The following is a 144,179-nucleotide window of genomic DNA, read 5'->3' as shown; positions in this document are numbered from 1 at the left end:
CCACTCAGGTAGTTAAATAACACCTCCAGTGCAGTAACACCTCCAGCATAGTAACTCCATATTAAATAATTCAACTTATTCCTATCTAATCATGGCTTGTGGCCAAACTTTCCAGATGACTTTTGACTTATTGACTTCAGACCAGGAGTTTATTAACTTGAAGCTGAAATAATTTCTAACGATAACATTCTTATAAATGAATTTGAGGGGAAAGTGATTTCTGGAAACTCACACATTTTACCAGCTAACCTTGTTGTTCACGAGTTATTATCGCAGCTGTCACATTCCTTTTTCAGACCTGCTATGATGGAGATCACATGTCTCTTTCAAATGTTATTGACTCAGTAAGTACTTACTAAGTGTCTACTATGTGCCAGGCTTAATGCTAGAGCAACAAGGAAGTAAAAATGAGAAAAGTGGAATGGATTCCTTCTCTCATAAAGGTTACAACCTAATAGGGGAAAGGAAGAACACAACAATTATATAAACATATGTAAAAGGACATGAGAGAATTGTGGAAAGCCTATTTTATACTGGGGGCTAAATCTTATAAAAACAAAGCAATAGCTTTGTGAGACGGTATTGTACATTTTTTTCTAATTTAGTAGTGAGGTTCTTTCATGAAGGTGGCTATGAACTCTAGCTCAGCTCTTATGGGGCTCCAGGGATTTGATTGTAGATTTTTACAATACGCTTTTCAGAAAATAGTTTTTTTATCCTAGTGGACAGCCTAATGCCTAAGCATTTGACCTGTGACCAAGTATCCCTCTCACAGGAATATCCTGCTAGACACCGTTGTGGCTCTTGTTTTACCTGTGTCCAATTTACTGTAAGCAAAATAGTCACCCTCTGGGAGAGCTCTGAAGAGCACAGAAGCTGTATTCAGGTATATCAGTCAGGTAAGACACAGAGAAAGCAAGTGAACAAAACACATAAAATAACAGAAGTGGTTTATTACCTACAGATATCAGAGGGAAGAGGACAGCCCACCTCACAGGGTTAATGGAAAGCGGGGAACCACTGGGGACAAGCACACTCAGCCAGTGCGTGGGGAGCAAGAGTAAAAGCAAGAGACCTGTGGGCTGAAGCTTTTACTGGCCTCCAGGGTGTTACCCAAACACGTTTCCCGTGAGTTCAGATTGGTGGAATGAGTCCGTAGAATCATGCTATGACTGACAAATGGCCACAGTGATGCATCTGCTCAGTCTATGCAAAGTGTGGAGGTCAATGGTGCAAGTCAAGTAGGTTGTGTCCTAGAGAAAAGTAGTTGCCAGGAGGTGGTTGTATAAGGCAGGTATCTGGATTGATCACAGTGAGGAACTGGAAGGAGGTCGAGAACTGGGCACTGTGTCAAGAGTGACAATTCTTGCTTTGGGGATGAGAAAATCAACATAGTTAACACTGATAGATCTTTCTTTCCAATGAAGACAGTGTAGATGTCTCAGGACATCTTAGGCAGAGCTAAATTATTATAATCCACAGTTTCCTCTTTTAAAGTATCAAGAGCTGTTGTGAAGCTAAACTCTTAAAAGAATCACATCGGTTCTCAAAATCATTTCATATTTCCCCACATCCAAATTCTGCAAAAGCAGCGAACTTGAACCTTGCAGAGAGCTTTTTGGAATTAATTTCATTCTGCAAATAGCATGCCATCAGAGGTCTGTCTCTCTCTTCCACTGTTAGGCCCTTTCCAAATGGCAACCCAAATAGTTCTTCACTAGAACACTGGGGGGACAATAACATTTAAGCATAAAAGAGTACCCATTCCTCAATAATCATAAATCTATTTATTCATTTTATTAGTGAAAATGTATTAAACATCTATTAATGTCAGGCTCCAGTCTCTGTCCTGTAAAAGGAAAATTAATTAACTTCCAGTAGTTTCATTTTTGTTAGCAAGCTTTTGATGGTATATCCTGAGCAGTTATTCTGCTAAGCAGTCATCCAATAAAAGTTTGTACCAAATGCCCTCCATCCCCCTTTGAGTGAAACAGTAAGCTAAATGGACACCAGCAAGCTAGAAGCCAAAGAGCTTTGAAGAGATGCCATACCAACTGCTGATTTTGCACTGGACCCTTCTGAGATCACCTGGTGACGTCTCAAACCAGCACAGAGGTAATCAGCTGCTGATCGAGAACACACAAATATTGTTTCAATCTGAGTTTTTTTTTCCCCCTTGTCTCCCTTTTGGAAATACCTCAGAAACAAACTGCATGACTCTCAAAAATCTGTGAACTAAATTTTGTAAAGAGGGTGGAGGTTGTGAAGCCATCTTTTATGACTAAAACAAATGGGCTCAAGTCCTAGTTCACAAATTTTTAATAACATTGTTTCAGATGGATCCTTGCTTCACCTCTTTTTTTTTTTTTACGATAAATAAGTTGAAATTAATATACAGGCTAACAGATCAGCCAGGCAGAAGAAATATCTCAGGGACATATGGTACTGTCTTTAAAACACCAGCAGGAAAGAGCCATATATATCTGCATTGACACTGTATTTTTCTATTTTCTATACCCAACTAAGCCAAATAAAGTTCATGCTATTGGAGAGATGGCTCTACTACAATGATACGTTTGGATTCACCTATTGGTAATTTTAGCTGTAAATGGTATAGATTTAATTAACATCTTTAATACTGGCTATTGAATGGGGACAGAGAAGACTTAGCTTTTATGGGATAAGTCATTTCTGTTCATGAAGATCTTATAGTATCTTATAGGTAAATCTATCTAGTTTTTTTTTTTTTTTGTCTCTCAGCAATAAAAAAAAATCATGAATGGACCCCTTCCAACAGTCCTGTGAAAATGTGAACCTGTTTGTTGTTTGGAAACATTTAAAATAGAGAGAATGTTCCCATCTGCAGGGGACAGTTTATGTGAAGTTATTCTTGAAGACAAGGAAAGGGCTTAGATGACCCCTGGGAAGCCCCCTGTCCAACCCTCCAGCAGTAACCTCCCCTGGTAAGCCTACTGGTATCTTCTTCCCTCTGTGCTGCTTTTGTGTGAAGGGTAATAGTTATGACACCTATGGAGATTCCAGATATGCATGTGTCCCACTGAGTGCCGCTTTTGTCTCTTTAGAAGAGTGAGACTCAGACTTTGTGGCACTTTGCAGTAATTTTGATAACTCAAAAGAGGCAAATGCTTACCAGAATTTTCCCCTATCACAGAGCCCTGGCAAGATTATTTTTCTCTTGCAGTGATGAAACAGAACATTAAATATTCTGTCTTCTCCAAATAAAAAACATGATACAATCCCTTTTTATCTGACGGTTTACTGAAACTTGTTTTTCTGGGTTCATCAGTTATCTTTTTTTAAATAGATGGCAGATAAAATTAGAGATGAGACAACACATGACAAAGAATGTCTCTTTTTGTGAAAAGTGGGAGACCTGAAACTAAACCCAGCCAGAAAACACTTTCCATGTCACAGATAGCATCACTTACCGACTTATATCTCAGTTAGGTAAAATAACTGCATATACAGTTGCTTATGGATGCTATAACCCAGTGGACAAAAATAATATCAAAGAGAGAGAGAAAGAAAAAATACTGGGAAATGTTTACATTCCAGGACTGGTGTCCACCTTGCACCCTGATCTGCTGGGACAGTTCACAGTCACCTGCAATTCTGAGTGGGAACAGGCAGATAAATTATCTTACTTGTGTTTATTCATCTTAAATGTATGTATAGCTTGCACTTATTTCAATGTTTAATATTAGAAAGGTTTTGATCTTTCTTTAGAAGTTTTGGTAATATTCTTGTGACCAGAGATAATTAGGAAACTAACTCTTGTTTATATCAGTTATTCTATAATAAATTGCTTTATTTATTTATTTATTATTTTTTTTAGACAGATTCTCACTCTGTTGCCCAGACTGGAGTGCAGTGGCGTAATGTCGACTCATTGCAAACGCCAACTCTCCTGCCTCAGCCTCCCAAGTAACTATGAACTATAGGTGTGCGCCACCATGCCTGGGTAATTTTTGTATTTTTAGTAGAGATAGGGTTTTGCCATGTTGGCCAGGCTGGTCTCAAACTCGTGACCTCAAGTGATCCATCCGCCTTGGCCTCCCTTGGGATTACAGGCATGAGCCACTGCACTCGGCCAAGTTGTTTTCATTAGATGTCACTTGGTGTAGTCTTAGTTTCCAAGAACTCATGCGTGACCTTAAGTGAAGCTTTACTGTACTTTTTAGGTTTGTTCCTATCTCAGTGGTAAAATAGAGCTCCCTTGGACATGATCTCTGTTAAGTTACGAAGAGCTTAAGAAAACAAAGCCTAGCACATATTTTTCAAGTTTTAGGGCTAATCTCAAATCATTTTTGTCACCTTTCTCACTCCTGTTTTAGGCCCCCTCACACACTCAATTGTGTACCCACAGTCAGGGCCATCTCGTCTTCAACCTCAGTGGTGCCCTACGTCAATGAGGGGACCCTGCACAACCCTATCCTTCTGCTGCCACAAATGTTATATTAGATGTTTATAGTCAAATACAGACTATAGACTAAAAAGTGTCCCAATTTTTTCTTTGTCTCTCTTTTTCATATCATTTCTGTCCATTGGCCTATGGTATCTGTAAGTGATTACAGCTGCAGTTCTTTTAGCTCAATTGATAAGTGATGTTACATGTGATTTGGAAAGTGTTTTTTTTCTGTTAGGTTTCAGTTTTAGGTCTCCCAACTTTCACAAAAAGAGACATTCTTTGCCTGGGGGTGACTCATCTCTTTATTTATCTGCCGTCTCTTATCTATGACACACACCCACACTCACTCAGGCAGGAACCATACAGACATGCCAGTTCACCTCACCTGCACAGCTTTGGGATGTGGGAAGGAAACTGGAAAACCCAGAGAAAACCCACAAAGACATGAAGAGAACATGCAAACGCCACTCAGACGGTGGCCAGGCCGAGACGATATGTATTTTTCTTATTCACACAACATTGCAGAAAATTACACTTTTGGGAGACTTGCTGTAGCTAAATGGGCTGGCGAAAAGCCAGAGCTGTCCTGAAGATACGGCAGACAGCCCAGCTCCTAAGGCACTAATTTAGAGTGACTTTGGAGTGTCCACTTACCGAAGTGTAAAATCGCTAAAGGAGATTTGGTGGGAGTCGTGGTAAGCTGCTCAATTCTGGACATGTTAATTTAGAGACAGCTATTCAGTACATATGCGGAGAGGGCACACGGGCAGTTGGTGACACGAGTTCAGGGAGAGTTCTAGGCTGTGGACGTAGATTTGGGATTGCTGGAATGTAAATGGAATTTATAGACGTGACACTGAGTGAAAGCATCAGAGCAGAGAGAATATTTAGAGAAGGGAGGAGGCCTGGGGACATTTAACACTTAGAGAGACAGGTATGAGGAAGAGCCTGTGAGGGAGAATGAGAAGCAGCACCAAGTAAGGCAGAAGGAGAAACGTGAGGACGTGGAAGCAAGAGAAGAAAGCGTTTCAAGAAGGAAGGAGTCACCAGCTGTGACACATGTGGCTTAGGACAAGTGAGATGAGCCCCGAAAATTGCCCATTGGCTTCAGAAAAGTGTAGGTGTTTGGTGAAGTTGAAAAGAGCTGCTGCTTTTAGTGTGGTGTTGGGAACAACACTTGGAAGAATTGGACTCAAGAAACAATAGAAGAAGGCAAGATGGAGACAGCAAATAAAGGCAATGTGTTGGGGAATGACGTAAGCAGACATCCAGGTAGTTACCAAGTAGGCAGGTAGAAAAACCATTCTGATAGCAAACTGAGCAATTGGAAATGTTGGTGTTTCAGGAGTTGCATGTGGTTTAAAGACATAAATATCATTCAGGCAGAGAAATCCTCCAAAGAGTTATCCAGTATTATTGCATCTGAGAACAAAAACTAGGGAAAATAAACCATAAACAATGAGCTAGAGTAGAGGGTCCCAGATATTAAGAATATAAAAGGTAATGGAAATCCAGCTGGATTGATAATGCATATGAGTAGAGAGAAGACAAATTCAGCAAGATGAGAGGAAGCAAGTCGAATTTTTCCTGGAAGGCATTTTAATGGGGCTGAGTGTTACATTTCAGGACCAAGTTTTTGGTTCTATTTTCTTTGGACGCAGGAAAACATGACCACTGCTCTCCACTAAAAAAAAAATCAAGGCTTTTGGTATTATGATGCCACTAAAAGGATGAGTGTTTTGCTTGGCTATAAATAGCCAGTATTATCATCTGAGTTAAAGGATCATAGGGCAAGTTCCCATAAATGTGAATTTCAACTTATTTATGTTTTCAGCCTTTGAAGCACCTCCTGGAAGAGTTAATACCTTAACCATTTACCAGGTAAAATCTTAGTGAGGATTAGTTTTGTTCTTGATGGGAATTCCTCTGTAGCTCATACTATAACCCTGGGAAGAGACTGATTTGGAAGGAGGAAAGAATGGGGCTCGAATTACCCAGTCTGTCTTGCTGATGGCCAGCCATGGGCTCGGATCTGGCTGTGTAAGGGGAGGCCCCCGCAAAACAGACTACCATCAAGGTGGCTAGGTCAAGCGCCATGATGTCAGTGAAAAAATGCAGGAGAAAGAAGCATTGCTGTCTGTATCACAAAAATGTCTGCCTTTCAGCTAGATTTTCCGATGCTCTGAAATTAATCTGCCAAGATAATAGTTCAGTTTCCACAATTGAATTACATGACTATGCAATCTTTATAAATAAGCAAAAGAAAAATAATATTGTTCAACATTTTTTGTTTTGCTTTTAAAATTGTGATGGAAATTTTTTGAGGTTCAGAAAGAAACTGAGCCAGAAAAATACACAGAGAGAGAAAGAGAGAGAGACAAAGAGAGAGAGAACATCTTTCACAGAAAATCAAATGTTTCATAACTCAGAATAAACTAATAGATCTAACTTTTAGGAAAAAATGTTAAATTGTTTATTTCATCTATGAGGCTTTTCAGCTCACAGATCAGGTTTTTCTATTTGTTTTGATCTTCCATATTTTTGTAATCTTCAATTACTCACCTTGATTTCAACTTCCTTATTCCCTCTGAATTTAATGTTTCTTGGCTTTTCATTACTATGTCTATCTTCTACTCATTTTTCTGCATTAGGTTTTTACTCCAAGTCTCTGATGCTTGTCAACTCATTGTATTAATAATTATAAGACATTCTTCCTGCTCACAACAGGAGCTTCGAGCAACATTTCTTATAATATTTGCACTTATTTTGATATTTGAGGCAGGCTGTTAGATTACCTTTATTTATGTGTATATAGTATCTACTAAACATTTACAGTATTTAGATTCTTCTACTCTACTGTGATGAAAGCACACTTTAGTGACAATTTTTATGCACAAGTTTCTATTTTCTGTGGGACCCCTTATTCAAATACAAAATATGAAATTTTTGTCAAAATGTAAGAGAAACAAATTTTCTAAGAACAGCAAAAACCAAAGGAAAGCCAGAATGAAGATTTTTGAAGAGAAAAGTTAAATATTACTACATTTTATATGTGTTATTTACTTAAAATTTAAAGGGTAAGATGTCATTTACATAGAGCTGTCACTATGAGCAACTTATATCTTCTCTAGCTGAAACTCTCCTAAATTTTATAATTCTTTCTCTAATTCCACACTGCTTACCACATTTTTCTAATTTCTTTATTTACCAAAAAGATGCGTTTATTCACTTTCTGTTCATTTTAATGTTTTCTTTTTCATTTGGAATTTTTTTCTCTAAGGAATATCATATATATCCTTTATGCTGACAACTTCCAGTCCATCTCTACACACATACACATTCTCTCTCTCTCTCTCCCTCTCTCCCTCCCTCTCTCTCTCTCTCTCTCTCTGTGTGTGTGTGTGTGTGTGTGTGTGTGTGTGTGTGTGTGTCTCATGCTAGAGCTATACATCTGTATTTATATATTCTTGGTGGGTTTGTCACCTGAATGCCCAACAGGCTCCATATAGCATGTCCATCATTGACTCCCCAGTCTAGTTACTTACACTGATTTCATTTCACCTGTCAGCAGCCACACAGAGAGAATGGCTGAGTTAGTTCTTATCATCACAACCACCACCAAGCTACACACACTAAGCAGTTCTTGCCTTAGGCTGAAGCAAAATGCCAGCCTTCTGAAGTGAACACATCAACACTGGAGACTCATGGTCTGGGGAAAAAATACCAAGTAACATAAAGCCACAGGAGGTATGCAGAGGCCCCAAGCCTGGAAAAGAAGCTATATATGAGTTCCAGCTTAATTCCTATTCTGCTAGTCTCCTGAAATCATTCAATGTGATATTCTTTTTTTTTTTTTTTTTTGAGACGGAGTTTCGCTCTTGTTAGCCAAGCTGGAGTGCAATGGCGCGATCTCGGCTCACTGCAACCTCCGCCTCCTGGGTTCAGGCAATTCTCCTGCCTCAGCCTCCTGAGTAGCTGGGATTACAGGCACACGCCACCATGCCCAGTTAATTTTTTGTATTTTAAGTAGAGACGGGGTTTCACCATGTTGACCAGGATGGTCTCGATCTCTTGACTTCGTGATCCACCCGCTTCGGCCTCCCAAAGTGCTGGGATTACAGGCTTGAGCCACTGCGCCCGGCCTCAATGTGATATTCTGAGTGTAAAGCTTCATTTCTTTCCATGGATTCCCTGAAAAATGAGAAAACAAACTTGAGCTAGTAACGTATTCTACTTGGACTATCTACAAATATTTACAGACAAACAAGATTCACAGCCTAAGAAGAGATATCACATGCAAACAACAACAGAACAAACTCTAAGAAAGAAAAATTAATAAAGTGGAAAAAGGGAAACCTTGACATAAAACAGTCCTCATTCCTCATCGACAATTGAAATGTAATTTGTTGAAAAAAAAAAAAAGTGGAGGAAGAGGACGATGAGGAAGAGCAGAAGCAAGAGGTAAAGAAGAGGAGGGAAAGAAAAGTAAATTGGAAAAAAAGTGGTTAATAGTAAAATAGAAACCTCTCAAGAGTTCTTGGAGTTCTGAATTATTGGTGTGAAAACAAATAATAAAGAGTAGGTGAGTGTTATAATTAAGATATTCGGTGAGAATGTGATTTGCAAGGTGGAAACTTATGTGAAGGAAACAAAAGATATTAGAAGAAAAATACTGAAACTTGGAAGATAAATCTAAAATTCCAATAGTCATCTAATAGTAGTTCTAGAAATACATGCAGCAATTTGCTAAAGATGAGATTATCAAAGACTTTTTTTTAAAAAAGAAAACTTCATGGTGCAAAGAATCATGAATTTAAAATCACCTTTAGAATAAAAGGACTGACAGAGTGCAGAGCTGGCTAATAAAATTCATATTACTTGTAGAATATAAACATATGTGGGATAATAGGATTATAAAACCTAAAATAGTTGCTAAGAAATTATTTCTAAGTGCTTAAAAACCTAATGTAAAAATAGTTATTATCTGTAACTAAAATTTCATTTTATTTTAAGAAAGCACAGGGGGTGGTGAGTCAGAAAAAAAGTAAAAGCATGCCAAGAATAGTGTCCTTTCGTGTGCGGTGTGAAGAAACACAGGCAGAGGAATATATAAACAAAATATTTTTAATAAAAAAAGCCTTCTGAAAATAATGAGCAAAATAAAACTCAGAAAAATAAAACAGGCAAATGAGATAGACTCTTAATTCACAGAAGAAATTCATGGGTCTGATAAACTAATAACAGTAATCAAAGAAACAAAATTTTTAAAAGTAGTGAAATAGTGCTTTTCATCCCAAAATGTCAAAAATTAAAAATAATAATACTTAACACTCATTAAATTTTTATTGTTATGTGATAAAATGGAATAAATAATTTAAAGAGATGATCTCACTCAGTGACTAGACTAAACCTATCGAGAATGTGTTTTTAATATTCTATCTGTATAGATGAGAACATCAAGATTTTGGGAGACTTCCAGAACTTTCTCTACTCTTCTAGATATCTTCTGTTACCTCCCCTTCACAGCTAAAATTTTGGGAGGTTAACTCTGTACATATTATATCCACTTTCTCACCTTCTCTTTACTCATCAAATTAGGGCAGTCATTTCTCTACTTCCGTCACTCCAGTGAAATATTTATTTCCAAACCAACCATTGTATCATTAACCCAATAGCTTCTATTCAGTTCTTATCTTCATTGACTTTAGGTGATTGACATTGCAAATCACTTGACTTCTTGATGTATCTTTCTTCCTTGAGTATAGCCCCAAGGCCTGCACGTTTCTTCTTGCTTTGTTGAAACCTGCACATACATCTCTATGCCTGACCTGCCACTTCCCCTAACTCCTTAGTGTTCCAGATGCATTCATTATGAGCCAGTGTGCTTAAAACATGTACATTCCCTTGCAGACAAACAAATTGTTACATCTACATGCAAAATGAAGTTGAACAGAGGACCAGTTCCTTAAGATAAAATAGTAAGTATGGCAACTATTCCCTTAACCCACAAACTCAGACTATCTCATATTGACACAGGAGTTAAGAAGAAATTACTCAGATAGTGAGGATGTAAAAGTCCTCACTAAGGTTTTCCTTTTAATGAAAAGTAGCCCCATATCATTGTCCTTTCTAACAAAGAGCAGCTTGTAAAATTGAGCTACTGACATAGATGCTGGCAGTTGTGCCAATCATGTTTAAAATGGCAGCTCCACCTTCCCTTCTCTGCCAACCAGTGTACAATAAGGAACAGACAAGATTGTCCTGGCCAAGGGGAAAGAGTTATTTGCATACTAAGATTAGGGTAGGGCGGCCAGCCTTTCCTGAGCTATATGTAAATGTCAAACCTGATGGAACCAACCTGTGAGCTCTACATAAATCAGACACCGCCTACTCGAGCCTTACTATAAAATTCAGTGCATCTGTTGCCAGCTGGCCTTTCCTCTCAGAAGTCTCATCTCTCTCTGCAGAGAGAGAGCTGTTTTCTTTTCTCTTTCTTGTGCTATTAAACCTCTGCTCTTAAACTCCTCGTGTGTGTCCGTGTCCTAAATTTTCTTGGTGCAAAAGGATGAACTCAGGTATTTACCCCAGACAACATAGCTGCTTCAATATCACTTTTGCTACTGTTCAAAAATTCTACTCCTAATTGTGATTATTTTTTGTGAACATGTGACTAAAAAAAAAGAGAGAGAACAGCACAATAGGTTCCTGTTCTGCATCAGGATAATAATCTAGTAAATGCCCCAATATAAAGAAACAAATCAACAGCACAACTATAGTTAAAATTATGAAACAATAAATTTAACTCCATTTTTTGAAGAACTGGTCGTGGAACACAAACATTGTCTTGTTAAATAGATGCCTCGTTTCTTATTTATATATATATTTTTCTACTTTTATTTTAGGTTCAGGGGATACATGCACAGGTTTCATACATGGAGATATTGCTTGTTGCTGAGATTCAGTGTAAGAGTGATTCTGTCACCCAGGTGGTAATGAGCACAGTACCCCATCAGTACCCTTCCATCCCATGTACCTCTCCCACCCTTCTCCCTTAAGCAGCCCCCAGTTTCTATTGTTCCCATCTTTGTATCCATATATATTCAATGTTTAGCTCCCACTTATATATGAAAACACTCAGTATTTGATTTTCTGTTCCTGCATTAGTTTGCTTAGGATAATGGCCTCCAACTGCATCCATGTCCCTGCAAAGGACATGATTGTGTTCTTTTTGATGGTTACATAGTATCCCATCATGTATATGTACCAGTTTCTTTATGCAGTCTACTGTTGATAGACATCTTAGTTTACTCTATGTCTTTGCTAAGGTGACTAGTTCTATAATGAACATATGAATTCATGTATCTTTTTGGTAGAATAATTTATATATACCCAGTAGTGGGATTTCTGGGTCAAATAGTAGTTCTGTTTTAAGTTTTTTGAAAAATTCCCACACTGCTTTGCACTGTGGTTGAAATAATTTATGTTTCTGCCAGCAATGTATAAGTGTTTTCTTTTCTCTGCAGACTTGGCAACATTTATTTATTTTTTTTTTTTTTTGCTTTTTATTAATAGCCATTCTGACTGGTATGAGCTGGTATTTCATTATGGTTTTGATTTTCATTACTCTAATGATCAATGATAATGAGCATTTTTATAATGTATTTGTTTATCACTTATAGGTCTCTTTTGAGAAGTGTCTGTTCATATCCTTTGCCCACTCTTTAATGGGGTTGTTTTTTGTTGGTTGAATTATTTAAATTACATATACATTCCGGATATTAGACCTTTGTCAGACACATAGTTTGTGAATATTTTCTCTCATTCTGTATGCTGTCTCTTTCTTCTGTTGATAGTTTATTTTGCTGTGTGGAATCTTTTCAATTTAATTAGGTCCTACTTGTCAATTTTTGTTTTTGATTTGTTTGCCAAGGCCAATGCTCAGAATAGTATTTCCTAGGTTTTCTTCTAGGGTTTTTATTGTTTTAGCCCTTATATTTAAGTGTTTAATCTATCTTTAGTTAGTTTTTGTATGTCATGAAAAGAAGTGGTCCAGGTTCAATATTATGCATATAGCCAGCCAGTTATTCCAGCACCATTTATTGAATTGGGAGTCACTTTCCCATTGTTTGTTATTGTCAACTTTGTCAAAGATTAGTTGGTTGTAGGTATGCTGCTTTGTGAGTTCTCTATCTTGTTCTATAGTTCTATGTGTTGTTTTTGTATTAGTACCATGCTGTTTTGTTTACTATAGCCTTGTAGTATAGTTTGAAGTTGGATAGTGTGATGCCTACTGGCTTTGTTCTTTTAGGTTAGCTTTGCAATTCAGGCTCTTTTTTGTTTCATATGAATTTTAGAATAGTTTTTTTTTCTAAATCTGTGAAAAATGACATTGATAATTTGATAAGAATAACACTGAATCTATACATTTCTTTGGGCAATTTGGCCATTTTGACATTATTGATTATTCTAATCCATGAGTAGGGAATGCATCTTCATTTGTTTGTGTCATTTTTTATTTCTTTCAGCAGTGTTTTGTAATTCACAGTATAGAGATTTTCACCTCTATGGTAAGCTGTATGCCTAGGTATTTTTTTTCTTTCTGTGGCTATTGTAAATGAGACTGCATTCTTTATTTAATTCTCAGTTTGGACATTACTGGTGAATAGAAATGCTACTGATTTTTATACACTGATATTGTACCCTGATTCTTTACTGAAGTCATTTATCAGTTCCAGGAGGCTTCTGGCAAAATCTGTGAGTTTTTCTAGGTATAGAATCACATCGTCTGCAAATAGAGATAGTTTAACTGCCTCTCTTTCTATTTAGATGTCTTTAATTTTTTTCTCTTGCCTGATTGCTCTGGCTAGGACTTTCAGTAGTATGCTGAAAAGGAGTGGTGAGAGTGGGCATCCTTGTCTTGTTCCAGTTCTCCAATGGAATGCTTCCAGCTTTTGCCTGTTCAGTACCTCATCCCTTATTGAATCATGTAATAATGTATAGTGCAGCTAAGCATTCTTGAATGATGTCTGTGTAAATATCAAGTGTCAGTGACTTATGGTTTATAAAAAAATACATTTTGTTACTTCAAAAACATAGAAAATGCTCTCTACCTGATAAAGGCATTTAAAATAAAAACATGAAAAAAGGAAACATTAATACCAGATAAAACTTTGTAAAAACCAAAAAAGATTATACTGCAAATGTTTAATATTAAAAGGTATCATTCTTAAGATAAAAAGTAAAAAAAAAAAAAAGAACCTCAAAGGATTATTTTCTCCCATAGTCTTGATCTTTGTTTCATGACAAATATTCCAGATGTAGAAGATGCCTTTGATTTTTTGTTAAAGTTGGTCACATGTTTAAGTGCATTTTAGAGCATCTTTATATTGGGTGTTAATACATATATTAGTTCATGCAAATATTTTGTTGGCTTACTCTAATACTGATTTTATTTCTGTGTGTTTGTGTGTGTTTGGTGAAAATCTTCATTGCTTTTCCAATTCAGATTTTCAGATCTGTTTGTAATTTCAAATTGCAATATTTCACAAAGAGTATTATGTTCCTTCTTTGCATATCTTCTGTTAAATTATTTACAAGGAGCTATAGTCTATAATTAACAAGGTTAATAGCACTCCACAGAATCTCTTTCAAAATTGTCAATCTAAGGACTTTTTTTGCACCAAAGCTTGCTATTTCTTGGGGAACTACATAACAGAGTATACTGTATATAAAGTATATTGTGCATACATATTTATTAATGTTTATTTCATTCTCAAGAATGACTCAGCGTTAGCAGCATACAGAGCCAGGAAAGCATACATAATATAGCAATGGCAACAAATAACACTGATTAGAAATTGGTGGCTTCTCTCCCACATGTTTTTGTGCTGGCTCGTAGAAATGCTGACCATAATCTTTGACTTCAGTCAGTTTTTTCCACTTTGGTTTTCAATTTGTTGTCAATAAATACTAGATTCCATTGAACCAGTAACATTCCTATGTTCCTTGATAAGCTTTAATTTTCATATGGGAATTACAAACTTTTTTCTGTTTTCATGATTTATTGAATGATTTTTCACAGGATTTGAAATTTGGAAAACCTTATAAAGTTTTCAGAAAATTCCAGAAAAAAATTTCTGCACAGAAGCACTTATATTTAAACATATGAGATACAGCTGATGGAAACATAATATTCAACTGGGAAACCATTATTGTAAAAAATAATACATCTTCTTTCTTCCTCGCTTCAAATATTCATCAAGTGCCTACAATGTGAAAGACATTATCTTAAGTACTTACATGAGAACAAAAACAAAATGGAGTTGTAGATGCTGGCAAGGCTGTGGAGAAGAAAGAATGCTTGCACACTGTTGGTGGAAATGTAAATTGGTTCAGCCCCTGTGGAAAGTAGTTTGGAGATTTCTGAAAGAACTTACAACTGTCATTCAACCCAGCAAGCCCATTAATGGGTATATATTGAAAAAAAATCATTCTACTAAAAAGACATATGCATTTCCATGTTAATCACAGCACTATTCATCATAGCAAAGACACAGACTCAACAATGTGCCCATCAACAGTGGACTGGGTAAAGAAATGGGTACATATACACCGAGGAATACTATGTAGACATAAAAAAGAATGAAATCACATCCTTTTCAGCAACATGGATGCAGCAAGGGACAATTATCCTAAGTGAATCAATGCAAGAACAGAAAACCCAATACTGCATGTTCTCACTTACAAGTGGGATGTTACAAGTGGCCACTCATGGCCATAAAGATAGGGACAATAGTTACTGTGAACTTCTAGAGGGAGAGGGAGGGATGGGGCCAAGTGTTGAAAAACTGTTAGGTACTATGCTCACTATCTGGGTGATGAGATCTTTTGTACCTCAAACCTCAGCATCACACAATATACCCATGTAGCAAACATGCACATTTACCCACTGAATCTAAAATAAAAGTATAGAAATTAGTTATAAAAAATGAGTTGTATGGAGTCTTGCCCTCAAATGGCCTCAGGGATAAAAGATGATTAGCTAGACTATGCACTAGAATATAAATTAGCATAAAGAGGGTCTAGGGCAAAGAAAGAGGTGGAGATAAAACATAATGGGATAACAATGGAAAGAGAGTTATTACAACTCTATCTGTTCCAAATAAATTCCAATAGTTTTACAAAATACACAGATTTTTAGATAACTGAGAGCAGTGGTGATGGGGAGGGGAGATTGTAACACAAATACCAGACAGTAAAACCGGATTACCTAGCATCTAATTTCAAATTTACCATAAATTTTGCAAATGCATGTAGTTTCTTAAATTCCCTATGCCTCAGTTTCCAACTCAGTTAAATGGAAATAATAATGTAATTACTTAAAATGGTTATTCTGATGATTAAATAAGTTAATACATGTAAATATCTTAAAAGGGTAAGTGGAGAGTAATAACCAATCATTAAACATTAGTTCTTATTTTTGTAGTAGTTGTTGTTAAATTTAAATATTTTCCTGGATAAATAATAACCAACATGGAAAAGGCACAAATGTGGGAAATGAGGCCTGGCTCAGTGGTTTACACCTGTAATCCCAGCACTTTGGGAAGCCAAGGCAGGTTCATCACCTGAGGTCAGGAGTTAGAGACTAGCCCGGCCAACATGGTGGAACCCTGGCTCTACAAAAAAACACAAAAATTAGCCAGACGTGGTGGCATGCACCTGTAGTCCCAACTACTTGGGAGGCCGAGGCAGGAGAATTGCTTGAATCAAGGAGGCAGAGGTTGCAGTGAGCTGAGATCACATCACTGAACTCCAACCTATGTGAGAGCAAGACTTTGACTCAAAAAAAAATAATAATAAATAAATAAAATACATAAACTTTTGAGAAGGAAAATTTTAAAAAGCAAGATGTATTACAATAAAAATGTGGGAAACAGAAGATTGATAGAGAAACAGTGGGTAATTTTGTTTAGAGCATGAATGTACAAAAATAAAATGAAGAGTAGAAAAGAAAATTTTAACTTTCTCTTTCCATTTCTAATCCATTAACATATTATTCAATATTAACCCTTAAATGTCATCTATGACTGCACTTTTGTTTCTACAATACTAGCTTTCAGCAGATAAACACTCCTACTGAACAAAAATAGAAAACTTATAAAATTATATCTATATATGTCCAGGAATAAATAGACCAAGATTGCTGAGAGGCAAGTCATGGACAGATGGGCTCATGTTTCAGTTACTTTTTCTAGTTATATTTCCTCATTGTGAGAATGCATTAAGATACTGACATCCTAGGCTTTTCCCAGGCAAAGGGGCACTACCTGGTGGTGGGGTGGGCATGGGGGGTAGACAAATAGGAAGAGTTTTGACAGTCATGGAGCTGAAAAAAATGACAAATTATCTGTCCAAGATCTTGCTGAGCAGAGACGGGTAGAGAACTAAGCCTGACACAATACATTTCTATACTCTAGCAGTGGATAATTAAAAATAAAAATTTTAAAACTTCAAGTACAATTATATGGAAATCATAATATGCTTAGGAATATGGTTTATAAGAGACATATAACAATTCTGTACTGGGAAATAAAAGGAAACATTGGTGAGAGAAATTAAAGAAGACCTAAATAAATGAAGAAATACCTTATGTTCATGACTTGAAAGAATCAATACAGTTAAATTCTCGACTCTGGCTATATTTACCTATTGAATTGATCCTATGCATTCAGTCACATGTTTATGGAAATTGACATGCTGCTGTTTGCAAGAAAATGCAAGTAAATTAGTATGGCTAATATATGTATTCTATATAAAACAGAACAAAGTTGGGGGTTCTTACACTAACTGACTTCAAAACTTAATATAAAGCTACATTAATCAAGGCAATGTGATTCAGGCATGAGACTAACAAATAAGTTAATAGCACATATATAAAGCCCCAAAATAGAAACACACTTATATGGTCATTTGATTTTCAACCAATGTTTTAAAGCAATCCAAGGAAGAGAGAAAACCTGTTTAAAAATAATGGTAGTTTGGATATCCATAAGAAAAAAGTAAAACAGTAAGTGTTTAAGCCGTGACCCACAGCTCATCGCTTACACAAACATTAATTTGAGGTTTATTATACAACCTAAAAATAAAAATTAACATTATGAAGTCTTTGTAAGGTAAGTTTCCTTTTGAGAGAAAACGTTGTTATTATATGAAGGAAAGAAACAGTTTCTCAGCTAGGACACAGGAAACAATCAACATTGAAGAAAAAATTTGAACTGTACATTACCTAAATGCTCATTAAGAAAATTGATTGGGGTGTCAAAGACTAAAGAAAAATTATTTTCAAAAAACATATATAGCTGAGAAGGACTGGTGCCTAAGATATAACTCAATAATAACCCATAACTCAATAATAAAAAAGACAAGCAAATATATTTTTTGAAATAATTTGTGCAGATACAAAAGAAGATATACAAATGTCCAACACATATATGAAACCCTAGGGAACACTAGTCATCACAGAAATAAAATTTAAAACCATAATGAGATAATACATACCCACTCAAATGGCTGAAAGTTATAAAAACTGGCAATATTAAATGTTGATGAGAATCATAAGCTTTCATGCATTTTTGTAGACAGTATACTATGATACTTCCATTTTGAAAAAGGGCTGAAAATTTCTTATAAAACTAAAGATAAATTTAGAATTAAAGAGTAGAAAATTTTCCATTATCAGCCATGGTAAAGTAAGAAGTGGTAAATTTATCCTTCCTTAACAAGTAAGAAACATAAAATATATGAAACAATGATTTATAGATCTTATAAAACAAGTAAATATAAGATAGTGATTCCTGAAGGACAAGATATAAGATTAAAACAGCTACTGCTTGAGTTTCCAGTCCAAGTTGCAGGAAAAGAGAGCTTAGAGGTTAGCAGTCTACCTGAGTTGAGGCCATGTTGAGAATTTGAAGAGGCCAAGGGAGCTAAAATTCACAGAGCTGAATAACAGAGAAGAGAGCTCCATGAAGAGGCGAGAACGACATAGACAGAGCCACAGAGGTCTGTAGACGGTTCCCTTCAAGTATTAAGGTGAGTCTTGATCAGTACTTGTAAGTGAGGAAACTGACAGACAATGGGATAGTAACAGGAATAATAATTTCTACAGACCACACACACACACAGTCAACAGATATAACAAGCCTTGTATTCCTTGGGGTTTTAGGTTGGATATTCAAAAGTGTATCATCCTAGTAGCAAGACCAAATTAACCCTGGAATAAAGACTACACTGGTCTTGACTCACAAGTTTTAAAAACAAGCCTCAAAAGAGATCAAACTATTTATAAATAATGTTATTGTATCTCACAATAAAACTGAAAAAAAAAATAGCTTAAGGAATCAGAAAAAAAAAGAAGAGAAAAGAAAAAACAACCTAACATTCAATACTGCAAAATTCATAATCTTTAGTATTCAATTCTAAAACTGACCAGGCAGGCAAAAAACAGGAAAAATATATTCATAATGAGGAAAAAAATAAAACATTAGAAATGTCTCTTGATAAAATTAGTAGAGAAAGACATTAACCAGCTATTATAAATACATTTTGGATGTCCAAGAACATAGAAGACATAAAGAGCATGTTAATAGGAGATATATTAGATATGATAAAGACTCAAATTGAATTTCTAGAGGTGGAAAAGATACTGGAACAGGACAATAGCAGATCGGACAGACACCACACAAGAAAACCTTAGTGAACTAAATCTGCATTGATACAAACTGTCCAAAATTAAACAGAGAAAAGAAAAAGACTGAGAAAGGAATGGGTGGAGACTTGGTGAGCTGTAGGACAACTTCAAGCAGGCTAATACATGTGTAACTTGTTCCACACAAGAAAGAGGTGGGGAGAAAGGAGAAACACGTGAAGAAAATATAGTCAACATTTTCCCAGATTTGATGAAAACCATGAGCCCAGTGCTATAGATTGAATGTGTTTCCCTCACCCCAAATTTATAACTTGAAACCTTAATACCCAATGATGGCAGATACTTCGGGAACAGAATTAGTGCCTTCATAAAAAAGACCCTAGAAATCTCCCTCACCCCATCTGCACGTAAAGACAAAGCAAGAAGATGGCTTTGAACCAAGAAATGGACCCTCACTACTAAATCTGTTAGCATCTTGACACTGGACTTCCCAGACTCCAGAACTGTGAAAAATAAATTTCCGTTGTTTATAAACCACCCAGTCACCCAGCCTGTGGCATTCTGTTGTAGCAACCAAAACAGACCAATACCCATTGACCAAAGAAGTTCAGTGAATTCCAAGTAAAAGGAACATGAAGAAAACTACCCCAAGTCACCTCAGAATCAAACTGCTTAAATGCAGTGATAAAGAGAAAATCTTGAAAGCACACCCCAAAAATACACAGAATATGCTGAGTAACATACATAAAAATCACAATCAACTTCTTATCAGAAAACAACAAAAGACAGTGAAGCAGTATCTTAAATGTTCTGAAAGAAAATCCAAAGAAACAACCTAGTGTTCTATATCTAACAAAGATATCTTTCAAAAATAAAGGTGGCCTAGACTTTCTCATAGAGAAGCTGAAAGAATTTTTTACCTGCATACTTCAGGAAATTTCAAATAAAGTCATTGAAATAGAAGAAAATGATACAGATGGAAATTTGGGTGTAGACACAAAAAAGAGCACTAGATATTGTGAATATGCACAAACTCAGTGAGAGATTTCAGTGCCTTTCTCTCAATAAGTAATAGAACATGTAGGCAAAAATTATGATTATAAAAAATACTGGGACTGGGCACAGTGGCTCACGCCTGTAATCTAAGCACTTTGTAAGGCTGCAGTGGGTGGATCATGAGGTCAGGAATTCAACACCAGCCTGGCCAAGATGATGAAACCCCATCTCTACTAAAAATACAAAAATTAGCTGGGCATGTTGGTGAGTGCCTGTGATCCTAGCTACATGGGAAGCTGAGGCAGAGAACTGCTTGAACACAGAAGGCAGAGGTTACAGTGATCCAAGATCGTGCCACTGCACTCCAGCCTGGGCAACAGAGCAAGACTCTGTCTCAAAAAAAAAAAAAAAAAAAATTGAACATGACTACAAACAGCTTGATTTCACTGGCATTTATAACCCACTCTATCTAAGAATAATAGAAAATACATTATTTCCAAGTGGACACTTGACCTATATTCTGGGTCATAAAACAAATCCTAATATGTTTAAATGTTTTTATGTCATACCACATATGTTCTATCATTTAAATAAAATTAAACTAGGAATCAAAAAGAGGAAAATCTGTGGAAAATCCCTAAATGTTTGGGTAGCAAAAAACATGTCTATATAACCTATGGAACAAAGAAGAGTTTTCAAAAAGTACTTTGAGCTGAATTAAAATGAAAACAAAATGGAAGAACATTTTTGGTGTCCATCTAAGGCAATGTTTAGAGGGAAGTTTTAAAAAATGCTTATGTAAAAGAGAAATAAAGGTCTCAAGTCATTGACTTAAGCCCCCAATTTGAGAATAGGTAAAGAAGAAAAAAGTAAACCCAATGCAGAAGGAAAATGACAATAAAAACAAAGGAAGAAGTAAGTGAAATACCAAACAGAAAAATACAGAAAATCAGTAAAATCCAAAGAGTTGATCAATAAAAATTTTAGATATGTAGCCGGAAAAATCAAGAAAAAAATTTAAAAATACCAGAAATGAGGGAGTAGGCATCACCAGGCATTCTATAGACATTAAAAGGATATAGATAAAAAGGACTTTAAGATTTATTTCAAAACTACAGTAATTAAGACAGTATGGTAATGGCATAAAGATGGAAATATAAGCCAAGTAAACAGGATAGTCAGTGCAGAAATAGACCTACAATGTGTGGTCACTTGACTTCTGGCCAAGAAACTGAGGAAACTAAATGGGAAAGAATAACATTTAAATAAACACATTTATGGAAATAAATTTCACAAGTTAGATGGAATGGACAAATATCTTAAAATATACATAATTCCAAAACTCACGAAGAAAAATAATCTGAAAAGCCCTTTATCTATTAAGAAATTGATTTTGTATTTAAAAGCATTCCTAGAAAGAATGGCTCAGATGGCTTTGTTGATAAATTCTACCATTTTTTTTTTTAATTTAAAGAGAGAGAGAAAAGGAGAAGGAGAGAGAAAGAAACAGCTAACTCTCACACTGAGTGAGAGAATTCAGAAAGATAGAATCCAGGAGAGGAAAGCAGCTTTCACACTGAGTGTAAGGGAATACAGAGAGAGATGGAGTGTAGGAGGGGAAGACAGGCTTCCATGAGAGAGTGTGGAAGGGGACTCCAGAGGGGAAATCCAGGATAGAGAAAGATGGCTTCCACAAAGGGAGTGTTTGTGGAAGGGGACCCAAACATGGAGTCCCCCACCAAACATTTAAGGAAAAAATACTATCAGTTTTGCACAATTAATATTAGAGAATATAGAAGAAGCAACATCCATTCCATTTTATGAATTTATCATTACCCAAACACCAAAACTAGACCAAAAGATTATAATAAAAGAAAACTAGAGAACAATATCTCTGCTAAATAATAGAGGCAACTATTCTCAAGAAAGATTTAGAAATTAAATCTAACAATACATTTATGTGGAAAGTAAGGTATTATAATCAAGTCGATGTTTGTTTAACATTGGAAAATCAATTAATGCAATTAATGACACAAACTGAAAAACTAAAACCATGTGATCTTAATTAATACAAGGTATTTGACAAAATCAACATGTATTCATGATTAAAGCTGTTAGTAGAGGAGTAATAAAATGGAACTTCCTGGATCTAATGGGAAGAATCTACTAAAAACGTACAGCATCATATTTAGTAATAAACTACTTCATAGTTTCTTCATAAGATTGGAAATGAGATCATAATTTCTACTCTTACCACTCCAGTTCAGCAGTCTCAGAAGTTCTAACCACGCAAATAAAAGGCATACAGATTAGAAAGCGAGAAGTAAAATGGTCTTTATTTGCAGATGAGATAATTTTCTATGTAGAAAATATTATGGATGTAGGGAAAAAGTATTAGAAATAATGAGTAACTTTAGGAATATTGCAGGATATGAAATCAGTGTACAAATATGAATTCTATTTTTATTTTCTAGAAATGAATAATCAGAAAGTAAAATTGAAAATAATGATTTTATTTGTAATATATTTAATGATTGTGAAATGCTTTTGGATAAATTTGAAAAATTTGGAAGATCTCTATGCTCAAATCTATAAAATATTTCTCAGAAAAATTTAAAATGACTTAGATATATTTAATGATCAAATAATTTATACTTTAATCACCTTATTTCTCCTCTAGTTTTATCTATAGATAGATGATAGATAGATAGATAGATAGACAGATAGGTTCAATATTATCTTCATCAAAATCCTGGAAGGCTTTTCCATAAAAAACAAGAGGATCTTAACATTTATTTAAGCAATTCAAATAATCTAGAATTACTAAACTATTTTTGACAAAGAATAACTAATACAGAGAACCTAGAGTATCTGACTTTAAGATTTATTTCAAAACGACAGTAATTAGGACAGTATGGTAATGGCATAAAGATGGAAATATAAGCCAAGTAAACAGGATAGACAGTGCAGAAATAGACCTACAATGTGTGGTCACTTGACTTCTGGCCAAGAAACTGAGGAAACTAAATGGGAAGAGGAAAACATTTATATCAAACTGTACTGGAACTATTGGATAGTCATATATAAAAGATCTTAGCCTTTATCTCACACAATATTAAAAAACTTAAAATGAGTCATAGAGCTATATGGGAAAGTTAAAACTATAAAAGTTCAAAAAGAAAACAAGAGGACATTCTAGTAATCTTGGCTCTGACAAAGATTTCTCAAATTAAGACCCAGAATGCTCAAAATATGTATAAAATAATTTGAACTTCATCAAATTTTAAACATTTGTCCTTTAAAATACATATATAAGAAAACCAAAAGGAAAACTATGAATCAGAAGGAAACATTTACAAAACACATATGTGAAAAGGCAAAGTGCTTATATCATATATATAGATAATACTTACAAAAATAAAAAAATATGTAAAAATGGAAAAATACTTAACAGACATATCACATGCGAAAAAGATATACAGATGGAAAGTAAGCACCTGAAAAGTTGCTTAATATCATTACTCATGAGGAAAATGCAAATTGAAACCAAAATAAAACACCACTATACATTTACTGAAACAGCTAAAGTTTAAAGACAGTCTATATCAGATATTGGCAAGCATATGTTACAACTGAAGCTCTCTTACATTGCTTTTGAAAATTGAAAATTGTACAACCATTTTGAAAACTATTTTTGCAGTTGCATGGCACACCAAACATGTACTTATCATGTGAATAGACATTTTATTTATAATGTCCTTTGCAGAGGCATAGATGAAGCTAGAAGCCATCATTCCAGCAAACTAATACAAGAACAGAAAACCAAATAAACACCGCGTGTTCTCACTCATAAGTGGGAGCTGAACAATGAGAACACATGGACAGAAGGAGGGGAACATCACACTTGGGGGCCTGTCAGGGGGTGAAGGATAGTGGAGGGATAGCATTAAGAGAAATACCTAATGTAGATGATGGGTTGATGGGTGCAGCAAATCACCACGGCATGTGTATACCTATGTAACAAACCTGCACATTCTGCACATATTTCCCAGAACTTAAAGTATAATAATAATAATAACAATAAATAAGACAGATAGATATGTGAGAAAGAAAATATAGTAAGATATTAATTGTAAAATCTAAGTATTGGGTATATGAGTATATCCCACTTTCTTAGGCTCTTTTTTTTTTGCTCAAAATAATCTTCTGTAAATTTGTGTGTGCTCCTATCAAAAGGTAAAGTCTATTTTCCACTCTCTGAATCTGTCCTGGGTTGTGACTTGCCTTGTTCAAAAAAATGTGACAGAATCATTTTCCAGCTCTAAGACTAAACCTCAAAAGGCAATTTGCCTTTTATCTGCCTCCTTCTCATGAACAGTGCCAGGCTAGCCAGCTTGAGAACATCCACATGGAGAGTTCACATGTTATCTCCAAGGCTACCTAGGAGCCCATCAACCCCAAACATATGAGAAAGCATGACCAGTTTCAGCGGAGATGCCCATTTGACCCTCAGCTGACCATAGATGCATGAGTGTGCCCAGCCAAGACTGGGAGAACAACCTAGCTGATAGTTTATGAGACAGCAATAGCTATCAAGCTTTTGTACAATACATAACCTCTCTCGACTTCAACTTTTCCATAGAATCTATATCATAGGGTCGTGATTAGATAACTCACCTAAACGGTTTAGAACAGTGAAAAATGCATAAATCCTTCAAATAATTTCCTAGTAATGCAATCCCTACTACCTCAGAGAGTTTCCTTGCAGAACAACTCAAAACTGATTGCTAAATTCTTCAGAAAGATCCATAGAAAATAGACATTATTTATTAATGTTTGCCAAGCCATTACGTTTTTGCCTTGATGCCAGTCCAAAATGAGGCTTGTCATGCATGGAAACTGAACCTGCAAAAGAGAAGAATAGTAGATCAAATTTGAGCTTGGCTCTTTGCCTCTATTTCAGAAAGCTAAGAGCTCTCTCAAAGGGCAGCACAGGGAAGCAGGTGACTTTCTGTTATTCCATATCATATTGCCTTGTATCACTTCTGACACTAAAGTCACATTTCATTTAAAAGGAAAGTGGCCTGAGCTGAAACCTTGCCCAACATTTTCCCCACCATATACAAACATCCATTATCAAAAAAGTGGTCCCTTAAGTCTTCTTTCCAAGAGAATTGATCAGGTGACTTGGCACAGGAGATGGAGCCCCTTAAAATTACCAAAGCTGTCTGTGCTTTACACAAAGGTGGCTGCCAAAAGTGCTGGAGCTTATGCAAAACCTTTGCCACTCAAGTGAACAGGACTTCTGAAACAGAAAACATTTAATAACCCAAAAATTGCCTAAAAATAAGTATCTATGTACCTGGCAATGAAGAATGAGTTACCACTCTGCTCCATAGGAGGCCAGTGGCAGCATTATATAGTGTCTGGGTCAAGACCCTCTTTAGGCAAGAAACCATGGCTGGGCTGACATTTCAATACTAATGAGGTGGGGCACTGTTCACAATTACCTCTTTTCTTTTACAAAGTGTCACTGAAACATACTTACTGAAAACATTGCTTTGAAAACACTTGACATTTTCCCCATATTTTCACCATGGAAGACTATAATAAAGCCCCCAAACTCATCTCTTTCTAGAGATAGCTATGATTCAGAAGAGGCAGCAGGAGTCGGTATTTAACCCTGTGTGGTATAAAAACACCAGCAGCCAGGCCTGTGTTCCTTAGGGTATCCCTGGTGTTAAGTCATCCATCCTTCCATGTAGGCCTCTTCTTGGGGTGAAGGAAGTGATGTTTATTAGGACCCCAGTCTCATGGAAGAGTGGCTGAGGGAGCTGCATACCCTGGATAGGACATTTCTGTCCCCAAAATTGATGTCTCATGCACTTCTAGCAAGCACACTTTAAAATAAAGGTAAAAACACAGCAAACTTTTCTATCTACTAGTTCAGGAAGGACAGGAAATCTCTCCTGTTCATGGCTTAGCAGAAAATTTATGAAATTAGGAGTTGAAGGTTTGGTAAGCAGAGGCTTCATAACATTTAGTACAAACCTTATAGCTATGGAAGACACTTTGCCCCAGAGTTCAGCAGTCCAGGGGATGTTGTTAGTGTCACATGAAGAAAGGTCTCACACCGTCATCTATATCTGGCAAATGTTGAGATAAACTAGGTTATTTCCTACAGGAGTTCTTAGTCCCAGGAAGGTACAGCTGAAAGCAGGAGGTGCAATATGCAGGCTGCCCAAACTCATTTAATAATAGCACACATTTTTTTTTTCTATTCCCACAGAGCAAGAAATAGTTGTCAGAAAATATTGTGGGAAATGTAGCCTTAAGGTAACCATGAGAAAATGTATGTGACATGGTTAATATAGCCCTAGAAATAGAAATAGGCTTTAGCCTACTGGGGCAATTGAAATCACAGGTTTTCTAGCATAGTCCTAATTCTCAAGTTGGAAGCTGCCATCTATATAATCACAGGAAATGGAGAAAAACAGTGTCAAGATGACTGTCCTTGAATGGGAATGAGGTCAAGCCTCACATGGATGTCCAGGAATACCATTAGGCGAATGGTTAGACTGAGCCTGCAGCAGCACTAATACACTTGAGAAAGAAGAAAGGAGGCCCAATTCTGGCTCAGTGCTCACGTCAGCCCGCCTTGCAGCTGCCCACAGGACCCCAGGCCCATGGGAACATTCTCTCTACCCATGGGCGGAATATGCAATACTCCTAACAATTGGATACAATGAAATACAGAGAATTGATTACTTACTAAAGTTATCAAGGAGCCCGAGAAAATTAAACCCTTTCCTAAGACATCTGGCTGTGTGGTGAGAACTCTGGACTTGGCCTTAGAAAACCAGTGACCCAGGCTCAATAAGCAACTAAGATCCTACATCTTTATTCCCTGATCATCAAGATGAGAAGGTCAATTAAGATACTATCTAAGGTACCTGTTAAGTGAAAAATCAAAAAGTCTGCATCTTTATCAGAGCCCTTTTGCTCACCTTCTCTAATTCAACACCCCAGTGACACCTGTTGACTGATAGTTATCACTTAGTCCCTTAGAAAGGGAGAAAAAGAAGAAGGAGGAATGAGCTCTTACAAGGTATTTCTAACCTTTATGCAGTTTACTCTTCAGGGAAAGAGCTATTCAGCAATGGTAATATATTCGTAGATATGGGCAAGATGGTTAGGTGTTGGGGCACTAACAGGGTTGCTATATCTGTCTGTAGCCATTGCCCTTTTGGGGTTCTTGAATAACGAATAGTAACTTCTTCCTTCCTTTACTAAATGGATAAGATGAATCTATAGGAAGCAATCCATTTCTCTGAGTGTTTCACTTTATTTAAATTTTGTATGTCCCTAATTTAGGCTTAAGTTTTGCACTTGATGTAGACTGAAGTAGACTGAAGTTTTGCACTTGATATAAGACTCCTGTTTCTTATCTCCATATACTGTAAGGAAATAGGTACCTTCTCGATATTACGAAAAGTAGTGGACTGGGCAGTCTAAAATTAGGTTTAAATATGTAGCCATACAGCTTCTTGTTAATCACTGCAGTGCACAATGACATTTACCCAGTGTACTGAATGATAATGAATGTTGGTAATAATACGAGTTGGTGTTTTAGGATTACCTTTTATCACGATACCAAACTTACTGTGAAATCTAAATAGCTATATATACTTCCGAAGGGTATTACTACAATAGTACTACATCAATTCATGCTGTTCTTTGGATTGTGTTGCTGTCAATGTTCTCATATTGTTGAATTATTTATTTTGTTAGTTAATCTGATCATGATACACTCCACAAATGGTGTGTCTTACGTGATGTTTGCACCACTTTCTATATTCAAGCTGGAAGATTCTGACATTCTGCTTCTTAAAGTGTTGTTTTCAATTATTGGCCAAAGGGGATTGTATTTAAGAACTAGAAGTAAATGTCTAGATGTGCTCTAAAAGGGGAATTATATTGCCACAGAAGTCTCTGCAAAGATGTTTTGTAATGATGCAGCCATTCTTGAATGGTGTGTGTTGTACCTCAGGATTACTTCATATACCCTCCTTACCTCAAAAAGCAAAACTGAATTTGGTTCATTCCTCAGAGAACACTATTCTGCAACTTGTTGTTGAATAAAATTCTCAAGTCATTTTATTCTGTTCCTAATGACTAAGTAGCAGGACTGGCTTTGCCATTGGGTGGACAAAGTAGGTGTTTACTTCTATGAGGGAACTGAGAAACTACAAGATTCTTGATAAACTTAAATAGCTACTAACTCTCAAATGGCATATGTTGTATGCCACAGGATATGATTTTACACTAAAGCTTCATTTTGTGGGATGGAACCACAATAACCCACTGAAAGGGATATATTTATATCAGATCAGCCTGACTTGTACTATCAGTGTCAGTCCCTGACACTGAATGAGGTTAACTTTTCTGACCCAAGAGAAGTTCATGCTGGAGAAAGGTCAGGAAAAGCATAATCTTATTGGTGGATATCTATTATACAAGATAAAGACTGAGAGTGCTCAAGGCCAAAGAGAAAGGGGGTCTTGGTGTGGCCCCACACACCTTCTGACCTTATTCCAGTCTTATTTAGTGCCATTTCTAGCCTAGGAACTGCTTTACTGTGGCTGGAAGAGATAACACAGTCAAGGGCTCTAGTGACCACCAGGAGCTGCAGTTTTTCATGCCTTGATACCTTAATCTTCTGCTTAAGCATGTGGGCACGCTTTTTTAATGTAAGATTCTCCAAAAACACCTTAAAAACTGCTTCAAAAGGCCAGGCAAGGTGGCTCACACTTGTAATCTCAGCACTTTGGGAAGCAGAGGCAGGTGAATCATGAGGTCAGGAGATCGAGAGTATCCTGCCTAACATGGTGAAATCCCATCTGTACTAAAAATACAAAACAAAAAAAATTAGCTGGGCATGGTGGCATGTGCCTGTATTCCCAGCTACTTTGGAGGCTGAGGCAGGAGAATCGCTTGAACCCGGGACATGGAGGTTGCAGTGAGCTGAGACTGCGCCACTGTACTCCAGCCTGGCAACAGAGCGAGACTCCGTCTCAAAAAAGCAAACAAACAAAACAAAACAAAACAAAAAATCTACTGCAAAGAGGTAATACAGAGCTGAAATGGAAAGTAATCCATCCACTCATAACTTACCTCTCCATATTCACACATACACACACTCACATATTTATTCACTGACACCACTATAATCAGCTTAGCAATTAGAAAACTTCCTGTAATAAATGCTGATATTCATCTATACTCACACAAATAGGCTCGTAAAACATAAGTTTCTGGCTCGCCACTGCAGTCTTGGGTCCAAAGTCCCTAAGTTAGCTTTATAACCTAGGTATTGAAATCTGTGGCAGGAAGGCAGCAAGACAGGCTAACAGAGCATATTTCAATATGATGCCAAGGGATGGGGCAGGGGAGATGTAAGAACAGCAAATAAATTGCCTAAAAGGTGCTAAATACAGCATAAAAAGTTTGTTTTTTGGTAAAAGGTTAATAGATAAAAGTAAATTGCTTTTTTATATATCAGCAATGAATATCTGGAATTTGAAATTAATACACAATATCATTTATATTAGTATCAAAAAATGAAATGCTTAGGTATATATCTAACAAAATATGTACAAAGTCAGTATGAGGAAAACTATAACATTCTGATTTAAAAAATCAAAGAAGATGTAAATAAATATAGAAATACTCTCTATATATGGAGCGAATAATTCAATATTGTTAAGATCTCAATTCTTCCCAACTTGCTCTATAGATTCAATGCAATCTCAATCAAAATCTCAGCAACTTACTTTGTGGGTATCAACAAACTGATTCTAAAGTGTATATGGAGAGGCAAAGGACCCAGAAAAGCCAAAACAAGATGGAAAAAAGACCAAAGTCAGAGTACCAAAACTCACCAAAATAAAGATTTCCTATAAAGCTACAGTAATCAAAACAATATGGTATTTGTGAAACAAGATCAATACAACAGAATAGACAGCCCACATAGAGCCCACCAAATATAACCAACTGATCTTGGATGAAGAAGCAAAGGCAATTCAATGTGTTTTTAACAAATGGTGCTGGAACAACTGGATATCCACAGACGAAAATATAAATGCAAACACAGATCTTTCACAAACATCAACTCAAAGTAGATAATAGACACCAATATAAAATATAAAAATATAAAACTCCTAGAAGATAATAGAAAATATAGTTACCTTGGGTTTGAAAATGACTTTTAAGAAACAACACTGAAAGCAGGATCCATGAAATAAAACATTGATAATTTGGACCTCATAAAATTTTTAAAAATCTCCTGCTCTGCAGAAGGCACTTAAGAGAATGAAAAGACAGTTCACAGACCAGGAGAAAATATTTGCAAAACACTTCTCTGATAAAAACAAACTCAGATTCAGAATATACAAAAAAGTCTTAAAGCTCAAGAGTACAAAAACAAACAACCCAATTAAAAAATGAGCAAAGCCGGGCACGGTGGCTCACGCCTGTAATCCCAGCACTTTGGGAGGCCGAGGCAGGTGGATCACGAGGTCAAGAGATCGAGACCATCCTGGTCAACATGGTGAAACCCCGTCTCTACTAAAAATACAAAAAATTAGCTGGGCGTGGTGGCGCGTGCCTGTAATCCCAGCTACTCAGGAGGCTGAGGCAGGAGAATTGCCTGAACCCAGGGGAGGCGGAGGTTGCGGCGAGCCGAGATCACGCCATTGCACTCCAGCCTGGGTAACAAGAGCGAAACTCCGTCTCAAAAAAAAAAAAATCTGAAAAGATACTTCACAAAGAAAGTATAGGGGTGGCAAAAAGCATATGAAAAGATGCTCAACAACATATATGCTATTAGAGAATTGCAAGTTAAAACAACAATGAGATACTACACTGTACCTATGGAAGTGGCTTGAACTCAAAACACTGACAATACCAGATGCTGGTGAGGATGTGGAATAACAGGAAATTTTCTTCATTGCTGGTGGGAATGCAAAATGGTTCAGTCACATTATGAGAGGCTTTCCAGTTTCTTACAAAACTAAACATACTCTTACCGTACAAGCCAGCAATCACACACTTTGGTATTTACCCAAATGAGCTGAAAACATATCCACACAAAACCTGTAAACGAATGTTTATAGCATCTTTAGTCACAATTGCCAAAACTTGGAAGTATCTAAGTTGTGCTTCAGTAGGAAAATAGATAAACTGTGTTACATCTATACAGTGGAATATTAAAAGAAATGAGCTATCAGGCTATGAAATAACATGGAGGAAACATAAAAGCATATTAATAAGTGAAATAAGCCAATCTGAAAAGGTTACATACTGTTTTATGCCAAATATGTGACATTCTGAAAAATGCAAAACTAGGGATATAGTAAAAATATCAGTGATTCTCAGGGATTAAAGGAGGGGGGGAATGAGTTGGCAGAGCAGAGAGAAATTTCTGGGCTATGAAACTACGCTGTATGAAATTGCAATGGTGAATACACAGCATTAAACTTTGTTAAAACCCCATAGAATGTACTTCATGAAGAGTGAAGCCCAATGTAAATTATGAACTTTTAGTAAATAATTATGAATAAATACTGGCTCAAAGATTGTAATAAATGCATGGCACTAATGCAATATGTTAATAATACAGGAAACTGAGGGTGGTGAGTTCCTACACACTTCACAATTTGTAAATAGCATTTAACTAGACCCTCATCACTCCCCCTCAGAGAGAGTGGAGGGAGTTATTTCTTGCCTGTGATTCCTGCCTCTGGCTCCCAGAGTTCTTAACTAAAATCTCCTAATCTCTAGATGTTAGGTAGGAAACATCAACACTTCTGCTAACTGAAATCTCTCTTTCTAGGTCTTTCATACAGCTCTGCTTGCAAGATAGTAAGAGGAGTTAAAATGCTGAAAGAATGGAAGATTCTGTTATGCCATGTTAGAAATTTATTTCATTAGTTTATTTTTGTTTTTAGAGAACCCTATTGAAACCCGGGATTAAGGGGGTTTTAATTTCTTTATACAAAACAACGTCTTGCCAAGGAAAGTGACAGAGTCTCTAAAAACCTCTGTCTTTTCTCTATAGAAAAGCCATTGTCACTGAGTCAATGACATCTCTGCAGAAGAAAAAGAAGTAAGAAATGCTTAGATTTTTCCTACCTTATTAAACCAGGTTTATCTTCCTCCCAGTTCCTAGAGGTTCCCAAAACCTTTGTTTATGTCAAAGTGCATGAGGACTACTGATAATCTCCAATTTTTGAGAGATGCTTAATGAAAAATTAAACTAGATATGGAAGAAGAGGAAGGAAAAGTATAGATGTTTTACTAAAAATGTCTCTTTGATATAGCAGGCATCCCCTGCCAGGCTCCCAGGCCAATGCCTGTTGCTCTTGCTCAGGATAGGAGAATGTGATCACAGAGCAGTAAATCCGAGACAGCCCCTGGTAATCTGCAGATTTGGCGGTTTTGTTTTTTCTTTTCATTTCATTTGTCTTCATTTTCATTTGATAACTGGCTGGGTTATGTATCAACAGGTCGATATGTTTAGATGTTTCTTTGAGAGTGCTTCATGGTAACAAGAACATGGTCTCCCTTCCCCATTCTTCATAGCCTTCTAGTTAAGGATGCCTCATCTAATCTGAAGGCATTTACTGTGCTCAGAATCCTATCACACTGCAGCAGGCCCTTAATCTCTCACTGATGCTGAATATTAATAATATTACAAATGCCTGTGATAAAGTCTATCTCTCATTCATTTTTTGTAAGTTTCCTTGTCATGCAAAGATCATGTGAAGAGCCCCCCCTTTTCCTGGACCAAACTGAGGGTCAAGCTGCTATTTCTTGTGGCCCAATAACGAGATACAGATGAACAGGGGAGGAAGAGAGTTTATTGCTGCAATCAGTTGCAGGGAGGAGGCCTGGAAATTATCACCAGACCAACTCAAAATTACAAATTTTTCCAGAGCATATATACCTTCTAAGCTATATGTCTACATGTAAATGTGCATTTATCTAAAGACATACATGATTAAAGTCTTTTAATCTATAACTAAGATCTGAATCCTGAAGACCTTCCTCTGGAGCCTTGGTAAATTTACTTAATCTAAATGGGTCCAGGTGCTGGGGTGATTACCCTTATCTTGTCTCCTGCTAAATCATGGAGGTTTAGGGAGTTCCTTTAAATCCCTAATAAACTTGTTTGTGGAGGCCTGGGGAGTTTCTTCAGATTCCCAATAAAACTTTTTTTTTGTTTTTAATTTTTTGAGATGGAGGCTCACTCTGTTGCCCAGGCTAGAGGGCAGTGGCATGATCTTGGCTCACTGCAACCTCCGCCTCCCAGGTTCAAGCGATTCTCCTGCCTCAGCCTCTGGAATAGCTGGAACTACAGGTGCATGCCATCATGCCTGGCTAATTTTTTGTATTTTTAGGAGCGATGGGGTTTCACTGTGTTAGCCAGGATGGTCTTGATCTCCTGATCTCGTGATCTACCCGCATTGGCCTCCCAAAGTGCTGGGATTACAGGCATGAGCACTGTGCCCAGTCAAAACTTGTTTAATCCGAAATGGGTCCTGTTAAGAATTCCTTCGTTATTTGTCATGCTTTAAGGGCCAGGATTACTGTGGCCTTGTAGTTTGAAGTCAGGCAGTGTGATGCCTCCAGCTTTGTTCTTTTTGCTTAGGATTGTATTGGCTATGTGGGCTGTCTTTTGGTTCCATATGAAGTTTGAAGTGATTTTTTCCACTTCTGTGAAGAAGGTCATCAGTAGCTTGACGGAGATAACATTGAACCTATAAATTACTTTGGGCAGTATGGCCATTTTCACAGTATTGATTCTTCCCGACAATGAGCATGGAATGTTTTCCATCTGTTTGTGTCAAAACAGCATGGTACTCATACCAAAACAGAGACATAGACCAATGACACAGAACAGAGGCCTTGGAAGCAACACCACACATCTATAATCATCTGAACTTTGACAAACCTGACAAAAACAAGCAACGGGGAAAGGATTCCCTGTTTAAAATAAATGGTGTTGGGAAAACTGGCTAGCCATGTGCAGAAGGCAGAAACTGGACCCCTTCCTGACACCTTACACTAAAATTAACTCCAGATGGATTAAAGATCTAAACATAAGACCTAACACCATAAAGACCCTAGAAGAAAACTTAGGCAAAACCATTCAGGACATAGGCACAGGCAAGGACTTCATGACTAAAACACCAAAAGCAATGGCAATAAAAGCCAAAATAGACAAATGGATCTAATTAAACTTCAGAGCTTCTGTACAGCAAAAGAAACCGTCATTAGAGTGAATCGGCAACCAACAGAATGGGAAATAATTTTTGCAATCTACCCATCTGACAAGGGCTAATATCCAGAATCTACAGAGAACCAAAACAGATTTACAAGGAAAAAAAGCAAACAAACCCATTCAAAAGTGGGTGAAGGATATGAACAGACACTTTTCCAAAGAAGACATATATGAGGCCAACAAACATATGAAAAAATGCTCATCATCACTGGCCATTAGAGAAATGTAAACCAAAACCACATTGAGATACCATCTCATGCCAGTTAGAATAGCGATCATTAAAAAATTAGGAGACAGCAGATGCTGGAGAGGATGTGGAGAAATATGAACACTTTTATGCTGTTGGTGGGAGTGTAAATTAGTTCAACCATTGTGGAATACAGTGTGGTGATTCCTCAAGGACCTAGAAATAGAAATTCCATTTGACCCAGCAATCCCATTACTGGGTACATATCCAAAGGATTATAAATTGTTCTATTATAAAGATACATGCACACATATGTTCATTGCAGCATTGTTCACAATAGCAACGACTTGGAACCAACTCACATGTCCATCAATGATAGACTGGATAAAGAAAATGTGGCACATATTCACCAAGGAATATTGTGCAGCCATAAATAACGATGAGTTCATGTCCTTTGTAGGGACATGGATAAATCTGGAAACCATCATTCTCAGCAAACTGACACAAGAACAGAAAACCAAACACTGCATGTTCTCACTCATAGGTGGATGTTGAACAATGAGAACATATGGACACAGGGAGGGGAGCATCACACACTGCAGTCAGTTGGAGGGGGCTAGGAGAGGGACAGCAGGGAGTGGGGAGGGTGGGGAGGGATAAAGTGGGGGGAAATACCAGATATAGGTGATGGGGGGATGAAGGCAGCAAACCACCTTGCTGTGTATGTACCTATGCAAAAATCCTGCATGATCTGTACATGTACCCCAGAACCTAAAATACAATTTAAAAAACAAAGGGCCAGGAAAGACCTAGGCAAAAATGTTGGTGGTCTTTTGTTACATTGTAGCCTTTGTATAAGGTCACTAGCGGTTTTTTAGCTTTTAACATTTAAATTAACCACTCAGTTAGTACTGAAACAGATCTTATGGAGGCCTGTGTTAGTGAGACCTGGTCTGCCACACCCCTACACAGGATCCTAAGAGAGATTGTTCAAGGAAGGTCCCCAGAGTGGCACTGTAGGTAAAAACAGAGGCAGCTGCAGCATAGAAACAACTGGGACCCCTCTGCAAACTCCACAGCACCTTTCTTATCTCTCTGTGAAATTCTTCTATTGCTTGAAATGCCATTCATAGACTTAGATGAATTCTATGTTTTATCACATACAAATTGCTGAAGATAGGAATCATCACTTTTGTCTTTTGCTACCCTGAAAGCAAATGTCTTGTTGTTAAGAGAATAATAATAACATTTTTTATTGTAATGACAGAAGGAAACAAGAATAAAGACCCTTATATATGGAATATAAAAGAAGAAATGAATAATGCTCCTGACTGAAAAGCGGGGGACTCAGTAACTGAAGAGCTAGGAAAGCAGATTAAAAGGATTGAAGACTTCGGTGTTTGCCTCGAGACCCTGAGGGTTCTTTATCCAATTCTCTTATTTTTCGTTTTGTTTTGTTTTCTCATTTGATGGGAGGAAAGGATTTGAGAGAAGGGTAACTCTAGGAAGCTGCTTTAACAACCTCAGAACTAGAATACTTTGCCAGGGAGTTATAAGATACTTCATTTTTGCTTTAACTTTTATTTTTGTTTTTTGACACTCGTTTCTGTTTCAAAAATGTTCAATTAAAATATATGGCAAAGAGATTCTGTTCACACACCCCATCCATTGTAATGACAGCTCCCAGCTTCATACCTGCAAACTGACTTTTTTTTGGAAACCAGTTTGTCTCCTATTAACATTTGGTTGCTTTTATCTCCTTACTTTTGATTTTAAAAAATGTTTCTCTCCTTCTATGTGAAATTTCATTTTACAAAGAAGACTGATGGCAGGCATTGAATCTGGAAGCTCTTCCTCCCAGAGTGACAAAAATAAAGAGTGATGCTGAAAGCTGCACCGCATGAAATCCTCTCTCTGCCCGTCCGTTCTCCAAATCCCTAACGGGCTCTAAAGAGATCTCCTGAGAACAGAAATTGTACATTGACACTGTCTAGTTTTTATACAATGATTAAGCCACACTTCATTTCCTGTATTTTCCAAATAGACAGCAAGGCTGTTTTCTTAAAATTGAAAGGAAGCATTGACAAGGATCTCACAATATCAGGTAATTTCCAAGGTCACTCATGACCCTATTATCTACTGCTCCCTAGTAGCCTAAACATGAGATCAGAGGATAGTACAATATCCTTAACATTGGCTTCTATAGGTGTGTTGGAGATGGCAGAGAAAGGCTATTACATACAGACTTCTTTCATGATGCAAATGTGGGAGCCAGTCCTTTGTTACCAGCTGGTAAAGAAAGTTGGCAGATACATGAAAATGGAAGGACTGGCACATAGAAATCAAATGGTCATTTAGAATGATGTTGTTCGTTTAGAAAGTCTACAAATCAGATTATTAATGCTAAATTGGAGTGAAATCAGACCTCATACATAGTAATGAGCGTTGAAGTTTAGCTTACTGTTAAGAGAGATCCATCATTTTATGTTAATGCAGGCAGACCAGACAAGGAGAATGACAATGGGAAGATATACAAACTAGGTAAGCACCAAGAAAAGCTTTTACAAGCCATTCACAAGGAGTGCAAACAATAGTAAATGCACCAATTTATTCTAAAATGCTTCCATTCAACGTATTTTAGTGTCTAAGACAGGAATGAAACGCAAGTTTGAACAATTGCCCACAGTTCTCTTTGTTCTAACCACTTCCACAGAGGTTGAAGATTTATTGGTTAATGGGGAACCAAGAGGGGCATAAAGGCTTTTCTTGATTAACATGGGTAATGATGTCACAAATAGAGAGCGTAAAATATTCCTTTATATTTGATAATTTTCTGAAAATATGTTGTCATAGGATCATGTAAACCAATCTGTGGAAACTTTAATCACATTTTAATGACATCACATGAGCTGTGTGTAATAGCACTTCATCCCACCTCAAGAATGCAGAATAACCTAGTTTTCCATAGTAATCAGGCATTATGCATGAAATTCTTAATTCAAAATAACAAAGGCTAACGTTTACTGAATCCTTACTAAGTGTCAAGCTACTAGACTAGATACCTTACATGTATATTTTAAAATTCACAACATTGTTATAAAAATATACTACCTCATTTTATAACATAGGAAACTGAGGCATGAGAGGATGAATAAATCACACAGCTAGAAAGTGGTAAAGCAGAATTTCAAACCCGAGCAATATGACTTCAGAACTCATGTTCTTAATTACTTCTTTAAATTCCTTGTCATTTATTATAACTTTATAAACTTCCACAAATAAATTTGAAATTTCAAAAATTTGAAATGCTTTGATATTAATTTTCCAATGTCATGTTATCATTTAATAGCTCTCCAAATTGTCCATGTTGCTTAATTTGCCTACATTGGGTCAGACATTTATGGAAATTGAACTGCCCTCAATCAGATTTATCTGTAGAATCTGGGCTTCTTGGAAGAAACCAATGAATGCCCGGATTGACATCATCATCCCCACTACTATTAATCAAGCTGAAAACTGTGCAAAGCACTGGATCTCATGGGGTCTCATGGACTGCTTTTTGGTGGAGTTTATTCACTTTTAATGCACGTCAGATTTGAAACATAAAAAGTATAGTATCATACAAACGAAAGAAAGTTGTTAGAGACCAGCCTAATTTTACCAGGTGCAATCATCTTAGTTGTTCAGCAGGAACTCCTTAGAAAATTAAGTACGTGGCCTGAGCCTTTTAAAGATGGTATGAACTATTCTTCTCTACCATTTCCCAGTCTTAATACCTGTAATGGGCTTTTCATAGGAACTGCATGCTTAATTGACTATTGGCAACATCGAACATTTGTCCTTTCTTAACAGAGGAATTTATGTTACTCTGGCTTGAATGGATAGCTTAATTCATCTTGACCTTGTTATTGCTATTGATGCAACAGAAATACTGAGCTAGGTGATTCTCTGCATAACTAAGCACAGATGAAGCACCTGAGTAGAGGTAGGAGGTTGTCACCAAGATTTAAAGTGACTTAAGCCTTGATGTGATTTGTATAGCTGCAAAGAAGCCAAGTAGAGACGTCGCTGTCAGAGAACAGTTATTTGGAAAGCCCTAGGGGAAAAGTGGATAGCAGTGACTTTAAGCAGCCATGGAAAATAGTTCATCTTTTCAGTGACTGTTGCTAGCAGTTCTGCTACTCTATTTGTCCATTCCATGTAAACCAAGCAAAATAGTTTTGGTATTAGAAGCAGTGATACTCATCGACACCATGTGTCATGTTCACTCATCGAGCTGAACTTGTTTTAGTGATTTCATTTTTGTCTTTTTCTTGCTATTTGTGGGCAAAAAAACCAGCAAAAAACAATTTTAAAAGAATTTAATACTACCTGTTTACCCAGTGATTACTATACCAAGCAGTGTGCTAGACAGCACACACTGAAGAGAGAGGAAGGGAGACGTTATTGTCACAAATAACTAACTAGTTAGATGGTCTTATTTAATCTTCTCAGAAACATTAAGAGTACTTATACTCATTATCCACAAGCATAGGTGAGGAAATTGGGGATCCTAGAGGGTAAGTTACTTGCCCAGCTCCCAGAGATAGAAAATGGCAGAGCCAGCCTTAAGATCTTTTCATCTGACTTCACAGTTCACTCAGTCTGAACCATTATTGTTATCTGTCTGTACAACAAGGAATTTCCCATGTAGTGGAGAAGACTATACATTGAAGAATTTTTCTAAGACTAAGGACATTTTTTATTAATTCAACAATTATTGATCCAGGTAGTATCACACGAAGGCTGCTTCATACTGAAGAGATACAGTCACAACTATGGCAGTAGCTAATGATCATTGAGAACTTACTATGGGCCAGAAATTTTAATTTATTATTTCATTTAAATCTTACAACAATATTCTCTGGTAGTTACTACTATTTTCCACATTATTTTATTAAAAAATTAAAGATTAGATAGTTTGGATCACTTGCTCTTTGGCAATGAACAGGTGAGTAGTAATATTGAGGCTCTGGGATGCCAGAACCCAAACTCTTAAATTTTAAATAAACAAAAATCAAGAAGTGACATTACAGACACATGGAACACCAGGAAGGTGGAACTGCATAAAACTAAGTGGACATTTGGGGAATAACTAATGTAGGAATTGAAGCCTTAGTCTGATTTACAGAGGGTTGTGGGCTTTTATAGGAAAGTAAATGGGACTATCAAAGGGTTTGTGCACAGTGGATATACATTATAAGGTCTATGTTTTACTTTCTTATGCTACTGACTTACTTATAACCAATATAGCTTACGTTGTGAGTTCTCTGTTCAACAGTGGTAATAGATTTTTATAACTCGTCACTCCTCTAATAGAGATCCACTTGTACGCATCTGTATTCATTAGAACACTTTTAGTTGCTTGTAATAGCAATCCCCACAAAACCAGTTAAAGGAAAAAAATAGACCAGGTGGGTGGGTGAGGCAAGATGTTACCAAGTTGGGCAACTGAATAGCCCATGACTCCCATCAGACATGGCTGTCTCTAGATTACTTAAAAGATGTCATCAAAAATGCATTTCTCATTCACCCCATCTCCCATTTCTGCTTTGTTCTACAGGTGATGGCAAAGATGATCCTCAGGCATATCTGATCCTTGGGTTCATGATCAGCATGAGACACCTTCCCCATTTCTGAGTTCATATGGATACACAAGGAAAGATTCTGCTTGGGGCCCGCACCTCCACTGGCCTGGTCCCCAGTCGAGGGAAATTCTGGTTGGCTAGGAGAGGAACCTGAGCTTCGTGGTCCCACCAGGGTACAAAGGAATTGTTCGTAAAAGGAAAAGATGAGTTCTTGTGGCTTAAAATTAAAATGGAAAGCCAGGTAGGCAAAAATAGCATATGTCCTCTAAACCAATGCAGATGCCTATGTGATGTGAGGGGATGGCAAGAAAAACCCCACAACTCACCCCTTCCTCCCATATGGCACTTCTTGGACAGGAATTCCCTTGTTAGTCACTCCTTTAGAAGAAGGAATTGAGAGCACATTGTAAAGCAGGAAGGCAGAAGCTTTAAGCCATTATCACCTGCTAATAGTTTACTAGGAAAAAGCTTTTCAGATTGCCCATTTTATCTCCTAGTTTTGCCTGGAAGAGGCTTTAGGTAATACATGTTTCTGAAACGGTGGGTTCAGTTCATACTGTAAAAAAAGAAACAAGGTAAAAGGACCCTTCGGGAGATAATTTCGGCACTATGGATGCAACAGCAGATGGTGGTGAATTCAGAAACCTGGACTGCAGTTTGCCTCTAAGTTATTGGGGTGCCTCAGGAGAAAAAAGTGTCCCACACTGGAGGTCATAGTGATGACAGGTGGCATTTAGTACTACGTGCCTGGCACTATGCTAAGCATACTTGCTAAGTTATCTAATCTAATCTGCTTAAGAAAATTTCTAGGCATATACTTTTATTCTCCCCAGTTTATGATAGAGAAAATTTAAATAATTGAGTCAAGGTCACGTAACTAGTGAATTGTGGAGCAGAGATTAACAGCCAGGACAACTTGACTTTAATGCCATGTTGATGCTGTCAGGCTACACTGATACAGATGCTATGGAGGAAATGCACATGTTGGGTCCAGAGGATTCACATAGATAAAATCTGGATGTCTTTCTAACTGTGAGTCTCCTGAGTGTTTCAGGGTCTTTAGCGATTATCTGTGGGGTGGGGAATCAGCCATTCTTTGTATGGTATGTGGCTTTTGCAACATTCCTTCCTGGTTCCTCTCCCAGTTGTTGGTGTTTATGTGTGCCGGCAACTTCTCTATAAGAATATATCCTAAGCATAAAAAGATGATCTAGCCAAGAGAAAAACAGGATAGAGGAAAACCACTTGCTATCAACGCCAAATGAGGATTGGAGCCTAACTTACTGGCTATTGCTGGGACACTTCTAGTGTTGAAGGTGCTTCAAGACAGGCCCTGCATAAATATTACAACGGAGCAGTCACTGTGTCTGCAGGTGGAAGTATATTCCTAATCCCCGGGAACCTGTCTACATACCACTGCGGAAGTTCCATTGAGCTCACACCCTGTACTTTACCCTACCCTCATCACTAGTAACGGGGTTAGAAATTTTTGCTAAAAAAAAAAATATATATATATATGTATATATCCTAGACTTAAGTGTATTGACCTTCGCAATCTAGCTAGAAACTCATACATTTGCATCATCTTGCAAACCTACACCTTGTTTTTTGCATGTTAACACTTTATATACTTTACCAAGGTCTAGCTACACCTGCTTTAGCTCCCATTTTTCACCTAGATCTGGAATCCTGGACAATTTTCCCAGAAACCAGCAGGTGATATTTAGCAGCTCAGTGAGTTTGATGTCATAATTAAGCAAAGCTCACAACTCACATTCCTGACAAGCAGGTGCACTGGCTGTGCAAGCATCCATGCATATATTCATGTTGGACCAAAAGTTTGCACAGCATATGCCCTAATAATCATGGTCATCTATGGAGGTCACTTATGGTCTGTGAAGACCCACAGAGTAGCTGATACCTACCTCACTCTTTAAACACACACAAAACAATTCTAGAGAGATTCAAACTTTAGAATTTAAAGTTTTGGATGAGAGTCCTTTCTGTATCAGAAAACCAAGAAACTAAAAAATTAATGATTGATAAATTTTATATGATAAAGTTCTAAATGAAAAGGATAAAGCAAGCCAAAAGCAGTAACAAAAAGAAAGATAATACCTGTTTTTAATCTGGCAAAGACATGGAGAAGCAATTTACAAATATATGTATATAAATATAAAGATAATGCTATCAAAAATAATTAAATGAAATATTTGTCAGCAACATAAAGAAATAAATGAATCATACATGCAACAACCATATAAGGGCATTCATTATGCAGAGTGAACAAAGCTGATTTCTGACCAGGTACAATGGCTCACACCTATAATCCCAGCACTTTGGGAGGTTGAGGGGTTTGGATCACCTGAGGTCAGGAGTTAGAGATCAGTTCTGGCCAACATGATGAAACCCTATTTTCACTAAAAATATAAAAGTTCACTGGGCATGGTGGGGCATACCTGTAATCCCAGCTACTTGGGAGGCTGAGGCAGGAGAATCATCGCTTGAACCTGGGAGGCAGAGGTTGCAGTGAGCTGAGATCGCATCATTGCACTCCAGCCTGTGTGGCAGCACATCATCTTAAAAAAAGAAAAAGAAAAAAAGTTGATTTCTAAAGGTTATGTACCATATGATACAATTATAGAATGTCTTTCAAATGCTGGAACTGGAGAGATTGATGCTTCGGGGAGGGATAGGGTGGGTGGTGAATGGCACTGTGAATGATGCTTTAAGAAAATTGCTTTGTGCTTCTCTGTACCTTGACTGTGGTGACTGTGGTGGTGATTGTACAAGCAACTGCATGGCAGGGAACATTGACCTGCCCCTATTACATGGGCAATGGAGTGCATGTAAAAATGGTAAAAACTAAATGGGATCTGTTGTCTAGTTAACAGCATTATAGCAATGTCAGGTTCCTGGTTTTGATACTATAGTGCAGACACATAAAATGTCATTTTTGGAGGATGCTGGCTGAAAGGTTTATGGGACTCAGTGTGTACATTTTCCAACTTCTAGTGAGTTTGTACCCATTTCAAAATAAAAAGTTAATAAAATGAAGACAGAATTCTCAAATCCAACTGAATTAAATAAATACAAATGGAAATCGAGAGGTACCATTTTCTACCTATCACACTGGAAAAGTTGAATAGCAGTCACTGTTGGGAGATGTTATGGGTTGAATTGAGTCCTCTCTCCCTTCAAGTACCTCTGACTATGACCATATTTGAAAATAGGAATTCCACAGATCAGCAAGTTAAGATGAGGTCAATAGAGTGGGCCCTAATATGACCACGTCCTTATAAAAAAAGGACATTTTGGCACAGAAACAGACACATAGAGAAGAAAGACAAGCGATGACGTGGAGAGGACAGGGCTCTACAAGCCAAGAAATGCCTGAAGCTGCTGAAGCGGGGAGACAGATCGGGAGCAGATTCCTTCCTCACAGCCTCAGAAGGAAGCAGCCTTGCTGATACCCTGACTTAGTACTTCTAGATTCTCAAGTTGTGAGAAAATAAATGTCAGTTTAACCACCCAGTCTGTGGCATTTTGTTATGGCAGCCATAGCAACGAACACAGGAGTAGGGGGAAAGACGCCCTTTGCCAGAATGCTTGTGAGAGGAAGAAGTCGGTGCAACTTCTTGGGAGGGAAATTTGGCAATATTTATTAAAATATAAATTCACCTGTCAATTGACCCAGTAATTCTGCTTCTGAGTAGTCACTCTAGGAATATAGGATGTTTTCCAAAGATTCATTTCCAATCATGTTCATTGCAGTGCTATGATTAGTAACAAAACCCTAAAACAACACATGTCCATCTATTGGGGAATAGATAATAAATCGTGTGATTCCATGTAATGTGATATAGATCTAAATGCCACGTAAGCACTTCACAGTTTCAAAAGCTCTGGAACACTGAAGTTTTAAAGTGGTTTGCAGCAGACTTATTTGATGCTGAAACCTGCTCTGAGTTGACATGAGGCCTTTTAAAGTCCCTGTTCATTCCAGTCAGTGTAAATATTCCTTTGTTACGTTGCAGAAATAGCAGTAGTGGTTAAATAAGAAGTGCATCCACATATCTTTCTAGGAATTTTATCATCATCTTTCTAAAATTTGGAAAATTGTGAATACTGAATTACGTCTAACCCCAAGGTTTTGAGACAATGGAACATGAGCTGATATTCACAACTATTGAAATGTATGTGATAAAAATGCAGCATACAGTGCAAATTGGAAATATCTATCACCAGTGATATTATTAAGTGAAATAATACCATCAGTGATAGTACTAGGTGAAAAAAAAAGCAAGGGCATAGAGTGGTATATGTAAAAAGTTATTTGGGTAAATGATCACAAGCACATAAACATAACTGAAAATAGATAAAAATCTAATTATGATGTTACACTCTAGAAACTCAGATCAGTTCCGCCCTCATCTCTGCCAAAGCTGTCCTAGTTAGCCACGTGTTTAGCAAGGCAGACAGCTTTTCGGGGTCTAGCTTTGTCAGGAAGCCCGTGAGGGGTTGAGAACCTTGCTTCACTCCCCCTTGACTCTGGTTAAGGTAACCTGATTTGTCTGGTAATACATAATTTCTAAATAAATGCCTCCCAGGTAGTAATGCATTGCATTTTGGGGGGATTAACAGAGATTAAACAAACATCTTTAAAGAAGTTGATAAAGGCATCCTTTCTCCCTCCTCCTTCTCCTTTTTCCTCCATTCCCTTCCTCTTGCCCTCCTTCCTCTCTCCCTCTTCTTTCTCTCTTCCCTCAACTTCCTCCATCGCCTGAACCTTCCTGCTCTCCCCCTTTCCCCTCCTTCATCCCTTCCTGTCTTTCTTCCCTCTCATATTCCTCCATACCATCTACCCACTCCTTGTCTTCTTCCCTCCCCCACTTCCTGTCCACTCTCCCTCCCTTTTGTCTTTTCCTTCCTCTCTCTGTCTCTTCCTTCCTCCCTTTGCCTCTTCTCCATCCCCTTTCCCTTATTTCTTCCTTTTCCCTCTCTCCCTCCCCCTGCCTCTGTTCCCCGGTCAACATCTGTGCCCTGAGTGCCCCCTTGAGAAACACTTAGCCCTGACCTTCACACCAGGAACTGAGAAAGGAATAAGACAGTCATTGTGGGAGGCACAGCTTATGCTTCTTTCTCTGTTCCTTCTTCTGGTTTCCAATTTAGTTCTTTTACAAACAGATTTCATAGAGCTAAAAGGTCACCTTTACTAAGACTAAAACAATCCTGTTTCTGTGTTTGTATTATTTGAATATTTATATTTTCCTAGAGCACAGGTAAGACTTCTGTAAGAATCAAAGTGGCCTGAAGCTTTTTGAGGACCATTGCTAATCAAACAACCAGTTCAATCCTGGAATCACTAGAGTTCAAACATGCCAACATTTCCTTCAAATAAATAGACTTTATAAAAATTGCACTTGAGAATCTGCACATCTCCCTGTGCTATAAATCTGTTACACCCTGAGCACGGTCTGAGACTTATTCTTCCCTTTTCCCACATCTGTGTGCACCAAGGTAGCTTAGGGCACTGCTCTGGCTCCAGCATTCTGTCAGAAACACCATGGTTCCAAGGCAAAATTGTCATGCTCAGTTCTTCTTTTTCTTTGCCCACTAGAATCCTATGATTCTCTGAGTGAAGCAAAGCCCTCAAGACATCTGATCAGCAGTCTGCCAAGCTCCTTCTTGCTTTCTTTTTTGTTTTGAAATGGAGTCTCACTCTGTTGCCAGGCCGAAGTGCAGTGGTGCAATCTTGGCTCACCGCAACCTCCAACTCCCTGGTTCAAGCAATTCTCCTGCCTAAACCTCCCGAGTAGCTGGGATTACAGGCACTCACTAACATGCCCAGCTAACTTTTATATTTTTAGTACAGAAGGGGTTTCACCATGTTGGCCAGGATGGTCTCAATCTCCTGACCTCATGATCCTCCCACCTCGGCCTCCCAAAGTGCTGGGATTACACAAACTCTTTCTTTAAATGGCTAAAAGGATCAGACTATGAGAGCCTGAAAGTCAAAAGACCTTCAGATTTCACATTCAGTGTAAACTAAAAATAAAATCCTAGCCTTCCCTCACCCCACCAACTAATGGACCTCTTTTTGGCCAAGTGAACACCAGGAAACCCTAAAAAACTGAATTCTTAGGCCTGCTGGTAAGGGAGGTCGAACATACCTCATTAAACCCCCACCCTTTTGGAGGTCAAGCACAACACTCAGCAGCATTCATGTTAAAATAGAAATTATGAGATGGATAAAATAGACTCTGTGGCAATAAAACACTGCATTATACACTGGACCTAAGGCCACTCCTGGCAAGGGTTAAGTCACACCTGCAGGTCATCAGTTTTGCCATACAGTATCCCTATCTCAAAGCATTCCTTTCTGCTGATTCCCAGGTTTTAGGCAGAACCTTACTCCTTGAACCAACTGCAAATTAAAGAATCTCTAAATCCACCTATAACCTGTAAGCCTGCTCATCAAGATATCCCACCTTTTCAAGCTAAACCGATGTATACCATCCACGTACTGATTTACGTATTTGTGTAGCTCCAGCTTCCCTAAAATGTATAAAACCAAAACTGTGATCGGACCACTTCAGTACCACTTACTCAAGGCTTCTTGGGTTTGTGTTTTTCTTGGGGTCACAGTTACTCATAGTGGCTCAGAGTAAGCCTCCATGATAGAGTTTGTTTTTTTCTGTTAGCACCAGCCTGCCCTTATTTCCTTCTTGGCTGCTAGACTCCAGTGATCTCTGGTTCCTGTAAATAGGCTTTTCTGGGCTAGAATGTGGGCTATAAACCCTATATAAAAAGGTTGCCTTAGCTGTTATGGATGAAAACTCACAAATTAAAATGCCTAATTCTTCTCCCCAGTTACCTCTTCATCTATTTACCTATCCCTTTAAAGCTCCTCAGTATTTAGGTGATAAAGAGAAACCTGGGGAGAAAGCAGACAAGAATGGTAGCTTAAAAGCTTAAAAACTTATGCTATTTGGAGAGTGGCCCAAACACAAAAGGAACTCAGGGTAAATTAGCAGCTCTACAAATTAACACCTACAATTATAAAGTCTTATTCTAAATAAAGCTTATTAACTTGAAGGTAGGTGAAATATGATTATAAAGATATTGATGATGTTGATAAGATTGAATGTTAATTACATGAAAAGAGGCATCAGCTTTCTCATACAGAGATTAACAGGGATTTGTCAACTCAAAGAAACCTGTGAAGTGCACTGATAGCCCTTCATTGTGAGGAGAGGACCCAGCTATCCAGAGAAAATGGAGACTTCAGTAAGGAAGTGTGTTCAAGGTCCCACCCTGCCTGCATTTGTTTGACCAGCTCTCCTCGAGCATGGTAATATAGTTGATTTCTTAATGACAAATTGTAAGTTGACACACTGCAACATAATCAATTTTACAGAGTATAAAATTTCAAACTTAGAGTAAACTTCAGAAAAATGCAAGCTGAAACCTCAAGGCACTTCTGCACAGCACTCCTGGACGATTCCCTCAGGCCTAGCAGAATTCTCTTTGCACACCTATGACTCTCATACATGCCTCTGTGCTGGGACTTACCATCACAGTCATGACTGGTTAGACTGCTATTGGTGGGATTATGCTATATTGCCAGTGTCTAATGCAGTACCTGACTTGTCATTCCTAAAAGAAACATATGATTGCTGAATAAATGAAGAAACTGCTTCCAGTCAGAGCTGCTGGGTGCCTTCCTCACAACAGAAAGTCTGCTGCGAGGTTGTTGTGAGGGTGCCTGTTCTCTTAATAAAAGTTTACTGCATAGAAAGTGTACAGAAATGAGCCCAATTTTAAATCTTGGCATAGCCCTTTCCATCTGTCACCTTGGCAAGTCACGTAACTACTCTGAGTCCAAACATCTTTATTTGTTAAAAAAAAAAAAAAAAGCAGTAACTACATTATTGTTGTTAAAAAAAAAGTTCCTGACTGATTGTTGTAAAGATTAATTTTCATGAAGTATGTAAAATTTTTAATAACTGCCAGGCATATTTTCAGTGCTTAACAAATAAATCTCAGTAGAATCTGAATCTGAATGCTGCCTCCTCTGGATAATTTCTTTTTTCCTTATAGGAATGCAACTTTGATTACCTCATGAAAATTAATAACACAATACTATTTTTTGAGGAAATATGCATTATAAATAACTTAATGGAATGCACTTCTTCAATAAAGCATATTAAGTGATTCCCCAGCTACATAAAAGGGATATTTGCTTCTAAAACCACCTACACCATGCTGAGGTCACACTATATTTTCCTAAAAGGCATGCACAATATAAAAATATCTCTATTTTGAAGATATAAAATAATACAAAGATAGAAAAGGGAAGTAATCTTTCTAGGGTCACATAGCAAACTGGTGACAAAAATCAGGAAGATAATTGCATTCCGAATTCATGCACCAATGGTCAGATCTTTTATTTATCTTGGAGGTTAAGTTGGAGTCCAGTCGTGATAAGATGATTGATTCTGTTTTTCTGAGCACTGGAAGTGAATGCCAGAGAGATGAGACATACCTGGGTTTGTGTTCTTGATTCATTTGCCTTTCCTTGTTTGTTCCTCTTGAAACAAATTAAATCTGTAATTTTTTAAAGTTGTCATTATAATATGAATAAAATTTATTTCCTTTCCTCTTCTTCTCTCTTTTGATTGCCCGAAACCACATAAAAACAAGAAAATGTCATGGCAACTAAGTCTTGGCAGAAGTTACTTAGTTGATGTATCGATTCCATGTTGCTATCAGGAAAATAACTAAACTAAGATTTTTTTGATTTTACTTGTCTGCTAGGTGTGAAGGACATTTATTTGCATTAGTAGAAAATAAAGTTCTATGGCATTACATAAAATTGAGTATACCTGGCCGGGCGCGGTGGCTCAAGCCTGTAATCCCAGCACTTTGGGAGGCCGAGGCAGGTGGATCACGAGGTCAAGAGATCGAGACCATCCTGGTCAACATGGTGAAACCCCGTCTCTACTAAAAAATACAAAAAATTAGCTGGGCATGGTGGCACGTGCCTGTAATCCCAGCTACTCAGGAGGCTGAGGCAGGAGAATTGCCTGAACCCAGGAGGTGGAGGTTGCGGTGAGCCGAGATCGTGCCATTGCACTGCAGCCTGGGTAACAAGAGCGAAACTCCGTCTCAAAAAAAAAAAAAAAAAAAAAAAAAAAAAAAATTGAGTATGCCTAATTTTTTTTAAAAAGATAGATTTACTTTTCATTTAAAACAATGAAAAAATTGCTACTCAGCAAACTATTTCAAGCCAGTGAGTTCTAAAACGTCAAGCAATTGTTTTTGTTTTTTGTTTTCTTTATAAGTTCAGCATTTAAATGTTTTCTCTTCTTTTGTCTTACATTTCGTTGGAGTTCATGTTGTTTCTTTTATTATCACGGGAGCTGCAAATATTTATTTTTAATATTCTAGTCTCAGAATAAGAAATGATATTCGGCACCGTGGCTAGCACACTTAGTTAGCATAAGAATGCATTCTATTTCAAAAGCAATTGCATAGGTAACAGCAGCACGGGAGCTAGAATAATTTATTTGGGGAAACATGGCTCTATGATAAAAAAAACATTGACTGCTGAATTATTGGTATAATCCTGAGATCAGGATGGTGGCTTCTTATGTTTGCCTTTCTATACTTTCCTCTGCCAAGGTCATATTGTGTCATAGTTTGAAACTTCAGCATCCTAATGCATTTGCATTTTACCTGTTTTCAGAAAAGAACTGATGTTATGCTATAAACATGTTATAATGCTAATGTCAGAGAAAAGACTCAGCTCCTTTTTTTCCTTGACAAGTTTTTGTTTCTTTGTTTCTTTCTCAATTAGGGAAGGGAACAGATAATAGAGATAATAATTTCCTTTTTTCTCTTTTTTAATGAAGAACATGATTGATAAAAGTCATTTAAAGTTGCAAATTAGTGTCAATGCCTACCATATTATTATTTTATTTTTTGCTTCCTCCCCTTCCCCACTCGCTACCACACAATTTTTAAAAGCTCATTTAAAATAGAATTTGGAAGAAGGAGTAAGGAAATCTAAAATGTGAATTAGTTAATTCTCTAAATACAGAGTTAAAAAGTTCAGTATAATTTCACACAGAAAAAATATATATTGCTGTTCCCAGAAAAGATGATGTTATTTTCTTAAGATTTCTTTTTTACAAATTTCCTATAGTAAACTATTCTTTAAACTTTCTTTTGGGGTATAAGATACATAAAATAAATGACCATATCTGGAGCTTTACCAGTCACTACACTTTCCAGGCCCCCATCCCCAGCTGTGGTCACCACTCTATGAGCATAGATTAGTCTACTTACCCCTCGCTTTTGGACTGTAGATTGGTCAAGCTTTTGTCCTCTTCTAGCCCCTTTGTGTCTGTGCACTTGACTGGGGTATCCTTTTGTTCACATTGAGATTATTAATAAACAGCTTATTATCCTGCTCACTTTAAGTCAGTAGAAGCAGAAACTTCTATTTGAATAAAACTTGTAACCTGATTCCTCCAAGTACTGGGTCTTACTATTCACAAAAGAGCTTCTTTGAAAGTAGTTATGTTGGGAACACTCCGAATCTCTTCTTCTAGCTATTTTGAAATATATCCTAAGTTATTGTTAACTATAGTCATCCTCTTGTGCTGTTGGACCATAAGACTTATTCCTTCACTCTAACTTTGGACTGTTCCTAACACAAATAAATGATAAATGTTTGCGATGATGGACATATTCATTACCTAGATTTGATCATTACACACTGCATGCTTTTATCAAAGTATCACATACACTTCATAAATATGTGCAAGGATGATGTATTCATAAACTATTTTTAGGTATATCTTGGTCTGTGGTTCTAGAAAAGATGGGATAGAAGATGGAGTAGCTCCTTCACTCACAGGTTCTCCCACTTATAGGTATAAAATGGGTTAAAGCCCAACGAGCAAGCACAGAAAGAGCCTGAATGGCGGAAAGAAGGTAGGCTGCCTGGTGAACTGAGGACTTGAGAAAAGACACCATGGCGAATTTCCTGGGTATTCCTTTTGCCACTCCTATATTCTGGACAAGGTACTGTATAATCTCCAGAACTACCGATAGACACACACCAAAAAAGCTCCAAGAAAAGCCTGTTACCTTAGCCAAAAATCTTGGAAAAGGGTGTCCTAATAGAATGGAAATGCTCATTGACAATATTTGCCATACTTCAGGCAAACATCAACAGAACCCTCCCAGACCCCAGACTTCAGCAGGGCTGAAGGGAGCTTATTTCCCATCCCACCTTCCACCCACCTGTGCAAGCAGCAGCCCTCCAACACCCCCTTCCTGCAGAGGCATGCAGTACTTTGATCTCCCATGGGGGTGGCATCAGTAGGATTCAGCAGTGAATAAAGGAGACTCCACCCTCCACAAACAGCAGGAAATTTAGCCTGGTGGAGGAAGGCCAGGCTGAACAGCACTCCACCCAACTCAGTGTCAGTAGGAACCAGGGCAAGCTGAACTTGCTCAATCACCTGGCACTAAAAAATGGAAGATGTGATGTGAGATGAAGCCGGTTGACTTCACTGCCCCATCTCCCTACCCCTGTTGTCAGTAGGCTCCATTGAGGAGCTGAGCTTCTTCCCCATACCTGTAGCAGAAAAAAAATGTGGTATTTGAGTCACTCCTTGGCTTCCTCCCTCCTTGGCAACAGTGAAACACAGCAGGAAGCAGAGGACACGCTCCCCCTGGGAGACAACAAGCAGTACCAACTGGTACTCATTTTTGCTGGAAAGAGGAAGTGTTAGTAAAGCCTAGGGAGAAGAACTTTCACTCCACGCATCTGCAATCAGGCAGTGAGTCAGTGCTTCGTGCTGGTATCGATGGAGCCCAGTGAAAAGCAGAGCATGCTCGCATACCAAGTTTTTTAACTACACTTCAACAAGGGGATTATTTGGTTGACCACTTAATTCATTAAATAGTATTCAGAGTCCGGCATACAATCTAAACTACTCATCAAGAACCAGCACAACTTGAATGAGAAAAGTCAATTAACAAGTGACAGCACTGAGAAAATTCAGAGGCAGTTCTCTCGCTATATCCATGAGACATGTTCCATGACTCCCAGCAGATGCCTGAAACCTCAAATAGTACCAAGACCTGTATATACTATGGATTTTCAATCTGATACCAAGATCTACAGACGGGTAGTGTATGCAGAACGGATAAACTAGGAAAAGGGATGATTCATGTCCAGGGCAGGGAGGAGCAATACAGTACATGATTTAATCACATTACTTAGAATGGTGTGCAATTTAAAACTTATAAATTGTTTATTGTTGGAATTTTCCATTTAATATTTTCAGACCATAGTTTGACCACAGGTAAGGGTAACTGAAACCATAGAAAACAGAACTGTGGATAAGAGACTACTATGTTGGAATTACCTAAAAAGTGTTTTAAAGCAAACACTGTAAAACTACTTTAACAAGCAACTTAAAATTATCTGGAAACAAATGGAAAAAAACAATTTCAACAAAGAAATAGGAACTACCAAAAATAACTAAATCAAAATTACAGGATGGAAAACTACAGTAAAATAAAACACTTGATAGATGAGCTCATTAGTAGAGTAGACATGGCAGGTGATAGAATCTGTGAATTTGAGAACAAATCAATTGAATTTCTCCAATTTGAACAACATAGAGAAAATAGACTGAAAAGCAAAATTATTAAACAGAGACATGGTGTATTAGTTCGTTTTCACATGGCTATAAAGAAATACCCGAGAGTGGGTAATTTATTTAAAAAAGAGGTTTAATTGACCCACAGTTCTGCATGGCTTGGGAGGCCTTAGGAAACTTACAATCATGGTGGAAGGGGAAGCAGGTATGTCTTACATGGCAGCAGGTGAGATGGGGCATGTGAAGGAGGAGCTGTCAAACACTTATAAAACCATCAGAGCACATGAGAACTCACTCAACTATCATAAAAACAGCATAGGGGAAACTGCTCCCATGATCCAATCACTTTCCTCCCCACACATGGGGATTATAGTTCCCCGCCTTGACATGTGGGAATTACAATTCGAGATGACATTTGGGTGGGCAAACAGAGCCAAACCGTATCACCTGGGCTCCTATGGAGCAGTCACAAGATAACTTAATATCATTCGAGTCCCAGAAAAAATGGTGATAATTAGTGGGTCTGAAAAAGCAATGAAATAATGGCCAAAAACTTCCCCAATTTTTTAAAAGACATAAGCCTACAGGTATAAGAAGCTGAGTGAAACCCAAATAGGATAATTTTTTTTAAAAAAGAAAAGTTTACTTTAAGACACACTGTAATTTCTGAAAACCAAAGGAAAACAAAAACTCTTGAAAACAAAGACATCCTACCTATATGGGAATAGCAGTATTTAGTAGTTAGAATGACATTGGATTTTTCACTTGAAACCATAAAGGTCAGAAGTAAGCTGCACAATACTTTTCAAGGGTTGAGAAAAAGAATTGTGAATCATAAATTCTATTATCTGAAAAAATTATATTTAATTAGTGGAAAAAAGATATTTTAAAATAGAGAAAAACAAAGACTATTTGTTAGTAACAAATCTTCCCTTAAAGAATGGCTAGGCCGGGCGCGGTGGCTCAAGCCTGTAATCCCAGCACTTTGGGAGGCCGAGGCGGGTGGATCACGAGGTCAAGAGATCGAGACCATCCTGGTCAACATGGTGAAACCCCGTCTCTACTAATACAAAAAATTAGCTGGGCACGGTGGCGCGTGCCTGTAATCCCAGCTACTCAGGAGGCTGAGGCAGGAGAATTGCCTGAATCCAGGAGGCGGAGATTGCGGTGAGCCGAGATCGCGCCATTGCGCTCCAGCCTGGGAAACAAGAGCGAAACTCCGTCTCAAAAAAAAAAAAAAAAAAAAAAAAAAAAAAAAAGAATGGCTAAAGAATATTCTCTAAAAAGAAAGTAAATGATACAATAATACAGCTTAGAATGTCAGAAACAAAAAGGAATGTTACAATGGGTAAAAATAGGAGTAAATATAATGCATTCATGGGTTTCTTAACCCTTTTCCTATTTTTTTCTACAGTACACCTCACTGCTAATGCTCATTTAATTTTACATAAACATGCTCTTTGAGACTGAAGCAAATCTGACTGATTTTCAATGTGAAAATAAAATGTAAAAACTGTTGTTGGAGTTGTTTCTAAACAGAACTAACTTCAGAATCATCTGAATAATCAGAATTGTCTATTTCAGAGCAATCAGATTTATTAATTGAATATTTGGCCAACAACTGTTTGATAACAATGTTAACATTATGAGTAGAAATGCCACATTTTCTATGATTTGACATTTTCAGCGATTGAGAATTACTATATTTTGTAAATGGAAATACCACTACCAAATACAGAATGCTATAAGTAGAACGATGTCTTTTTTTTCCAAAGTGGATGTACTAGAGCAATATGAAAATAATAGTGAAAGCCAGATATTTCATGGCAGAGTAATCTTGGGGTAAACCCTGTAGCTGCAAGTGCCACTGACATGTTTTGTCAGGGCAAACAAGAAAAGGGTTAAAGCATGTATAACAGCTGAGTAAAAAGTATAGAGCCATCTTGTGTAGTGCTCAATATATGTAGAGGAAATACTTAAGAAAAGTTAAATACTTAACATTAGTGAAAAAGTGAAGAGGGTAAAAAAGATCTAAAAAGCAAAATGAGGTTTCTATACTTTACTCAAAGTGTTTAAATACGGATATCAGTAGATTATAATAAGTTATATGTATTTTGTATTACCTAGCAGACCATTCAGAAAACTAAGCAAACAAATACATGCAAAAACACTACAAATAAGTCAAGATGGAATCCTAAAAAATGTGCAAAAACTCACCTATAAAAACAACTAGAGCATAGTACAGTGGCTCACGCCTGTAATTCCAGTACTTTGGGAGGCCAAGGCGGGTGGATCTCTTGAGGTCAGGAGTTCAAGACCAGCCTGATCAACATGGCAAAATGCCATCTCTATTAAAAATATAAAAATTAGCCAGGCCAAGATTGTGGCCACTGCACTCCAGTCAGGGTAACAGAGCAAGACTCTGTATCAAAGAAAAACGTAGATAAGTAAAATATACAGCTAACGTCAAATTTAATGGTGAAAGGCTGAATGTTTTCATCCTCAGATCAGGAACAAAACAAGGATGTCTGTCCTCACTACTCTTATTCAGAAGAGCACTGGATGTTCTACTAGAGTAATACACGGGGAAAAGTATAACAATTGGAAAAATAAGAAAACTGTCACTAATTGCTAATGACCCAAGGAAGAAAATGATAATCTACAAAAACATCTCTGAAATCAATATGTGAGTCCAACAAGTTCACAAGATACAGATCAACATACAAAACATTCACCTTTCAATACTCACAACAAATATGTAGAAATCAAAATTAAAAACACAATACCATTATCTTAGTCCATTTGTGTTGCTATAAAAAAAACATCTAGGCCGGGTGCGGTGGCTCACGCCTGTAATCTCAGCATTTTGGGAGGCCGAGGTGGGCGGATCATGAGGTCAAGAGATTGAGATCATCTTGGCCAACATGGTGAAACCCCGTCTCTACTGAAAATACACAAATTAGCTGAGCGTGGTGGCATACACCTGTGGTCCCAGCTACTCGGGAGGCTGAGGCGGAAGAATCGCTTGAACCCAGGAGGCGGAGGTTACAGTGAGCTGAGACTGCACCACTGCACTCCAGCCTGGTGACAGAGTAAGACTCTGTCTCAAAAAAAAAATAAATAAATAAATAAATAAAAAAAATCAAAGGCTAGATAATTTATAAAGAAAAAGGGCTTATTTGATTCTGCTGACTGGGAGATTGGGCACCTGGTGAAAGCTTCAGGCTGATTCCACTCATGGCAGAAGGCAAAGGGGAGCCAGAGCTCAGGATCACATAGCAAGAGAGGAAGAGTGGAGGAAGAGAGAGAGGGGAGGGCTAGGCTCTTTTTAGTGACCAGCTATCACAGGAACTAATAGAGTGAGAACTCAATACTATGAGGACAGCACCAAGCCATTCATGAGGGATTCACCCCATAACCCAAACACCTTCCATTAAGCTCCATCTCCAATACTGGGGGGTCAAATTTTACCATGAGGTTTGGAGTGCAGTGGCACAATCTCAGATCACTGCAACCTGGGTTCAAGTGATTCTCCAGCCTCAGCCTCACAAGTAAGATTACAGCCACCCACCACCATGCCTTGCAAATTTTTGTATTTTTAGTAGAGACGGGGTTTCACCATGTTGGCCAGGCTGTTCTTGAACTCCTGAGCTCAAGTGATCCACCAACTTTGGCCTCCTGAAGTGCTGTGATTAGAGGCATAAGCCACAGTGCCCAGTCTCTGTATTATTTGTTACAACTGAATATAAACATATAATTACATCAGAACAAAAGTTTAAAAATCCATATCTTTTTTTTTTTTGACACAGAGTCTCGCTCTGTAGCCCAGGCTAGATGGAGTATAGTGGCGCTATCTTGGCTCAAGGCAACCTCCGCCTACCGAGTTTAAGTGATTCTCCTGCCTCAGCCTCCTGAGTAACTGGGACTACAGGCGTGCATCAACGTGCCTGGCTACTTTTTGTATTTTTGGTAGAGATAGGGTTTCACCATGTTGGCAAGGATGGTCTTGATCTCCTGTCCTCGTGATCTGCTCACCTTGGCCTCCCAAAGTGCTGTGATTATAGGCATAAACCACCGCGCCCTGCCAAAATGCATATCTTGATTGAAGCATAATGTAATAATTTATACCTTTCTAAGTTTATAATATTAAATTCTTCTTGATCTCAGCATTCTCAAAACTGTTAATTCTTTAAATATATTAATAGGAGTGTGCTAAGAGCATATCGTTTTGGAGAACAATCAAAATCTGCAATTCACATAAGCATAAAAAGTATATTTAGTTTAGAAGTTCAACAATAAAAAAACGTGGTTTTAATTTAACTGAGGATTCCCAAACTCTTTCTACAAGACTGTTTTTTGTCTAACATTCCTTAAAACTAGTATTCAACAGAGAACATACTTAGAAATGCAGTTTCACCCTGTTTTTCTAAATGACATAACATGTACTTGAATTCCCACTAAACTGAAATAGTAATAATTGAGAATTCTGATTAGTTTGTTACAAATGTATAATCTTTTCAGTAAGGCAATTCCTTCAGGATGGGAAAGGCTGAGTGACATCATTGCAATGGCTTTTATATATCATAGCTTAGTGTTCCCACTTCAAGTCCCTACTATTATTTTTTTTTGTATTTTCTTTGAGTGACATATGGAGAAAGAGAAAATAAGTAAAGTTAAAAAGTAGATGAGAGAGAAAGAGAGAGAGAGAGAAAATATATACTTCTCTGGACCAATGTAGAATAAAGAAACTGGATTTACCATCCTGACTTAACTGTAAACATGGCCAAAACATATAAAACAACAGTTTGAAGATGTGGACTGCAGTCAGCACAGAGCTGTGATTCCTAAAGTTTTCAGGCTACATTCAGGGAGGGGGAATCCAAACAGAATCCAGCAGTTTTGTGGGGCTGAGATCAGTGATCTAGAAGAGTTGGCAATGATAAGTTGTGGGAAAAAATGGAAGAGAGAAGGTTGCTACACAAAGAGAAAGAATCAGAATGCCCTGTGACACTGAGTGCTGATATGCACTTGCATGGGAGGAAATACCTAAGACTAAAAAAAAAAAGAATAAAAAAGAAAATAACTGGACAGAAATTTTCTAGAGATCAGCCAGACTAGAAATATTTTACATTTCCACCTGTCAAAATGGAAACCCTTCATAATATATGGGGAATCAAGTAGAGTCCTCCAAAGTGCACCACCTAGGGAAAAATTCGTCCTAGGCTAAAGGTTGCCTCAGGCTCATTCTAACACTTAAAATCAAAACAAAAATCCAACATTATTTACAGGATTACAACAAAATCTAGGATGCAACAAAGTAAAGTTCAGCGTTTGGTATCCAGAAGAAGAAGAATAAAGAAGAAAAAGTTACCAGGCATGCAAAGAGCAGAAAAATAGAATTCATAATGAGGAGAAAAAAAATCAACCAATAGAACCATACTGAGAAATAGACATAATGAAATTACCAAACAAGGACACTAAAAAAAAATTATAAATATGGTATACATAGTCAAATAAGTAGCAGAAAGAGTGACCATAATGAGAAGAAAAATTAAGATATAAAAGCTATTTAAATAGAGATTCAAGAGATGACAAATATAATATCTGAAATGTGTGTATACATCTCTCTCATATATATACTATGTAAGCCTGCATATATATGAGATATATATCATATATATATACACATGTGTATACATAATACATACACATGGATATCTACTATATCGTACACGTGTATATATAGTATATATGATAGATCTCATAGTATATAATATGTATCATATGTAGATGTATCATCATATGTATATTATATATACACATATAAATACACATTTGTATAACATATATCATGTATACACATGTATAATATATAATATATAATTTGCACAATATATGATATATACACACATATTTATATGCAGTATATACATAATACTAACATATATTACATATTTTATATATGTATATATTTTCTACATATATACATATATATCTCCAACTTATATATGTGTATATATATTTTATATATACATATATATCACATATATATGTATATATAGGATGAGATTAAGAACAGATTTGATAGTAAAGAAGATAAGATCAGTGAACTTGAAGACATAAGAATAGAAATTGTCCATAATATTTCTTTTAGAAAGAATAGAAACTGACCAAAATTTCTTTTAGTGAGAAAAAAGACTAAAGAAAAAATAAACAGATCACGGGGGACTTGCAGAGAAGATTCATGTAGACTTAGATATGGATAACTGAAGCCTCCAAATGAGAAGAGAAAATGGGAGACAGAAAAGTTATTTGAAGTAATAATATTCAAAAGTTTACAAAATTTGATGAAAATTATAAACCTAAAAATCCTAGAAACTCAATGACCTCAACCAAAATAAATATAAGAAAAACCACCAAATCCACGTTAATCAAATAACTTGAGACAAAAGGAGAAAGAAAAGTAGCCAAAGAATAAAAACACACATTGATCTCCAAGCCATGTCATGAGCATATGGGCATGCTGCTTCCTCAGAGCTTTTGCAACAGAGAAGTCTTGCTCACTCCCACATTTCTTTTGGGTGCTTGCTGAGAGGTACATTGAGTGAGGCTTCTCTTGGTCACTGCAACCAAAATGCCAGTGCCCCACCAACCACCACAACACTTACCAACCTTCTTCCCTGTCTGATTTGTTTTCCTTAGCTGTGTCAAGTATGTTTCTCTCCCTCCCTCTCTCTCTCTCTCTCTGTCTCTCTCTCTCTCTGGGTGTGTGTGTGTGTGTGCATCTATCTCGTCTACTTTCTCACTTTTCCATTCTGGGTATTTGTGTTAGGGATGGATCTTTATGTGGACCTTCACTGCTGTTTCTATAGCCCATAATAGGGATTAAATATTAGGGACTAAATGAATGTGGAATATATCTTTACCTTTCAATATTATGAACCTTATAATATTATTTACCTTTTAATATCATGTAACAAATTGAACCTATACTTTCTCACCTCCTCCAATTATTTTGTTACCAGATGAATAAATAGATTAAGATCTATATCCTTAAACAAAGTCTTCACAGCCTGGAGTGCAGTGGCACAGTCATGGCTCACTGTAACCTCAAACTCCCAGGCTCCAGGGATCCTCCTGGCTTAGTCTTCTAAATAGCTGGGACTACAGGCACACACAATTAGGCCCTGCTAACTTTTTATTTTTAATAGAGACGAGGTCTCACTATGATGCCCAGGTTGGTCTAAAAAACCTGGGCTCAAGAGATCTCACCTCGGCCTCCCAAAGGGCCGGCTTTCCAAGTGTAAGCCACCTGGCCTGGCCATGAACTTTTCCAAATGACCTTTAAAAAAAGAATTCAACTATTCAATGTGAGCCAAGGATGTGCCAGACATTTGCTAGATGCTACAAATAAAATATGACCAAGATTCAGTCTTTGACCCCATGGACTTTACAGTCTAGTAGCAGATGTGACTCATAAGTAATATGTAGCCAGAAATAAAAATTACTATGTTATGGAAGAATAAAATGCTATATTCTTCAGTGCCAATGTATATCTTGTTCATGTTCTTATTATTTGGGTTTTCACAACAATTGATGATGAAAAATGTAACACTGGATTTCAGTTTGTGTTCTTATTTTCCGATCTGATGAAGGTGTTATCAAGTGTGAGATGATCAAGGGAGACTCAGGAAGCAGTGGGTCACCCCAGCTAAAACCAAGCAGACTGTATATTGGAAGATGAGGTAAACAAAGAGAGCAAAGCATTAATGAATCTGTGCTTAAGAGTCAGCTGGAAGTCTTTTGCATAATACAATGAGAACTACTGTAACAGTGTTACATATTTAAATCCTTTTCAGTCTTTCAAATAGCATCTATCTACAATAATTCTCAGAGACAAATGAGCAAACTTTCTTAATCCCTTATCTGCCTTTCATGGCTCTGTGTTGGCAGATATTCCCCGCTGAAGGTCAGAGGCCACTTGACTCGGTAGTGAAGCTCTTGGTAAATAAATTGTAATTCTGATTTCTTTTTTTGGGGATTTTGTTCTATTAGCTTTACAAGCCGAGCAAAGCTGAAATGATACATACATACAAATGATGTAGGTATCAGTAGAAATAAATACACGAATATATTTAAGCATACACCTATATTAAAAGACTCCCTACCGCCTGTGGGAATTGCTGGAGTAGCTGAAGCTGTCTATATGGAAATCCCCAAATAAGCCCAACATATCATACTACAGTCACAGCCATGTGTTGCACTCTCCCAGTTGACCTAATAAAGACTAAATGGAGAAAAAAGAAATACAGGAAAACCAAATATGCATAAAATGATGGAGAGGTAGAGAGACAGAATGAAAGAGGCTCACTGCAACCTCCGCCTCCTGCGTTCAAGTGATTCTTCTGACTCAGCCTCTCAAGTAGCTGGGATTACAGACATGTGACACCACACCCAACTAATTTTTGTATTTTTAGTAGAGACAGGGTTTTGCCATATTGGCTGTACTGGTCTCTAAATCCTGACCTCAGGTGATCTTGCCTGCCTTGACATCCCGAAATGCTGGGATTACAGGCTCATGCCAAATATAACAAACCAAATATGCATAAACAGAGAAGAATGTGAAAGAGAAGGTCAGGAAAACACAGTTTCTTTTTAGTAATTAGTGTTAAATTATCTGAGGCATATTTGCGTGCAGTATGCTCATGCTGATAGCCCAACACTTCACTAATTTAAAACTAGTTTATTGTCTGATCATGATTTTTCCTGTTCCTGAGGTTTTGAGGTTTTGCAGCTTCTGTGTGCTATTTTACCAATCTACATAAACATTCCTCATCTCCTGAGGAGCTGGTTTCTCAGGTTGTACAGATCAAATTGTTTTGGAGCCTAAAAGTGCATACATTTCTATTTCAGGCTATCAGTTGCTGACCAGCTCTTGCTGTTTCTGAATGGCCTTGATTTCAGATGTGCACAAATAAAGCAGTTTACTTGATATTGTTGAAATTGCAGTTGGCTCCCGGGCAAAAAAATGGAATGCAATCTCATCCTGTAATATGTCTACTGTCTTATTATTTATTGCTTTTTTTTGGCCCAACTTTATACTTCCTGACTTCTGGGGCACTCTGAGGGGCAGCTAAAGAGACAATTGGTGCATATCCATGAATTCCCAGTGCGTTGAACCAATGGGCCATCCTATGCTCATTGTCTTCTATCAACTTAATGTTTTGCTGTGCCAGGACTGCTGAAATAATCTCTTCTGCACACTCTGATAGGAAGAATGCACACTTCCAAAACACTAGCATTGCCCTTGGCAAGCCGCCTCTTGGAAGCCAACAAATGGTTCCTCTGTCTTCAGTTTGGGAATGCTCAATAAAGCAGAATTTATTGGTATTCAGCAATTAAAGGAAGTTTGAAAGCAGAGTCATGCTTGAAATGGCCTTATCCAAGAAAAATAGCCAATTATTTGCAAGAAAAATAGGACACCACTTGTGCACTGGTTTTTAGTCTAGTTTGGCAGAGACTTCAGCTCACCTTACATGTGTAATCAGAGCCCAGGGATCTGAGCAGTTTATGTACACATGTCCCACCCACTTTCAATTACAGTCAAGGGGAAATAGAAACAGAAATACAGCTAAATAAAAGGAGTTTCCCTCTGCAGGCATCTGTGATTCTGTGATGTATCCATTTTAATTGTCCAAGTTCTACTGAGATTATCCTACTTGGGTCTTTCTCTCTTTCTTTGTATTCTTTTTATTGAGACAGAGTCTTGCTCCATCGCACAGGCTGGAGTGCAGTGGCATGATCTCGGCTCACTGCAATCTCTGCCTCCCAGGTTTAAGTGATTCTTCTGACTCAGCCTCCCAAGTAGCTGGGATTACAAGTGTGTGCCACCGCATCCAGCTAATTTTTGTGTTTTAAGTAGAAATGGGGTATTGCCATGTTGGCCTGGCTGGTCTCAAACTCCTGACCTCAGGTGATCTGCCTGTCTTGGCCTCCCAAAGTGCTGGGATTACAGGTGTGAGCCACAGAGTCCAGCCTTTCTCTGCATTCTTTATGCTACTTCCTTTCTCCATCTGCTCAGGCTCTTAAAAGGTTTAATTGTTATTTTCTCTTGAAGTTATTGTCTTTTTCATCTTTCTCAGTCAATAATTTTTCTCAGAGCAGACAGCAAGTATCAAAGATGTCTGTGTGTCTTAAAAATTATATTTGCCTCTGGTATGAATGTTAAGTTATATCCATTATGTCATGTACCTGATTCAACTACTCCATAAAGAAGATGGAAATTTTCAATATTTGAGGTTAGAGGAAAAAAAGCACGAGATCTGGGTGTTTTCCAAGCAAGATTAAATTTTGTTTGGGGAGTGTGTATGGGTTACTTATCTATATTCATCACAAAGTTTCTGTTTATATTTATACCCATAAACCCATATGGACAATGGTGTGAAGAAAGTATGAAACCTGGTGATATATTAGGTGTTAGGTATAGATAGGTAAAGTGAGGAAGATTTTGATCAAATATTCAAGGAAGACTTCACCTTGAGGTGAGGAAGATGAGGAAGACCTCATCATAATACTAAACTTGATCTGAGACGTGAATGTTTTGAAGGAGGCAGCCATGTAAAGATCTAGTAGAAAAATACTCCACACAGAGGAAATCACTTGTGCCACAGTCTTAACGTGATAGCAAGTCTCATGTGTTCAATAAAAAACAATAAGAAGGCCTGCAAGGCTAAACTTGATTGTGACAGAGTCATTAGAGAGACAGTTGACAAAGCAGGCAGAAGCCAAGTCATGGAGGACTTTGGGACTATATTAAACATTTTGATTTTGACTTCAGTTGCAGAGACAACCACTGAAACAATTTAAACAGGTACGGACCATATTCTGATTTGCAATTGAAAATATCACTCCAGCAGTTGTATGGAGCCAAACAATAAACATAAGTTAGGAAGCTGCTAAAGAAAAAAAAAAAACAAAACCTTGAAATTGGCTTAAATTAGGGTGGTAGCCATGAAGATGGAGAGAAGCTGTCATGTATGATACATATTTTCTGGGTCAAGCTTTGTTGAAAGATTTGATGGAGAGGATAATGGAAAGAGAAAAAGCATGTTGACTTCTGAATTCCTCCACTGAGCCACTGGATAAATGGTACAGCCATTGACTGAAATAGATGAGACTGTGGGGGAGGTCATTTTAAGGTTTGAACTGTGAAATGAAGTGATTATTTGTGGCACAGTAAGCTACTTGTCTCTATGCAGAGGGAGAGTTCAAGCAGGCAAGTTGGGTATATGAGCCGGAGATTCCTGTTGAAAGTTGGAAATACAAGTCTGGGTGTCATCAACAAATGTGTAATATGTTTTTAAAAATGTTATGGTTAAAATTATGTAAAGAGAAATTGTGATTAGATAAGAGGAGGGGCTCAAGAGTAAGCCTGCTAGCCAATATTATTTGGAGACTGAACAGAGAAGAAAACGTCTCAAGAGACTAAGAAGGAAGTCTATCATGTTGATAGAAACCAGGATTATGGGCTCTCCCAGAATTCTAGGAAGAGTGGTCAGCTGTGCTGACAAATATGGCATAAAGGTTATTGACTGCTTTACCAAGCAAGACTTAGGGCAGTGAGATCAGGATCTTGGTTGTGTGTATTGGGGCAAAATTGAGATGTAATAGTGGAATCAGCAGTTGTCAATCATTCTTTCAAGAAGTTTGGCTGTAAAGTGCTGTTGAAAAATGAGTCAATGCCTGGAAAGAGTTGCAGGGTTTAGGATGGGCTTATGCATTTACTTAAATTTGGGAGACAGTGCACCACAATGGGAATAAACCAAAAGAGAACAATCGATTACGTAAGACATAATAATAAAAAGGCCTAACTAATGTAGAAGAAAAATTAATGAGAAGTTAAAAGAGGATGATTTCTACCATGTATAAAAAATAGGCATGTGGGTACTTTCTCCCTTTTTACAGGAGGGAAAGCAGATGCAGGAGGCTTGGTAGCTTTGTAGAAGGAAGACGAGGAAGTTCCCCTTGGGGTTGTTTCTGTTTTTTCTTTTTCTTTTTCTTTTTTTTGGAGACAGACCTTCACTCTTGTCACCCAGGCTGGAGTGTAATGTCATGATCTTGACTCACTGCAACCTCCACCTCCCGGGTTCAAGTGATTCTCCTGCTTTAGCGTCCTGGGTAGCTGGGATCACAGGCATGCACCACCATACCCAGCTAATTTTTGTATTATTAGTAGAGATGGGATTTCACCATGTTGGCCAGAGTGGTCTGAAACTGCTGACCTCAGGTGATCCACCACCTTGGTCTCCCAAAGTGCTGGGATTATAGGCATGAGCCACTACACTCGGCCTGTTTCTGTTTTTTTAGAAGGCAAGATTATTAATTGAAACAAGGACATATGGTATTTGTGGTAAGAGAAAAAGTCATACAATAGTTTGATTAGACAGTTGTTAAAACACTTATACTATAGAAGCGTGCTGCAAAGTTGTCAAATAATGATACGGTTCTGTAGGGATTGCTCCTTCCTTTAAAGACAGCCTTGACTATTTCAATCAACGCTTCAGCTCTTCTCCTAGCCCTTGCTGTGCTACCACTCCACACAATTGCTCCAACATAGAAGAAGCACAGAAATAGAAAAAGAGGAAGAAAGGTTAAATGAAAATATAATTTCAGGGTTCTTTGTGTTATCTGAAATGTGTGAATTAAATATTCTGAAAGCACCGGCAGAATAAAATAATAATTAATGTAACTCTCCATCAAACCATGCTTTGCCTTTAAATTCTGTTAAATTAGATGTGCCATACACAGTTGGCATTTGCCAAAGACATTTGTAAAATTTGCTTAGGTCATTTCCATCTTTGGTCAACACTGCTTTTAAATAACCTAAGACACCACCAGGGAGGCTGAGGCAGGAGGTTCACTTCAGCCTAGGAGTTTGAGGCTGCACTGAGGTATAATCTCACCATCATACTCCAATATTTGTGACAGAGTGAGACCCCACCTCTAAAAAAATTAAATAAATAAATAACCTAGGTCACCACATATCTAAAACACTTATCACTGATATATTTGTGTTAAGGAAGAAGGCTATACATTTTTTTCATATTGGCTTTATCCATTCACTCTACCATTCATTGACTGCTGTGTATCATGCTGCCAGGAACCAGGCTCATATGATTAAACACAGTGCCTGTTTTTCAGAGTCCCTAGTGGCAAGGATGCCATCAACTCCATGTAAGAATCATAACGGTAAGTAAGAACAGCTATGGAGACAGAGCAAGAGCAAAAAATCACAGCCTGGCAGAGAGAGTTGGCTTCTCAGAGAATGGGAGAACATGACACCTAACCTGCGTTTGAACGATGAGTGGGAATCAGCCAGGTAGAGAGGTGGGAGAAGCCTATTTATTTCAGGCACACAATCTAATGACTCCTGCACAACTTGAGAACATATGGGAGCATAGCAGGATGTGGGAATGCAATTAGCTCCATATGCTTCAATTGCACCATGATGGAGAGACAGCAATGAAGCTCAAGACTGGCATGGTGAAGAAAATGAAGGCCCTTCTGGAGCTGACCAGGGAAGTGTAGTTACCATTAAGAGTACTGGGAGTTGTTCAAGTGAGTTAAGGATTACATGTATTGAAAGCACTAAGGATATGAAGAGGAACAGTTGATCAGATTTGCACTTTGGGTGTGTTGTTACAGTAATCAAGGAGGGCCATCCACCAGGATTTACAGATTTTGAAAATGAATGCAGAATCTATCTATTCAACTTGTCATTAGAGTTGTGTTCCATTTGAAGCTCTCTGAGATCATTCCCGAAGAAAAGAAATGCACAAGGGGCCACCGTGTTGAAATCATAGCCTGGATTTATCAGTTTAAGATGACACTTAATGTGTCATACATGGATGAGCTAAGTAAGATGAAGCTAACATCATTAGAAAATATTTGCATATTTTAAAAAGCAGCTACAATAAAAAATGTCTGAGGAAAATCACTGGGATTTTCCATTTTAAGTTTTCTAACTGTGATCCAAAGCACCCCTCATAGCTTGGAGTTTCATTTTTAACTCAACCACTGCATTAAGATGACTCTGCCTCATGATGTAATTATCTAGTGATTCATGCATTTGACACATACAAGCCACTTGGTCCATAGTCTTTTTTGCTACCATTTAGTATAGCTGTTGATATTTAGCCTGACTCTGAATTGTTTCCCATCATTGCCCACATCCTTCTCCAAACACACACACATGCATACACACCTGCTACCTGCAACTTGAAAGAAGATAAGATGTCATTAACATCATCAGCAAGTTTGTCAAACCTGACTCCAAATTTGTGGGATTATTTTTTTCACACTAGTCAGTTTCCAACTGTCTAGACACTAACTGGTTGTCCTACCATTCAATTCGGTTTTGACACTAATTATCCTGCATCCATGCAGACCCCATATGCTAAGGGCTCAGTCCCACAGACTACCCCCACTTCAGATGCCACTCTCAAGTCCCATGTGGCCACCTGTATTTCTGGCCAACCAGTTGTAAATTGAGAGTTTTTATTACTCCTTCCTCATGTTTATTACTTTTCTAGAATAACTCATAGAAGAAAAAAAAAGGTACTTACTATTACCAGTTTATGATAAGGAATACAACTCAGGAACATCCAGATGGAAGAATTAACATCAGTAAAGGTATGGAGCTGTCAAGCCCTCTCCAGGTGTGCCACCCTTCCAGCACTTTAATGTCACCAACCTGGAAGCTTTCTGACTCTCATTGTTTGAAAGGTTTTATGGCACTCAAACTTCAGTCCCTGGACCCTCTCCTTAAGAGGTTGGGGATGGGCCTGAAAGCACCAGCTCTTTTAATCACTTGGTCTTTCTGGTAGCCAGCCTGGTCCTGAAAGTAATTGGGGATCCTATCCTAAGTCATCTTATCAGCATAAATTCAAGTGTGCTCAAAGGGGGCTCCTTATGAATAACAGAAGACATTTCTATTACCCAAAAAATCCTGAGAGTATTAGGAGCTCTGTACCAGGAATCAGGGACAAAAACCAAACACATTTTTATATTATACCACACTACTACACATGATAATAGAGAATGTGAAAAAGGTACCCTATTGGAGACTGTTTTGTAAATTCTAAAGTGAGAGATGATGCAAGTATTTTGGTTATTTTCAATAATATTCTGCATTAGAACAGCAGTCCTGTTCCATTATCAAGTACAATGGCCATAATAAGGTAAACGATTTGATTTTAATAGTTTTAATTTTTCTCGTCTGACATTTATTTCCCCTACTCTCCCATCATCATTTGGGAGAACAATCTCCCAAATATTACCCTTGAAATTTGAACATACTTATGTTTAAGGTGATTATAATAGCCAAATTATACCAGATAAAGAATTATCAGTGAGCTCTATCAATCAACAGCCTGCCAAGGACCAATCACCTTCATGACCTTGAGTCCAGAGATTGATGATGAACTCATGGCTAGTGATTAATACATTTAGTTATCAAGATATTTTTAAAATGTGAATAGCTTGCACCTGCATTATCATACCTCAAATTTCAGTGAAGAAAATATAGACAAACATCCAGACATTTGAGCAAACGTTCAGTTCTTTGGAAACATTTGGAGTGTTTTTGTTGATACGATTGTGTTTGTTTGTTACGCACAGTCACTTTTAGCTCCTACACAAGAGATACAACACTATAGAAACCCAGTGTGAGATTATTTTCTTTCTGCTTCATTACAAAGTTCTTAACATCTTTATCTGTTTTGTTTCTTTGTTTTGTTTTTTTGAAGAATCAACATTCTTGAATAGTTTTGTTTAAATCACAATCCTCCTCTAAGGATTATAACAGATTGGCAGTGTTTTCATATATTAGAGTTGTTCTGACTGAAAAATACATCCATTTTAACCATAGATTTAGAAGAATATTTTTTTCTTTTTGAATTACTTATTTCTCCATTTTGTATTAGACTGATAAAGACCTTAATATAAATGTCTTGAAACAGGCACAGTTTGTATTAATATTTGCCCACAATCCCCTACTGAATGGATTTCTGCATGAGCTTGTACATTTCTCTGTTACTTAAGGTTACTAAATGATAATCACAGTGGCCCAGATTTCACCTTCTCATCCTCTGACATTTCCATACACTCAGATATTAATTACTAACTCAATTTTCTCCCCATTAGCCATACCCATCTTCCTTCTCTCTTAGTCCCTTACCAGAAAAAGTTGCATTTTCTTGACAAAATTTTTTCCATTTTAACTTTCTAAGGAAATGTGATGTTATACCCTGGAAATCTCTGCTTGGCCTTTTCTGGCTTAGGACTTACAGCTTCAGGACATGCTTAATTCTAACTCCTCTGTCTGTGAGTGGCCCACCCACAAGATGACCTCTCATGCCCTGTTGTGGAGAGGTCTATTAGAAAGAGACATGGACTAGAAGTCAGAAAATATAAATTCTGACCCTATTTCTTCCACCAACCAGCTTTGGGACTAAGAATGTCATTTATCCAGCTTGAGCTTCAGCCACCATGAAAAGGGCATTCTAAAGACCCTTCAGACCCTTCCCTCCTAGGAGATAAATGCCTACAAATATTCTATTTTCCAGAAGAGTGTTCACTAAGGGCCCTGTTGAGATTACTGGCCTTTCCTTTACTTGTCACTTCAGAATTGTCTGAGTTATGAAGTCCACAAAGTTAAGGGTTTGAGCATTAAATTTCTGATCTAACTTAGCCTCGAGCTCCACTGATTTTCATAGTGTGACAACTGTTTAGATCAAGAGAAACTGTTCTGTAACTCACTGCATTGCCAAACTTAGCCTGGATCAGATTCTGTAAAAAATATTTCGGTCAATTATATATTTTGGTCACTGAGGGGACTCCTAGATATACGTAGCACAGCACATTTGGTTTAAATGTAAAATAAACTAAAATCCATCCTTCAATGAAGAACTGAATTCTTATTTTAAAGTAGAAAAAGGTAGTATTTAAAAATAATAGAATTTTAGATAAAGAGAAAATATTGAATAGTAAAAGTAAAAATACCCCGTCTATTAACGGTAAAAACAAATTGTGAATGTGGGAAATTTATTTATTCAAGACATTTTTGGTTACTCACAAATGTGAGATGTATTACTGAAGGTTCAATTTTTTCAAATCTTTTTAAAATTTAGGCTTTAAAATATTTACTTGAATTTGTCACCCCTCATCTTCATTTTTCATCTTTAAATAAGTATAGATTAAATCTAGGTTCTCTAGCTATAGAGTATTTAAAAACTACAAACCTACTGAGTCCCCATTGTTAAATGTTATTTAAAAGTTATTAATGCAAGGCTAAGTAGCAGGAAGCTTAAGTGCCCTTATATGTTACATGTTGATATATCTGGTAAGGAAGTGGAGTTACCACAGGGCCCAAATAGAAATATGAATCTGAGGATGTATGTTCAAATCTCTTCCTCATCAATGGTAGAGGAATTTTTCACTTAAAACAAACAAAATTTTGAATAGACAGACTCAATCAAGCTTCAATCTACATCACTAGTTTTCAAGCATGCTCCTACCTTCAAAGCTTCAAAGGATAGGCTGACTCTCTTGTTATGGGCTAATGCACTGGTGATGTTAGGTTGAAGGCATTACTTACTTACCATTCCAAAAATCCAAGAGCCCTTAAAATTATGCGGAATCTACTCTGCCTTTTCTCTACCCATTTAACAACAAAGCCTGGATGACAGCACATTTGTTTACCACATGATTTACTGAATTATTAAAGCCCTGTTGAGATCTACTACTGAGAAAAATAGATTTCTTTCAAAATATTACTGCTCATTCAAAATGCCCCGGTCACCAAAAATGCTGGTGGAATCTTGTATTCATGCCTGCTAACACAACATCCACTCTGCAGCCCATATGTCAAAGCGTATTTTCAACTTTCAAGTCTTATTATTTCAGAAAAATCATTTTGTGGCTGGGAGTGGTGGCTCATGCCTGTAAGCTCAGCATTTTGAGAGACTGGTGAGTGCCTGTAGTCCCAGCTACTCGGGAGATCATGAGGTCAAGAGATTGAGACCATCTGGCCAACATGGTGAAACCTCATCTCTACTAAAAATACAAAAATTAGCCAGGCATGGTGGTGAGTACCTGTAGTCCCAGCTACTCAGGAGATTGAGGCAGAAGAATCGCTTGAACCAGGGAGGCAGAGGTTGCAGTGAGCCAAGATTGCACCACTCCACTCCAACCTGGCAACAGAGAGAGACTCCGTCTCAAAAAAAAAAAAAAAAACAAACCACAGGAAAAAAACCACATAAATTTTGTAAGTCTATAGCTCCTGTAGTTGGCAATTCTGCAAATGGGTACGGGAAGAGTAAGTTGAAAACCTTTAAAATGATTCACTCTTCTAGATGCCATTACAAACATTCATAATTTATGGAGAGGAAGTCAAAATATCAGCCTCACCAGGAGTTTGAAAGAAGTTGATTCCAGCTCTTATGGATGAATTTAGGGGCTCAAGATTTCAGTGGAGGAAGCTATTTCAGATGTGGTAGAAATAGCAAGACAACTAGAATTGGAGATGGAGTTTAAAGGTGTGACTGATTATTACAATCTCATGAGAAAACCTGAATGCATAAGGAGGTGCTTTTTGTGCATGAACAAATAAATTGGTTTCTTGAGATGGACTCTCCTCCTGGTGAAGATGTTGTGAACATTATTGAAATGATCCAAAGGATTTAATATATTGCATTAACATAATTTAAAAAGCAGTGTCAGGATTTAAAAGAATTCATTCCAGTTTTGAAAGTAGTTCTACAGTGCATAAAATGTTGTCAAAGAGCATTTCATGATACAGTGAAATATTCCATGAAAGGAAGAGTCAATCAATGCAGCAAACTTCATTTTTGTCTTACTTTAAGAAATTGTCCCAGCCACTCCAATTGCCAGCAATCACCACTCTGACCAGTCAGCAACCATCAGTATTGAGGTAAAACCTTCCACCTGCAAAAAGATTACAGCTTGCTGGAGGCTCAGATGATCTGGCGTACTTTTTTTTAGCAATAAATTATTTTTTAATTAAGGTATGAAAGTTGCTTTTCAGAATAATGTTATTCTACAATTAATAGATTATAGTATAGTGTAAACAAAACTTTTATATGCATGGATGTCATTTCATGTTAGGTAGGTCTCTTTAAGATAGCATGTGGTTGAGTCTTGCTTTTTTATCCAACTTGCAACTTTGTGTCTTTTAAGTTGTGTGTTTAACCTGTTTACATTTAAGGTTAGTATTGATATGTGTGACTTCATCTTCTCTTTGTGTTGTTAGCTGGTTGTGATGTAGACTTGATAGTGTAGTTGCTTCATAGTGTCATTGGTCTATGTACTTAAGTGTGATTTTATGGTTGCCGATAACAGTGTTTTGTTTCCATATTTAGCACTCTCTTAAAGATCTCTTATAAGGCAAGTCTGCTGGTAACAAACTCCCTTAGTATTTATTTGTCTGAAAAGGATTTATTTCTCCTTTACTTTTGAAGCTTAGTTTGGCTGGATATAAAATTCTGAATTGGAAATAGTTCTTTTAAGATGCTGAATATAGGCCCTCAATCTCTTCTAACTTGCAGGGTTTCTGATGAAAAGCCCACTGTTGGCCTGGTGGGGTTCCCTTTGTAGATGATATGCCCCTCCTCTATAGCTACTTTTAATATTTATTCTTTCACATTGACCTTGGAGAATCTGAGGACTATGTCTTGGTGATGGTCATCTTGAGTAGTATCTTACAGGAGTTACCTGAATTTTCTAAATTTGAATAGGGAGGTGGGGTCTGCCAGCAAAAGAGCTATGGCAGTGGCTGTTCTGTTCCACAGGCAAGATAGCCCCTTTCTGTCCAGACCTGACAGTCCACAAAAGCCAAAGCCACTTTGAGGGGCATGGCAAGTTTGGCATATGGGCATTCCTGGCTGCGCTCCACTGCAGCTGTACTCATGCCAAGCCCTTTGGGCTCCCTACAGGCTTGATTTCTGTCCCTGCCAAATTTCCAAGAAGCTTTCCCTGCCAGCTCAAATGTCCATGGGGATTGTGAGGTCTCCTGCAGCTAGGATTCCAGAGGTTCATGGGGATAGTAGTCCACTCCATGTCTATTTAGCTCACTCCTTCCCCAGGAACTGCTTGAGGCCTGTAAGGAGTCTTGTTGCTCAGAAACCCCGTGCAGGGTTCCCATCTTCCTTCTGTTTCAGTCCAGGGTCTGCACCCTCCTTTTGTTCACTCTCAATGCCTTCTTTCTGAGAGTGTGCTGGTCTTCATGGTCTGATCTTCAGGTGAGAAAAGCTCTTCCTGACTGCATTTAGTTGGCTATCTTGGCTCTTCTATGTGAAATATTAGTAAGACCACAATAAAAGACTTTGGTTCACTTTTTGAGTAATCATTTAGCAGCTTCCAGGTGTTCTGGCATTTTCCTTTGGGTCTCCCAGTATCTGCCTGTGGCAGAGTCACGTAGGGCCTCCTGGACAGGATGACATGAAGCAGTGAAGATGGAAACCAAGCTTGTTGCACAGGCAGAGGGAGACAAAAGTGTAATATTGTATTGACTCATCAGTTGTAACAAATATACCACACTAATGCAAGTTAATAGAGGAAAGGTAGGAAGAGCTAAGGGAGTGTATGAGAACTATACTTTCTGCTCAATTTTTCTATAAACCCAAAACTTTAAAAGCATAAAACCTTTAAACTTTAAAGCATAAAAGGTACTAATTTATTTTAAAAATGAACCTTGACCACTACTCATACCAAACACATAAAAAAGTAATCTCCGTGTGAATTGATACTTAAAGGTAGAAGGTAAAACAGTGTTGCTATAATATAATACAAGTGAGTATTTTCATGGCCTGGGGTTATGGAAAGATTTGAGAAACAGGACACACAAAGCACTAGAAAGGGAAGTAAGAAAAGAAAGGCATTTGGAATACACATATTGACCAAAAGGCTCATAGAATCTGAAAAAACCTCTATAGGTCAATATAAAATTTAATAAAGATAATATAAATAAATGGGCAAAAGATTTCAACAAGAAGTTGTAAAGGATCAGCGTATCTAAATAATCATATGAAAAAGTGCTCAATGAAATACCATTACAAATCCAAAAGAATAGCTAAAATTAAAAAAAAATCAAAATACCAAGTGTTGAGAGAACATGAAATAACTGCACTCTCATATACTGCTAGTTTGCTGTGTAAATTAGTAAAATTACTTGAAAAGCTTTTGGGAATATCAGAAAAATGAACCTATGCATTACCCATGACCCAATAATTCCATTTCTGGATATATACCTGATAACAATGCACTTATGAACTTTTAATAGCCCAACACTAAAAATATCTAAAAGTACATTAACCATAGAAATAACATGTAAACTGTGGTATAGTCTAAAATGTAACGCTATATACTCCAGATCACAACAGTTGATGAACTATGACAAACACCAACATAGGTGAATCTTATGTAAGTATAGTATCGAATAAAAGAAGCTGCAACACAGTGATATATACTCCATTCTCCATTATAATTACAAAAGCTGGCAAAAATAATCTGATGTAAAACAAGTTAAGATTCAGTTTACCTTTGGGGAGAGGTGAGGGTTTATCCTGGGAGAGCAAATGGTTCTCCTGAGGTGCTGGTTTGTTTCTTAATTTGTGGTTACACAAGTGTATTTACTTTGTGAATATTCATTGAGCTGTACTCTTAGTTCTGTATGTCTTTGTACATATATAATATTATAATAAGGAGTAGTAAAAAGGTTAATAGGGTATAGTCTTAACATTTCCTTTAATTTTTGACAAGATTTCTCTTGGTATTTAATTTAGTTTAGGCAAAAAGTGGAATGCATTTATTTGCTTGGATAGTATTTACATAGATGCTCTTGCAGCGAGTTGTTAAACACTAGAATGAAATTTACTTTGGTTTGGAATAATAAAAAAATGAGAGATTCTATTTGGTCATGTTTAATAAAATGACATACTAGGTAAAATAATGCAAAAGGTGAATAAAAACAAGAGTAAAAAATGGATATAACAAGGGAGAGAAAAGTTAAAAAGGAAGAAAAAAGAAAGAAAAGCAGGAAACCAGCCATGCCCTGCCTTGCTTTACTTTGAAGTTTATGAAAACAATCTAAATTTCTATTCTGTTTCTAAATATAGATAATCAATGAATTGGTATATCTTTAAATTTTCAAAGTCATTGCTGTCTTTGAATTTAGAAAGACAATATGAGTGATGTCTCCTAGAACTCTGAAAACTGCTATCTTCATGTTTTTCTTTCTGCCCCAGGGAGGAAAAACATCTACCTGGAAAGTGAATCTTATTACTGGGTTATATATCTTTCTATTTTACAGTAAATCCAGTTTATAACTGTCTGAAAAATATTTAAGTAAACTCACTGCTGAAAAGTATATCATGGCAAAGCTATTAAACTCTGGAAATGCAGCCTCTTCTATTTATTTTCTTTTAAACTATTTCCAAACAACCTAACGTCTTGATACAGAGAAGAAAGAAAATTCACCTTTCTCTCTTAATCCCCTTAATGTTTAAAGGTATTAAGAACATAATGGAAATTACACTGAAGGATTTTCAAAGACTTTAACCAAAATGGGCTAAGACATCCATGATTAATCAAAGAGAAAAGTGGATTCTTTCCATTATATCTTGAAAGACAAAAGTTTCAAATGCTTATCTGAAGATTTTCTAAAGGAGCCACTACTCCATTGTTTTTTTGTTGAAGAAAACTGGTGATGGCCAACGTATGTATAGTGTTATCTTTTTTACAATATAATGCAATAAACCACCTCTCAAACTAAGTCTCAAATGTAGCAATTTATTAGCATTAACATGCTAATTAATATACTTATGTTATCCAAATAAAACGTAAATGACAGAATAGCAGAAAGCCAGGTAGAAATGAAATATTCTTCTTTATATTATTTATTAAACTAAATAAATGAACATTTGTCCAGCTCAACTCAGAGATTCACTAAACAACCCACCAAGTAACAGGAAACCTCTTTTCGTGAGGTTCTGCCATTTTCAGACAATCAGGACAGAAAAGCTATGAGTTTTCCACCTTAAATTCCATCCAGATGCAGGACACATATCAGTATACTCAAGAGCCTTTGCTTCTTTCTCAGCATGCTGATCTGTGGACAGAACTTCTGTAATCTAGTGAATGGCTACCTATAGAAGTCAGATGCCCACAGGTTGCCAGACACTAGCAAGAGAAGCGGGCTGTAGTAGGATGAAGGATGAAAGAGACAGAGATAATATCACTCAGTGTCTGACAGCTCTTGGGGAAGACTTTAACAGATGTTCTATCAGGTGGATTTCTCCAGGACTACCATCTGTCACAAAAGAGGGCAGAAAATATTATTCAACATCACACCAGCACTTAGCATGAATTAAGAAAAAGCTTTGTTGGGAAAAGGGAAAACTCACCAGGCCAAGGTAGAGATGTAGGTACACCACCCTCCTTGCCCTATGGCTTCTCATAATTCCGTAGAGGTGCACCCTAGTCCAGGGCATCTGCTCAGCACAGCCAGGGTTGCTTTCTAATGCAAGAGGGATAGCATTAGGAGAAATACCTAATGTAGATGATGGGGGGATGGATGCAGCAAACCACCACCATAGCATGTGTATACCTATGTAAAAAACCTGCACGATATGCACATGTACCCCATAAGTTAAAGTATTGAAAATAAAAAAAAAAGAACTCTCCTTCTGGAGGTCTCCCTCTTTATACTGCAGGCCTGAGAAAGCAAATAATGGGGTGGAGAAATAGACTTTTAGGGGCTAGGCAATCTGGACTTGGGTGTTAGCTGTTTCTGTGATTGACTGAAAGGCTGACTGTCCAACTCCTGGAGACTGTGGGCCTGCAGCACATTATTGCATGTCCTGAAGAAGAAGAAAGCCACTGCCCTCCACCTCCATCCCAGCAGACTTGTGGGACCGCCGAATCTGTGAGTTCCCAAGGTTACACTGCATACTCATTCACTACAGAGGAGATTCCTTCTCTCAACCTCCTTACTTGCTCTTTTTTCTCTGTACCAAAATCCAAATAATTGTAGCAATTTATTAGTCCTCAAATAAACATATTTGTTTCCATCCACAGAGACACCTACAGCTCATAGGGACCATGCTGTGAGTGGTGGCAGAATTGGAATCTGATTTAGAATCCCATTAAGATCACTAAAAATCCTAATACTTTAAGATGGTCACACTTTTGGAGCTTACCAGGGACTATATAATTGGGCATGGCCACTCCAGCCCAGCATGAATCATTCTGATTCCCATGTTCACCTGTCCACCCTGCAGTTCAACTCATCTTGCTCCTGAATTGTCTTTTCCCTTCAAATCATTCTATCTTTTTGTTTCCTTTTCTTTTTTTGTTGGGGGGAGGGGGACGGAGTCTCACTCTGTCGCTCAGGCTAGAGTGCAGTGGCGTGATCTTGACTCACTACAACCTTTGCCTCCGGGATTTAAGCAATTCTCCACCTCAGCATCCCGAGTAGCTGGGATTACAGGTGAGTGCCACTACGCCCAGCTAACTTTTTGTGTTTTTAGTAGAGATGGAGTTTCACCATCTTGGCCAGGCTAGTCTTGAATTCCTGACCTCAGGATCCACAGGCCTTGACCTCCCAAAGTGCTGGGATTACAGACGTGAGCCACAGCACCTGTCCCTGAAATCATTCTTTGTGAATCAAATACTTTCTTTTTATATATATTAAGTTTTCTTTCTGCAAACATTTATTAATTCTCTGTTTAGAGCCTTTTGCTAGCAGCAGGATACTTAGGGATTGTAGAGTATGTTTTCTGCCCTCCAGGAATAGCTAGTCTAATGGAAGAGAGAAGTATGAATACATACCGAGTTACAAGACCACATGACTAGTGTGGGCGTGGTGGCTCACATCCGACTTTGGGAGGACAAGGCTGACAGATCATGGATCACTTGAGGTCAGGAGTTCAAGACCAACTTGGCCAACATAGTGAAACGCCCGTCTCTACTAAAAAAAAAAAAAAAAAAAATACAAAAATTAATTGGGTGTGGTGGCATGTCTGCAGTCCCAGCTACTGAGGAGGCTAAGGCAGGAGAATTGCTTGAACCCAGGAGGCGGAGGTTGCAATGAGCAGAGATCACGCCATTGCACTCCAGCATGGGTGACAGAGTGAGACTCGGTCTCAAAAAAAAAAACGGGCACCTGACTACAGGAGCATTTTTCTCTCCACCCTCTCAAACTTCTCTGCTTTTTGTTTATTAATTACGTGTGGAAACAAAAGTAATACCCTTTATTTGTAAATACAGAAAAAAAGAAGATTCTGTAAAGGAAAACCATTTCTAGGTAGGATCTAAATTATTTGTCTTCTCAGTGTATTAAGGGACTCTAACTCATGGTTAAGTCTTCTAATCATTTATTAACTGAACAAACCATCAGTGTCTATTTTGTGATTTGAGTAGAGGTAAGGTCTGGCAGCTGGCATTTTGATGGACCTATTTTGTAGTCAAATCAATTCATAATTTTACGATTTGTACATGTGTTGGTGGTGTTAACAGATTAATGCCAATCTTCCCTGTGAATCCCAAGGAACCCTAGTCTAAGATTTTGTGGTCTGATGATGTGCTGCAATTATAATAGTCGTGAAGCCCTGAAGGGAGGCAGCGACCTTCACTCTTCTCTGATCCCATGTAGGCTAGCTTTGCATTCTGAGAATTTTGCCTGAGAGTATCATTCATGACTTTTATGTTGAATGGAACAAAGCAAAATGTTCCAGATACCCAAAATAAAAGGACTGCATCCATATATTATATTAATATTTAAAATGTAAAAGTGTCCAACTCACAAGAAATGATTTTTTCCCCAATCTTGGAAAAAAGGTGAGCATTTTAGAAAGGAGATTTTGCTCTGCTCTGGCACAGATTCACAGGAATTGATGTTCATCAAGTATCATGACTTGGTACCAACAGCAAATAATCCTGTGGCCAAACTCAGCAGGACCAGTGTGGCCCCTCTTCTTTCAACAAAAATCAGTGTGCTGCCAAAGCATTGGAATTACAGGCATGAACCACCTCACCCACCATTGTGATAGTTTTTATCATGAATGGGAGTTGGGTTTGATCAAATTCTTTTTCTGTATTTATTGATATGATTATATACTTTTTATTTTTTAACCCTTTGATGTAATTACTTATATTAATTTTGTATATTAAACCAGTTGTGCATATCTAAAATTAGTAGCACTTGATCATGATGTACATAATTCTTCTTATACCTTGTTAGATTGAATGACAAAATTTTGTTGAGATTTTTGCATTTATATTTATAGGGTTATAAGTCTGTAGTTTTCTTCTTTCTTGCAGTGTCTTTATATGAATTCGTTAGCAGGGACATGCTTGCCTTATAGAATGTGTTAAGTATTCACTTTGTTTCTATTTTCTAGGAAAGAAGATAGAGTAGGGGTCCCGAACCCCCAGGACCAGTACTTCTCTGTGGCCTGATAGAAACCGGACCACAGGGCACTGCACCGCAGGAGGTGAGCAGCAGTGGACAAAGCTTCAACTGTATTTACGGTACCTCTCCATCGCTGATATTATCGCTAGAGCTCTGCTTCCTGTCAGTTCAGCAGCGGCATTAGATTCTCATAGGAGCATAAACCTTATTGTGAACTGCACATGTGAGGAACTTAGGCTGCGTGCTCCTTATGATAATCTAGTGTCTGATGATCTGTCCCTGTCTCCCATCATCCACAGGTGGGACCCACTAGTTGCAGGACAACAAGCTCAAGGCTCCCGCTGATTGATTCTACATTACGGTGAATTGTATAATTATTTCATTATATATTACAATGTAATAATAATAGAAATAAAGTGTACAATAAAACTAATGTGCTTGAATCTTCCTGAAACCATTCTCACATCCTGATCCTTGGAAAAATTATCTTCCAGGAAATCAGTTCCTGGTGCCCAACGAGTTGGAGACCACTGATATAGAAACCTAGTGTCATTTCATTTTTAAAACATTTGGTAGATTTCACCTATGAACCATCTATGTGTTTTCTTTTTGGTAAAGGTATTATTTATTGATTTAATTTTTAACAGTACAGAACAATTATATTATTTATGTATATATTAATTATATATCTATAATTAGATTCTCTTCTTGTGGAAGGAATTTATTTCTTTGTCACACAAGCTTTTGTAAGGTTGTTTCTTTCTAGGAATTGGTAAATTCCATTTATCAAAATTGGACACATGGTATTCTTTGTAGCATTCCTTTATTATTCTTTCAGTGAGCATGTAATAGGTAATAATGACCCCAATTTCTGATATTAGTATTTGTGTTTTATCTCTTTTGTGTTAGTTATCCTGGCTGATATAGATAGATAGATAGATAAGTTCCAGTGACTCAGTTTGAGAGTTTGGATTTCATTTGTTTTCTCATTTAATTTTCTATTTTAAATTACATTGATTTCTGTTTTAATTTCTATCATTTCCTTTCTTCTGCATTATTTAGTCTTATTCAGTCTTAATCTTCTCTTTATTCTCTAGTTTCCTAAGGTGGAAGTGTATTGGTTACGCTCCAAATATTTTAAGATTTTCATCATTCTGCAATTATTTTTTAGTTTAATTCCATTGTGATCTTGAAGAAAATGTTGTATAATTTATATTCTTTAAAATTTTTTTTTGATCTGTGTTTTATGGCCCAGAACGTGGTCTGTCTTGGTGAATATTTAATGTGAGGTGAGAAGAATGTGTATTCTGCTAATATTGAATTATATAGTCAATAAATGTCAATTGCATCCAGTTGACTGATGGTGCTGTTCAGTTTAACTATATTTTTAGTGATTGTCTGCCTGCTGGATGTGTCAATTACTGATGGAGGTATATTGAAATTTCCAACTATAAGAGTGAAATTGTCTGTTTTTCTTTGCAGTTTTATCGGTTTCTACCACATTTATTTTGACAATCTTTTTAGGTGCATACATATGAAAATTGTTATTTCTTCTTAAAGAATTCACTTCTTTATCATTAAATAATGCTTCTTCTCCTTATTCATGATAATTTTCCTTATTCCAAATTGAGCATTGTCTGAAATCAATACAGCCAGCTGCTTCAGCTTGTTTCTGATTGGTGTTAGCATGACATATTCTTCTCTGTTTACTTTTAATCTATCTGTGTCTTTATATTTAAAGTGGATTTCTTGTAGGTAACATAGAGTTGAGTCTGTATTTTTAATCTACTCTGTCAGTCTTTCTCTTTTAATTGGTGTATTTGGATCATTTACATTTAAAGTGATTGTAGATATAGTTGAATTGATGCCTTTCATGTTTGTAACTGTTTCTATTTGTTACATGTGTACCATTTCTTTTTTAACTTGTATTCTTTGGTATTTCTGGTTTTAATTGAACATTTTATATCATTATATTTTCTCTCCTTTTGTAAGTAATATTATTTATTGTGTTTATGAAGATCATGGCAAAATAAACAATTTAAAATATCATTTATACTTCTTTTAATTTTTTTAGTAGTTTCCCTCGAGTTTGTAATATACATTTACAACTAATCTAAGTCTGTTTAAAATCATACTGTACTGCTTCATGGGTTATGTAGGTACCTGATAGCAGAGCATTCCCAATTTTTCCTTCCTATGCCTTATGACATCATTTTTGTTTATTTCACTTATCTATATACTATAGTCACCCAATGCATTGTTGCTATTATAACTAGAATAAGAACAATAAATTATTTAATGTTTCCTTTATTTATTCATAATGCTCTTTCTCTCTGTTTTTTTCTAGTTCCCTTTATGAGTTTCTCTCAGAACTCTTTGTTAAATACAGTTTGTAATTTGTAATTTTATCTGTTGTAATCTAGTGAATCCCTGTCAATGTTGTGGTAAGGATTTGGAGAGAAGTGTTCTACAATATTATGCTTTATTCTCAGGTTTTTGGTGAATGCTACGGTTTGGATATTTGACCCCTCCAAATCTCATGTTGAAATGTGACCTCCAGTGTTGGAGATCAAATTATGAATTGATCACTGTCCTCTCAGGGGTACTAGAGTGAGTTCTTGCTCCATTAGTTCCTCTGAGAGTTGGTTGTTTTATAAAGCCTGGCACCTCACCCTTGCTCTCTTGCTTCCTCTCTTGCCCTGTGATCTTTCACATGCCAGTTCCTCTTCTTCTTCCATGGTGAGCAGAAGCAGCCTGAAACCCTCACCAGAAGCAGAAGCTGGTGCTATGCTTCTTGTACAGCCTGCAGAACTCTGAGCCAAAATAAACCTCTTTTCTTTATAAATTATCCAGCCTCAGATATTCCTTTATAGTAACACAAATGGACTAAGACCAAGTCTGACTGAGTCTCTGGGCTGATTTTCAGAAGTGTTTCTTAGACTTTACCCCTACATTTTACATGAGAGAAGATATGAGGGGGCTGATGTTGGCAAATTGTACTCCCCTTATGTCAGATAAGTCTCTAATAAAGTAGTATCTCTTGGAAAACAGTTATTAGGAACACTCTGGACTGTTTAAAGTCCAGATACTACTACCAGATAAGGCTCTGGTAAAGTAGTATTTCTTGGAAAATAGTTATTAGGAACACTCTAATATTTTGTTATTAGGAACACTCTGGACTGTTTCAAGATGGTTACTTTCCCCTTTCCTTGACATGAGGGTATTTTCTAATTCTTCCAGTTTTCACCATGAAAACTTGGAAGAGTCCCTGGAGGTAAAGCCTATGAAAATGTGAGACTCCTCCCCAAAAACTGGTCCGTACCAGTTCTTCTTCTTCAAGTTTGTCCCCATTTAGCCCCCAAAAGTTTATAAAATTTACCATATTAGTGTTCCTACTAGTTAATGGCTCCATCAGCTTCTGCTGAGATCTCTGTGTCACTCTTTCCCTCACTCCCAGCTTTTGGGGCAGCTGTTCACCCTACAACCTCAGTTCTCTCTGATGAATCTAAGACAAGACAATAATTATTATTTTTTGTTTGTTTGTTTTTTGTTTTTAAGACATTAATTGTTAGTCTTTCATTTTCTTTTTCTTGTTGTAAGTACAGGAATGATGGCTTTCAAATTCTTTAGATGTTGAAGCTGATCTAATTTTCTTTTAGAATCTGTCTATCTGGAGTAATTTGGGGTAAATTATATTTTCTTTGAACATTATTTATGCCACATAAATTTCCTATGTCAAATCAGATTTTGTTAAGTAATGTAGACTATTATATATATAATATTTTAAAATTTCCTGTCACTCTTGTCTTCTTACAATTTCTTCTTTTGTGTCTATATGCTTTGTATAAGTTTTTCTTATAAAATTAGCTGTTTTAGTTAGTTCACTGATTTGTTTGTTTGAGAAGCAGTTATTTGGTTTATTATGCTTTCTTATTTATTTTATGTTCTCTTCGGTATTTTATTATTTCTCTAACATTTGAAACAAAATGCTTCATTAATTTATTTTCATTCTTTTTAAAAACATGAGAATTTAAGGAATGTTTTTGTTCTGAATTCTGTCTTAGCTGAATTAGCGTGTATTTTAATGTACAGCATTGTAATTAATTAATTAATTACATTCTAGATAATTAAAAATTTAGATTTTCCTTCCTCTTTGACAAAATAGTTATTGAAGAGAATTATTTTTCGTAAGGAAATTTATCTTCCTTCCTTTCCCTCACTCTCTCCCTCCCACCTTCCCTCCCTCCCACCTTCCCTCTCTCCCTTCCTTCCTTACTTATTTCCTTCCTTCCTTCCTTCCCTCTTTCCTTCTTTCCTTGTTCAGCATTGTGATAAGAGAATGGTTATTTAGTATTTTAGTTATTTCATTTATATTGCAGTTTTTATGTAACTATACAAGAGCATTATGCATGTGTGTGTTGTTTTTTATGTTTATATATAACATAATTTTACATTCATTAAGCCTACCTTATAAATTATGTTATTTGCATGATTTACAGATTTTTAAATATGAACTGGAAGAGTTGAATTTTGTTTCTGTACATTGTTCCTTACTTCTGCTATAGTCATAGCTATGAATAGAATAAAGTGTTGCTTAATGTGAGGTGAGATTTTCACAATAAAATATTTTCCTATACAAACAAACAATGGGAATCATAAATAAATATTGAACCATATTTTTAAGTCTAAATAGATCTCTCTTCTACATAAGTGGTCTAACCATACAAACCTATTATAACAAAGATGCTAATGCTTGTTAAACTTATGGCCAAACTTATTAAGAGGCCATCTCTACTCTCTGGTTTCAATGACAAACCAAACCATTACAAAATGGTTACCTCCAGTTGTGGTACTTATAAGAACATAATTTATTCCTATGATCAAGTCAATTAGAGCTGGAACAGATATTAACAGTCATCTAGTAGTCTAACTAGTTTCATCTGTAGCAAAGAGACCTAAACCTGGGATTACCTAAGATTCTATAACTAAATAGTAGCATTTCTAGAAGTAACATGAAACATATTCCTACCTTGCAGCCCAGTGCATTTCCATCATAACATCTGTTCTAGCAAGGTTTCTGGTGCCAGTCCCTTCCAAGCCTTGCCTTAGAAAATCAGCTCTACCAAGAGCTTCTACTGAGTGGGCAATAAAACATGTAATTCTCCCCACTCTACATGGCTTAATGAATTTGTGACTAGTGTATGACAGATTGGAAAAATGAACTTGGGCAAGACAGATTCTTCTCAGGAATTGGAAGTAAACAAAACGGAGGGAAATCGAGAAAGAGTCATGGATAGTGGTTCTCTAAAGGTGCTCCTGTGGGCCCATGTGCAAGATAAATATGCAGCAGAATCTTGATTATGAGATAGAAAGGAGAACAGGAGTGAGGCACAATGAGAAACAGAGATGAGAAAAGCCAGCCTGGGCCAGAGAGGCCACTAGAACAAGTGAGAAAGATGAATGAGGAATCAGTCACTAGCATCTCAGTTCCAGACCTTCACTAGCCCAGGCTAGAGTGTAGTGGCACAATCACAGCTCATTGCAGCCTCAAATTCCCACAGTAAAATGATCCTCCTACCTCAACCTCCCAAATAGCTGTGACTACAGGCATGTACCACCATACCTGGCTAATTTTCCTATTTTTTATTTTTTGTGTAGATGAGGTCTCACTATCTTGCCCAAGCTGATCTCAAACTTCTGGACTAAAGCGATCTTCCCACTTCGGCCTCCCAAAGTCCTGGGATTACAGGCATGAGCCACTGTACCTGGCCTGGTTTCTTTTTCTTTCAATGAAATGATGTTTGTTGAACTCTAGCATACTTTGCCCAAATAAACGAATTAAAGGCCCATGTCACATTTCCAAGCTATACTTTAGTGGAGTGAGTAGGGTACTAAACAATTATTTTAAAATTTTACGTATTTTCTGTAGCAGGATTTTAAAGTGACATCAAAACTTCTTGGAGAAACACATGAAAGGTGACATTCAAGGCATCTATTATATTCCCATTAACCAGTCTTTTCTTTATATAAACACCATGGAAATTCTGTCAGAGTCGCACTGCCATGAAATCCTACTTGTCCCTTCCTGGATGTGTCTAACAGCTTAAATGTTGAACCAATTTTACTTTAGCTTGAGTGTATCTTCTAAAATATTAAACTTACTTATTCACCATTCCTACCATTCCCAGTTCATTGTAGTTTTTCTTTCTCCAAGGTCTAGTCTAATACATTATCTGGTAGTAGTTGGATATATTCAGAAGATGACTTTATCTCCAGCTTCTAGTGTATTCAGTTAATAATTTTCTTAATGCACTAGATCTCAATGCAAAGTACTAAAAGTTATAGCACCTTCTTGGGAAATTTTATAGGCACAATGACTATCAAGCTCAATAGATGGCTTCCATTCAGTCCAATCCATTTTATCAAACACTGAGTGAGCACTTGCTATGCTATAACAATAATAATTACCAATATCGTCATAGCATTTTACTTGTATTTATTCTCATAATCTTTAAATAAGCCTCAAAAAACAACATATATTCCTGATTTCATCAACTAGGGGGCAGAAACCCAGAGATATTAGGGAACTAGCTCCAAAATACAGAAATAGAGAGTGACAGAATGAAGTCTTAAGCACTCTAAATTGCTAATAACTTTCATTGTCCTATGCTGCTTCCTAGTGTGTCTATGTATGGCTGTACATCATATAGTCTCAGTCCCTAAAGAGAAATACAGTAAACAATTAAAGCAATGCAAAACAAACTCAGTGGAGCTACTCAGAGAATATTTGTGTATTAAGATAATGTAACTAAAAGCAGAGAGGAATAAATAATGAGATTGCACTTAATTTACAGCAATCGAAAAGAAGAAAAAGTAATTCAAAGCAAAATCCAAGGTGAACAAGTGATGATTGTCACAAATACTGTTTCACACACAGTAGGAAGGTCCTTAAGGTTTATCAGCTTTAATTAAAATTAAGGCAAGTACTCTTCGATTTCTCATTCCACAAATATTGAGTGAGTATTACATATGTTTCAGGAAATAAAATTGGCAACAACTTTCAATATACTTTGATATTTGATAGACATAATTATCTGTCTATGAATATATTAGGATAAACTTTAAAAACTGGCTTAAAGAACAGGAGCATATTTCTCATAGACAGCTTTGCTCCACATTCACAGTGATACTGGAAATCAGACAGAAGTGGGTTCTGCAATCTTCAGCATATTTGCTTCCAAGGATACTTAGGTCATTGTAATTCTAGTCGTGTTGCTGGTTGAAGGAGAAAAAAAAAATCATGGTTCACATCACTTCCTCTCATTTTCTAGTGGACAGAACTTGAACATATGGCTGTATTTTGCAGCAAAGGTGGTGGCACTGGGAAATATAGTTGCTACCTGGAAAAATGTGAGAAGAGATTTTGCATATTACAGAGTGCATCTATCATATTAGGTGCCAAAACAGTGCCTTTGGATAGAAACATCTGGATGAGTCTGTAAGCTTCTCCACCTACTAAACACATGAGCTGAACAAGTTACTTACTTCCTCTAAATTTGCTTCTCATCTTTAAAATAGAAAAAAATAGTATTCCTATTGTGTCAGTTTTTAATTATATTTTGAGACCATCATAGGTAACATAGTAAGACCTCGTTTGTCCAAAAAATAAAAAATAAGAAAACTAGCTGAGAATGGTGGTGTGCACCTGTAGTCACAGCTAAGTAGGAGGCTGAGGTTTCTCAACTGGAAAGTCACCTGTTAGTACCTGCTCTGGTATAATGGACTGCAGCTAAGCATTTTTTCTTTACAGTTAGCACAATGTGAAACTTTGCAGGTAGTTCTAGAGGGACACTGGGAGGAAGGGAGTTGCTCTTTCTATTTCTGGAGTGCTGAGGCATTGCTCTTTCTTGTGCCTCCTGCCTAGTCATAACTAAGTGTGTGTGGGTACATCCCATGCTGTTCTGCCCCAACTATGCCCCAGAGCATGCTGTTTATCAGTTACCATGCAACCCTGGCCTAGGTCTAGTGATCAGATCACTTCAGTTTATGGTCACGAACATGGGTATAGTCCAATCTTTGTCCTAGCAGCAACCCCACTCCCTTTGCACACCGTCACCTTCCTCATCCCACCTGTTCCCCGGAGGGGTATATCAACTCTTGCTAGATGGACACTGTACCAAAGATCACATGCAAATGCTGCCCTGAGAACAAACAGGACACAGTCTGCATATCTATCTACTCACGAGCTATACTCACCTGAGTCCTAGAGGGTAACATCCTTCTGTCCTGTAACTGTGGTTCAGCTCTGGCCTGGATAGCTCAATGAACTTCTCTACTACACTTCAGGCTGCAATCTTAACTTATCAAATGAGATTTTTACTCTACCCTTGAAGAAGACATCTCTACCAAGTTTTTATCTCCTTAACCCTAAGTTACCATTTAAATTTCCTTTATATCTCTATCTTCCTATTATAGTTATAATTCTTTATATTAAACTTCCTACATCCAGATTACTGTGCAGTTTCTGTCTCCTGAATGGACCCAGATTGATGTACTTAACTTTGTGAAGATTTAGCAACTTCATCAGTCTAAGCACCTACCACGATCTCAAGCCTATTGTAAATTTCCAATAAATATTAACTTCATCATTCTCATCACCATCATTATTTTTGCATTGTCACATCATCATTATGATCTTTAAAAGTGGCAGACATGGCTCTTATTTAGAGGTTATTTTTTAGAGAACCTCTAAAAAAGAGGTTTAAAACAAGTATTTTTTGAAAGTTAGTTAACTTTATGTCCTGGCTTTCTTATGCAAAGTTCCTACTCTTGCTCCATAGTCACTGTGGACCCTGTGAAAATCACCCTCAATCCCATTATCAGAGGAATTTATTTCTAATAATTAATGTGTCAACAAGGCAAATAAGACTATCCTGTATTTCAGTGTCCTCATTAAATTAAAAAAGAGTATAAAGGCTGCTCTGTCTACCTGGATGGTTTGATCTAGAATAAATGAATTAATTTTTTATGTAGTAAGACTTGGTTTATGAAATGGTGTCCCTCTGCAAGACCTTATTGCTATGGTAAGATAGTCTATTTAGAAAGAAATGTCCCCTGTAGCAAAGAGTTTCATCATATCTGACTTTGATTAAAAGTCAGTATAATGGATTTTGGAGGATTCACTTTTGAATGCAAATCAGCAACATTAGGGATTTCCTTTATCTTGAAAACTTTATCTTTCCTTTCTGTGGATGAAAAACTCATTAAACCTAAGTAAAAGGAGAGGAAATTTAGTCTGGATGAGATCTGTAGGGCTGAAGTTGCTGTAAATACTATAGCAGAACAAACAGCTAAAATAATGAAATATCTGTTCCTTAGCAAGTCTTAGTCCTTTTTCTGTTGCTACAAGAGAATATCAGAGACTGGGTAATTTATGAAGAAAGACTTACTTAGCTCACTGTTCTGAGGACTGGGAAGTCCAAGAACATGGCACTAGTGTCTAGCAGGGGTCATTTTATACAGAAATATGAAAGCACACACATGGAAAAGGGAGAAACGGGGCCAAACTCCTGTTATAACCAATCTATGATCATGACAATGGCATCAGTCCGCTTATGAGGGCATAGCATTCAGAACCTAGTCACATCTTACAGGTCCCACCTCTTATTACCGTTACACTGGCATTAAATTTCAATGTAAGTTTGGGTGGGGATATTCAAATGACCCACCAAAACACATGTCCTCACAGAGCAAAATATATTAATTTTATTTCAATAACACCCAGAGTCTTAACTCATTCCAGCATCAACTCAAAAGTTCCAAGTCTAGAGTGGACTAGACTCTAAGGGTTTGTCCATCAGACAGTGTGCTAAAGAGACTGATATGGATAAAATAAAACCAGGTGGTATTTATTATGACAGTGGGAGAAAGACAATGTGGGAGTCAAAGCACAATTTACTTTGAGGCAAATTTTCTTCAGCTGTAAGCCAGTGAAATGAAACAAGTGATCAACTTCTAGTATACAATAATGGGACAGGAATAGGATAGACATTCTCATTGCAAAAATAAGAAATAGGGCAAATAAAAGGTGGCAGGGGTGTGGAAAGTGGCTTCAAGTAATTCTAAAACTCAAGGGAAACATTAAGTCTTTAAGTTGGAGAATAGTCTCTCCCGACTCCATATCCTACTTCATAGATACACTGGGATGAGATTGGGCCTCCGCCTACTTGGGCAGCCTTGCTCCATGGCTTTGCTGGGCTCCGTCCTTGCAGCTTTTGCAGACTGATGCTGCATGTTGGTCACTCTATAGTTCTGGAATCTTTGAGATGGCTCCTTTCCCACAGCTCTATCAGGCGCAAATTGCCTTAGTTGGGATACTCTGTGGTAGCAGGTTTCTGCCTAGTCCACCAGGATGCCTGCAACATCCTTTAAAATCTAGGAAGTTGAAGCCATGCCACCAGAATGCTTGCATTCTGCACATCTGCAGAATTAACACTGTGGATGCCGTAAGGTTTACTGCTTGTACTTTCTGGAATGATGGGTCGAGCTGTATCTGGGGCTGCTTGAGCGATGGCTGGGGTGGTTGAGGAGTGCTGCATCAGAATGCAGACAGCAGAGTCCCAAGACAGCCCTGAGCAATGAGACTATGGAGAGCACCCCAGGCCCATTTCCGATTGTCTTTGCCTAGAGTTCTGGGTCTGTGAAGGTAGCGACACCCTCAGAGATCTCTAAAATGCCGTGAGAGTCTTTCTCCCATTGCTGTAATGAATAGCACCTGGATTTCTTCTGTCCATAATAATCTCTTTAGCAAACTGCCTGTTGGACATACCCTTAGTATTCTTATTGGAATATGTTTTTTTTTCACTCCTTAGATGGACAGACTGCACATTTCCCGAATCCTTCCATTCTGTTTCTTTTTTAATGATTTAAATTTATCTTTAAGACATTTCTTTCTTCTCATATCTCGCCATAGGCAGTTAAAAGTAACCGTGCAGCCGCTGAATGCTTTGTTGCTTAGATATTTTTCATCAGATACCTTAGTTAATCACTTTTAAGTTCTGCCTTTCATGAAGTCCTAGGATTCAGACACAATTCAACGAAGGTCTTTACTACTTTGTAACAAGGATGGACCTTTACTCCAGTTTTCAGTGCCATTTAAGTAATCTATAAAATGATACAAACTTTTGCTATAGCTCTTCTCTTCTTTTGAGCCCTCACCAGAATCTCCCTCAATACTTCTATCTAGGCTTTTTCTAGCCTTCTCCTTTAATTTCTTCCAGCCTCTACCCATTACCCAGTTCCAAAGTCACTTTCCCATACTCTCAAGTATTTGTTAGACCAACAACTCCACTCTTGATGGCAATTTTATGTCTTAGTCCATTTTTCTGCTGCTACAACACATAGGGTAATTTATGAAAAATACCACGGACTGGGGAATTTATTAAGAAAATTCCACTCATGGTTCCGGATGCTGGGAAATACAAGAGTATGGCACTGACATTTGACAAGGGTCATCCCATGGCAGAGAGTATCGTATGGCAAGGAAGTACACTACACATGTGTGACAAAGAGAAAACGGTGGCCAAACTCCCACGATAACTAACTCACTCCCATGATAGCAGCATTAATCCACTGCCCTCATGACACCTAATCACCTCTTAAAGATCCCATTTCTTAATATTGTTACATTGTCAATTAAATTTCAACTCGAGTTTTGGCAAAGGTATTCAAACTATAGCTGCATTGAAGAGGGAAATTAAATAATAACAATAGTCATCTGTAATTGCATAATAAAGTTTACTGTGTTGTGTTCAGTATGAAACCTAACCCTCACCTCTGCTTGAAATTAACTAACTCCCTGTAAAACCTACCTTATCTATTCTCCCCACATTCTCAGCAAAGTTCCCAGGCATCTCAAGACTCCTGTTTTACTTGCAGACCAGCTGCAAGGTCACAGGGCAAGATAACACCCAAAGAATGTGTAATGTATTTCTCAAAATGCTATTTTTAAATGTAGTGTACATCACAAGACATATTACAAATTAATTAACTGTTCTTTGTTCTGGTTTCTGTAAATCTGTTATCTGCTACATCATCCTGGATGTATAAAAAGTCAAACCCTGTTTTTGTTAGGCACTCAGCCTTGGAATGCTAATCTGCTGAGCTGGTGGCCACCTTAATAAAATCCTCCTGTTTCACCCATTGGTCTCTCTGATCTCCTGAATATTCTGTAACAGCATAGAAGCAAAGTTATACTTAGCATTTCTAAGTGAGTGAAGAGGATCACTAGGAACTAGAACATTGTTCAATGGCTTGAACACCATGCATCGAGCTAATTAAATCTTTAACAAGTCCTATTGTTGTCTTATTTACTTCTTTTGTAAATACTGCTGACATGATAGAGTGGCTTCTTGCACCTTTCAGCCCCAACAGGAAATCTTGGTGTGCACTTACTATTTATTAAGTGAATTAAACATAATCTAGGTCATTATCATTAACAAATATTTGTTGATTCACCAAATGTTTACTACCTTTTTCTTGCTCAGAAGCATATGGTGTAGTTGGGGAAACAAGTTGAGTGACCTACCAAGTGAACTGTATTCCACAGCAAAGCCAAAATGTGTTATATGTAAGGTGGAAGAACAATGGGAATTTTTGTACAGAAATGTGAACATGAGCAGCTAAAGGAAGAGGTGACCAATATTAACTTGATAATTGCATCCAAAGGGGATCAGATCATATGAAATAAAAGCCATTTTACTTTTATACATATTTTTATAGGTTTCGTAACAGGAAGCCTGGAGGTGAATTTTTGGATAAAAACTGGAGAATTGAATATTTGATCACATTGTCTCAGAATAATTAGAAGACAATGGGGGTAAATGAGCATGAAGTCTATAAGGAGAAGAAATAGAAGTAATAGAAAAGAGAGGAACCAGCCAGATTCCAGGGATTTGAGTACCTTAGAATACGAAGTTGCCAGTAGACAGTAAAAATTCTAACAGTGGCTGGCAAAGATTTTGAGAATTCTATAGGGCTTACATTGCTTTGAATGCACGTCTTTTATATGAATATGTACAAATTGAGGAATTCTAAGTCTTACTTCAGGTCTAAAATAATACAGTAAGTGTTAGGAAAAAAAATGAGAACAGGAAAGAGAACACAAGAGAAAGAAATAAAAAATAGAAGGTGTAACTATCTTGATTCTGCTAAGACGTCAGTGAAAACGGCAGTAGTTGCTTTGTTAACTGTTCTAAAAGGAAACAAACAAAAACCTCCCGAAAAAGAATTCTACACTGAGCAAAGCTATTACAACCATGAAAAAGAAATTAAGAAATTTCCTAAAAACTATAACTGAGAGGCTTGTTGCTAGCCAAACTGCCCTACAAAAAAATAGTAAAAGGAGTTCTTTATGCCAAAATGCAAGAACATTAGACTGCAACTTGAATACACATGAAGAAATAAAGAGCATTAGTAAAGATTATTACATAGGTAAATATTAAAGATAGTATAAATGTATTTTTATTTGTGAGCCTATTTTTAAATATGATTTAAAAGACAAATGTAGGCATACAAGTTGTTGGTGGATGATCAACAAATATTTGTTAATGATAATGACTTAGATTAGATGAATTCACTTAATAAGTTGATGAGAATAATGTACAAGGGTACATTTTGACAGTAAGTAAGGGAAGGAAGACCAGATCTAAATAAATGCATTTTATATGTAATTGAAATTAAACTGATAGTCATCCAAACAAGAAAAGTATAAATTAAGATAGTAACAGTAATGCCCAAAGGAATGACTAACATACTCAAAAGTATACTTAAAAGAAATGGCAAGGGCATTACAATAACTCACTAGAAAATATCTATTTAACACAGAAGGAGGCAATATTGGAGGAACTGAGGAACAAAGAAAACAAGATACATAGAAAAGGAATAGTAAAACGGCGTATGTAAATCCTATCTTATCAGTAATTACATTAAAAAAAGGTTCCAAATAAAATTCAGATTGAAAGAATGTAAGGAGATGAACTCCATCTATATGCTGTAGAATATTTTGAAGGGACACACTTTAAATTCAAAGACAAAAAACAAGTTAGAAATGAAAGAATGGAAAAAATATACCATGCCAACAAACGAGGGTGCAGTTTCTTCAAGTGCTGAAAATATTATAAAATTAGATGGTAATGATTGTTGTACGACCTTATGTATATACTAAACACTATATTGTATAGTTTGAAATGGTGACTTTTTTATATTACTATTATACTAAGTTCTGGGGTGCACAGTGTCGCGATTCCTCAAGGATCTAGAACCAGAAATACAATTTGACCTGGCAATTCCATTACTGGATATATACCCAAAGGATTTTAACTCACTCTACTATAAAGACACATCCACACATTTGTTTATTGCAGCACTATTCACAATAGCAAAGAATTGGAACCAACCAAAATGGTGACTTTTATGGTATTAAAATTATATCTTAATAAAAATAAATGAGCACAGAAATATCTTGTTTCTTTATGATGTCCCTTCCTTAGTTCAGCCTTCATCAAGGCAGCTGCAGTTGCTTCCCAGGGTCTCAAGAATATCCCTGCATCCTTTTAAGATATTTCTTTTTTAACATATAATCACTTAGGAAATTTCTTTTCTTTCTAATCTGATAATTGGTAATTAAGAGAGGATTCATGAAACACAAGTTTAAGGCAGTTCGAAATGGGACACTCAAGGTTTCATAGCATTTCTGTACGCAGTAGAATGTGAGGAAAGTATTTATAGTCAGGGTCTATCGTGCCCAGAATAGTCTTATGGGAACATTAATCTGGCATCAGTGTGTGGCATGAATTAGAGGCATACCCTTTTTGCTCTTAAACTGTACTGGGAGCGATTTGTCAAGTACATCACTTCTCACAACTGCCATATGGAATTTTTCATCTGGAATAATCTCTAGAGATCTGAATGTGAGTGACAGAAGAACTGTCTACTTGTTTTGATAAAAGAAAATTTCTGTCTTTCTTCAAGTGCCTTTTTTTCCTGACCAGAAATTTTGTCATAAAATCATAGTATCCATAACTTTAGAGCAGAAAGGAAGGGTTTAGCTCAGATAAGCCTAGAGCAGATAAAGGAAGTAGTGTGAGAGGAGGGGTTGACTTACTGTTTCAGGGTTATAAAATGAGTTAATTCTTTAAGATTTAGCCTAGAAAGAAAACTTTTAGAAATTGTATTTGTATATCTTCAGCCCACTCATCTCCCTGTTCTCATCCTTCAGTGATTTTAAATAATGTATCCTTAGTTTTATCTAATAGGCTTATATTTTCTTTCTGCATCTTGAGTATTATATATTTCTCTTCAAAAAGTTCAGTCTTTGAAGTCAGATACAATATCTCTTACTCATTTATTATTCCATTCTTTGTCCTTAAACATACAGTTGCTGCTCAGTGAACAATGAATTAATGAGTCAATGAAGGAACAAATCTCTTTCAAGCTATTTTATACTATACACGAAAATAGAGTTTCCATGCCTATACTAACAGCTTAATTTCATGAAAGATTTCATATTAGTGTTGCATAGATTAGAGAGATGCTGGAAACACTAGAGAACATTGTATTTCTTCCATATTCATAGTTATTACAAAGGAAGTTCTGATGTTAAACAAATGTGGACAATATTTGTCCAAACAAAGTTAATCAGGTTTCCTTGCTGGAACACATCAGGATTGCTCAGTGCTTTAACAAACCATTATGCATTACAGAACTCTAAGAGTCATCTTTTCACTGAGTATCTTCTGAAAGTAGTGCTTTATGTAACATGATCTCTATTTTTGGAAATGTTTGTCTACCTTTTAACTGTGTATATTCATTTCAACGTTTTTGTTTCTGTGAAGAATGGTGGAAGTAAATATATCCCACTTCATCTTTTCTGATCCCCTGTGATCTAATTTATTCATCTGGAAAGACTAGAGAGAGTCTCATGAAGGTGGCTTTTTCATTATCTGAACTGTTTCTATAATGGTGTTGAGTGAAGTGCCAGCCCTTTAAATCAGTGATTTCTACCTAGTCATAAAAGTACCCCGGCTATGGCTGGGCATGGTGGCTTACGTCTGTAATCCCAGCCCTTTGGGAGGCTGAGGCGGGTGGATCACCTGAGGTCAGGAGTTCGAGACCAATCTGGCCAACATGGTGAAACACTGTCTCTACAAAAAATTAGCAGGGCATAGTGGCAAATGACTGTAGTCCCAGCTACTCAGGAGGCATGGCAGGGGAATCACTTGAACTCAGGAGGCCGAGGTTGAAGTGAGCCAAGATCACACCACTGCACTGCAGCCTGGGTGACAGAATGAGACTTCATTCCCACCAAAAGAATACTGAGCTATTTTGCTATAAAGTTTTCATCTGTGAAGAAATTCCTTATAAAATAAATCAGAAAAAATATACTACATTTCTCATGTAGCTAAAATCATTTAATTAAAAAAATTATTATTTTGAGACCATGCTTAGTTTTATAAATAAATAATAAGAATTCATGCAAGGATTTTTTGCTTGTTTCTTTCTTTGTTTGGTTGGTGATTTTATTTAATTTTGCTTACTTAGTAAAACAAAATGTTGGTAATCTGGGTCAACTTCTTTGAAAGTGTTTTCAAAGTGTTACTGGTCTGAGAATGCTGGAATCCGCTACAATAGCTCTTAACTGGGCATATGCTCTCAAACTGAATTTTCTCTTTGAGTCTTTAATCGTATAAAACTTTTCATATTTGTAAAATAAAAGTCATGTGATTAAAACCACAAGGAAAATCTTTTCATTTCAACTGAATGATTTTGTAAGCGAATTTCTTAAAGCATATTCAACTGATGTAGTTAGAGGCAGGCAAGACAGAAGGTTTCAGACTTACTTGTGTTGTAAGAATCACTTCATTTCATTTATTTATTTTTTTTCATGTATTAACACTTTCTAAATGAATTAAAAGAGTTGATGGAGTTATACAAAAAGAATCTTTACATTAAATATTTAAAAAAATCTTTTTGTTAAATAAAGACCAATTTACTTAGATGAGTTCTCTGGAACTCATCTTTATTTAACCAAAACATATTTGTTGTGTTTCAAAGCCACTCAGCAGCTTTAATGCTGAACTTCACTTTCTTCTAGGAGAAAATAAGGTAGAAAAATGTCAATTTAGAAAAGACAAACTTTTATGGCTCAGCATATTTCCTTAATATATTAATGGAGAAAATGGTTGCTAAGATTATTATTTCCCCTGTCACACACCAGCAGGTAATAAGAGGAAATTCGAGTTACATTTCGACAGTGCGTAAGACGATATTTGGAAGCAGAGTTATACACCTGATTCCATGATTATAACAGCAATGACTGCCACTGCTCCGGATGTCACACACAGTTAAGTCTTGGTATAAAAAAAAAAAACACGGATTCTAAGGCTCTGATAAAAATGATTCTTATCTCTAAAAAGGCAGATAACTCAAATGAAATTTCTATTCACAAATTCCCATGGGTATCTTACCTAAAGGTTATTCAACAATATTTGGGGAAATAAAACATGGAAAACAGAGCAAAGCCATCACCAAACTGGAACTAATCTTTTGGTTTTGAAATGTAAGTAAAATATTTTGCCAACTGCAGACCAGTGAACTTGGTGACAGACTTGGAAAACATTCCAAGTTATTTGTGAGAACCTAGACGCAAAATCAGAGAACACTAGAACAAGACATTTGTTCATTAAGATTAAGGAAAGGTAGTCTCATTTTATTTATGACTGCATTACTCATCTGGTGACATAAGAAAGTGTGATAGTAGACAGATGCCTTGACTTCAGTTATCTGACTTTGAGGACAGCTTTATGGATAATTTTAAGAAAAATTAAGTGCATTTAACACAATTTACTGATAAATTTATTTGGAGCCATCAGCTTTTAGAATTTGTTTCAATCTTCATGTTTTAACTGTACCTCATTGCCTCATCTCTGTGTTCACAACTTGCCATCTGAGAAACTCTCATTCCTTCTTTTCTTGTGTACTCAGATAACCAGATTTCTGTTGTTTCCTTATTGTGTGATCTACTTTGTTCATTGTGTGCATTAAAATGTTAACGGTTATTTAGTAGGTTGGTACAAAAGTAATTGTGGTCTTTACTTTTAAAAGGAATTCAAATTACTGCAATTGCTTTTGTGCCAAGCTAATAACTTACTTTCTTTTGCCGAAAGGGAATTACACTTTAAAAATCTTAATTTTTACCTAAACTTATCACATCTTTTCACACTCTGAGTCTCCATAAATCATGTCAGAAAGATGGATACTGTCAATCATGTTTATTGTGATTTTTGTCATTCTACCTGCATTACATCTTTGTAAGGCTTCAGCTATGTATTCACCAGTGGCAGTGAGTGACGATGCCCCACTGAGAGAAATGTTTTGACATGGACATAGTGTACTGAGAAAAACTGAACAATGACTGACTGACTCAAAATATCATTGTTCTAACACTGCATTATAAGATGAGACAAAATGCTCAGCACTATGCTAAAGAATGGATTGAATTCCTTACAGTGCATTGTCTAGATCAAATCTGTCTTTGAGTACCAAGATACTACCATCTTAGGGATGTTTTGACTAATATCAAAGCAAGAAAGACAAAGCTTTCAGAAGACAGATACATTCAGCAGTTGAGATTAGTGTCTCTCTCTATGCTTAACTACCTCCCCACAGCACATGTACACACACACACACACACACACACACACACACACACACACACAGGCACCACCAGCTTAGTGTTTGAGATTTCTAACAGTAGTTTTGTAGCCCGTTTAGCTCATATGTACCTAGCAGTCCCTCCAACAATAGTACCTAATATAGCAAAATTAATATCTGCCAACATTTTCAATAAATACTATTGGGCAAATGAACAAAGAAATAGGAATTTTAATATAAACACAGAGGGAAAGATATTTAGCAAAGTAAATTACCTTATTCATGTCCTCCTATGACTCAGAATGTAAATGTTTGAGATTCTTCATGCTCCCTCTCTATGTCGCCATTTCAATTCTATCATATTGTTGTGTTCTATTAATAACAGTCTTATTGTACTCTAAAGTTGAGTAAAAAGCCTTGCACTATGTTAAGACACAGTCTGAAGGCAAAGGAGAGTCAGACCTTGAGAATTATAGCAGTCTCATTGGAGCATTCTGCTACCATCAAGTACTAAGATGCCTAAGATTTACCCAAGTTTCCACTCCATAGGGAAAACAAAGTGGAAACAAAGTTTATTAGGACCTGAATTATGTCAATTGAGATGGCATCTTACTGTATTACCCAGGGTTGCCTTGAACTCCTGAGTAGCTGGGACTAGAGACATGAGTCATCATACCTTGCTAGTTTAAACGTTTAAATCTTTTGTGAAGCAATATAAGCATGCAGCTCAAAGACACAACTGTACCAAAATGTGTGTAATGAAAATTAGCAATTTTGTTTCCAACTGCACCCCATCTCCAAACCCACTTCTCAAATGACTACTTAAAATTTTTAAATTTGTTTCTTCTGGTATTAACCTTCACATTTCTAAATGACATGCTTCTCTGCTGTTTCTGGATTTATGTTTCAGATATTATCAGGTTCAGGAGGAGACTGCACAGGTGCTCTAGGCCAGTGATTTACCACTTCTCTACATCCGTCATCCATTAATCATCTGTAAAAGAGATAATACCAATACCATATTGTTGGTGAATTTTTTTTTTTTTTTTTGAGACAGAGTTTTGCTCTGTTGCACAGGCTGGAGTGCAATGGTGTGATCTCAGATTACTGAAACCTCCACCTCCCAGGTTCAAGCCATTCTCCTGCCTCAGCCTCCCAAGTAGCACCACCATGTCTGGCTAGTTTTTGTATTTTTAGTAGAGATGAGTTTTTACCATGTTGGCCAGGCTGTGGCGAATGTCTTAAATGAAATAACACATCAACTACTGCTTAGAACGTACTTAACATATAGTTAGCGCTCACTACATGTTAGGTGTTGTTGATACTGTCATTAATCAAAACTCCATTTTTCTTTCTAGTTTATTTCTTTTATAACAACTGAGAATGTGTTGCTCTCACACTAATCTCATGATTCATTATCTGCTAGGCACTATAGACAACAGCCCAGGATTTATATGATTTTCAAGTGCTTCTGTTTGATACCTGTAATAAAAGTTGTTCCAAAAGATAAAAAATACCACAAATATAAAATTCATAGCTGCCTAGTTGATTATAAAATATAATATTTGTTAAGTAGACTACTGTAAACATACTCACAATCTTTTATAAGGTATATGTAAGATGGGTGAATTTTATCATCTTTTGTAAATTTAGGCCGCCAAAAGCCACAACACATTCCCCCTGTAGAGTCATGTATCACTTAACAATTGAACAATAATCAGAGTTCCCTTATTTTTACTCTGATAATAATTGCACATTAAGAAATTTTTATAAAGCATTTTCTTTTTCTTTATAACGAATAACTGCCTGTTTTTTTTAACTTGCATAATTCTCTCTGTGTTTATTATTTTCCAGTCTGTCTCATTAGAGCATCTTTCCTCATGAGTCACATCTCCTGCAGCAATGTTCCTCCTTCAGTCCTTTTACTGCCCCACTTGGGACTCACTGCCCATGTGCTACCGTACAGCTGCTGTTCTGGGACATCCCTTCATACTAGCTGAGTTGCCTGGATCTCAGCCTATATTCCATGCCATTCTCTAGTCTTTGTTCAGGCTGTTTCTTTCTCTGAAAGCACATAAATAACCTCCTAAGAAAGAAGGTGTAGAGAAGTAAATTTAAAACATATATGTAAATCTGAAAATGTCAATACCTCACACTTCAGAAAAAGTTAGCTACATACATTTCTAGGATAAAACTAATTTTACATTGAAACTTGGGAGATTTCATTTGTTTGATTCATTGAGATGGAGTTTCACTATGTCACCCATGCTGGAGTGCAGTGATGCAATCTCAGCTCACTGCAACCTCTGCCTCCCTGGTTCAAGAAATTCTCCTGCCTCAGCCTCCCGAGTAGCTGGAATTATAGGCATGCACCACCACTCTCAGCTAATCTTTGTATTTTAAGCAGAGACTGAGTTTCACTATGTTGGCCAGGCTGGTCCTGAACTCCTGAGCTCAGGCAATCCACCCTCCTCAGCCTCCCAAAGTGTTGAGATTACAGGCGTGAGCCACTGTGCCCAGTGGAAACTTGGGAGATGTTTATCCATTTGTAACGCCCAGTAATTTTGATGTGATGTCAGCTGCCAGTCTGATCACCACTTTTTTGTGGGTATTATAGATGACTTTTTCTATTTTTCTTTTAGAAGGTTTTAGAATGATTTCATTATTACTATTATTCTAAAATTTTGTGATGAGCTTTTAGTCTGATTAAGTTAGGAATATTTTTTCTTGCACAGAGAGAAATAAATCCAAACCCAGATTCTCTTGACCAGTAAGGGGATTAATATGCTCTGATAACCGTACAATTTGGATGACATGGATGCCAGCATGCTCCTGTTTCTTTCTGTGTCTCCACTCAGCCTTCCAGCATCAGTTCGTTGTACCAAGTTGGCTTCCAGTAGCTCCCTGCTTCCTTGTTTGGATTTAGCATTACTTATTAAAAGCTAACTTATTTGTTCCAGCATTCCCAGTAAAACTTCTGGGAATTGAAGTTGCCTAAGTAGCATATACACTTTTAAACCAATATTTGTAGCCAGAGGATGACATATCCTGCAAGGCTTAGTAGCTTTAGGTCTAAGGTTAGAGTTTCCAGATGGTTATATACAATTGGCAGGAACCACTTGAACGTGGGCAGCTGCAGCATTACAGCCTGTCTCTGGGACATCGCTGAGGGACAGTTGTGAAGAAAATCTTCCCAGTGGGCAGAACTTTGGGCAGTGCACCTGGTGTTCACTTTGCTTGGAAAGAGAAATGGGCAGATGCACAATTATATACCAACTTATGGGCTGTGACTAATGGTTTGGTCTGGATGGTCAAAGACTTGGAAGTAATATGAGTAGAAAATTGGTGACAAAAAAATTTTGAGAATATATATGGAGATAGATATCTCTGAATGGAGAAATAGCATGAAGATATTTGTGTCCCACATGAATACTCACAAAAGGGTGACCTCAGGTTAGGAGGATTCTAATAATCAAGTGAATAGAATGATCCGTGCTGTGGCTACCATTCAGCTTTTTTCTTTAGCTAACACTGCCATTGCTCTATGGGCTCATCAAGAAAGCGGCAGAGATGGAGGTCATGTATGGGATAAGAAACATGGACTTCCATAAATCAAGGTAGCATGGTTGTGGCCACTACTGAGTGTGCAATTTGCCAGCAGGAGAGACTAAACTTTCAATATTAGATCATTTCCCAGGTGATCAGTCAGCTGTCTGGTAGCAGGTTGATTACATTGGGCCACTTCCATCATGGAAAGAGCAGTGTTTTGACTTGTTGGAAAGACACTAACCCTAGACATGGATTTGTCTTCCCTGCATTCAATGCTTCTGTCAAAGCTAGTGTATTAGTCTGTTCTCATGCTTCTAATAAAGACACACCCAAGACTGGGTAATTTTTAAAGGAAAGAGGTTTAATGAACTCACAGTTCCACATGGCAGGGGAGGCCTCACAATCATGCTGGAAGTTGAAGGAAGAGCAAAGGGAGATCTTACATAGAAGCAGGGAAGAGAACTTGCATAGGGGAACTCCCCTTTATAAAACCATCATATCTCATGAGACTGATTCACTATCATGAGAACAGCAGGGGAAAGACCTGCCCCCATGATTCAGTTATCTTTCACCAGGTCCCTCCCATGACACATGGGAATTATGGGAGCTACAATTCAAGATGATGTTTGGGTGAAGACATTACCAAACCATATCAGCTACCATTCATGAATTTATAAAATGTCTTGTTCACCATCATGGTGTTTCACACAGCATTTCTTCTGTCAAGGAACTTGCTTCACAGCCAAAGAAGTGCAACAACTGGCCCATGTTCATGGAATTCACTAGCCTTACCATGTTTCCTACCATCTTGCAGCAGCTAGTTTTATAGAATGGTGAAATGGACTTCTGAACTTCTAATTGGCAGTGCAAGCCAGGTGGCAATGCCTTACCAGGCTGAGCAAGCTTCTCCAGAAGGCTATGTTCTAAATGAGCATCCAATACATATGTTTCTCCCATTGCCAGGTTCATGAGTCCAGGAATCAAAGGGTTGAAATAGGAGTGGGACCATTCACAATTAACCCTGCTGACCTATTAGCCACGTTTGCTTCCTGTTCTCGGACTGCTATAGCTTGAATTTTTCACACAAAGGTGATGAGGTGATGCGGGCTCTGCCTTCATGAGTGGATTAATGTCATTATTTGAAATATGGATCAGTTAGCTGGAGAGTGAGTTCCTGATGAACAGATGTGTTTGGTCCTCTACTTCCCCACTCTATTTTCTGTGCATGCATGCACATGTGCTCTCTTGCCTTTTCTCCTTCCACCATGGTATGATGAAGCAAGAAGGTTCTGCCAGATGTCCCTCGATCATGGACTTTCCAGCTTCTAGAACTATGAGAAATACATTTTTGTTCCTTGTAAGTTACCAGTCTCTGGTATTCAGTTACAGCAGAACAGAACAGACTAAGATACTAACTTTACACTCTGCTGGTCTAGAAGTTTAAATTGAAAAGAGAGGAATGATTCCACCAGGAGACACTGTAATGATTTTATCGAACTAGAAGTAAAGACTACTGTCTGGTCATTTTGGGCTCCTCAAGACTCTGAGTCAACAAGCCAAGAAGGGAGTTGTGACTTGAACTGAGGTGACTGATCCAGAATACCAAGGATAAATTGAACTACTACTCCAGAGAAGAGATGAGGAAGACATGCCTGGAATACTGAAGCTCTCTTAGAAAACATTTTACTATTACTATAGCCTGTGACTAAGGCCAATGAAAAACTACAGTAACACAATCCAAATAGGATTATGAATGGCCCAGACTCTTCAAGAATGAAGGTTAGGGTAACCCTGCTAGGTAAAGAACGATGGCCAGCAGAAGTGCTTGCTGAAGGCAAAAAGCAAATGCAGAATGGGTAGTGAAAGAAGGTAGTAGAAAGACAAGCTTTGACCACATGCCCATTTACAGAAACGAGGACTGTAATTGTCACGAGTATTTTCTCTTTATTTTGCTATTAATACATTTGTATATACATACATATATTACACAAAACGTCTTTGTTTTCTTTCTTCTCTATTCCTTCATCATATAACATAGGATACATTGACTTTATATCAGTATTTAAATATCATTAATTTTACATCATAGTATTTAAATATTGGATATTGGAAGAAGGGTAAACATCACGCCTCTTCTAGGGAAAGAATTAGAATCCTTTTGGTTGTATGTGGGGTAGTTGTATCTTGTTAGGTAGAATTATGATTCTGTATTGCCTCTATTTGGAGACTGATTATTATTTCAGGAAACGGATATGGGTACTAAATGGTAGATTTTTTGTGTCAACTTTACTGTGTTAAGGGATGCCCACATAGCTGAAAAACAGCTATTTAAGGATGTGTCTATGAGGGTTTCATTTGAATAAGTAGACTGAATAAAGGTTTACTTCGTCAAGGGAAATGGGCATCCTCCAAATGATCAAGGGTCCAACTAGAACAAAAAAAGGCAGAATAAAGGTGAATTTTCTCTCTCCGTTTGAGCTGGGACACCTATCTTCTACTACCATTAGTGTTCATAGTTCTTAAGCCTTTAGATTTGGACTAGGACTCACGTGATTGGCTTCCCTGGTTCTCAGCTCTTCAGACTTGGACTGAATTACAAGCCCACTTTTCCTGGTTCTTCAACTTGCGTATAGTAGATTGTGGAACTTCTGGGCCTCCATAATCTCATAAATCACCTCTCTGGAGAACTCTGACTAATACACATCTTAATAATGATGTTAGCTGTACCAGGAAATATTCATCATTCAGACTCTTAGATTAGGTCTTGCCCACTCCTGAGTAATTGGTTCCTATCTTGCTCTTGTTAATTGGTAGCTCCGAAGGTCTGTGTTGGAACAGTGCTCCAATTTTGGCTTCTACACATACTGGGAATATTTTCTCTCTTCCTTCAATTATATCTGAGTTTGCAGTGTTAGAGATTCTGATATCATCCATTTTGTTTATACTATTATCTACAGGCCAATCAGGACAAATGTCAGTTCCCGCCAGTATAACATAGTTGCTCCCCAAGTGACAAAGACAAAATGTGATCAGAGCTGGAGATCTGAAAGGCTCTGAGTGAAGAGCTGTGTTCCTCTCCTTAAGAGAGTACATCTAAACTTCTCATATTGATGCATTTGTATTTTTAAACATGTTCCAGAATATAAGCTTGTTGATAAAAGCCTATCTTTAACTTTTACATAGGATATGCAGGTATGAAAATAAAAGGATAAAGTTATTCCCTATGAAGAGATTGCTAGATGTTTTCTTTCTTACTTTCCGGTACTCTTCTTTATCATTTTTAAGCATGAACCCTACACAAATGAACCCTACAAAAACATATTTGAAAAGTCAATTTCAACTCAGTCTGTCTCCCCAAAAGATGAATTTTTTTAAAAATTAGACAACCATGGGCACAGCTAAAATTTACAGCTGTTGCTGGATGATTTGTGTTCTGAAAATGTAGATAACAAATAAATAAAGGCATTATTTCAGAAAATGGCCCCTTAATTTTTGGGAGGTAATTCAATTTATGATATATAACCAGAAGCCTCTAAAACCCCATGAAACATTGCACTTACACTACTGAGTCCAGGCACTTCTTCTACATGTGTCAGTCCTGGCTCCAGTGTTGCCCAGTGTACCAGTCACTGCAGAGGTACTTGTTTGGCACTGACTGCTGGAGAAACTAAGAAAGAATGTAGTATCCTCCAGCAAAGATGGTATTTCCCAGATTTTATAATAAGAAAGTCATGAGAAAGATGGTGTTCACATCTCAGCCAGTGATACCGACAAGCTTTTGATCAACTTTCCACCTGAACTGATGTGAATTATATGGCCACATATAGATGCAATTTGAATTAGAAATTATATGCATGTGAAATCCAAATCACTTAAGATGGGCAGACAGCAACAAATATTATGCAGCCAATGTATTATTTGGGGACTGAATGGTTCATAGTGGAAAATTACTTGCAGTACTGTAAAAGAGCCCTCTGTGAAGGCAGAGACACGTGAGTTCAATGAGCAGGGATGGGTGGCCCCTTGGTCAGATGGGAAACCAGGCGCCTAACTCTGATTGGAGGTTCTAAGAGCTGAAGCTGGTTGTCCCAACACCTGACTGTAATGTTTCACTTATTCTTATAACCGGCCAAATAGATCAAAGTCTCAAAGTACTCCAATATGGTCTTCATGGAGTTTGACTACTATGGCAATATTCTTCAGCATTCTACTGCCCACCACCTGCTATGTGCTGAAGAGATAGTTTAAGCAGCTTGCTCTAGATGCGATCGACAGTCCCCAGAATCTCTTTTTCTAATACCAGGTCGAACAACTTATTCCCACCTTTGATGTTCTCCTATTTTAAAGTTTTTAAGTGAGAGTAATAAAAAGGGCCAATGAAGCTGCCTAGAAAATCTTTCTTTTTACTTCTAATTCTGCTTCCTAACCGGCCTTTGAGTAAACCAATCTGCCTCCAAGGAGAGCTAGGCCTTTAATTAGTGTTTTGAAATCCTTTTTGAAACCAGGATAATAAGGTTCTAAATTTCCAGCTTTTCCTCTGAACTAAATCCTTGAAATATTTTTGAGCGGTTTCATAATTTCTTTGTTCTGCACTCCTCAGCACTTATTCATTCTCTTTGTCTAAATTACTCTTATTACTCTAAGATGCTTTTAGAATTAGGAAAGTGTCTCAGTAGATGTGACTGCAATTTTCAAGTGGGAAACTCAGCTGACCTCACCTTCCATTTAGCTCATAGCATTTTTTAATGAAAAAAAAATCCATTTTTCATTACTGTTAAAAAAAAAAAGCGGGCAAAGCATTAAGACACCCCGACTCCCGACACAGAGACCCAGATGGCTTCATGTAACAGGTTACAATTCTGTAATCCAGCTTTTCCAGCCCTCAAATGGAAGAATGGCACTAGTATATTGCCACCTGCATATCTCCTAGAATTAGACTGTATAATGATCTGCAAGTGCATCAAGTGCTCTAGATATGCAGTGTTATTTCTAAATTTCTTTTGATCTTGCAGTTTACTCAGGCATACTCTCCTTGAGACAGGACCAATAGTTAACAAAGCCAAAGAACAGATAACATTTACCATGGGCATTCTTGTTACCCAGCTTCTCTCTTCTGGTGCCACTTTACAGAATTAGGTGCTATTATTATACCTATTTTAAATATAGGTAATATGTATACATGTAGGAGGGTTGTGGGTTTACTTGATTAAAGCTCCATTAAGTCTCCATGTTTCCAAGACAGTATGTTGCTGATATTGATTAAGAAATACTCCCCAATTCTACATTCTTGCTGTAAACCACAGTTAATTTGAGAACTGAAAATCTCGTAGAATTGTTAAACCCAACAGTGGCCATTGGAAATCAGAAACATTCTCCATAAATTGTCAGCACCAAAAGAGGAAGGGAATTTCTTAAATTTATTGTGTTTGTTTACTAGCATTTGCTTCAATATTTGGGGAAAAAATAGTCACTCATTACTTATTAATTGTAGAGATTTTTCATTAATTTTGAAGAGAATATGTACCTTTATAATAGGAATCTATAAGATTACTAAGAGCTCAAGTTATTACACTAAGTATAAGAACTTGAGTATAAAGATTATTAAGAGTACAAGTTATTACTAATTTTCACCAAGAAGTGGACAGCTGACATCAGATGCTTCCAGATGTGATACATTGCCACCAATGTGATATTATTGCCCGAAGTGTTTAACATTAATCTAAACTTAAAACAAATTGGGGAATAGTCTAAAAAATTAACTGGCTTTGACTCCTTAACATGTCAATGGCAGGAGAAACAAAAGAAGCAAGAAAATTGTCTTGGATTAAATGGTATTAGTTGCATGCAATAATTATGTCCTAGATCTAGAAAATTAATAGCTGTAAAAGTTATTTTTGAGGAAACCGAATAAATATGAATAATGACTACATATCATATGCTGATATGCTACATATACTCTCACCCTTTGGTCTCTTAATTGATTATGTTGCTAGGGTTATGTACAAGAATACTTGTTCTTAGGAGGCACAATTTTGATTTGAAATATTTAACTATCAAGAATCATATCTTTTACTTAGTTTCCAAATGATTCAGAACTGCCCATGTCTACCCACATACCTGAGAATGTGACAAAATGTTAATACTTATTAAATATATGCAAAGTGTATTTGAGTTCCTATTGTATTATTTTTATAAGTAAGTTGATTTTATTTATTTTTAATAGACAATGATGTGGTTTGGCTGTGTCCCCACCCAAAACCTCATCTTGAATTGTAATCTGAATTGTGATCCCCACATGTTGGGGGAGGGACCTTGTGAGAGGCGATTAGATCATGGGGGCAGGTCCCCTATGCTGTTCTTGTGATAGTGAGTGCGTTCTCTTGAGATCTGATGGTTTTACAAGGGGCTTTCCTACCTCTGCTAGGCACTTATCCTTCCTGCTACCATGTGAAGAAGGATGTGTTTCCTCCCCTTTACACCATGATTGTAAGTTTCCTGAGGTGTCCCCAGCCATGCTGAAATGTGAGTCAATTAAAACTCTTTCATTTATAAATTACCCAGTCTGGAGTATGTCTTTATTAGCAGCATCAGAATGGACTAATATAGACAGTAATGGTATATATTTATGGGGTGCAATATGATGTTTTGATGTATGCATACATTGTGGAATAATTACATCAAGCTAGTTAACTTATACATTACCTCACATACTTATTATTTTTTTGTGGTAAAACATTTTAAAATTTAATCCCTTGGCAGTTTTGAAATATACCATATATAATAATAATAATAATAATAATAAACTAGGGTTATCATGCTGTGCAATAGATCTCAAAAACTTACCGTATTATTCTTTTTTTAATTATACTTTAAGTTCTGGGGTACATGTGCAGATCATGCAGGATTGTTACATAGGTATACACATGCCATGGTGGTTTGCTGCCTCCATCCCCTGTCACCTACATTAGGTATTTCTCTTAATGTTATCCCTCCCCAACAAACATATAAAAAAATGCTCATCATCACTGGTCAATAGAGAAATGCAAATCGAAACCACATTGAGATACCATCTCACACCAGTTAGAAGGGCGATCATTAAATATTCTGGAGACAACAGATGCTGGAGAGGATGTGGAGAAATAGGGACACTTTTACACTGTTGGTGGGAGTGTAAATTGGTTCAACCATTGTGGAAGACAGTGTGGCACTTCCTCAAGGTGTTGAACAATGAGAACACATGGACACAGGGAGGGGAGCATCACACACTGGGTTCTGTGGAATAGGGGAAGGACAGCAGGGATAGGGAGGTTGGGGAGGGATAACAGGGGGAAAACTGCCAGATATAGGTGATGGGGTTGGAGGCAGCAAACCACATTGCCATGTATGTACCTATGCAACAATCCTGCATGTTCTTTACATGTACCCCAGAACCTAAAATGCAATAATATATGTGTGTGTGTATGTGTATAAAAAAACCATTTGACCCAGTAATCCCATTACTGGATATATACCCAAAGGATTATAAATCATTCTATTATAAAGACACATGCACACGTATGTCCACTGTGGCACTGTTTACAGTAGCAAAGACGTGGAACCAACCCAACTGCCCATGAATGATAGACTGGATAAAGAAAATGTGGCACATATATATTATGGAATACTATGCAGCCATAAAAAAAGGATGAGTTCATGTCCTTTGCGGGGACATGTATGAAGCTGGAAACCATCATTTTCAGCAAACTGACACAAGAACAGAAAACCAAACACCGCATGTTCTCACTCATAAGTGGGTGTTGAACAATGAAAACACACGGACACAGAAAGGGGAACATCACACACTACGTCCTGTTGGGGCGGGGGGGCTAGGGGAGGGGTAGCATGGAGTGGGGTGATTGGGGAGGGATAAAATTAGCAGAAATACCTAATTGAACACCATAAAAACCCTAGAAGAAAACGTAGGCAATACTGTTCTAAACATAGGCATAAGCAAGGACTTCATGACTAAAACACCAAAAGCAATAGCAACAAAAGCCAAAATAGACAAATAGGACCTAATTAAACTTAAGAGCTTCTGTACAGTAAAAGAAACAATCATTAGAGTGAACAGGCAACCAACAGAATGGGAACAAATTTTTGCAAGCTACCCATCTGACAAAGGGCTAATATCCAGAATCTACAAAGAACTTAAACAAATTTACAAGAAAAAAACTGTATTATTCTTTCAACTATTCTGTAGGTTTGAAATTTTTCAAGACATAAAGTTGGAGAAAAATCAATTACTGCCATTGGTCATTGAATTGAAGAAATAAATAGCAGTGCATTATTCAACTTTCCAAATCTTTACTCTTGCTCACAGGCTTTGTGGTAGAACACAAACACCCCTGCAGTTAAAACAAGAATGAAGTTTTCTTAATTTTGCACATAAATATGTTTTCACAATTTTGTTATTTAAATTATTTAATATGTATGTACAAGGATTTTCAAACTTTTTAAGGTAAAACATTTTTATTTCAGGATTTTTCATCTTCAGAATTTGTTTAACTGGGCATTAACAGATACTTCAAGAAAACCTGTGTGCTGTGCAAAATAAGAAACAAATACAGTAGTTCACAGAAGAGCCAGCACTTACAATGTGCAATTTTGTGAATGTGTACCAGGGACAGACATTAGGACTTATTAAATTGCAAGAGGCATCAACCTATCAGCAATTCTCTGCTCATGCACTAATCACACCTGGGGTGACTTGTCAATACGATTAGTCACAACTTGGAAACTTAATGACAGGAGTAATTTATGAGGCACTTTTAAAAATAAAAATCAATTGAAAAATGAATTGCTTGCCTAGTAACTAATGATAAAATTAACCATATCTATTATCAAAAAGTCTAGGTAAAGGAGGGAACAATAAAATGAAAATATAAAACATAGTGTACCAGAAAACCAAGACAGGTGACTTTGAAAGACTTAAATGTGGGCTCCACTGGTGTAAAGGCATCCTGTGTTTTATTGCAGACATGTTGTGACTTCCTCATGTTCCCCTACTCTAGCCCAGGGTGGGATGTTTAGAAGGAAGCTGGCTTCAGGTGCTACGGACTGAATTTTGACGCCACAAAATACTGACTCCCAACATGATGGTACTTGGAAATATGGCCTTTGGGAAGTAATTAGGTTTAAATGAGGTCATAAGCAGGGGGCTTTCATGAGGGGATTAGTGTTCTTATAAAAGGAGATATCAGAAAGCTCACTCTCCTTCTCTCTCTCTCCAATATTTCAGGACATAGTGAGAAGGTGGTTGTCTGCAAGCCAGAAAAGGTGCCCTCGCCAGAACCCAACCATGTTGGCACCCTGGGCTCAGTCTTCCGTCTTCTAGAACAGTGAGAACACAATCTTCTAGTGATTAAGCCTGTCAATGTAAGGTATTGTTATGGCAACCTAAGCTGAATGAGACACCAGATAAGGAAATGCTGGTGATATTTTATGACAAATGTAAATATAGGCATCTGGAAGAACTACAGCAGGGGGTATACACTACCTTGTCTTTCATTCTCAGGGCATATATTTGATTATATGTTAATCAGATTTTGAAACTTGAGCCTTCCATTTAAAAAAGACCTTTAGGGAACTTGTCTAACAAAAGGTCATTAAATATTATACTAGTACACAGCAGCCACAGCAATACAAATACCAAAGTTAGCATCCTAAAACAGCACACTGCACATAGGCTTGCAGTCTGGCACACCAACTTAGAAACAAAGCACTCTCCCGTGCTCAAAACGAAAGCAGTTGTTGGACTGTGTTGGCCCAGAGCATGCAGGGGATTTTTTAGCCATAGGACCTTGAGTATCATTACAATCCTCTAATTGCTTATTGGCTCAGCAAAGTTAATGGAGAACAGTTGTTCTGCAAGCTGAGGCATTCACTGATAAGCAGTTCCATTATTTCTTATTCCTTGTGAATGCACAAGGAATGCACAAGGAAAACAAGATGCTGCTGTGATAGCATCTCTATCAAGTTCCAGTGTAATCCCTAACATGAAAGCAGATGCCAATCGTCAGTATCACACATCACCCCTCCGACTGCACATTTTTATGGTGGCACGTTTATCTCTTCAGTGAAAAATCTATGCAGAACTTGATCAAGAACATAAAGTTTTATTAACTTAAAAAGGTTGTATTTTAATTACAAAGATAAAAGAGTTTATTTTTTAAGATTTTGGAACTTATAAAAATAAAAACCCACAAAAGAGTCTCCTGCAATCTCATTAAAAAGAGAAAAGCATTATTAAAATGTGGATTTAAAAACTTCTAGTCTTTTCCAGCACTAACTACTTTGATTACTTTTTAAAGTTCAAATTTCGATGGACTCAGAAATAAATCTGCTTGCATCAAAGTCAAATCACACAGAATTATTACATTGCAATGAGTAATTTTCCTGTGCTCTCAAATGCCTCTTTAACAATGAAGAGATTCAGGAGCATTTTTCCTCTAACCACAGAATTAAGCTTTGAAGCTCTCTCTCAGCCTCTCCCTGGTCAAGGTTATAAGCCCTCTTGAAAACACCTAAGGTGTGTAAGCAGAGGAGATATGAGCCTCAGCTCTGACTGAAATAATAAATACCAGTGGGCCAGACACTGTATTAATTCCTTCTCTTCAGATTTTCTGAGATTGACTATTTCAGTTCTGTAGCCAAAGCTCAGTGAATATACAAAGCAAATAGAATAAACGCAACAAGAGGAAGCAATATATTAAATAATGTTCACTCTGTCTGACACTCCTGAGATACTACCTACCCTCTTCTCGCCCTACAATCTAGTTTCTTGTCTTAGTGAATGTCAACACCCCCAAACACCAAACAGGTGAGCTGGCCAGAAACCTGGAAGGCCTCATGGACAGCTCCTTGACCCTCATCCTCTTAGGTGGGAACCTCACCACCTTAGATCACAGGTATCTCCTCAATATCACTCACTCTATCCAGGTCCCTTCATCACTACCACCTTGGTCTAAACCGCATCACTCTCACCTGCTGGCAGCGTTCCTAACTGGTCCTTTTACAGCTACTCTGCCCTTCAATCTATTTTTACCACCATGGTCAGAGAGTCTGCACAAAACACACTTTTGATCATTTCTCATACCAAATAATGCCCTGCCCACAGCTCTCCTGCACCTCTGGTGATTCGCTCCAGCCATGCCAGCGCTCCTGCGGTTTCATTCACCTCCATGCTCTCTCTTCCCTCAAGGATGTAGGCATGTTCCCTCTGTAATGCTCCTCCCTCCCATCTTGGCCTCACCTCAAAAAATACGCACTCTGGAAAGCCTTGCCTGACCTCCCAGGCTGGATCAATTCTCCCTTTTTAGTAGGCTTTCAAAAAAGAAGGGAGTCCTTCCAAGTAATTTACATCGCTGCAATTATTCATTCATTTGTGTGTTAATCTGGCAAATGTCTAGTTCACCCACTGGTCTATGCATTTCTTAAAAGTAAGGATAATTACTGTTTTGTTCAGTTTTGTTTCTCACCATAGTATCCCACAGTTATATCATAGTCCCTGGCACATAGTAACTGCCTAATAATATTACTTGGCCCAGCACACGAAGAGTTTTGTGAATAATAAATCCAGAAGTAATTTGTGATGAGATTTTTGTATATTGCTGAAATATGCGATTGACTTGGTTTAAAAAATAATTTAGTAGAATAATGTTACTGATTAACATTTTCATTTATTGACTTATCTATTGGTCTATTTACTTCAAAAGTATTTATTTGCAAAAGATAGTGATAAATCCTGGGAAATGGCAAAAAATAAAGGCTTCGATGAAGCTAAAATAGAGAGGATAAGAAGAGTCTTAGATCTATAAAAATATCTATAATGAGAGGTAGTTGGTAATGACTTCCTAAAATATACAGACAGCATACCTTCGAAATTCAGAGGCAGATTCACCAGATGGAGGACATTTTTTTTTTTTTTTTTTTACTGGTTTGACCTTGGAAATCCTCATGGGGAAAACTGCATCTGAGCTGGACCATGAAAAGTGAGTAGGATTTCAACAGATGACAATGGATGAGATAGATGGGATTTCTTGACTTGTTTCGTTTTCTTTTCTACTTTTGCTGCAAGGAGTCATTTATTAATGTAGATTGAATTTTTAACACAGAAATTAAGGCATTTGTCTAATTCTAGGAATATGAAGTAAAATAATATTTGTGACCAAAACTGCTTAAGAAAATCAAGAGATTATAATCAATGGAGGGAGAGGCACCATGGGGAAAAACAACATGGGGAAGAAAATAAAACTTTACAATGGAAAACATGTGAAGGCACTTTAGAAAATGCCTTCCCAAGCCAGGCGCCATGGCTCACTCCTGTATTCCCAGCACTTTGGGAAGCCGAGGCAGGAGGATCACCTGAGGTCAGGCGTTCAAGACCAGCCTGGCCCACATGATGAAACCCTGTCTCTACTAAAAATACAAAAATTAGCTGGGAGTGGTGGTGGGGGCCTGTAATCCCAGTTACTTGGGAGCCTGAGATGGAGAATCATTTGAACCCAGGAGATGGTGGTTGCAGTGAGTGGAGATCCTGCCAGTCTGCACTCCAGCCTCAGCGGCTGAGTGACACTCCATTTCAAAATAAATAAATAAATATCTTCCCAGAAATGAATTGGGGAATAATCAGTTTTCAGGCTGTGTATGTCCAAACAAGATGCCATGCTTAGGCCTAAGGTGGGAGCAGCAAGCGTGTAAAGAAAGGGACGTGTCAGATAAACACTACAAAAACACACAATGGACTGAATTTGAAAAATAAAGAGGAGGAGTTCGAGACTCCTATCCAAGGACCAGGAGGAAGGTGGTGATGTGAAGAAAAGTAGGAAACCTCAGAGAATGTCTTGGGAGGTGGGGAAACAGCTTTTACTTTCATTTTTGGCAAGTTATAGCTTCCCTCCTCATTTCTGCAGCCAGTTGAGAGACAGGGCTCTCCTGTGAAGCTTAGGTGGACTTTTGTTCCAGGAGAGACTAGTCATAGCCCTAAGGGTTCCACAGGCCATAGCCAGACCACACAGCTGGCTGTGATGATTGATGTGAGTCCCTCATAATCAGAAGTCCAGAGAGGAGACCAAGCAGATGGGGTTCTCACCGTGGCACCACTCCTGAAATTCTGTCTCAGTGGGAATGGAGATCCTCAACCTTCACTACGCATTAGAATCAAATTAGCAACTTTTTTTTTTTTTTTGAGACAGGGTCTCACTCTTATCGCCCAGGCTGGAGAACAATGGTGCGATTTTGGCTCACTACAACCTCTGCCTCCTGGATTCACTGGATTCTCCTGCCTCAGCCTCCTGAGTAGCTGGGATTATAGGCATGAGCCACCTCACTCAGCTAATTTTTGTAGCCTCATGCCCAGAGATTCTGATTCAGTTAGTCCAAGATGAGCTCTACGAAAGAGATTTTTTAAAATAAGTGTCTCATAGAGTCACTAGGATCGATTATGAAGAGGTTTTCATGGAACTATTGAGCCATGAGCTGAAAGGAGATAAACAGACACCATCTCTAGGGCAGGACTTAGGGACAGATAAAGACACTGAAACTGCAGAGAGCGTCTGATGGCTTTTTTATCACTGCATCCTACTCATGTTTTCTGCTTAACACTTTGCACAATTTATAATTAAATATTTATCTTTTTGTTCATTGTCTGCCTCTCCCATTGGACCATCACCTACATGAGATCTGGGATCTTGGTTTTTTATTAAACACACTAAGTTTAATTAGCCTAGTGACCACCGACTACCTGGCACATAGATGATATAAATATTTAATGGTGGATGAATGGACAAATGCAATTAATTACCTAGCTATAAAGTAAGGAGGTGGCTCTGCATAAGAACATTACTCTAGGAGGTAATAAAATTCCCTTACAACCCCAGGCACTAAAGTGGATAGCTGTAGATTACATTTATAAGATGGACCATCTGCCCAGAATAGAAAGAACTTGTCATGCATTGATCTCAGCCAATCAGCCTCAAAATGTATTCAGGTGCAGAATACCTTGATGCCATGTTGCTCCTTAGCATAAAGCAACTTACTCCTCTTTATGTCCTAAGAAGATAGTTTTCTCGCAAAAAAAAATGTAGCTCCATGTAATATGTATCTATTTGTCTTAATGTTTTTAGTACATGACATATTTTTAGGAAATCATATTTAAAGGAAAAAAGAATTGTCCTTCCATTTATCTTATAACTACTGTTGGAAGGCAGATTCAGAGTGAAAGAAGTCACTGAGAATTTTAAAATAATGGGAAATGGAAAGCTTAAAACTGTAAAGTGTTTGTTTAAGTTTTCTTTGCAAATTTTGAGAAACAAATCACTCTTGAATTGAACTTTGTGCAGCTTGTTGAACAGGGATGTTCCTGCTTAGGATGATGGAAGGAGAGCTGCTGATTCGCCTCTGTGAGCTCGTTGTCATTAGCCACATTCTGCGAGACTCTGAAGAGAGGTACTTTACAGGCAGAGATCGAGTTAGGGTCAAGCCCATTTGCCCTTCCTGTTTGAAACTGATGCTGGTTAACAGGCCTAGCTAGGCCGTAAGAGGAAAGGAAATGTAAGATTTGTCTAGATAAATATTGAAAGAATATCCTCTGGATGAAGCTGGAATTAGAGTCCCCAACTTTAAGATTTTAGCTGAGTTACTCTTTATTCTTTCTGCTCTGTAGACTCTATGGCCTTAAATTTTTAAGGAGTTTCATGTACATAAGGTTACCAACTTTAGATCTGTCAAAGTACACTTTTAATCCCTTTGTATTTCAGTTGTTTCTGTTAAAAAGTAACATGTGAGTTCAACCATTGTGGAAGACAGTGTGGTGATTCCTTAAGGACCTAGAAATAGAAATTCCATTTGACCCAGCAATCCCATTACTGAATATATATCCAAAGAATTATGAATCGTTCTATTATAAGGATATATGCACAAGAATATTCATTGCAGCACTGTTTGCAATAGCAAAGACTTGAAACCAACCCAAATGCCCATCAATGATAGACTGGACAGGGAAAATGTGGCACATATACACTATGGAATACTATGCAGCCATGAAAAACGATGAGTTTGTGTCCTTTGTAGGAACATGGATGAACCTGGAAACCATCATTCTCAGAAAACTGACACAAGAATAGAAAATCAAACACCGCATGTTCTCACTCATAGGCAGATGTTGAACAATGAGAACACATGGACACAGTGAGGGGAGCATCACATACTGAGGTCTATGGGGGGGGACTAGGGGAGGGACAGCAGGGGCTGGGGAGTTGGGGAGGGATAACATGGGGAGAAATGCCAGATATAGGTGATGGGGAGAAAGGCAGCAAACTACATTACCATGTATGTACCTATGCAACAATCTTGCATGTTCTTCACATGTACCCCAAAACCTAAAATGCAATAAAATATATATTTTAAAAAAGACATAACAATGTGTACCTAAAAAAAAGTAACATGGATAAGTTATAAATACTGCTACCCTTACTGACTTTGATGTTCATTTTCATCTAAATGAGTATTTGGATGTCACCGGGCATCTTTTTTGTTTTTTTTTGTTTTGTTTCGTTTGGAAAACCAATGAGAAGTTATTTTTGAGTGCTAGAACAGTGTTTCTCAAGCTACATATGCTGCAATGACAGTTTTAAAATTTTATTTTCACTTATATAAAAATGAAATTATTAAAAAATTAAAAATATAATAAAACTTCATTTATTTAGTAGATTCAACAGATTTAAAAATTACTCTTAATTCAATTATTCAAATGGCTGTAAAAGTTTCTTAGGCTCAGTTTTTTCGCTTTTCCTGTCTCAGAATGGTGATGGTTTACAGACCAGCACCAGGTCATGGGCCACACTCTGAGCTGCACTGTGCTAAACACCTCCTAGAATCACCTAGAATCAAGTGAGAACACTCTTGTGGAGGTATGCTTGTGTTTAAAAGAAAATTTACTTGTGGCATTCTTTAGCTGTTACAGAGAAACCTGTTTTCACATTTTTCTTCCTTATCTGGCGGTTTTTACATCGTATGCCCAGATTTGGCTCTACAAATTGTTGATCGAGAGCAATGATCTGGAGAGTTCGCTGTCTGCCAACAAAGATGTAACATTTATGGCAGAAAATGTTGCAAATTTTTTCAGATAACTGTTTAGAAATTCCTAATTCATTTTCCTTCTACTATTTCAGTTGAGCAGAATATCAAATATTCTAAAATGAAATAAAGAGTCAGAACATTTTGTTTGATCCAGATTTATTTTACCACACTTGCAAAAAATGATCCCAGTCATTTTTCATTAAGTGTGTTGGCTTGGGGGCAGGGTAGTGTGGCTTGTCCAATTAAGGATGATTTAGCTTTTATGGCTTTATAGGTCTGTATAGCCAATGTCAAGAGGCAGATTTTTAAATAGTCTGCACCATTACTCATGGTCTAAAATACCAGGCCAAATAGTTTAAACAAATTTCTTTTTCGACTGAATAATATTTAATAAGTCCTGGGGTTTAGAAATAGTTCAAAATTTGACATTATTATTTTAGCTGTTTAGCCCCTTTCTGAACAAGAATGAGTCAGGGACCACATTCATATGACAAAGATCCATGGTAAATATATCAAAGAAGAGTATATTGAACACTGCCACTTAGTTGATAAAGTGACAATGAACCCGTCTTTTTCTCCTGGAATTTCTACCAAATCCATGTAAGTGACAGATGCAGTTACCTCTGATGCCCTTTATGATAGTTACTAAATTTTCAGTATCAACTATGATGGTAACGCAAAATTTCTCATTGCTACTCAAGGTCGAGTATAGCGTCTACCAGGGAAAAGAAACGGACACACACTCTCTCTCTCTCTGTGTCTTAGAAATACAACAAATAATACTTGCCTGACATTAAGCTTCCCAGAATGTTTTTCTTTCTTTCTCAGCTCTTACTGAGAGACTTCTGAGCTGAATGTTAGCTCAGGGTTTAAAACTAAACATCTTTACTATGACACAAAAGACAATGTTCTTGGCTGCAGCTTGCCAGGTTCTCATGTTCCATAATGGTGACCGAAAGCATTATTTGACATAAAAACTTACCAAATATGACTGAACATTTAGGTGGGTCATGACCCTAACATTTAACTTTTCTCACTACCATGAAGATTGAATTTCTGAAAATCCCTTTTCTTAAAATTTCTCTTTCTGAAGCTCATAAGATACTTTTATTTTTTAATTCAAATTACACATATTTCTTTTATGATGATAATACTCCATGTGAACTCTGGAGTCACGAATCACGCATACTAACATCATGCTACATTTTCCAATTTCCCTAATTCCTATTATTCTTAGATCTCAGAACTCTTGCATTACTTGGATTTCTCTTTTCCCTGGTCCCTTTCACATTTGTATTAGTTTGGTTAACAATGGAGGCTGATTTTCTACTTTTATATATTGGCAAATTCAACTGAAATTTGTTGATGCAGCAATTACTTTTTCTCTCTGTTTATCAGGGCAATGAATCTGGTTTGTAGAATCACCACTCATTACCCTATTTTGCCCATGACTTCATTACTTTTCACAGAACACTATAGCTTTTCTTAGGCAAAACTCCTCCTGTGTCCAGACGTTGTCCAACAATTATTCTGGTCTGTCAGCTTACAGTGTGTACGCTATTACTTTATAATGTGTTGAGAGACATAGTTTCAGCCGTGTGCTATTTAAGAAAAGCCACAAGAATAATTAGATTTCTGAAATCATTTTTTTTCAACCTACAATTTTACAGGTGAAGGAAGCATGAGCCCAAGGCTGCCCAAAAGTCTAAAAGGACTCAAGAATCTGTATCAGAAACACTTTGCTGAGGGATTATGTGAACATATACCTTACCATCTAAACTAGAACACCGCTGGGAATAAAAGGAGCCACTATTAATTATTGCATTAGGACAGCAAGTGCAACAAGAACCATCCTGCATGAGCCAGGTCATATGGTCAGCTTACAGATCTACAGTATAAAAGAAGCCACAACACTGCTCCGGTAAGATTTATCTACATTATTTACACGTAGGGACCTTTTACAGCTTGCTAAATCCCATCTTTTAAAGTATGTAAATATCCAAATTGCTTCAGTTGCTTTGAAGTCAAAAGATAAAGATTATACTGAAGATTTCCCTGGTCTAATCACTGCGAGGTCTCAATACAGCTCCCACTATGCACACATGTTATCTATAGTTTGCTAGTCTTATTCTTAGCTTGGCATAGTGTCATTGCCCTGTGTTATGCTGCATACTTTCCCCCTGTAATTAACAGCTAGTTTTTTCAAATATCTTGGCATCTATTAATATTTTACCTGAGTTAGCCCTTAGCAGAAAGCTCTCAAAAGTAAAAGAAATGCCAAAATAAGAAAAAGGAAAAAGAGTGAAAGAAAGAAAAAGGGAACATCTAGGGAGAAGGAAGAAAGAATGAAGGAAAAAGAGGAGGGAAAGATGGGAAGAGTGAGGGAAGGAGAGAGGGAAGAAAGGAGGAGGAAAGGTATAACTGTGTTTATGCAAACATCCACCGTGAGGAGCCCTCTGGAACGCTGGGTCCTGCATGTTTCCTATCAGCAGAACGTAATTAAATTTAAATAATTCAGAAACAAAATGTTCTTTCTCATGAAGAAAGTACCTCTTTGGAAGGCATTTAAGAAGTTATCTTTTTTTAAGAAGACATCATTAATCATTGTAACATTTTCTATACTAACCAGATTTTAAAATGAAAGTTTTCACCACAAACACTGAATACAAAGGAAGGTCATCAAGGGCTATAGAACACAAGGGGTAATTGGCAGAAAGGCTCAGAGAAAGAGGGCATTGCGTCCTGTGGGAGAATTCAGGGACTCACTCACAGGTAAGGAGCCATAGGTGAGCATGTACAAACTTTCAAGCTGTCTGGATTGAGACGCGCAATAAAAACATGTTTGTTTTCATTTCCTGTCTCAGAGCAATTAAAACAAGGCAATTGAGATAGAATTTAGCAAGCTAGAAAAGGCCTCTGTGGGTAAATAGTGTATATAATAAATTTTATGGGAGCAATGTTTGGTTTCTCTTATATCGTGTATTTCTAGGTTCAATTGTCTTTGGGGAGAAGAGATGAGGTTTCCATGAGCTAAGAGGATGAATATCCCAGGGTGTTCTGACAAGAAGAAGAAAGGAATCGCTAAAACCAATTGCCTACAGAGAAAGCAGGTAGAGAAGGAGCTGTTACATTTCATTGAAAGTTTTTACCAAAACATAAATAATTCTAGGTAGTTTCACTTCTGAAAGATCGAGGTTGATATAGAATGTTATGACATTGGATAGAAATGTGAGTGTGTAAATGGTCAAATGGATGAGAAAAGTCAAAATAAATGTGGAAACATTTTCCCTATTTTAAAATAATAATGTAGCACCTTCCAACTTACTTGCTTCCCATCCTATTGCAGTCCAAAGGGGTTAAGGTGGAGAAGAAGCATGATTAGAAGTGCTTACAGAAACTCAGGTCCTGAAGTCATAAAAGCTCTTCTTCTTCTTTTTTTCTCTTTTGGTCAAAATAAATAATAATATGGCATTTTTCCCCAAGGCGATCACTATAGCAATATTTTGAGGCAAACTAAAATTGAGAAGAAATACTTCAATTTTCAATTCTATAACCTGCAGATAATGGACATCAGGATATTTCTCAAACTTTAGTGAATATGATAAATCACACTGGAGGTTTTTTTTTTTTTTTTAAAATACAGATTCCTATGTCACCTTTACAAGATTCTGAGTCTTCAAGCCTGAGGTGCAGCCAAGGCACCCGTATCATTAACTTTTATTGTCTCAGGTGAATCTTCTTCAGTCTGCATCAGGCTGACTTCCCACGCCATAATCCTTTGGCCCATCGGATCCACGGACAGCTCCCTGCAGGCATTGGCATCCATCTCAAGATCAAAGCTCTGGCTTCTCTCTGCACAGCCTAGAGACACAGGGGGGTTAACACTGGAAAGTAACTTTTAACCAATGGAGAATGAAAACGAGTGGGTAAAACTTCCCGCCTATAGTCCTTTAAGAAATTATTTCAATGCACATTGAACAGTTACTCAGAGGGGTTCTAGTAAGACTAAGCCCTGGGCATCCACCATAGTAACATTTCTTTGCCCTTTTTCAACAATTCACTAATTCTCTCTATAGTCATGTCAAATCTGCTGTTTAAGCCACCCACTGAATTTGCTTGCTTGACCAACTGTATTTTCCTTTTCTGAAAGTTCTCATTGGTCCTTTTCCAAATCTGCCTGCTTATGTTTAAAAGTATTTTATTGCTTGCTAATTGATGTGGTTCCATTCTTTTACATGGATTTCTGACATAGTATTTTTATATTATATGTCTCACCATTGTAATTATCTGAAATCCTTGAAACCTTAAGTCTGCTGCTCTTGTTTCTGCTGGTGCCCACCCACCTGTTTTGTTTCTTTGTGTGTTTGGGGATCTCTGATAGTGAGCTCTTATTTGGAATCTCTTAATTCATGGAAAATCTGACATCTTAAAATAAGATTTCCTGCTGAAAGGGCATGCATTTACTCCAGGGTCCAAGGCATTGTTAGCAGCCTGGGCCCACCTTAGCCTCTTTCCACAACACTAGCAATTGCTGCCATTTTGGATTCATCTTTCATCCATAGCACTAGCCCAAGTCCTTGTTTCCTAATTGCAGTAAGAAACATGCTTACAAGACAGACTCATCTTCGGCTTGCGCATACAGCTCATGACTTACATCAGATTTCACCTCACTATTTTTTAAGGTGGGGATATACTTTGAAGATTTCTCTTACCTGATGTGGTCCAGAAGGATCATTCCTAAAATCTAGTCCCCACACTACTGAAAGTTGAATTCATCAAGAATGTTTTCAGAGAGAGTGTTGCTATCAAACCCATTAGGCTTTTTATGTCTGAGAATACCTTTATTTTAACTTACACATTTAAAAATATAACTCGATGCAGTTCTAAAACCAGATTTTTCTTTTTCAACACACTGGAAGTATTACTCAATTGTCAATCTAATCATTTTTGTCTGGTGGGTGAGACTTTATGGAAGTTTTAAAAATTATCTTATTGTCTTTATTTTTATTTTTCGTAGGGTTTTAAAGAGCAGAGAGTTTAATAGGCAAGAAAGATGAAAGGAGGCAGAAGATAGACGCTCCCCCAATACAGAGACAGAGGGAAGAGGGCTCCAAAGCCAAGAGAGAGGGAACCCCCTTATTTTCTTTAATGTTCTTTTGTGTGTATATGTGAGTTTTTTCTTTTCCATCCCATAAACACTCTGTGTCTTTTTAATCTGAAGTCTCATTTATCTTTATGTTTTTGAAGCTATCAGTCATTACTTCATCTATATCATTCATTCCGGTTTTATTCTATTCTTCTTAGAATAAGGAGAAAATTCCAATAATGACAACATTTTTGTTTCTCTCCTCTCTGTATCTTACATTTTCTACCTTTTTTCCTTTCCTAATACCTTCTGAACATATCCCCTTATTTCAATTTAACAATTTAGCCTTCCCATAAAGGTATTTATCGCAGCTGCTACATTAGTCAAGCCAGGTACATCAACTTGCATCTTCTGTATGACTGCTTGTGTTTCCTTCATGTAGCCATTACCCTCTCTTACCTCCTTGAGGGCATTTACCGTGCAGGTTATAAATGTTTGCTTTGCTTCATTTGTTCTGATTCATCTGTTTAAGATAGTTAAATGTGTGCCGTTTTATCACACTGTGCTTTTCAAATGTCTGAGGTCATTATTCCCAGAGGGAATGAGCTATCCCCAGGTCCCATTACATATATTCATTATATGTATATCCCCACACACCCATTATAATGTTCCTGGGTAGAGGTGGCTGGGCACAGACCTCACTGAGTTGACTTTCAGATGATCTTGTTGTGGATGTGGTTGGGAGGTGGAGCAGCTCACGAAGGAAGCTTAGCAAGTCCTCAGGCAGTGATCCCTGGGTTCTTTACTCTCCATAGTTGATTATGTCTCACTTAGGGCCCTTGCTTTCAGGATCTGAGGCCAGGCCCATCCTTTAAAGCCTTGCCTCCATTGTCCAGTGTTAGGGTGGGAGGGGACAGAGGAAGCTGAGTTGTTTTTCCTTCTCAGCCCCACTGGCTCTGCTTTCACCTTCTGCTTTTACTTTCTTCCTTCTTCCTTCTGCCTTCATTGTGTGGGGACTGTTGTTTTTACTTGATTTATTGCAGGAGGGAACAGACCTCGTAGCTACCACTGCAGCTGCCACTTCCATTCTGAACCAAAACTAAGTCACAGAAATCGTACCTAGAAGATAATTTTTCATCCTTTGGTTTTAGGTATATTTCTGCTACCACTGAATTATTCTGTAAAGACAAAATGATAAACGAGAGACTTTGATTTCCACATAGAACATTTACTGAAGTTTGAAAGAGGGCATTTTTGGCTCTTTGTGGTAAATGGCATTCTGAATTTTGGAGTTTCACTGTGAAGCTCATAAAGCAAAAAAGGAGAGATATTTGCCTATTTTATCAAAAGTGTACAGAGTTACGTAAGTGTCACAAAGTCAACCACTCCATTTATGCTGCTTAACATTTCAGGTCTAAAGGTGAAAAGCCCACATTTTTAAGCTAACTATATTAATCTAACGTTTAGTAATAATTAGGTGACTTTTTATAAACTGCAAAACAAAATAAAAGGAAAAGGACTATGTCATTATTTTAAATAAGCCAATTAATTTTATGACATCCAGCATATATTTCCAGTCTGATGTCTCATGTTTCGATATTCTAATTCTTTGAGATAGTTTTTTAAAAATTATGTCCAGTGACTCAAGTCTCTTCTTTGTCCCTCGGCATTGACACCAGTGTAGACAGTATCCCCCTAAGTGTTGTGGTAGTACAAATGAATGGCCAGATGGATAAACACAGCCAGTCATTAGATTCACTACTAACATTGTAGGATATTTTTTGAATAAATTCAAAAATTCCCCAGGATGCGGCAATAAGAAAGGACAGGATACTGGTTAAAAAAATATAGTTTTGTTAATGTAAAATATTCCACATGCTTAGAGCTCTAGCTTTCCTAAGGGTCAAGGAGGGCACTAATTATGTTCACTCCTGGACCTAAGGGACCTGAGGGCTTCCCTCCTGCCTCCTCCTTCTTCCATCTTGTCCCCATAGAGCTTGGCACCATTCTGGATAAGAATAGGAGAATGATCTCCCTGGTGTTGGACAACGGAGGCTGCTAGTGTTTTATCTTTTTTATCTTTAAATAGCGTTGCCAAAATGAGTTTGGCAACAGCCTGAGGTGTGTCATGTGAGCTTCTCCCAACCACCATCCCAAGCTACCCCCAAAATGCCCCATGGCATCTTTTTGTGAAAGCCCATCACCTTGGCCACACTGTGGAGAAGAAACAAAGCTCAGAGGGCTCATCATTCCAGCAGGGAGGAGCACTTCTGTCCTGACCCGGCAAAACTCCAGATGTTGCACCTCTGACAGCCCCCACCCACTCCTACACATGGAGATTAATATCCCCTAAGAGGCACTGTGGAATATTGAAAAGAGCAGCGAACTATGATGAAACAGAGTGAATTCAAGTCTCAGCAATGCTGTTGCACTGCAATTTGGAGATGGTCATTGACCTTTGAATTTCACTTTTCTTATCTGCTAGACAGAGATAATCATTTTTCTCCTCTAACCCGACAAGGTTGTTTTAAATAGCACAAGATGTTACATACACTGTAACTAGAAAGTGTAATATAGCTGATTCTTGAACAATGCAAGAGTTAGGGGTGCCAAACCCTGCACAGTAGAAAATCCACACGTAACTTTTTGACTCTCCCAAAACTGAACTACTAATAGCTTACTGTTGACCGGAAGCTTTAGCAATCACCGAAACAGTCGATTAACATAGCTCTTGTATGTTATGTATTATAGACTTTATCTTACAATAAATAAAGTAAGCTAGAAAAAAGAAAATGTCATTAAGAAAATCACAAGGAAGAGAAAATGTATTTACCTTTCATTAAGTGAAAGCAGATCATCATTAAGGTCTTCATCTTCCTTGCCTTCAACTGAGGAGAAAGAGGAAGGAGAGGAGGGGTTGGCCTTTTTGTCTCAGAGGTGACAGAGGAGGAAAGGATGAAGGAGGTGGAAGGGGAAGCAGGAGAGGCGGGCACAGTCAGTGTAATTTTACTGAAAAAAAAATCCATGTATATATACACAGATCCACACAGTTCAGACCTGTGTTATTCAAAGGTCAGCTGTGCAAATAAATTGTAGCAGCTGTTTTATCTGAAAAAAATACAATTATTGCAATATTATGTAATATTACAAAATCACATCATTCAATAATAATGAGATCTGTTCCAACAAACTCACATGCATGGTTATGAAAACCAAAGTCAACTCTGGTTTTATTTCATTCACTTATTTAAGCAGTGACTGTAACAGGAACTGGGATGAACTTGAATAATCGGAGCTGAAGATTAATATGGAACTCCTTCTTAAATGGCAAAGCACCATGCAAATGTAAGGTATTAAAACCAGCTCAGAGCCTTGGTCACAATTCATGCAAATTAACATCTTTTTAGCTTCATGGAAGAAAAAGAGATTACTGTACAACTGAAGACTTTCTCCTGGTCATATACTAAAAATAATAAGTTAAACATTGTATACGTTAAACTATTATTTAGTTGAAGATTAGTATAATGGGTGCATGATGGTTAACCAAACCACACAATATGACCTCAGGAAAGGTTCTACTAAATTATGGTGGGTGAAAACAGTAGGTATAACCAAATATTTTAAATTCTATTTTAACATTTAGCCTTCACATGCAAATTACCAAACATGAATTAGTCTGATGCTGTAAATATGAATCCAAGAATGTGTTAAACAAGAGTGCTACAGGAGGTTCTAGGACGGATAGACAATAGCAGATTAATGTATTCTGTCCAGCAGGCCAGGTATTTGCTGTTTGTTAATTCCAGCAAAGAATGGAGCTGATATTTCTGTGTCATGAGCAAAATCATACTGGGGACATTATGAAGAGTAGAAATGAGTCTGGAATCAATGTGAACATTAAAGGATATCTAAGTAAACTGAACTTCCCTTCTCCTGGGAACTATGCACATTTAAAAAAATATAACTTGACTGTGAGTTTATTGCTCTCTTGGCAAAATTAAGAAATCAAAGTCCCTATACTGTTAAGGGAAGAAGTTATAAGGCTAATAAAAGACATACATGATATTACAAAGCAGCTCAGTCATTATCATTAATCAAATAATTACGAGAACAAAATAACAAGATGTTGATAATATCCCTGCACTGTTTCTAGCCAGTCATGGAAAACTCAGGATATTGATTTTATCATCCCTGTGAGATGAGATTGAGAGCTCAGCTGGAAAAACAGGTCCTCAATTGATTACGTTATTTTCATGCTGCACCTGAAGAGAGCCTTACTCCCACTTCAGACACATCCATCCACTAATTGTCCCCAGTGTATCCACTTCCTCTATCAAAATGCCTTCTGAGGTCTCACTAATTTATACAGAAAGGACAATATTACCTCTGCACAGTGAGGCACACCTGTAGTCCCAGCTAATTGGGAGGCTGAGGCAGGAGGATGCTTGAGGCCAGGAGTTTGAGGCTATAGCATGCCATGATGGTGCCTGTGAATAGCTACTGCATTCCACTCTCGGCAACATAGCAAGACTCCATCTCTTAAAAAAAAAATGAATGAATGAATGAATGGTATTATCTATATTTTAGTGTTTCTTGTACCCCCATGCAGACCAGAGCGATAACCTTTCAGATAGCATTGCCTACACTGCCTACCAGGCTACTGGCCCACACCTCACCACATTCCTAACCCACTTTGTAGATGCAGCCAGTTGAGCTCATTGCTGATTGGTAACCTCTATTTCTATGAATATCCATTGAAATGACTGAAACAGTCTAGGTGATTAAGTCTGCTTAGTCTTCTGAGGTCTTAGAGAGTGAAAATGTAGTATCATCTCACACTGCACATTCTCTATATGTTATGCAAATAAACACTTCAATAAAGTAGCAAAAGTGACACGTTGGAACAATTTACCAAGTTGCCTGTTTTCTAGCGCTGCTGTTTCTTACTGACTGCCTTTGTTTGCCTTTTTTTTTTTTAAGAAAGAGTCTGTCACCCAGGCTGGAGTGTGGTGGTGCGATCTCAGCTCACTACAAACTCTGTCTTCTGCACTTCAGTGATTCTCATGCCTCAGCCTCCCAAGCAGCTAGGACTATAGGCACACACCACCACACCTGGCTAATTTTTTGTATTTTCAGTAGAGATGGGGTTTTGCTGAGTTGACCAGGTTGGAATTGAACTCCTGCCCTCAAGTGATCTGCCCGCCTTGGCTTCCCAAAGTGCTGGGATTACAGGCATGAGCCACTGTGCCTGGCCCTTTGTCAGTTTTTACATGTGGTTAACTCATTGTGAGAAACTCAACTCAGCACCATCTCCTCTGCAAAGCTTATTCTGAACCTCCCAGGGTAGCCAGAGAAGATCTCTGACCTTCCCTATAACCCTGAGCAAACTTCTCTACCTTTACCACCTGGGACTGAAATCACTTTGCACACCTTTAGAAAGAGGAATGCAGATTCCCCTTCTGTGTATACCCAACACACAGCACAGTGCATGTTGTAGAGGTGGTGACCAATGGCTACTTCTTGACCTGAAATGAAACTAAAACAAGGGAGGAGTAGCCAACTTATCAACAGCCCTAGTCCACTTTCATCTCTCCAGAACCAGCAGCTAAGTCCAACCTCATTAACACTGAAGCTGCTACCCTTGAGTTTACTGTGCTGGAGTCAGCCACTCCTGGTGGCACAGATATAACCCTTTCTTCCCTTTTAGTAAAGAAGCCTTAAATATGATGCATGAGAGAAAGGAAATCTTATAAAACTCTATCCAATCATGCCCAGGAGTCATGCTTATTGCAGAGAAAATGGCTCATGGAAAGATTGGATGGCACTGACCTTTGGAAACCGTTCTGTGAGAATAAGCTGACATTTTACTAGAATGTAATCCTCCCTGGAATTCATACTTCTCCTTCCTCATTCCAACATTCCAATCTATCCTTCCTTCCATACAAATCTTTTCAATAATTTCTTATGTGTACCCTACGCTATCCCTCAGTTTTCTTTGAGACTCACACTAGTCAATTTTTTAAAAAATCTATTCAAATAACTTAATAAATAACAGATAAGAATGAAAGCACTGAATGTTCTCTTGTAATTCAAGATTTGTCATAAAAGGTCTTACCATTCCAGCAAAGAAAATAACTAGGTTTTGAGCTAGTTGGGCCCCTGACCACATTTTGTACTTTAACTCCTCTTGTTACTGACTCAGTCTGTCTATAATGGAATAGAAATTATGGTGCTGCCTTTATTCATGTATCTATTATGAATCTGATTTTCTTACTGAACAATAACTGTTCTTGTGGAAGCCTCAACTGTACAGCATTTGACATTGATTTTAAAATAGGCAGATAAATAATTTTAAAATTATTCTTAATTTAAGATCACTTAATGCATAGGGTATAGTCAACACTTACTGAGATGTAAAGATTAAGCAATTCTAAAATAAAATATTTTGGGTAGATGTTTTATTTTTGCTTAATTTTTGAGAGGGCATAAAATACATACAATTTTCATCAGGCTTTTATAGAGAAAAATAAATGCATGCTAACTAAGCATTGCGTAGGTTACAGAACACTCCAAAAAAGGGTTATGATCAGGAGTTTTCTATTTACTGAAAGCAGAAGTATCTATTCCATTGCAAAATGCAATAGAAATTATAGACTCTTGATTTTTTCTACTTATTGACACTTTCTACTTATTTTTTTCCCCAAATTTACAGATTTTAAAACAAACATTAGGGCAATGCAAAATACCAGCCTTCTCTTTAGCTTGATAGAATCCTCTCTTGCCTGACAAACCTTCTCTGATTCTCTTCGAGGCATTTTTAACAGCATTTAGGCTTCATAGAAAAGTTAAAATTGCATGCAGGTATGAGAAAAGCACTTAATTCTTTTTCATGCCAATCAGTAATTTTCCCAGAAGTGCTGCAGAGTTCCTTCGCTACATTTTAGGATCACGTGAAGCAAAATTTTCTCGCTTTTTATTTCTTTTTAAGAACTAGCACTCAGAATGTGCTTAGTCTCATTATGCTACTGAACTGACAGGCAGAGTCCACTATTTTTACCCTGGCACCCATTGAACCAAGGGCTTTAAGAACACTTTCTCTGGGCCAGGCATGGTGGCTTATGCCTGTAAGCACTTTGGGAGGCCAAGGCAGGTGAATCATGAGGTCAGGAGTTCAAGACTAACCTGGCCAGCATAGTTAAACCTCGTCTCTACTAAAAATACAAAACAAAAAACAAACGAACAAACAAAAACCAAATTAGCCAGGCATGGTGGTAGGCACCTGTAGTCCCAGCTACTTGGGAGGCTGAGACAGGAGAGTCGCTTGAACCCGGGAGGCAGAGGTTGCAGTGAGCTGAGATGGCGCCACTGCACTCCAGCCTGGGTAACGAGAGAAACTCCATCTCAAAAAAAAAAAAAAAAAAAAAAAAAAAAAACAAAACACTTTCTTCAAATTGTACATGATTATATGCAAAGTACTCACACTCCCTTTCCTGCTTGTACCAGTTTTAATAACCTATATATTCCCTATATTATATGGCGAACTTTCTGTTTTTTACAATTGAGCTACATTGTCTTAACAAAGGATATAATTCAAACAATGTAGATTAAAAATTTCTTAAAATTAAGGTGATAATGAAGAAAAAATATAGATAGGATGTGTGTACCTTTACCTTGAAATAATAGAAAAAATGTTATACCTAACAATGGCTTTCAAATATATTGGCTGAATATCATGAAATACATAGTTTGAAATGTCAGTTAAATAAATTCAGGCTAGAATCCTTGCATGAAAAGGTACTTGTGAACTCTGAACAACTGAATCAGATAAATGATTTTGTAATCAAAGTTTAGTTATGGCTCCAGAGGAATCATGCACATTAAAATGAAGGATCTTTAAAAAATATTCACCTGTAAAGATTAGTAAATTGCAATTAGAAAGCAACCCATGAGCTGTCCCTGTAATCTCTACTCATTCTAAGTGTTTTTCTGTGCTTTCTGGTACAGTAGAAAGCTGCAAACTACATTTCCCTGAATTCTGTGAATCCTGGTCTGCTAATTAGATGCTCTCTTTCAGAATTTGGAAAATGGAATCTGACTACAATGCAGTTTTCTATACTTTTGGTAGTTGTTGCTGGCAAGAATGGTCTTGGAGATGCCATCATCTTCTGAGCAGTGTCCCTTCTTCCCTTCTTAAATATGCACGGGTAGTCATCACTAGAGGGCTTCCTGCTCCTTGCATCACGGTGGTGATAGACTGCATTTGCAGGTACCACTTCCTGTGGTTGCTCCTCACCACCCACTCTCTTGTTATAGTAGTCAGTTTGTCCTTAGTCAACCAGTGTTAAGGTGCAGCTCCAGAAGTGATTCCTGAAGACGCAGACTGGAAAATATTCCTGTAGCCTATTTTCTCAGCACTTAGTTCTCTATATTAGAACCATTTATCCTTACCCAGGGTGGTTTCCATTTTCTGCACATGCAACCTGACTGATAAACAAAAGCAACAGGATACCAAACACAAAACATGTAAGTTCTTAAAAGAAATACACAAACACAAAACACTCAATGAGACAAAGATCAAAAACAAAGAAAGTATTAAGATAAAAAATACAAGATAAAATTTTAAAGTCAATATCAAATATTTATTCTATTAAAAATAAAGGAAGCTGTATGTAGTACCTCGTGCCTGTACTCTCAGCACTTTGAGAGGTTGAGGCAGGAGGAATGCTTGAACCCAGGAGTTCAAGACCAATCTAGGCAACATGAGGAGATCCTGTGTCTTCAAAAATAATAATAATTATAATTAAGAATAAATTAGCCAAGCATGATGGCACATGTCTGTGGTCCCATCTACATGGGAGGCTAGGTAGGAGGATTGCTTGAGCCCAGGAGGTTGAGGCTTTAGTAAGCCGTAATCAGATCACTGCACCACCGCAGACTAGAGTCTGGGCAACAAAGAGAGCTTCTGTCTCTGAAAAACAATACAAAACAGAACAGCCAAGTAAAGGAGATAAAATCTCTTTAAAGAAAAAGACTTTTATTGGGTCAAAAACATGGTACTAATATTTACAAAATGTATTGACTCCAGGTTTAAAAAAAGTATAAAAACTATATCAAAATGAATACAAAATGAAGTCTTATAAAGCAGGGTTAATTTCAAGAGAGAAATTCTTAAGGGCAAAGGAATTACACCAAGTTTTTCCTTAATGGCATTAATGTGATAAATTATATTGATTTATTTTTGAATGTTGAATCAGTTTTGCATTTCTGAGATAAGCTACACTTGGTCATGATGCTTTTATTCATTTTATATATGCTTATATTTCACATGCTCGTTTTTATTGAGATATTTGTATTAGGTTTATATCAACTTCATACAGTGTGTTAGGAAGTATGCTTCCCTTCTTAAATTTCTGTAAGAATTTATATAAGACTGGTATTATTCTTGTGTAAATATTTGATAGAATTCAGCATTAAAAAAAATTTCCTTCTAGAATTCTTTTGGAGTAAAATTTATTGGTTAAAAATTCTATTTCTCTTAGAGATATAGCAATATTCACTTTTTTGTTTCAGCATTATACAATTTTCAAAGACTATTCATTTTTACTAAGTATTACATTTTCTAAGTTTTAAGATTTCTTGTCACAAATTTGTTCACTATATTCCTTTACTGTCCTTTTACTATCTATGGTTGTATCTCTTTAATTATTGATATTTGTAATTTGTGTTTTATTTCTTTTAGTTATTGATTGTGCTTACTAGGGATTGATTTTATTTATGCGTTCAAAGAGCAGCCCTAGTCAATTGTGTGGCTGTGTTATTTCATTGCTTTCTGTTCTTAGGCATATTATGACCTCTTTCAGTTTATTTCACATTGAGTTTACTCTTTTTTTCCTAGCTTTTTAGAGTAGAAACTTAGAATCATTGATTTCAAACCTTTTTCTTTACTAATATAGGCATTTAAATGATTTTTTTTCTCTACAAAATGCTTTGTAAACATCTCCCAAATTTTAAAATGTTACATTTTTATTATCATTTCTATTTCCCTGGGTGATTTTTGTTTGTTTGTTTCATTGATTAGTTAGAAATTTCTGGTTTAGTCTCCAAATATTCAGATGTCTGCCATATGTGCAATTGCTTTTCTTTTTTTTTTTTAGTTTAATTCCTTTGTAATCAAACAATATATACTGTAAAATTTCAGTAACTGAAATTTTTGAGAATCACATTTTACTTTTCCTCATTGTGCATCTTCCATGTGTGCTTGAAAAGAATGTGCATTCTGCCACTGTTGATTGTAATTTTCTCCAAAAGTTGATCATGTCGGTTTGTAGCTAATGTCATCCAAGTCATTATTTCCTTGTAAATTGTTTTGTCTGATTCTTCTATATATAACAATAGATATTCAACTCGTTGTGAATTCATCTAAATTATCAGCTTTTACCTTGTATATTTTGAGAATCTGTTACTAGATGCATACAAAATTAATATTGCTATATTTTCCTATTAAATTACTCCTTTTATCATTGTTAAATGATCCACATTTGTTTGTGGTAATACTCCCTGGCTTGGAGTCAGCACTATTTGATATAGACACAATGGTTTACTTTCTATAGGCATGATTGCTTTATTTTTTTAAAAAATAGGTTTTTGGGGAACAGGCGGTGTTTGGTTGCATGAATAAGCTCTTTAGTGGTTACTTCTGGGATTTTGGTGCACCCATCACCTGAACAGTGCATACTGTACCCAATTTGTTATTTTCCATTTTTTAATTTTCAACATATCCGTGTCTTCATATTTATTCTACATCTCTTGTAAGTAGCCCATAGTTAAATGTTGCTTTTTTATCCAGACTAATAATATCTACCTTTTAACTGAAATGTCTAGTTTATTAATTTTTGATATAATAATTGACCAGTTTAAGTCTATCATCTTGCTACTAGTTTACTATTTATCCCGTCTGGTTTTTGTGTTCTTTTTGCTTTTGCTTTTCGTGTCTCTGTTCCTGTTTTCTAGGCCTCTTTATCTAATCAAATGTTGTTGTTGTTGGTGGTGGTGTTAGTGGTGGCCTTCCATTTTATTTCTTCTCTTGGCTTTTTGACTACACCCCTTTTCACTAATTTTTAGATAGTTCTCTGTTAAATAAATCATGCATTCTTGAGTTATCACTATGTACTTAGAATTAATATTGTATACATCAAACATCACTAAGTGTAATTACATTCATCCATTCCATCTGATAATCTTTTTATATATTATACTTCTAAATACATTTAAAATCCACTTTAGTGTAAGAATATTTGTATTTTAATTTGCATTTGTCTTTTTAAATAAATTAACTTAATTGGTACCCAAAGATTAATGACACCTAAGAAAACTTGGTTTATGTTCTAATATTTCTAAGACAGGTGGTATATGAAACTAAATCACATGAGCCACAGAAAGGGCTAGATTCTGTAAGGAAAGTAATCTTTATATAGTATATTCCTAGTGGTAGTGTGAGAGATAAACATCCTTGTGGGGAAGAAGGTGAAGGCTAATTTCACAGCTGTTGCTTCTATCCTAATTTTGACCAGAACAGAACCTACATATGTGTTTTCTTTCTTTGCTTTATGTGTAAATGTTTAGTATTTTAATGCAGGATTTCAAAAACTACAAAAACAATGCAATCAGATACATTTTGTGAGAAAATATAAACTATATGATTTTTTCTCTATAAACGAAATTAATACTGATGAAGAGTATTGCAATTTTCTGAAATATAAACAAACATATTGAAAGGCAAACAATTCATTTTGTTCTTCCTGAACTCCCTGTGGTTCACCCAACAGTGATACAACCCGTATTCATTTGTCAAGAAAACTACAGGCAAAAGAACTTTAAAACTAGGCACTAATTATTACATATTGCTGCTATGCACAAATCCAGACAGTAACTTAGATTATCATTATTTAGCACTAACAAGGCCTCTGAGTATGCACACATCAGCACTTTATGCATATTTCTCTTTTATCTAAAGAGCTGTCTGGAATAAGAATATCAGATCATTTTTCGACTGAACTAGTCTGAACAGATATGCATGGAATTGTGGGCATCCCCGAATACCAAGATAGGATTTCTTGCTACAAATACCTTATTTACATAAAGTTTTGCTATTTTCCAAAATTGATGGAAAAGAAATATTACCTTTAGACTGTTTCATATATTGGAAACAAGAGTAGAGCTTTAACAGGATTTTATAGCTAGGGATTTTCAAATTTTAGTATGATCAGCATCTCTATTTAAAATGTGTATAACTAGACCTCATTCCCAGATATTTTGTTTCAGTATATTTATCTGAGATGAAACCCAGGAAAAAATCATGTTTAAGCATCCCAGGAGATTCTGCTGCACGTTGTTCTGGGTTCACATTTTTCAGAAACACATCTTTGAAGATTTCTGAGTAAAGACGGTGAGATGAATCCAGATCACAGAACCCCCTCCCCAGTACTTAGTGAAAACAACAACAGCAGCATTTTAAAACCTGTGCAGCAGCAGGTAAAGAAGGAGGACAACCACAGTTGCACACTTCCAAAAGTGGCAGCGAAGAAGAGAAACAGAACTTGAAAATGGTGACTAATATCTCTAAATCTAGTAAAATAGTCTAAGGTTTACTTAAGGACCTGAGAGAATACATTCTTCTTTTTTAATTTTCTTAATGTGGGATATAGGAAATGCTGCCAGTGGGAGCTGGTGAAACAAGAGCTGTCATCTATAAGGCTCACTCTACTTATGGAAGCAAAGTCTCTAGGGGTTATCATTGGATTAGGGGAATTATCTACAGCCAATAAGTATCCATAAAATAGAGAGCACATCCCACTCGGTAATGCAAGCCCTGACATCCTTAATAAAATGCCAGAAGAAAGTATAGAGCCCAGTGTTCCAACAACTATACATAATCTTCTCTGGGCTAGTCACAACCCTACTCAACGCAGCCTCACAACTTAGGTCTCAGATAAAATTGACAAAATAGCAAATAGTTAGTCTGCAATCATAGCCATATGGAGAAGGATGAATTCACATGCATTAAGTTAGAGGAAACAGAAAGTCTGAACAGAGAAGCTTGCATTAATGCATTGTTGAGATGCAAATTTGCTCGCAATCTACAAAAAAAGAAAGGAAGAAGAGAGGAAATGTAGAAAATGAAGAAGTGAAAGAAGGGAGGAAAGGGGAAATGAGAGGAAAGAAAGCAACATGCAGAATATAAATAAAAAAATCTGGAAAACATAAGAGATAAAAAGATAATTTCACTTTAATTTTTTATGTTCAAGGAGATTTGAATAAAGGTATAATGTCATGAAAGCTGCTCAAATGAGATATTAAACAACAGAATGATATCGCAAAGCTGGATTGAGAGTTTTAAATGACTTATACTAATACTTTTACACCACTACTTAAATAACTTATAAGCAGATAAAAATAGAATAGAGATATCAAAAATTAAATCTATTGAGGATGAAAAAAGATAAAATAGTCATGGAAATTTCAGAAGAAATAATGCGCAGATCGAGGAAAATGAAAAAAAATGACAATATGGAAAAGATTGTTTGTGCTATAAAAATTCAACATACTGTCAAGAATTATCACACTGCACATGAAATATTTGCAGCTTTTTGTATATCAACATTGAGATATCAATTTGTATATCTCAATAAAGCTGTTAAAAAACGCTTAACATATGAAATGGAGAAAATGTTCTAATGTCTAACAAAATAAGAATTTGTCAAACTAAAGGAAAAATCTGAGTTTGATACAAAAGAAAACTGTCGACTAGGGGCTCATTTTTAACCCTCCTATTGTGACAGTTTGGTGAAGTGTAAGGATCTTTTTTTCAGAATAAAGTTTTCAGTAGCTGAAATAAAATACATAATCTGACAAAGGGGAACACTTTTGCAAATACTAAACTGATAGAATTTCTTACCAATTAGATTGAAAAAAATCTGAAAGTTTGGAGAGACAGCACTCATATTTTGTGATGCAGATATAAATTGGATCAATTACCCTAGAGAGGAGTATAATAGTCTCTAGAAAAATGAACTAAATGGATTTGAAGACAGAACATATTGACAATATGTTAAATTTCAATTAATAATACAATTCTTAAAAATACAGTTGTATTGCTGCTTTGAAACTACATGTAATTGGATAAAATAAATAATTATTTAGAAATCAAAACTCTAAGCATAAAATAAAAAATAATATGTAAAGCATACTATCCCTTAAGTTTAAATTGGAAACATCAACATGAACTTATTATGTAATATTTTTTATTGAAATGGCCCAAGGTATTGATTTATTTCAGTATCAATGAGCACACCTAGTTTTCAGACTGTGGTCTCTAAATAGTACAGTCACGTGTCCCTTAACAACTGTGATACATTTTGAGGAATGCATTGTTACATGATTTTTGTCATCATGCAAACATCACAGAATGTACTTACACAACCCTGGATGGCATAGACTGTTACACATCTAGAATACATGTATGGTATAGCCTATTGCTCCTAGGCTATAAACCTGTACAGTATGTTGCTGGACTGAATACTGTAGGCAACTGTAACATAAGTATTTGTGCATCTAAATATATTAAAACATAGAAAAGTTATAGTAAAAATATGGCATAAGAGATAAAAAGTGGTACACCATTTACGGTAAGTATATCATATGTACTTACCGTAAATGGAGCTTGCAGGACTAGAAGTTGCTGTGGGTGAGGCAGTGAGTGAGTGGTGAGTGAATGTGAAGGGCTAGGACATTATGGTACAGTACTGTACACCTAGGCTATGCTAAATTTATTTTAACACTATTTTACTTTCTTCAATTATAAATTGACCATCTCTTTTTGTAACTTGTTTTTACCTTACAAACTTTTCCTTTTTTTTAACTTTTCAACAGCTTTGTAATAACACTTAGCTTAAAACAAACATGTTGCACAATTGTACAAAATACTTTTTTCTTTAATATCTTGATTCTATAAGGCCTTTTCTATTTTTAATTTGTTTTTTACTTTTCAAACTTTTTTATTAACAATAAAGACAAAAACACACATATTAGTCTAGGCCTACATAGGGTTACGATCAGCAATATCAATGTCTTCCATTTCCACAGCTTGTCCCACTGGAAGGTCTTCAGGGGCAATCTCCTATGATAGTAATGCCTTCTTTAGGAATACCTCCTAAAGGACCTGCCTGAGGCTGTTTTATAGTTAAATCTCTTTTGTAAGTAGAAAGAAGACACTGTAAAATAACAATAAAAAGTACATTATAGTAAAAACATAAGCTAGTAACGCAACCATTTATTACCATTAACAAGTATTATGTGCTAGACTTTTGTATAAATGGCAGCACAGTGGGTTTGTTTACACCAGCATCACCACAATTACAGGAGTAATGCATAGCACTATGATGGCATGATGGTTATGATACCACTAGATGTTAGGAATTTTTCAGCTCCATTATAATCCTATGGGACCACGGTCTTATATGTAATTCCTGGTTGACTTAAATACTGTTATGTGTTGCGTGACTCTAATTCCCAATGAAAAGAATCAAGGCGCCTAGGAAAATGACAGATTCCAGGTTTAGGGCAGTAAATGTACAAGATGAGACTGGAATATCTTGTTGTAACTGAAGGAAAAGGGACTATCAGAGAATTCTGGGATCAGATGCAGACAGAAACACACAGTTTGGCTAGGAGCTCCAAATGGCCAAAGCTGGAGCAATCTGAGCATTAAAAAGAACCAGTGATGTGATGAATTAAAACACATCAGGTATGCTAAAATTCATGAGATCTTAATGAAAGTAAATGAACACGATCTCTCCAGTTAAATAGGGAGGTTGTTAGGCTATCACTCTATTCTGAAAATTGGCATATAAAGTAAAAGAATCAAGATTTTTTTCCTACCTTTCCTATATGACTATGCATCAGAGTAAAAGAAATATATGATGATAAGAATTCCAATAGATCAATGGAGAAGAATAAGCAGAACATCATCATTTTGCAAACTCAAGTACAAATACTAGACCTATACAGCAATCAGCAGCAGCTGACAACACCATTAGATGAAAGGCTGATGAGAATTCTATAGAAGATAGATCAGGTCACTAACCTGTGAAACCATTGATCAACTTAACATCATGAAGAACATCCTGTGCTTCTTAATGGTATGCTATGGAAAATGCACATAACGTTATCAATGAAATATTCCTGAGAAAACAAAAAAGAACCCGAATCTCTGAATCTGAATCTGCCAAAGTCCCTGGAACCTAAGCAGCAGTTTCAAGGAAGTGAAAGGTTAAAGGATCATATGGAATAACAACACAGGGATGAAATTAGAAGCATCTAGTTGTGAAAAATTCCACAAGGCCAATGGCCTAGTTTCTTCAACAAATAAATTAAAGGAAGGAGGAGAATACAAAGGGCCACTAAGTCTTTTGTTTCACTGTTATGAGCTCCTCACAGTGAGGGAACTCTTCTAGCTTCAAACAGAACTTCTTCTGTTTGCCTAGGCGAGCCCTAGATTATCTGTTTATTCAGAGTAATTACCACAGTAGTCCTTGTCACTCTCAAAAGTGTCCTGATTTGTATGATTATTGTATATGGTCACACTACCCGTTAGCCAATATCGCTGTACAAACGCACAGCCAAACCATCACACATCCAACTATATTCAATTTGTATAAAGATTATGAGAGAGTAACATCCTAATTAGCATGCCCTAATTCGCCACTGTGTTAGACAGCTGCCATAACAAAGGGCCACAGACTGGGTGGCTCAAACAACAGACATTTACTGTCTCACAGTTCTAGAGGCTGGAAGTCTGAGATCAAGGTGTTGGCAGAATTTGTTCCTTCGAGGGCTGTGAGGAAAAAATCTGCTTCAGGCCTCTCTTCTAAGCTTGTAGGTACCATCTCCCTGTGTCTTCACATCATCTTCCTCAGCAGGAGTCCAGGCCAAACTTCCCCTTTGTATGAAGGTGCCAGTGAAATTGGATTAGGACCCTCCCTAATAGTCTCACTGTAATTTGATTGCCTCTGTAAAGACCATACCTCCACATTCTGGGGTAATGGGGGTTAGGGCTTCAACACATGAAACACGAGGAGAAGGATACAATTCAGCCATAACAACCACCAGGACTCTGAATGTTAGAGAAGCAATTAGGGTTTTGTTGTTGTTGTTGTTTTCACCAATAATGGGGCAAATTTGAAACTTACAAAGGAGTCAGGTATACTTGGATAAAAATCCTCAAACCAAGAAGGGAATATCACAGCCTCTAGGGGAAGAGTTCTACCAGGTAAAGAACCCTAACCTGAGTTAATGGAGATAGAGGCTCCATCTTGTGACACTGATTGATCATAGGTGAGGTGGGAAATCCAGGATTTAAATCCTGTGGCTTGTGGGTACTAATCTCAGTTCTTTGAGAGCTGATACAATCCAATGCCAAGATTGAGGCCACAGTTTATTTTAGAAAGAAGTCTGTGGTGGAAAGTAGGATCTCTCCTGTCTCACTAAGAACAGCCTCAATAGCCATTGGAAGAGAAGCCCACAAGCACGGGCAACTCCCAGTATGGCATTTATAGTGGAAGAACAGACAGGGCAAAACACCAGCTATGAATCAGCACTGCATGGTAGAATGAAGAAGAGATGAAGCTAGAAGTGAGAGTGTACGGACTTCCAAAAAAAGCAACCCTGCTAAAGGAAGAAGCGGGGCATAGAAGATGTGAAGTCTAGTAACTCTTGTTATATGTGGAGTTGTCACTCAATTCTGTTTTTTGTATTACTTATAGTTGCTTGTTTTCCCCTGATATAATTTTACTAAGAAAAATAAGAATTTTGCAAAGAAATACAATAATTCTAAAAAGAAGAAAATGTATCTTTTTTCTTAATGTGAACAATTTTATTTTATATATTTGTCTAAGATCATTTTATGTTGCTATAACTGAATACTGCAGACCGGGTAATATATGAAGAATAGATATTTATTTAGCTCATGGTTCTGGAGGGTGAGAAGTCCAAGCGCATGACTCCGGCATCTGGTCAGGAGTTTATGCTACATCATGACAGGACACGAGGCATCACATGACAAGACAGAGCAAGCCTACATGTCAGCTCAGGTCTCTCTTTCTCTTCTTATAAAACCACCAGTACCATTATGGGGTATATTACTCCATTCTATGTTGCTAATAAGGACATACCTGAGACTGTGTAATTTATAAGGATAGAGGCTTAATAGACTCACAGTTTCAAATGGCTGGGGAGGCCTCACAATCATAGTGGAAGACAAACGAGGAGCAAAGGAATGTCTTACGTGGTAGCAGGCAAGAGGGCACGCGTAGGGGAACTCCCCTTTATAAAACCATCAGATCTCATGGGACGTATTCACTAACATGAGAGCACCAAGGGAAAAATCTGCCCCCATGATTTAATTACCTCCTACCAGCTCCCTCCCACAATAGGTGGGAATTATGGTAGCTACAATTCAAGAGGATATTTGTGTGGGGACACAGCCAAACCATATTATGGGATCTGTACCTGGATAACCTTAGCTAATACTAATGACTTCCCCAAAACTCCACTTCCAATCAACATATGAATTTTGGGATTAAATTCCCAACACATGAAATTTGGGTGACATAACCAAACCACAGCAATATTTTTATGCACACTTTTTTTCTTAATGACTGGAAGATATAATTATAATCTTGCAATTTGAAGTTCTTTTTATGGCTCTGAGCCAGATGCATATTTAAACTCACTGGCAGGTATTTTAATTGCTTACACTAGTCTATTATTATTTCTATCACATATTAATGCTAGTAACAGACTGGTGGACTTGAGAAGGCAGAAATGCGATGACTTTATCTTACTTTTATGTATTGTGAGAAAATCTCAAATACAATATCTTTAATCATGTTTTATCATATCCAACTGTTATAAGGATACTCTTTGCTGAAAGCCAATGGTTTAACTCCAGGAACACTGGTTCTTAATAATGACTTTGCTTTATGAACAGATCTTCTGTGCTGACTAAAACTTCCCACATTTGAAACAACATTGACATTCACTCAACAGTGCAGTAAATAAATAACTAGGGTGGGAGTTGGAACTAATGCATATACCTAGCAAGTTGGTAATGATCTCCCATATCACTTAGTTTTTCAAAGCTACCTCTTTTTCTAAAACCATTTTGTGTTTCTGGGCAGCCGCCAATGTCATGCACTTGTCTAAAGGTGCATTTCTCACCCTCAGAGAAAGCAAATCAACCACCTTTCTTTGCTCATCTAACAAAGTGCCTGATTCCAGCAAGTGACTGTGTAAGCCCTTGGAGTGATATCAGTCTCTATTGATTGAATGCTAAACCATGGAATTAGGTAAGGATTAAAAATTAAATACATAAAATGTTTCAAAACTGCTAAAGGAACAGCTTGATGCTGGCAAATAAACTGCTTCTGTGAAGAACCTGTCAGAACCGGAAAGTGGATCCCAAACCTGGCAGTGGGTTATTTTTATCTAAAGCAGGCAGGAGGCAGAGACACTAGGAAAGACTTAAATTACTTATTTGCAAACAGGAAATTGGGAGTAATGCTACTCCCATTCTCTGTTTAACATTGAAGAAACAGAGGCTTCTAAAAGCAGGATGTGGCTAAGGTGAACATACAGGCAAGTCTTCCTTAAAAAATAGAGAAATATAGAAAATGAGAGCAAGAAAAGTGTTTGCAAAAACTTTTAATACAGAACTATGTCTGCTTAGAGATATTTTAAAACAGTTCTTCCCTTCCCAGCAATATTGACAAATGATGGTAAAGTTTCACTCGATCTACAGAATGGAGACTATATTAGCTGTCAGCTGCCTACCAAATAGGGACATTGAGAGGATTAATGAGGATCTGGGTGCTACACTGATTGTTGCCATAGAAATGCATAGCTAAGTAGGGTTGTATAAAAGACGTGTCAAATGCAATATTTTTCATCCCATGGTTGACAATAATGGGAAGACAGAGCGTCCCTTTGCATTAAAGTCCTCAATGGATTAGCATGTCCAGTGCCTCTACGGTACTCTCCCACCCTCTGTTGTGTATGTGTATGTGTAACTTTTAGCAGAGCCATTAGCCTGAATCTAAAAGGCGTCTAGCAGAATTTATTCAGCCCATGTCAGTGGATTTTCATGACCTCAAGTAACCTCAGAGCTTAGCAAATGAGTGGGGTGTAAAGTATTCATCACTGTCAACACAGTGACTTCATGGTTTTTAAGCCTCTACTTTTTCTGTTTTACAGAAATGTAGGGGGCTTTTTGTCTTACCTATTCTATTGTTTTCTTTTCTTGAATATAAATTTAAACATCTTCTTTTTTATCAAGTATTCATGTGAGTCCATTCTACACATCCATATGAAAATCTTATACTGATGCTTACTGTTTTTTAAAAGAGGTGATGTCAAATTAAAGAATGGGGAAGATTTTCAGGGAGTGGGAAAATGCCACTGCCCTGCCTCAGAACCTTCACTGCAACCCAGACTTTGCCTGTATCTCAGGTGTGCAGATGATTAATGTGGTCCAAGGGTATCCAGAAGAGAGAGGACCCAACAACATGGACAGTGTATGTTGAGCACTTATCAAAAGAAACCCATGGCAGTGGACTCACTCTGAACCTCTTACTAGAATCATAGAGCATAGCTGGCAGGAGCTTGCATTATTATTAGTAGTAGTTCTTTTTGAGATGGAGTTTCACTCTTTGTTGCCCAAGCTGGAGTGCAGTGGCATGATCTTGGCTCTCTGCAACCTCCACCTTCTGGGTTCAAGTGATTCTCCTGTCTCAGCCTCCCGAGTACCTGCGATTACAGACACGCATCATGATGCCTGGCTAATTTTTGTATTTTTAGTAGAGACAGGATTTCACCATGTTGGCCAGGCTGGTCTTGAACTTCTGACCTCAGATGATCCACCCGCCTTGGCCTCCTAAAGTGTTAGGATTACAGACATGAGCCACTATGCCCGGCTAAGCTAGCATTACTTACATGTCACGTGGAGCAGCAGTGGCAGCATGTTATTGCATGTTTTGAAGGAGGTAAATGTGAGTATGGGTGTGGGTGCAGGTACATGGATGTATCAGATTGTGAGAAGGTATGAGCTGAGGCCTAACTGCCCACAGCAGAGGCAAAGTTCTATCATGAACAAGAAAAGTGAGATGGGAATTGGAGGGACTCTACTTCGGGTCATAGGTGA

The sequence above is a fragment of the Aotus nancymaae genome, unplaced genomic scaffold (genome assembly GCF_030222135.1).
Source record: "Aotus nancymaae isolate 86718 unplaced genomic scaffold, 86718_ANA_hifiasm-v0.15.2.pri h1tg000155l, whole genome shotgun sequence".
NCBI lineage: Eukaryota > Metazoa > Chordata > Mammalia > Primates > Aotidae > Aotus > Aotus nancymaae.
Note: the sequence above shows the minus strand (reverse complement) of the source record.